Raw genomic sequence first — 144,179 nt, 5'->3', positions numbered from 1 at the left:
CTGGGGCGGGGAGGGTGGGGGGGACTCGAAGAGGGGGGGAGTCAAGGAAGGGAGAGAATACGGGGATATGTGTATAAAAACAGATGATTGAACTTGGTGTACCCCCAAAAAAATAATAAAAAAATTAAAAAAAAAATCACATATGTGATCTCTTGTTGATTCTGGGATTCTGAGATTTTAAAATAAATGTTGAATATCTGCTATTGTTGGTTGGTTGGTTTTTATTTTATTTTTTTTTTTTAGCACCAGGTGCTTGAATCCTGAAGTTAGGTAAAGATAACAGCTTTTAATTTTTTTCTTCCTAGAACTAAAAACCTAAAATTAACAAGCTGATGGACATGGGAAAAGTGTAATCTTGAGGAATCAGTGTTAGCACTGGAGGTTGGTGAGTAGCTTACAGTTTGGCAAGGTAGGGCAGAGAGGATCTGGGAAATCTACATGCCTTTTGGGGTGTGCAGCCTCCTGGAGGAAGTCTAGGTGGATGGATGACAATACCCAATGAGAATGGAAACATAAATATTGGTAGTCTGGTTAGAGAGCAACATGAGGTGATGTGGCAAGAGCTAGGTGTTCTCAAAGATCAACAGAATCCCAGACTCGGAATTATGTGGAGATTCAAAAAGAGAAGTCTGAGGCAAAAGTGAAAGCAGGTAGCTGGGCCCCCATCTCCAGATTGGCATTCAGGGACAAGCGTCCAAATCCAGAGACAACACAGGGGAGAACCAAACAGGTGTCAAGGTAAGTAAACACTTTGGGGCATGAAGTAGGATCCAATTCAAGGGTACAAGGATAAGGCCTAGTTAAGATAGAAGGCTAGCTACTAGAAATGGGGCCCAAGGTCAGAGCACAAAACACCAAAGAAAGTGAACTAAGATTGCTCCTATCTAGACCAGTCTTAGGATGAGTTCTAATACAGGCTGAGCCCAATCCTGACTTTGGCCAGGAAGCATGTAAGGAACCCTCTTTCTGTAGTTGATAGCCAGGTGGGACATTATATTGAGTGATAAACTAATATAGAGGCTATTTAAAAAAAAATTGAAAGACATACAATATGTCACTTAAAAATGCTTTACTCATTCCCCCCATATTTGTTTATTAGGAGGTTTTTTTTTTGGAGGGGGTGCGGGGCATGCCACACGGCTTGTGGGATCTCAGTTCCCTGACTGGGGACTGACCTTGGACCACAGCAGTGAAAGCACCGAATCCTAACCACTGGTCCACCAAGGAATTTGCTATTAGGAGGATTTTTGCAGGTAAAATTTAATTTAGTTTTCTGTTGAGAAAATTCAGAGAAGCAGCAATAGCATTCCTTTTGGGTTTTTTTGTTTGTTTGTTCATTAGGTTTTGTTTTACAGAAATTATATTCCAACTATTCTTTTACTATAAAACTACTTACTTTCATGGAGAATGATCTGCTTAAAAGTTATACCTATGTAGATAGAGAAAAAAATGACTTATTGGTTAATAATAGTCACAAAATTGCCATTAGCATTATGCAGTTTTTATGAGCCATCATCTATTTTAAGTTAATATTCTTGTGATATGAACCTAACAATACTATCTTCACAGAAGGGCCACTGATCAGGGTGGTCTGATCAGTGCAGAAAATACAAATAGGATAGGGGTCTTCAGACCTTTCCTTTGGTCATGGGACTAAAACTGGGTCTCTAATAAAAACATTTTGGGGGACTTCCCTCGTGGTCCAGTGGTTAAGAATCCGCCTTCCAATGCAGGGGACTCGGTTTCAATCCCTGGTTGGAGAACTAAGATCCCACATGCTGAGGGGCAACTAAGCCACTGCACCACAACTACTGATCACGAGGGCCACAGTGGAGGATCCTACATACCACAACGAAGATCCCAAGTGCTACAACTAAGATCCAATGCAGCAAAAAATAAAAGTAAAATAAATGAATAGATATTAAAAAAAATTTTTTTTGAAAGACCCAGAGGTGGTATGAGTTTTCTTTTGGTTGACCACCATGAGACTTCAAGAACTCACCTTTCCTATGGAAACATTTTTCTTCAAGATTGTGGTACAGGCGGCCTCTCCAGGAAGCCAAGCGGGTAGCATACAAGTTTTATGAGGGCTTTGATTTGCATTAAGTCTCCTGCACACTTCTGAGCAAAAGACAGGAGGGCGGATTTTCCATGAGGAGATCCGTTGAGTTTTTGTGCCAATTGAAGACTATGAATTAATGCTTTTCTGATATTCCTAAAATTAAAACCCCATGAACTAACCATTTTAGGGTATTAAGCTTTGCTTCAAAATGCATTCTCCACAGATGAATCAAAGGGCCTAATGCATTTGCTATTTGGGAATAATAAAGCATGAAATGGGGTGCAGGACTTATATATTTACATAAGAAGAAAGAGCTGGAAAAGTTTAGGAAAAACAACAAAAGAGGAAGGTGCCACTGTGAGACTTGCTCTGAAAAAGCAGACATGTAAACTGCTCCTCTTCAAACCGCTACCCAATTTATGTCAATTCAGGTGCATAAAGGATTCTGGAGACCTTACCCCTTCCTCTCTCTTGGTTTCCCCAGAACTTCCTCTAGATTTTGACCTTTTCCTTGCCTTGCTGAGCACTTCTGGGAGAAACAAAGGGCAAGGGGAAACAAAGAAAAAGAAAAACATTAGTGTTTTCCAAAAATTCAGTGGTGATCAGGTATCACAGTTAGGAAAATAATATTTAAAATGGAAGAGAAAAAGTCAAGATATAGGAACTTTGGAATAGAAGTGATCTAGTTTTTACTTAAAATTGAGTCAATCTAGACATTGCACTCTATATAAGAAAAAGTTGTCTAAATCACATATAAATGTACCCAGCCTCCTTTGCAATCTCCCATATCACCTTGACACCCTCAAGGTAATTCCATCAAAGAATCATGGAATCACATAGCTTTGTAGCTGTGAGTTGAATATCCTGTTAAGATAACTAGGATTTAAAAATTTTTAAACAAAAATATTGTTACATATAACATTTATTTTATTTACTCACATCAAAACAAGTTCAGGACCAGAGTCATGCTGTGTGCAGTCCCTATGGGAGTAGAGGCTGTGCCAGTTGGCATAGGTTGGGCTGCATGTGATGGCAAGCCCAAAGTTATGGAGCCTTAAACAAGATTAAAAGTTTCTCTTTCAAGTGAAATTAATGTGGAGCTAATGATTCCAGGGCTGATGTGGTAACTCCACGGTCCTCAGAGATCCGAACTCCTTTGTTCTTGCTGCTTTGCTGTTCCGAGTTTACCTCATGTCCCAAACAGCAGTCATCTGTCTTGTCCTCACATTTGCATTCCAGGGGATATAGAAGATTCAGGGCAAAGGAGATTGCCAGAAACTGCCACACCGCTCTTCCAGTTGTATTTCAAAAGCCATTGCTTAAACACATGGCTACATCTGGCTGCAAGGAAGGCAGGGACTGTATTCCTTATTCCTGGCAGTGAAGTGTGGAGTTTTGTTAACGGGGAGGAAGGTAGGAATGATTATCAGAGCAGATAGCCATCAATGTCTCATATCCGTTCTTCACCCTGGTTGCTTTTTCCTTCGCTTTTATTTTCACCACATATCTCCTGGAGGCAAGTACAGAGCAACGGATCATCAGTTACGTTATGAGACGCCTATAACAATAGTAATGAGATGGGACGATAAGAGGTAAAGTAGAGATGGTTTCTAACTCAGGAACAAAGAACAAGGTGGGAAAAGGACCTATTCTTTCTCCTCCTCTCTCTCTCACCCCTGCCCCCCTCCACACAAATTTATACACACTCTAGCTATTTTTTCTTATTTTTGGTCAGAGCACATCACTGCAGGGGTGAAATATTTCACAGGATCCAGTGAAGAGAAAATGACAGTTACTTGACGTTTTGCACTTAATAACAGATTGTTTAACAGAAAGCACAGCTGGTTTGTCCTGGGAATTAGTAAAGAGGAAAACACTACTATACAAAAGGCATCAGCAATAAAAGAGAAGCAAAACCTCTTACAAATCATCATTAGCCAGAAGAAAGTCAAAAGCCTTGAGTTTCTTTGGTTATTTCATACACTGGATATCTTTTGCTTTCAAATTTTTGCTAATTGAGATATGTTATTTCATTGGGATAGCCATAAGAAGTGGTAAGTTTTACCTACAACATCAACAAAAGCAATTCATTCAAAGTGAGAAGATTCATTTGTTTTGTCTCTTTCATCTTCAGGGTATGAGTTGCCTTACTCAGGGGAGACTATATAGTAATATTCAAAGACAATGTAGGATGGCGACTTGATTGGGCTGGCCTTGAGAGTACAGCAGTGTGAGTCAAGACCAACATCATAATGTGTTGATTGATTAATTAGTTGGATGATGGTAGTGCAATGTTGTAAAAATAATATATACCTAGAACTGTGGTTCTCAAACTTTAGTGTCTGTAATAATCAACTGAGGAGCTTGTTAAAACCACCTGGTTCTGGTCCAGCCACAAAACTCTAATTTAGGACATCTGAATAGGTCCCAGGAATCTGATTTTTTTTTTTTTTTTTTTTTGGCTTCGCCACACGGCATGTGGGATCTTAGTTCCCCGACCAGGGACTGAAACTTCCCCCTGTGGAAGTGGAAGCTCGGAATCTTAACCATTGGCCCGTCAGGGAAGTTTCCCAGAAATCTGAATTTTCGATGAGAATCTTAGGACCAAGCTTTGAGAAATACTGTCCTAGAAATTCAGGTAGTGTGAAGATGTGGGTAGAATATGAGATTTAATACTATAAGAACTGGACTTGACTCACCTTCACCATTATGAACTGTGTGATCTTGGGCAAGCTGCTTAATCTCTGGGCTCAGTTTCCTCATTTTTAAAATGGGTGAACGTATAACTACATTATAGGATTGTTTTTTGAATTAACTGGAAAAAGATACTTGAAAACATACAGTATGTTGCTTGGCACATAATGAACATATAAAAAGTTCTCCATCATGACATAATCTGAAGTGCTCCACAGAGACTCTTTACCCAAAAGGTCCACCATGAGTAAGAACCTGAAATTCCTACCAAAGAATCAGGCCTTTGGGTTAAAACACAGTCTTTAGAAGATACCTGTTGTGATTCAAGTAAGTCACTTGGAACAGCTAATCCTTACCTGGTGCTTCCTGGCTTGTGTTCTATGGAACAGGAGTCCTGTGGGACATTAAGAGGTGGTATAAAAAGAGACTTCATTGACAAATAATTTTGGAAAATGCAGGATTAAACAAAATCAATAAAGTTTTCCAGTGTAAGACTTCTCTGAGCCTTTAATATGTTAATGCACACTTTGTCTTCAAGAGTGAGGTTGTGTATAAATATTTCCTAAATTTAACGTGAAAATCCTTTTGAATGAAGCATTTTGGGGGAACACACTGGGATACATAATGATGTATTTCCACATATTGATGTTTTAGGTTTGCTAGCAGAGATCAGTAGGCTAAGAGAGAAACTAGAATGGTGGATTTGGGGGGGGAGGAGATAGGAAAAGGCGTGGGATATGGGATGAAACCTGGGGAGGGCAGATGCAAGTGAAAAGCTCACAGCAGCTGAGGACATCGTGGGGGAACCAGGGGTCCTACAGGCTAGGCCCTAAAAAGAAGCCTTCAAAGTCAAAATGCCTTACTCACAATTTAGTCTAGTACTACTCTGCTAGGGGAACAAATTTTGTGCTTCCTTTCACTGTTCTATTTTTACCTTCACAGCTTCTGATCTCCCTAATTGAGGTCACCTGTGTACTCACAGTGGACGTTCATTCCTCATCCTCTTTTCCAAAAAACAAACTTTAGATATTTAACATATGTCAGGCATTGGACTTGGAGCTAAGAATCAAAAGATGAACAAGATATTGTTTATGTCCTTAAAGAACAATCATCTGGTAAGAGGGAAATATAGGTAAACAGATGATTATAGTTGTGTGATAATGTTAGTTAGGTTAACACACCACTTATAGTGAATGAGGGGTAGTGTTTCAGAAATTGGAGGTATCAGAAATATTTCAGGTATAAAGTCATGGTTGAGCTAATTCTTTTTTTTTTTAAAGCTCTTTATTGGAATATAATTGCTTTACACTCTTGTACCAGCTTATGAGGTACACCAAAGTGAATCAGCTGTATTTATACACATATCCCCATATCCCCTCCCTCCCGTGACTCCTCCCCACCCTCCCCAACCCGGCCCTCTAAGGCGTCATGCATCAACAAGTTGATCTCCCTTTGTTATACAGCAACTTCCCACTAGCTATCTATTTTACACTTGGTAGTATATATATGTCTGTGCTACTCTCTCAATTCATTCCAGCTTCCCCTTTGCCCCCGCACCCCCAGCCCCATGTGCTCCAGTCCATTCTCTGCATCTGCATCCTTATTCTTGCCTTGTCACTGGGATAATCAGTACCATTTTTTTTTTTTTTTTTAGATTCCGTATATATGAGTTAGCATACAGTATTTGTTTTTCTCTTTCTGGCTTACTTCACTCTGTATGACAGACTCTAGGTCTATCCACCTCATTACATATAGGTCCATTTCATTCCTTTTTATGGCCGAGTAATATTCCATTGTATTTATATGCCACATGTTCTTTATCCATTCATCTGTTGATGGGCATTTAGGTTGCTTCCATGTCCTGGCTACTGTAAATAGTGCTGCAATGAACTTTATGGTACATGTTTCTTTTTTGGATTATGGTTTTCTCTGGGTATATGCCCAGGAGTGGGATTACTGGATCATGTGGTAGTTCTGTTTTTAGTTTTTTAAGGAACCTCCAAACTGTTTTCCATAGTGGCTGTACCAACTTACATTCCCACCAACAGTGCAGGAGGGTTCCCTTTTCTCCACACCCTCTCCAACATTTATTGTTTCTAGATGTTTTGATGATGGCCATTCTGACTGGTGTGAGGTGATACCTCATTGTGGCTTTGACTTGCATTTCTCTAATGATGAGTGATGGTGAGCATCTTTTCATGTGTTTGTTGGCCATCTGTATGTCTTCTTTGGAGAAATGTCTATTTAGGTCTTCTACCCATTTGCAGATTGGGTTATTTGCTTTTTTGGTATTAAGCTGCATGAGCTGCTTGTATCTTTTGGAGATTAATCCTTTGTCCATTGCTTCGTTGGCAAGTATTTTCTACCATTCTGAGGGTTGTCTTCTTGTCTTGTTTATGGTTTCTTTTGCTATGCAAAAGCTTTAAAGTTTCATTAGGTTCCATTTGTTTATTCTTGATTTTATTTCCATGATTCTAGGAGGTGGGTCCAAAAGGCTCTTGCTTTGATGTATGTCATGGAGTGTTCTGCCTATGTTTTGCTCTAGGAGTTTTATAGTGTCTGGCCTCACATGCAGGTCTTTAATCCATTTTGAGTTTATTATTGTGTGTGGTGTTAGGAAGTGTTCTAATTTCATTCTTTTCCATGTTGCTGTCCAATTTTCCCAGCACCGCTTATTGAAGAGGCTGTCTTTTTTCCACTGTATATTCTTGCCTCCTTTGTCAAAGATACGGTTCCCATATGTGCTTGGATTTACCTCTGAGTTCTCTATTCTGTTCCATTGATCTTCTTTTCTATTTTTGTGCCAGTACCATTCTGTCTTGATCACTGTGGACTTGTAGTGTAGTTTGAAGTCAGGAAGCCTAATTCCACCAACTCCATTTTTCCTTCTCAAGATTGCTTTGGCTATTCGGGGTCTTTTGCGTTTCCATACAAATTGTAAGATTTCTTGTTCTAGTTCTGTGAAAAATGCCATTGGTAATTTGATAGGGATTGCATTGAATCTGTAAATTGCTTTGGGTAGTATAGTCATTTTCACGATGTTGATTCTTCCAATCCAAGAACATGGTATATTTCTCCATCTGTTTGTATCATCTTTGATTTCTTTCATCAGTGTCTTATAGTGGTCTGCATACAGGTCTTTTGCTTCCTTAGGCAGGTTTATTCCTAGGTATTTTATTCTTTTTGTTGCAATGGTAAATGGGAGAGTCCTTAATTTCTCTTTCTGCTTTTTTGTTGTTAGCGTATAGGAATGCAAGAGATTTCTGCGCATTAATTTTGTATCCTGCTACTTTACTAAATTCATCAATTAGTGCTAGCAGTTTTCTGGTTGACTCTTTAGGGTTTTCTATGTATAATATGTCATCTGCAAAGAGTGACAATTTTACTTCTTTTCCAATTTGAATTCATTTTATTTCTTTTTCTTCTCTGATTGCTGTGGCTAAAACTTCCAAAACTATGTTGAATAATAATGGTGAGAGTGGGCACATTTGTCTTGTTCCTGTTCTTAGAGGGAATTCTTTCAGTTTTTCACCATTTAGAATGATGTTGGCTTTTGGATTCTCATATATGGCTTTTATTATATTGAGGTAATTTCCTTCTATGCCCATCTTCTGGAGAGTTTTGATCATAAATGGATGTCGAATTATGTCAAAAGCTTTTTCTGCATCTATTGAGATGATCATATGGTTTTTATCCTTCAATTTATTGGATTCTGTTAGCTAGTATTTTGTTGAGGATTTTTGCATCTATGTTCATCAGTGATCTTGGCCTGTAATGTTCTTTTTTTGTGACATCTTTGCCTGGTTTCGGTATCAGGGTGATGGTGGCCTCATAGAATGAGTTTGGGATTGTTCTTCCTTCTGCTATATTTTGGAAGAGTTTGAGAAGGATGGGTGTTAGCTCTTCTCGAAATGTTTGATAGAATTCACCTGTGAAGCCCTCTGGCCCTGGGCTTTTTTTGTTGGGAGATTTTTAATCACAGTCTCAATTTCCGTACTTGTGATTGGTCTGTTCATAGTTTCTATTTCTTCCTGGTTCAGTCTTGGAAGATTGTATTTTTCTAAGAATGTATCCATTTCTTCCAGGTTATCCAATTTATTGGCATATAGTTGCTTGTAGTAGTCTCCCATAATCTTTTATATTTCTGCGGTGTCCGTTGTTACTTCTCCTTTTTCATTTCTAATTCTGTTCATTTGCGTCTTCTCCCTTTTTTTCCTGGTGAGTCTGGCTAATGGTTGATCAATTTTGTTTCTCTTCTCAAAGAACCAGCTTTTAGTTTCATTAATTTTTGCTATTGTTTCCTTCATTTCTTTTTCATTTATTTCTGATCTGATCTTTATGATTTCTTTCCTTTTGCTCACTTTGGGGTTTCTTAGTTCTTCTTTCTCTAATTGTTTTAGGTGTAAGGTTAGGTTGTTTATTCAATATATTTCTTGTTTCTTGAGGTAGCACTGTTTTGCTGAATGTCACTTTTAGAACTGCTTTTGCTGCATCCCATAGGTTTTGAGTTGTTGTGTTTTCATTGTCATTTGTTTCTAGATATTTTTTTATTTCCTCTTTGATTTCTTTAGTGATTTCTTGGTTGTTTAATAGTGAATTGTTTAGCCTCCATGTGTTTGTATTTTTTACAGTTTCTTTCTTGTAATTGATATCTAGTCTCATGGCATTGTGGTCAGAGAAGATGCTTGATATGATTTCAGTTTTCTTGAATTTACCAAGGCTTAATTTGTGACCCAAGATGTGATCTATCCTGGAGAATGTTCTGTGTGCACTTGAGAAGAAAGTGTATTCTGTAGTGTTTGGATGGAATGTCCTATAAATATCAATGAAGTTGAGATGGTCTAATGTGTCATTTAAAGCTTGTATGTCCTTATTTATTTTCTGTTTGGATGATCTGTCCATTGATGTAAGTAGGGTGTTAAAGTCTCCTGCTATTATTGTGTTACTGTCGATGTCCCCTTTTATGGCTATTAGCATTTGCCTTATGTATTGAGGGGCTATGTTGGGTGCATAGATATTTACATTTGTTATATCTTCCTCTTGGATGGATCCCTTGATCGTTATGTAGTGTCCTTCCTTGTCTCTTGTAATAGTCTTTACTTTCAAGTCTAATTTGTCTGATATGAGTATTGTTACTCCAGCTTTCTTTTGGCTTCCATTCGCATAGAATATCTTTTTCCATCCCTTTACTTTCAGTCTATATGTGTCCCTTGGTCTGAAGTGGGTTTCTTGTAGGCAGAATATAGGAGGGTCTTGTTTTTGTATCCATTTAACCAGTCTGTGTCTTTTGGTTGGAGCATTTAATCCATTTACATTTAAGGTGATTATTGACATGTGTGTTCCTATGACCATTTTCTTAATTGTTTTGTTTTTGTTTTTGTAGGTCTTTTCCTTCTCTTGTGTTTCCAACTTAGAAAAGTTCCTTAAGCAATTGTTGTAAGACTGGTTTGGTGGTGCTGAATTCTCTTAACTTTTGCTTGTCTGGAAAGCTTTTGATTTCTCTATCGAATCTGAATGAGATTCTTGCTGGGTAGAGTATTCTTGGCTGTAGGTTTTTCTCTTTCAGGACTTTCCATATATCCTGCCCTTCCCTTCCAGCCTGCAGAGTTTCTGCAGAAAGATCAGCTATTATCCTTATGGGTTTTCCCTTATATGTTATTTGTTGCTTTTCTCTTGCTGCTTTTAATAATTTTTCTTTGTGTTTAATTTTTATTAGTTTGATTAATATGTGGTTGGTATATTTCTCCTTGGGTTTATTTTGTATGGGACTCTCTGTGTTTCTTGGACTTGATTAATTATTTCCTTTCCCATGCTGGGGAAGTTTTCCACTATAACCTCTTGAAATATTTTCTCAGACCCTTTCTTTTTTTCTTCTTCTTCTGGGACACCTATGATCTGAATGTTGGTGTACTTAATGTTGTCACCAAGGTCTCTGAGACTGTCTTCCATACTTTTTATTCTTTTTTCCCTTTCCTGCTCTGTGGAAGTTATTTCCCCCATTCTATCTTCCAACTCACTTATTCGTTCTTCTGCCTCAGTTATTCTGCTGTTTATACCATCTAGAGTATTTTTAACTTTTGTTATTTTGTTGTCCATTACTGTTTGTTTGCTCTTTAGTTCTTCTGAGTCCTTGTATTTTCTGTATTTTATTATTGAGATTTTGTATCATCTTTACTATCATTACTCTGAATTCTTTTTCAGGCAATTTTCCTATTTCCTCTTCACTTATTTGGTCCTGTGGATTTTTTTTCCTGCTCCTTTGCCCACATGGTGTTTCTTTGTTTTCTCCTTTTGTCTAATTTATAGGATATTTTGTCTCCTTTCCCTATGCTGCCTCATAGTAATTCCTCTTCTTTCTGCCCTCTGGCCCCTGTGGTGGGGTTTGTCCAGTGTCTTGAGTTTGCTTCCTAGTGGGGGGGGGGTCTGGTGCCTGCTTTCCAGTATGTGGCTCTGTGTCTTTTCTCTCTGATGAGCAGGGCCATGTCAGGAGGTGTGTTTTAGGGTATCTGTGAGGTTAATATGGCTTTAGGGATCCTGTGTGCTGGTGAGTGGGTTTGTGTTCCTGTCTTGTTTGTAGTTTGGTGTGAGGTGTCCAGCACTGGCAGTTGCAGACAGTCGAATGAAGCCAAGTCTTAGACTCTGATACAGGGCTCTGTGAGAGTTCTCTGCAGTTAACCTTCCCTGTGTCTGAGGACTCACTAGTAGTCTAGCATCCTGGATTCAGTGCTCCCTCCCCAGAGCCTCCTACTTGACTTCTGATGGAGTAGTGCAGACTTCAGAGGTTGCTTTTCCTGGCAATGAAGGGGTTTAAGGAAGACTGTCCAAGCCCCAGACTAATGGCAGAGTGTTGAGTCAAACAAATACTAAGTCAAGGAAATACATACATGTATAAGACACACAAATACTGAATCCAATAGAACATAAGGCACTAGAAAGACCTGACAGAAGAACCCCAGTATGCCATCAGACAATTAAAGAGAAAACCAAAAGAAATTCAAAACCAAAAAACAAAACAAAACAAAACAAAACACACACATACACAAACACAAATCCAGGGAGATTTTGAAAGCTAGGATCAAATATAATAAAGAGCAAGAGTACCACCAGACAGACTGAAGATTCTCAGAATGAAATCAGACAATTATACTTAGAACTAAGATAAAGATAAAACCTAATGTTAAAAACCAAAGCAGTTTGTCATCTGGAGAATAAAGCAAGGAAACAGAGCAGACCAATAATATTGCTATAAGTATATTAAGATAAAATAAATTAAAAAAGGGATAGAAGACAGGGCAACAGAAGAGTGTAGTGTGACTGGAAATATGAAAAGAGAAAGAGAAAAAAATAGAAATGTATAAAAGATAGAGAAGGAAAGTGGGTAGAAGGGATAAAGTTATCACTACAAAAAACTTAGAAATAGAGATATGTAAAAAGTCTAAAAATAAAAATAGAAGAAAAAATTAGAATAAAAGAATAAAAATATATGTTAAATATGTGTAGATCCCTTAGGGCTAAGATCATAATTAATTAAATAAAAAACCTCCCACACACAAACACATATCCAGGGAAATTTTGAAAACTAGGATCAAATATAATAAAGAAAGAGAGTACAATCAGACAGACTGAAGATTCCCAAAACAAAATCAGACAATTATAGCTAGAAGTAAGATAAAGCCCAAACCTAATAATAAAAACCAAAGCAGTGTGTCATCTGGAGAATAAAGCAAGGAAACAGAGCCGAGCAATAATACTGATTATAAGTATATTAAGAGAAAAGAAACTAAAAAAGGATAGAAGACAGGGCAACAGAAGAGTGCAGTGTGACTGGAAATATGAAAAGAAAAAGAAAGAAATAGAAATATATAAAAGATAGAGATTAAAAGAAGGTAGGAGAGATACAGTCAGCACTGCAAAAAAACTTAGCTAGAAATAGAAATGTATAAAAAGGCTAAAAATAAAAATAGAACAAAAAATAGAATAAAAAATATAAAATGTGTAGGTCCCTTAGGACTAAGATTGTAATTAATAAAAACAAAAACAAAAACAAAAACAAAAACAAACTAGAACTGACCCCAGAATGGACCAGATCAATAGAATTAATAATATTCCTGTTTCCTTGGGGTCTCAGCTGTAAGTGTCCTTCTATCCACCTTGGGTTTTTTTGTATTACTTGGCAACCAGCAGAGCTTTCTTTATTGGTTGTCTGTAAGTACCAGTGTGTGGGGAGAGAGAGGGTACAATAGTGGCTCCTTTCCCTGAGGGTGAGGGAGCAGTGGCACCCTGCCTGTGTCACAGCGGCTCGGGCAGCTCAGGCAGTGCCTGTTGCAGAGGGACACCGGTGGCTCAGGCCGAGAGAGTGACTACAACCGTGGCTCCTCCCCCTTGCTACAACTCTGCCAGGGTGCCCTGCCTGGGTCATGGTGGCTCAGTCAGCCGTGGCAGTACCTGTTGCAGAGGGACGCTGGCAGCTAAGGTGTAAACAGAATGTCTCCAGGGCTGGGCCACTCTGCGGACTTTTGGCTCCCGGCTACAGGCACTCTAGGCCAGCCCCGCTCAGGGGCCTTTGTTATCCCTGAGTATGTTAGCCAGGCCCAGAGGGGTCCTTCCTTTGTCCGTTGCAGGCACCAAGAAAGACGCTACACCTGCGGCTCCTCCCCCCTGCTTGTGAGTCACCAGTATCGACGCCGCCATGGCCCCCCAGCTTTCTGCAGTAGGCATTCTCCGCGGATTTCTTCCTTCCTGTCCTCTCAGTCCATCTCCCCACTGCCAACAATGTTTATCATCCTGAACCAGTTTTCTGGTTCCCATGTTCCAGCTCCCAGACCCCCTGTTCAGCTGTGAACTGATGTCTCAGTCTGGGCACACTGAGCCGTGGTGCAGACCCTCCATGTGTTTCTCATTCTTTCCCATCTGCCACAGCTCAGCCACTTCACCCTCTTTGAACAGTTCCAAATGCCTCCCTTCTGACTCAGGGAAATTCCCCATTGGAGAAGGGGTTTCCCCATCAGATAAGGGATGTTTCCCTGAATTCGGCAATCTCCCCTCTGTTTCAGATCTGCCCACCCCAGGGTGTGAGATCCATCCCTTTCCTTTCTTCTCCTCCTCTTTCTTCTTTTTTTTTCCCCTCTGTCCTACCCAGTTATGTCAGGATCCTTGCAGTTCTTTCTGGTGTCTGAGGTTGTTTGCTGGTGTTCAGCTGGTTCTCTGTGGTAATTATTGCGTCTTTTGGTGTATTCCTGATGTGTCTGTGGAGAGGGATGCATTCCATGTCCTACTACGCTGCCTTCTTTCTTCTCCTCTAACCTATAATTAAGAGCTATTTTCCGGGACTTCCCTGGTGGTCCAGTGGTTAAGACTCTGTACTCTGCAGGGGGCACTAGGTTGGATCCCTGGTCAGGGAACTAAGATCCCACATGCTGCGCCATGCAGCCAAAAAAAAAAAAAAAAAAAAAATCTATTTTCCATCCACGACACAGTGATGTTTATGAAAGAAATCAGCACTTAATACACTACGGATAGGGGAATCTAATGGGCTTTGTGGTTATTCTGATAGAGTGCCTCTCAGATGGGCTTTCCTGGGAAGCTACATGATCACTGCTAATTTTATTTTTTATTGAAGTATAGTTGATTTACAATGTTGTGTTAAGTCACTGCTGAATCTTGAGTGTATCATCTATGCTCTTTGCTTGCACTAGATCTTGAATCAGATAGCCAATCTATTTTCATTTGAAGTTAGCCTGTCCTTCAAGGAGAAATTCACATCTCAGGCATACCCAGTGTGAAACTTTCCCTGAGTACTGTAGCCCATAGCACCATCTTTTTCTGAATTTACAAAGTGTTTATGGTCTAAAGAGAACATTAGATACACAACTCAACTCTTTCACTAGAGTTTCCTCTTATATGGAAATGACCCCTGAAAATTTCTTAAATCACCATTTAAATTGATAGGGTCTGATCTGCTCACTCTGAAATTCAAGAATTAGCTAGTTTTTTCCTTTGCTATTTTTTTGACACTGTCCTCTCTTCTGTGGAGCAGTGGGGTCCAAGATTTCAATTTACACATTGACAAGCAGAAAACATGGAAATTTCTCCCTAAGCAGGGGAGACTACATGAAATTTGAGGTCAAGGGACATGTCTAATATCTCTTTTTAATCTTCCCTGGTTTCCAGTATTATTATTATTATTATTATTATTATTATTATTATTATTATTATTCTTGGCCTAGCCACGCAGCATGCAGGAACCTGCACTGGAAACTTGGAGTCCTAGCTACTGGACCACCAGGGAATTCCCTCCAGTATAATAATTCTTTGTTGGTTTGTTGATGAGTCTAGGGAGAGAAGCCCCTGTGTGGAACTAGAACTATGAAGATACTTTCCTGGACAAAAATGTCTGCTCATTGTGGAGGCAGCCAGACAGAGAAGCCATCTCTGTGCCTCAAGGCAAGTGTCCCTGATTGACACCTACTTCTGTTCTGCAAAGCTCTATGTACTTAAATATTTTGAAAAAGAAAACCTGGAATTTTATGAACTAAAACAGTTTTCTCTAAAATTCAGGAATTAAGAGTTTTAAAATATGCATAGATAAAACAGAGATAAAAGTCTATAGACCTATTAATTATTTTAAGTTCTGGCAGGAAATAAAAAACTACGCTGTTAAAGAAATAAGAATGTTAAGAGCCACTAATGTATATCCCTCCAGTGCCTTTTGACAAAATGTAAAAGAGAAAGGCAGAATGTTGTGTCCTTCATAACTGCTACTACTTTAGGCAAAACTTTGGCCATAAGGTCTGCTGTCTTGCCTCTCTGATTTTCTTATTTCAACAATTGCACTAAATTCTGGGTAAATTAATTTTCCCTCAAAGTGAAAGGTGCTTTTAATAATTTCTTGAATGTTCACATCATTGTCATTAATGGGCTTTGTTCTGTTCACTGTAGGATAACTTCTTTATATACTTGTCCTTTCAAATGCTTTCTTCCCATGAATAGACATCATAGTAAGTCACTTGAAAAAAATCTCTTGTAAATATGGATTTTTTTCAATATTATCAACCATTGTCTCATAATTTTCTTTCATAACTCTGACTTGGAATTACAGAAACCCTGGTCATGAATACCAGGTCAAATTCTATACTTGTAGCTTGAAAAAGCAGTTTGATAATAAATACAAAGCTTATTATAGTTAAAAAAAAAACAATAGTAAAGCATCAGTATGGGTTAGAATTCTGAAGAACTTATTTTTTAAGTATCCTTTGTTCTCACTCTATACTTTGAAGTTTAAACTGAGAATTCAAGGTAAAAAATATGAACAGTTAAGAGTTCAAGGAAATGTCATTTCTGGAGACCATATTCTTGAGATTTTTTTATTTTAATTACCAAGAGAGGGATTCAGGGTAGTGTAGTGTTAAGACCTGTAGACTCCAATGAGTGACACACTGGACTATGCTAGCCTGTTGGCTCTTCCACTCATTAGCTGTGTGCCTCTGCATCCTCATCTATAAATTGGGGATAACAGCAGCTATTTCAAAGGGCTTTTATTAAAATTAAATGAGGCAACTCATATAAAGTGCTTAGCAGTGTCTTACACTTATCAAAATAGCTATTAATTTAAGAGATCAAGGTAACGTTTATTGTGAGATATATATAACCTAATGTTAACTTTGTGGTCTGAAGTATTTAGCTATTAAACTGATTCTTTGTTTTTGTTTTGTTTTGTTTTGTTTTGTTTGGCAGAGGGGGCACCCAGAAGCAGATTCTTTAGCAGAACAAATCTTGTCACTGAAGTGTTCTGAAATATACCTTGATGTTTAAAAGAAAAAAAAATTATTATTGTCTATGTTTGCCTGTTATTTTTGCCATTGTATGAAATTTACAACTGGGAAACCAAATAACCCCAAGAATGAGAACTTAGAAACTTTCTTTTTTATAGGGCCCAAAGGAACCACTTTCAGGGGAGCTCCAGTAAGAATACAACTTTTCCAGGAGATCTATGTGATTGAATATTATTTTTATGTCCTCCAAGAGGGTAGCCAGCCATGTAGAGGATGTCAAACCCACTCTCCCATTCTCAACTTAGAAAAACAAATCAGGTGAATTGAGAATAAATTTACAAGCCACCCAGGTGTGTCAAAAAGCACTTTATTCTTCTGGGGGTAAAATTAGTATCTAACTCTAGCTCTTATTCCTCTGAGAGGCAGAGGTACAATTTCCATTTAATTCAGGTTTGCATCTAAATCCTGGAAGGTTTATATGGCGCTCACTCACCAACAATTTCTGGGGCTTGGCTCAAAGAGTTGGGTGCAGGAGCCACTCTCCAATCCATTTGAAACAGAAAAATACGACTGGCAAGATATTTGATTATATTAAAGAAATAGTTTTTCATTTTTAAATGTGATAATGGTATTTATTGTGGTTATATTGTCTTCAAAAAATAAATCTTTTCCAGCTAATATATCTTGTACAACAAACAAACTGGTGTGGAAAAAGGGAATCACAAAAAAAGTCTTTATCTTTTGGATATATATACTGAATATTTGTGAGTGAAATTATATGATGTCCAAAATTTGCCTCCGAAACTTCAAGGCAGAAGCAGATCGGGTAAGCGTATAGATTAATCAGGATTGGACTTGAGTTGATAATAGTTGAAACTGGGTGGTGTATAGATAGGAATTTATTAAATTAGTCTCTCTGCTTTTGTGTTTTGTATATATGGAAATTTGAGAATTCCCATAATAAAAATGTTTGTTGTTGTTGTTGTTGTTGTTGTTTTAAGCCATAAGTCCTAAGACCCTCTTACAGCAATCAGAAAACAAGAATTGAATGTCTGTGTACTCTGCATTCTGGTCATCCCTCCTTCCCTGAATCAAATGCTTATTTCTGACCCATTGAGAAGAGCCGCAGAGTGCCATAATATTCTCAGAAAGGGGAGAGCTTGTTAACATATCAAAGTTTCATCCTATTACACAAGCCAATCAGTCAATGCAGACTTTGGATATGGTTATATTTAATGACTAAAAATGTGAATCAATGATCCTTCATAATATCCTTTGGTTATATTGTTACCATGTTAAATGTGCAAAGTGATGCAGAAAGTTTGGAACTGCTAAAATGTTTTGTAGACTTGAGGACAATTTTTTTTTTAAGATTTATTTTATTATTTATTTATGGCTGTGTTGGGTCTTTGTTGCTGCATATGGGCTTTCTCTAGTTATGGCGAGTGGGGGCTACTTTTCATTGTGGTGGTTTCTCTTGTTGTGAAGCACAGGCTCTAGGCGTGCAAGCTTCAGTAGTTGTGGCATGAGGGCTCAGTAGTTGTGGTGCACTGGCTTAGTTGCTCTGAGGCACGTGGGATCTTCCTGGACTAGGGATTGAATCCCTGTCCCCTGCATTGGCAGGTGGATTCTTTTTTTTTTTTTAAGCTCTTTATTGGAATATAATTGCTTTACACCCTTGTGCCAGTTTTTGAGGTACACCAAACTGAATCAGCTGTATTTATACATATATCCCCATATCCCCTCCCTCCCGCGACTGACTCCCACCCTCCCTATCCTGGCCTTCTAAGTCATCACCCATCATCCAGTTTATCTCCCTACGTTATGCAGCAACCTTCTATTTTACAGTTGGTAGTGTATATATGTCAATGCTACTTTCTCACTTTGTCCCAGCTTCCCCTTCGCCCTCCGCAACCAGGTATCCTCAAGTCCGTTCTCTCCATCTGCACCTTTATTCTTGCCCTGTCACTGGGTTCATCAGTACCATTTTTTTTTAGATTCCATATATATGAGTTAGCATACAGTATTTGTTTTTCTCTTTCTGGCTTACTTCTCTCTGTATGACAGTCTCTAGGTCTATCCACCTCATTACAAATAACTCAATTTCACTCCTTTTTATGGCTGAGTAATATTCCATTGTATATATGTGTCACATCTTCTTTATCCATTCATCTGTTGATGGGCATTTAGGTTGCTTCCATGTCCTAGCTACTGTAAATAGTGGGCAGGTGGATTCTTAGCCACTGTGCCACCAGGAAAGCTCTTTGAGGATGATATTTATATCAACCAGTTAGCCAGCAGGTTTGGGGGTAGGAGTGGGTTAGAGATTACACATATGAGTTTTTCTGCACAGTTCAGGTAATGGCAAATGTTTTACAAATTATGGCCTCCATTGCTGAGAGTCTGTAAATTCATCTAACCACACTCTCGAAAATGTAACAAGTTCCAATAAGAGAAAGAAGTTAGTACATGTAAAATATAGTATTAAAGTAGTGGTGGAAACAAGTTAAATGTCCAACAACAGATGAATGTATAAAGAAGATGTGGTACATATTTACAATGGAATATTAGCCGGCCATAAAAAAGGAACAAATTGGGTCACTTGTAGATTTGTGGATGGACCTAAAGTCTGTGATACAGAGTGAAGTAAGTCAGAAAGAGACAAACAAATATCATACATTAACGCATATATGTGGAATCCAGAAAAATGGTGCAGATGAACATATTTCCAGGGCAGGAATAGAGACACAGACGTAGAGAATGGACATGTGGACACAAGGGGAAGGGGAGGGTGGGACAAACTGGGAGATTAGGATTGACATATATACACTACCATGTGTAAAACAGATGGCTAGTGGGAACCTGCTGTATAGCACAGGGAGCTCAGCTCAGTGCTGTGTGATGACCTAGATGGGTGGGTTGCGGGGGAGGTCCATGAGAGGGGGGATACATGTGTACATATAGCTGATTCACTTCAATGTACAGCAGAAACTAACACAACATTGTAAAGCAATTATACTCCAATAAGAAAAAGAAAAATAAAAAAATAAAATAAAGTAGTGGTAACGTTCACGTCAATATCAAAGAAAATGACAAAGGCATCTACCGTGCAGGCTAATATTTAACAATACAATGGCTGATTTCATCCCTGGTTTGTCTCCTATGGTAGAGGATTATTGATAAAACATTTATTGAGCACCTATGCTATGCAAAGAACTGGACATGAGAATACAAATAATACACAGACTCCAACAAGGAGCTCATGGTATGGTAGGTAAATGGGGGTACAGCCTGGACTACTACTGATTACTCTGTCATCCTTTCACTCCCCCAGCTCTTTAAATTAAGTATAAGATTAATGTAAGTAGTAAGATCAGAGTTTAGAAAATTCTGCAAAACGTTATTTATAATTAGTTTGAAACATTTAGAAACACACAGGTTGATCCTCCTCAATGACAAAGAGTAGCTAAAATGAACAACTACTGGTTATTATAATTTAGTGCATTACTTTTCTTCGGTAATGAAATTCAGAGCTTGGAGTGGGAGAAAAGGTGTTTTTCTTCTCAACTCATTTATTCTCCCACCCATTTCTTCTTTTCTTCACTCCCTATATCGCTGCTAGAGTTGCAGTGAAAATTATTTTAATTTCTAAAAGGCACTTCTGTGGGAAAGAGGGGAAAAAAATGTTACAGTGAAATAAATGTTGAAACAGGCAGAGTGTCCTCTATGAAGGACACTGAAGTAGCTAATAGTTCCCCTAAGAGATTACCAGTGGAGTGGTCTTGCATGAAAGAAAGGTGGCACGAAAGATCATTGCTGCAGTTATTATTAATGGATTGCTATTCCCACAAAAATCATCTGGGGAATGGTTCTGATTGGTCAACTGGTACCATCAAAGGTAGTTTGTTTAGCTGTATGACTAATGCCACTGTTTTCAAGGTCTCCTCATGGCACTTCAATTAGATGGAGGCTGTGGCAGTTAGAGAAGCTTTCCTGAACTCTTTGCTGAGTTTCAGGAAAGGAAAACTTTTCCATTAACTGTGAAGTTAAAAAAAAATCCTATAATGTATTTCTTAACCAGATTAGAAACCAGAACCCTGGTAGGCTTTTGTTTAGCTATTTTGCTGAGGGTGTTCTGCTAAGGCCATGCAAAGAATGAATAATTCAGATTGAAAACCTTAGCATTTTACTTAAAAGCCTTATTTTCATTTTTGGAAAATGTGACAGGAAGAATTAGTACTGACACTTCTGTTTCAATAATGGTGGTGATGTTTAAATGACAACAAATACATAATTGGACTTACATGCACATTTATGGACACAAAAATGTCATTACCTATTTTGGTGGAACATTTTACACTTACTCTATAAACAACAAAAATCAGCTTAAGTTGTTTTTATCTATAAGCAATGAATCAATGTGAGAAACCTTGTGGCATTCATACTTTGAGAAAAATATCCTTTTTTTTTCCATTTCCTGATTTTGAAAGGATGAAATTGTTTAAATAAGATCTTTGATAAATCCTCCTTAAATAAACGTCAACCCGTTTTCATAACATTCCTAAAGTTCCTGTGAAGATCGATAATTATTAGACTCCTCCTCAAATTAGAAGATAGATTAGAGACAAACTGTAGCAGAATAATTCTACGCTTCTCTCAGTTTGATTGAGCTGACATTGTCTGAATATTATAGGGTATGAGGTTTAGCATTTTATGGTGAGAACAGAGAAAAGAGATTAGGAAATAGAATGTTGCGGGAAGAATGGGAGAATTCATTGATACCACTTTGGGTACCAATCATTTTACTCATGGAAGACACAGGATAAATGATGATATAAAACAACAAAGGAAAATAACTACCCTTCTGTCAACTGCTGCATAGATATTCATTTTAAGATTAAGAATAAAATAAATGTATGTATTAATAAGAAATAAGGCTTTGAGCTCAACGACTTGGCTATGAATTCCTGGTTAACTAAATCCCAACAGTGAGTTCTGAGTATTTCCATGCCTCCTTGAAGGCTCTGAGACACATAGAGAGTCACAAATACTTTTTTTTTTTTTTTTACTAATTTTTAATTGTACAATATTATATGTTACACGTGTGCAATATAGTGATTCACAAGTTTTAAAGGTTATACTCCGTTCATAGTTATTATAACAAGTACTCATTATTACTTTTTGTCTGCCTATCTCTTGGCATTATACTGTATGATCCATTTGTTAACTTGAATTAAATTTCTTTTAAATATATGGTGCCTTGGTAGGTATTTTCCCAGATGTTGCTGACCTTAAAAATTACACATGCATTCAACTTTGGAATAGCCATTAAACATTGCTAGGTTTCTCCTAGAGACCACTTTAGTCCATTTATTAGCTGGGATAGATGGGTAAACTCTGAGAATTAAATATATAAAGCAATTAGCTATAGATATGTTAAGATTGACTGTCCTGTCTTTAGCATCTTTATAAGGTTAATGTGTCTTCTCTTTTGCAGCGGCTCAATAAAAATGTGGCTGCTGCTGTTAGCTATTTTAGTTCCCTGTGCCTTTCTTTGGCTTGGGTAATTGTCCAGTCCTGTTATTTGGCCAGGCTGCTCCACAGTTCATGAGCCCTCAGTGGTTCTTGCATCAAATACAACTCACACTTCACCAACAGCTGGTTCAGTACAATTTGTGTTTGTCTCAGGAATGCAAGCTGTCTCGAATGCAGTCCACAGTAGAATCCAGATAGCTGGCCTACCACCCCTCTTCAGTCATATCCCTGCTTGGTCATTTAATGCCCCAGGCCCTTTTTTTTTTCCTAACAAATCTAACCCCAAGAAAAATTTAAAATCCACAATATAGTCTAAATCAATGATATTGTTTAAAGTGTTAGATGTCTCAGGCACATCTACATTTACTAGCTGACGTGAGTTTTAGATAATAAAATTATTCTTTATTGGTAGAATTTTAGATCTCAAAAGACATATTGGAAAAGATTTTTTTGAGGGGGCAGGGGTGCAGGTAAGTCAAAGGGTCTTGTCCAGCACCTCAGAAAATACTCCCAGTCTCTTACTTTGCTCACTTATGAGATTAGTTCTGGTGAAGCATAACACCCCTTCTCCAAACCATTTCTCTCTCCCTACCTTTATACTGGATATCAGGGAACCTCCACTAAGAAGCTTTTCTTGATTAGTCTCACCATGCTTCAGCCAGCCTCTTTAAATTCTGGCCTACTCTTCCACTGTTATCAGGCTGTTAAAGACCTCCAAGGTCCCAGGCCTCACACTTTTATAGACCCTACCGCACATCATATCACATAGAAATGCACTGACATCTCACATCAACTATATTTTTTTTCCTGCAAAAATAATTTGAAAGGATTGTAATACCTTTACATCCAAAAATTTTTAGCTATGTATAGCTTGTTTAAGATTGACTATAATTTCTTGGTAATCATTGTGCATTCTCAGAAATTTTGGTGATGAGAAAATATACCTACTTTTTTTTTAATGTAATGAAGTTTTATGAATATTAAATTTCACAGGTAGTGAAGAAGATATGGAGACAGCTTGTGGAAATTTAATTAAGCACTTATTAATTTATTTTAAAAGGTTTTTGTACTGAAATTTTTTTCAGGTCTCAAGTATTTTTACAAGTGCTCAGAAGGCTCATAGACACTCATCTTTTTTTAAAATTTATTTTATTAAAGTATAGTTGATTTACAATGTATTGATTTCTGCTATACAGCAAAGTGATTCAGTTATACATATACATATTCTTTTTCATATTCTTTTTCATGATGGCTTATTATAAGATACTGAGTATAGTTCCCTGTGCTATGTAGTGGGACCTTGTTGTTTATCCATCCTTATATAATAGCTTGCATCTGCTAATCCCAAACTCCCAATCCTTCCCTCCTCTACCCGCCCAGCTCTCCCCCCAACGCTTGGCAACCACAAGTCTGACCTCTATGCCTGTGGCTCTGTTTCTTCATAGACACTCATTTTAATGACATTAATACATCAAGCATTGTGTTGGCAGAGAAAGTTAAGAAGTTGAAAAGACAAAGTCCTTGCCCTCAAAGAGTTCAAGATATGAGAAAGATATAATACCCATGCAGGGTGATAAGTGCACTAATAAAAATAGCATTAGGGACACACAGATGGCTGTGACTCACTCGACTCAACCCAGCTCTCAGAAGAGGTGACTTTTGAGCATAACAGGGACTGACGGGCTTCCTAGGTGGCGCAGTGGTTAAGAATCTGCCTGCCAATGCAGGGGACACAGGTTCCATCCCTGCTCCAGGACGATCCCACATGCCTCGGAGCAACTAAGCCCATGTGCCACAACTATTGAGCCCATGTGCTGCAACTACTGAAGCCCATGCACCTAGAGCCTGTGCTCCCCAACAAGAGAAGCCACAGCAATGTGGAGCCCGCGCACCACAACGAAGAGTAGCCCCCACTCACTGAAACTAAAAAGAAAGCCCACGCACAGCAAAAAAGACCCAACACAGTCAATAAAATAAATAAAAAACCAAAAAAAACCAAACAAATAAAAACCCCCCAAAAACGAGGGACTGACTCCAGTCATTCCTAGATTGAACAGTCCCCGGCTCTGGATCGTTCATGGAGGATTGTCCCACTGATTATTTTCACATTCTATCTTTTAACCAAAAATCTGGAACATCTACCAGAATTGGTCTGATACGATTTTCAACCCATCGGGTCACCCTCTTTGCAGGAGCCTCTCTTCCACTGTAGAGATAGAATATGAATAGCAGGGCGAACAATTGCATGTGATCCTCAGAGAGACCTTCGAGGTCAGTGGTATCATGATCCCATCAAATAGGTGAGGAAATAAAAACCCAGAGAAGGGAAGTGGTTTGCCTAAAGTCAGATGGGTAGTAAAATGGCAGAGGAGGGACTCAATCTTTCATCTGCGTGACTCCACAACCCTTAACCTCACCACTCTATAGACTGGGACACTGAATGCACACTCCCAACTCATTCCTGTGGCTGTTCTTCTGTAAGTAACTTGATGTGTAGTACATTTTTCTCATCGATTTCCCTCTCTGACAGTGATGTGTAAAAGAACTTTTAGAAAGAAGGGTAAAAAAACCCTCTCCATACCCAGGAAGAGGTAAAAACTTATATCAGGAAAAGGTAACTCAGAAAGGAAAAAATATTGAGCATAAAATCATTCTCCTGATATCCCCAGCTTTTCCCAAAGCTTCTTTTATAAAGTGACAAGCATTTCTATCCTCACTCTACATTTTTGCCCACCTTAGCAAGAAATATTTTGCTTGATACATAATTTTTGATAAGGGAAGATGCATCAGAATAAAAAAGCTATAATATTTCATATACTTGAATGAATTTTAGGATGGAAGTTAAACAGAACAATAGGAGCGTTCATATAACAACCATTTTTAATGATCCCATTTTAAGATCTTTTTAGAGGCTAAGAGTAAAACCCACACAAACACTGAGTTAGTTGAAAGGTACTAATAGCAAAAATTCCTCGGAGCCATGAAGATTAGTCTTTGCTGTAAGTTAGGATAATATTCTGTTAGAGGAGTTCTGATTTTAGTATTGTGTAAGCTGTTTTCTTAATACATATCTACCCTCTGCCTAGGTGATATTCATGAAATAAGGCATAGATAATGCACTTAGTAACACTGAGCTGAATCATGCAAAACATAATTTGTGTGCAATTTTGGGGAGTGCAAAATAAAAGTTGTTTTAAATGTCAGGGAAAAAAACCCATAAAAATAAAGCATTCTAATCAGAGAAAAAATTCAAAAGCTTGTGTCATAAAGGAAAACAATTTACTTGTGTCGGTACCCTTAATAAGTGCCCCAAAGCGTTCCAGTGCTGTTACATTCTCTAATGATATTACAGTATGTGGCACATCTCATCTAATCTGTTAGTAAAATCCTAAAGTCACTTATGTCAGTCTCTAATGCAAGCCAAATGAGTCTTTCCAGTAATAAGAAGCTTCGCAGAATTAGTTTTCGTTTTGCAGAAAATTGCCATTGGGGCTGGCACTTTTATCTAAAAATTTCACTCGTGCATAAGCAAAAAACTCATATATTATTTGGTTACATTCCATCAGTATGAGAAATAACATTGTGAGAATTCTATGCATGCTAATGATATATAGAAATCCACCTGCTTTCAGATAAAATGAGTTTAATTTTCTGTTGCCCACTGCCTGGTTGGCCTTTCATAAATTACTTATGCACAGCTATTATTAAAATAGAGGGAAAGCAAATTAGAAAGTCCTCCTATCTCTCCACTGGATTTAGCCAAGGCAGGGCTGTGACAGCTAGAGTCAGCGTTTTTGAAAAAATTCTGCTCTCTTGAAAAATTTTGCATCTCTATACAATTCTATACCACTGTTGTAAACGTTCTGACCTGCCTTCTTACCAAATTAACCTAAATCCTTTCTATTTTTCAACATTAATGGAATCCTCTAGAGTCCTGCTGATATATATTAAAATATATTTATTGGTTAATTTGAATTCCAGCATTTTGTACCTCATTTCCAGCACTCCTGTTATATCTGAACAGCTTTTAGCTTTAGCATTAAAAACTTACAAATTAAGATACATACAGTACATCTTACAATTATCAGATCAAAACAACTTAACTTTTATTGGAGTATAGAATGGCAAATTTAACTTTCTGATAAAATAGAAAATGAAGGCTGTCTGTGTGAAAGAGTTAATTGGATTTCAAAGAGTGTTTTCTAGCTGATGCGGGGGTGGGGGGGCTTTATTGGTCAATGAATTCTTGACCTCTTGGTTTTAAGGACAGGTGAAAAGTTTTTATTTCTAGGGGGTTTTGAAGTCCAAAGTTCCCAATAACTTAAGACTAATTTCTGTTGATATTACTTTGTTCAATTATGATCACAAATTTCTTAGAATATCTGGCGACCATGTCTTTGAAGCCTGAATAGATATTGATGAGGCTCTACCCTTTCAATGCCATGGTGTTAAAAGAGTTATCAAAGCACTATTTTGAAAAGCAACTTCAACTGTAGATCATATTGTAAATGATAAAATAAAGAATACTCCCAAGCCATTTCATAAAATGTCAATTTAAACAGATTACTTTTTTAAAGAGAATTGTATCCTGTGTTGGGGAGAATGGTTACCATACTCAAAACAGCATTTAACCTAAATCTGAAAAATTAAATATGCTCATTAGTTTCTGTTGTTAAGATCTTTGTAGTGTTTTGATGTAAACTTTGTACATAACTAAATGGAGTTTTTAAAATAGCATCTTGCTAGTGTAAGTTATTAATACAAATAAAATTACAAATAAGTATTTGTGGTGTGTATGTTGGGGGAAAGTGGGGCAGTCTTTGGAAACTGTGGTGGAATGGGGAAAGGAGACACATACCTCTTTTTTTCCTTATCTTTGCCCTGAATCCAAACTAGCCGTTTTTCTTTCTCTTTGGGAGAAATCTTTCAAACAAAGGTAACAAATGTACTTACACTGATGTTCAAAACGGATGTGGAAAAAGAATACCAAACAAACAAAACCTAGCAACACAACTAAAAGGCATACAAATGATTTTGGAAATCTGCCGCTGTAAGATACCAGAGAAAAATCATTTTCAGGTCCTTCCAGAGCGATTTTCAAATGGGGTCCTCTCTCCTCCTGTCAAAGTTTAATGACAAAATGTTCACTCCTTGACAGAACTGGATGAAAAATAGTATTTGTGTATCCAGCATTATTAATTCCAAAATTCAGTGTGTAATTTATGATGCCTTTAAAATAAATCTATTCTGAAATTTGCAAGGTGGAATTCACTAGCAATGGAGTTTTGTCAAATGTATCAAAAAGAATACAGAGTTTGAGATCAGTGAACTACTAGAATCATGATATGTTAATCCTCTGTTTATAAAATACTTAACTAGCTGAAGTTTCTTAGATGTCTTGTTTTTACCTTGGCAATGGTGGTTAGAGCCAAGAAATCCCACGGAAGACAAATAATTAGTGTGTCATTATTCCCCAGGTGTCTGCATAAAGTCTAACACCTGCATGAAAAGAGAAGCATCTATTTCTTTCGATAGTTTAAGGTAACAGCATGGTTGACATTTTGTAGACATAGCTTCCTATCACTTCTAAGGGTTGCAGGCTGAGAAGAAGCTTAAATCTAAATAGAAAATAGAAGATAAATTCTCAGGATAATTTGGGCAAAAAGCTAAAGTTTTGCAAATAAATCAATCACATGCTATTCCTCAAAAACTATAGCTCGCTTTTCCTGTAGACGGTTTGCTTTCAATTAATTCATCATTTAATTGATCAGTTGGTTCCCTGTTAATTGCTTGAAAGGCAGCATGAAAAGAGTTGTGAAAAACTAGGAACTTCTGAGTCTAACAGACTTAGATTTGAAACTTGGCTATAACATTACCTAGCTGGGTGGGTAGATAACCTCACTGAAGCGTCAGTTCCTTCATTTGTAAAAATGGAATAACAGCTTACTCACATTTATTGGGAGGATTGAATAAGGTCATGTATGAAAATGATTGACATGAGTATGTAGGTGCTCAATAAACTTTAGGCTTTCTTTTGTGCATTTAATCAGCTACAGTTATGTAACACTTTTTAAAATGGGCTTCAGGTCTTATACGTTTTTGGTAGTATTATAGTTATGATTTCCATACATAACTTCTCTTTAGTCAGTTGTAGGTATGTAGAAATTTTGTTGTTGTACTTTAGATGTAATATATATTTTTGTAGTGTATTTTTATGATCTCTATAACATCTCCATCATTCATGGATGTCCATTCCTCAGTATGGACATCCATGAATGAAACAGTGAAGAGTTTGTTTCTTAAAAAAGGACAAAGATTTTGAAAATACAAAGGATTTCAATACGTTCTTAAATAAGAAAATACTTGAGCTGCTTATTGTGGAATATTTGAGAATTATACAATGATGTAAATTGAGAAATGAAAATCTTCTTTCTTTCTATATTCCAAAGACATTTGTCAGCTTATTTCTATACATATCCATTTTTTTTACAAAACTGAGATCATATTGTATTTGCTAAGATTTGATAAACACTTCATTTAATAACATATTAGTCCTTCTTCATGACAAATATTTTTATAAGTATAATTTTTAATGACTGCAAAATATTCAAGTAAATGATCTTACAATAATTTATCAAACCATTTATTATTTTTGGATGCTTAGGTTGTTTCCAATTTAGGGCTATTACATAAATTTATTTAACTAAAAAATTTTTGTCTTCATTTTTTTGTTGTCTTCTTTGGTAACATAGTTGTCAATGAATATAGGCATTTTTGAGGTATTTAGAAGGTAATGCCAAACTCCACAGGAGTTGTAGCACTTTATACCCCTGCAAATAGAATGTAAGAATATCCTTCTCAAATCCCCTTTGCACGAGTTGAGCATGTTATTTCTCAAAACTTTTGTGAATTTCATAAATGAAAAATTCAATTTCTATCGAAAGTGTATGACTACCAGTTTCTTGTAAACTGAATTAGCACTGGACATTATCAACAAAACAAAGTATTTTATTTGTTTTTGTGAAATTTATTTTTTAAATGAAACATATTTATTTTTACTAGGATTTTTTAAATTGCTAGTGGATTTGAACACTTTTTCTCTATGTTTATTGGAATTTGAATTGTCTTCTTTGGTGAATCATCTTTTCTCATCCTTTTATCGTTTATATATTGGTGGTTTATCTTTTTCTTATTGACTTATAAGAACTATTTATATAGTAAAGTAAAAACCATTTAGTATCTTGTATGTACTTTTGGCCTTTAACATTATGATGTTTTAAAATTAATATAGTCACATTTTTATAGTAAAAAATAAATCATTTCCTTTATTATAATATTATAAACTTCAATACTTTTATATATATTACGTCCAGATATTTTACTCTTAGAGAGTAGTAAAGTTATTGGTTAAAATTAATTCTTCTTTTATAGTTTTTTACATTTTATACAAACTATTTGAAATTTGTTTTTGTATTTATGAGGAGATAGGGTGTTTTATTTTTTCCATACAGTAAGCCAATCTACTGTTGGAGAGTTGGTTTTTTCCAACCTCTTGTATTGGCTAAGTCTCATGAATTTATGACAGTTTCTAACTTACTTCTTAGTTATCGATTAGATCTCTTTATCTGTAGGTAGTTTTTCCCTAATATTATGCTCTATTATGCAATACAAATCTTCATCATTTTATCACCATTTTGGCAATAATAAAATTATAATAATTGTAATAAATGATAAAAGTGATTAAGACACGAATGATCACTTTACTCAAATCAGTGACTCATTTGCTAGGTAACCTTTGGGGTAAGTAAAATGGGAAGCATCTATAAAATGGGGAGAATAGTATCTAGTGAACATTATGGTTGAATCCTCAATAGGCATTCCACTCCAACTCTTTAGTGGCCAGTTATGATAGTCGTTCCACGCTTAACAGTGATTGGCTTAGATAAGGTCCTGTCTAAGCCAACTGGGCCAATAAAACTTGAGAAAAGTCTTGTTCAGGGCTTCTGGGCAATAAGCTCCTGCACGTTAACAGATGGGTAGAAGTGGTTTCTGTCTTTCTGTCTGTCTGTCTCTCTGGCACACATGCACATTTCCCTTACACATGAACAAGGAATTCCATTTTCCTGTCTACTATAGGCAGTCATCTTGAGATTATGAGGCAAGCCAGCCTGTGGACTACAGCTGACTCAAAGAGAGGGAAAAGCTAAGAAAGTAACAGAAGGTGGAGCCTGGAGCCCTTATCTCCCTTGTCTTAAGCTCACACTATTTCTGGCAGGTTACTGTTACTTGCAACTGAAAGCATCCTGATTGATATATATTATCTCTTCCCAGTTTAGTGTGATACGCAAATAAAAGCATGATTCCATAGTGCTGTAGAATATCGCCAAGAATGCAGCAATATGTAGTTGTCATTGTTAAGATGTTATTAGGTACAAAATGTTGCTGTCATTATGCATGAGTTAGTTGATCACGCATCTCTATTAGCAAAAATGTTTGAGTATGCAGCTTCAATATATTTATTTACTAGATGTATTACTGTAAATATCTATGTGATATATAAATAAAAATATATATTAGACATAATATATTTAACATTGAATATTACATACTTTATAAAAATGCACAAAATAGGAAGGAACTCGGAAGAGATAAAGACGAAATAACTAATTTAAAAATAATTTTATTTTGTTCACTTATTAATGTTACAGAAAACCCTTCCCCACTAATAGCGTCACTATTAATTTATTTATTTTGTAAAAATATCTGCTGGATCACACACTATTACCTAACCCTTATCATCTCAGAAAGGTCAGTAAATCATGAACAGTTGTCTTTAAAAAAAGGTCACAACTCTACTTTAAATTCAACCACTCTTTTTAAGTAATTTTTGAAGAAGTTACCAGCAAAATCTGTAATATACCAGGCTTCTCTCCCAATTTAATGTCAGGTATTGTAAAGACTCTATCCTTTAAAGTAATATCTGTATGTATTTTTGGCCTCATGCACAAATTGCAATAGGCCATAATATGCTGAAAGCTTGTAGATGAATTAAGACTTTCCCGTTGACCCTCAGCATAGTAAAACCACATACCTCCCTCAGCCTAACTGATAAAACTTTTATGATAGGTTGACCAATTTAGGGTGTCAGTGTCAACTGTATATTAAATATTTTAAGGTTTCTTTTTTTCCTTTTTAAAGATAAACTCATTATTTCTCCCATATGTCAATAAATTGTCTTATGTCCTCCTAGCATATGAGTGCCCTTCACTGGAATCCATTGGTTAGATATCAATTGTGAACCACTAAAAATAAAATCTAATTTTTTTGGATAAACTGCTATAAACTATACTGCTTCTTGAGAATTAAACCCTCAACTATCAACCCTTTCATTACATCTTAATTTTTCTAGTATGAGTTTCAATCATTTATATACTAAGCAAACATTTCCAAGAATCTTCTGTAGATTCCTATAGACGTTTCCTGTGACATGTTTAAGACTGTCTGCCACATCCGTAAAGAGCTCTGCACAGCTGCCCTTTTGGAACTCTTGCTTTGCTTTTTACGGTATTTCTCTCTTTTCTTTTTCTACTATATTGTCATGTCTCATTAATATACTAAGTTCTGCTTGTAGGAAATACTCTTCTACAGCCTTTCTCTCCCCTCCTAATTTGCTGCTTCAAATCAGCTTTGGTCTTGAAACAAGTCAGAAATGTTCGTTAACAACTAGACTGGTTTGGATTACTGACTTAAGGTCTCTCCTATGAGCAAAATTGGTCAGTTTTACTGCCTGTGTGTTATAATATATATTTCGATTACTTACTATTCTTTTTTTGGCTTTGAGATTGATGAGGAGGCCACAGACCCAAGGTTCAGAGCAGGTAAATTGTTCCTCTGGTGCTCAGTGTGTTTTGCTTTTGACTTGATGGCAGCAGCTTCCTGAAACCTGTCATGTCTCTGAGTTGATTGTTAAGCCTTCACACATGATGGATGATTATAATGCATCTCCTGTTATCCCAACTTCTTAAATGAGCTTTTCTCAGAATATAGGATATGAAAAAACCTAAACATCCTAAGAAATATCAGAAAGGAATCCTGCACTGAACACTAGTGACATCCTACTGAATTTTTAAAAAATTTCTTTTAATCTAAGACTACATTACAATGGATTAATTGACTCTGGATTGTTTCTTTTTGACTTCTGGAAACTCAGAGTCATTATCTAAATTTTTGGCTGAAATAAAGAAGTAAATAAATGGAAAATAAAATGTTCCTATTGCTTGTCCCACAATAACTTTTAATTTAATTGGCTGTTTACCAAAATTAGAGTTGACAGTGTTCACTTGATATTTGAAATACATTTTATAATAGATTCTTTTTGCAATTTTAAAGTTATTTGACTTTTTTTTAAGAAGTTACAGAAATTTTATAAATCACACTGAATGAAGTGCAATAATACTGCTTTCTGTATGCTTTGTATTTTACAATTTCCAAAGCACTCTCTCCATAACTTAATTTTTTGATTCTCAGGACAATGTCAAGAGGTAAACGGGGCAGGTATTATGACTATTTTACAGATGAGAAAACTGAACCACATTTGCAACTAAGGGATTGACCGAGGAGATCACATAGACAGAACTTGGATGTGAATGTGAATCTAGTCACTGCTTTTTTGCCCCTCAGAAATCTGTTAATTGATTGATTGATATGGAAAGAAGTCATGTTTAATGGAAGTGAGAAGAGGCTGACAAGGATCTCAGAAGAGGCCTGGAGAGGACCTGGCATGTGCCTGTGCATTTTGTCCTCAGTCACTGCTAGGTCCTATTCCTACTGTCCAGGAAATGGCCCAGGAACACTTCTTCCCAGGCAGTGTCCGAAGCTGCTATACGTGGACCAACTCTCCATGGAACTAGGATTAAGGAGGGACCACAGAAGAGTGATCACCCCACTAAATAGGCTGAAAAAATGTTCAAGAGTCTCGACTGTTAGAAACAGCAGGTCTTTGGTTTCCCATGCATGTGGAAAAAGAACACCAGAACAAAGTTCCAGTTCTTCAAAATTCAAAGTTTGAGGACTTCAGAGTTCTGGGGGTTTTTTTAAACCTTGGGAGAGGATTTTAGAATGATATACCACATATCAATCAATATATACAATATTTTACAGTAATCAGTCCTTTTTCCCCAGAAGCTCATTTCCTTTTTTATTTAGCGCAGGACATATCCTAGGAACTTAGTAAAGGGCATGCTACAATATTAAGAATTCTATAATTAATGTTGGCCTGGATTTGAATTTAAATCCTTTACTTTTCAGGGTCTAATTAAACTGAGACATTATTGTGAGTAGAATGAGACATTTTCCTGACCAACCGTATATTAATGGTTTAATGTGTAAGGATTTTATGTTGAAAGTTTAAAACATATTTGGAATATGCATTTTCCTTTGAAGTCAGGAAGAGTGAAAAGTTATCTTGCCTTAACAGAAAAGGAAATCACCTTTGATAAAAGTGGCCTTATTAGGGCAAATATTACTTTATCTTTTTACAATTCTCACTAGCTCAAAAATACACCACAAAATTGTAAATATAATTACAGACACTCTACCAATATAACTGCTATAGTTTAGTAGGTTTGGTTTCTAAATTACTAATTCACTTTAGATCACGCTTTTAGCTGTGAAATTGAACTCTTTGGGGAATAATGTTAATATTTGCAGGTAGCTTAACTGCAAAACTGTCAACATAACACAACTGTGTATTCAAATGCTTAATTTCAGGTTTTACTTGGGCTTATGTAAAAAGTAGTTTAATATACGTCCTAGAAAGTAAGCTAGAAGAAAATAATCATTTATTGATGTTTACAACGTACTCTAGGAAGGAAATACTGTTCATTTTCTGGCAATCGTTTTTCCCCCAGAATTATAAATTATATGCATTAACAGCATTAACATCTTAGATGTCCGTAGCAACTTTTTCTCTAATAATTCAAGTGCTTTTACATCTATTATTTCATTGTATGTTAACATCACTATATGTGCTTCATTATGTTTCAAACTTACAAATCAATGTTAATTGAAAATAGCACTATAAAATTTAAATTTAAAAGAGAAATGCATAATCTGAAATCTATAAACTATAAAAATTATAAAAAAGACAAACCTTCAAAAATGCTCTGTTCCAAAACAATATTCTTCAAATTTCACAGAGATGAAAATATTAGTTGGATTATTTAAAATCCAACTAATATTGAATAAAATTATCAGGCAAAAATAAAACAGTCAGAAATGCTGTAAAATAAGCCTTCAGTTTTTGTGTAAAAATAAAAGTGTGTTTTCATGCTCATACAAGCTTATAATCTTCTTCTGCCCCACTTCTCTGATCTTAGGAAGAAAGGATCAAGTTCTTTTGCTTTTTTTTCTGTTTTGTCGAAATAGAAACCATAGATCTTAGGAGAAGGGGACAAGAAAGAGAAACAAAGGGCAAAGCTAAGGGTGAAGTGAACTGAAAAGAAGGCTTCATACATTTCCCCGAATCCGACTGTCCTCTGGAGTTGGCTTATCAACGTCTTGTGTAGCAGTAGTAATATACTAGTCGTGGTATAATTGTCACTCATACAGATTTCTTCCTGAAAATAGAGAAATCGCCTGTTAATTTTAGGAAGAGTATAACTTTCACAAAGCCCTCAGATTAAGGCACAGGGCACTGTAAAGAATGTTTGAGCACTCAGAAATGTTTAATTTAAGACTGAACTTGGACCATTTACCTTTGATTGTCACCACCAGCGAATCCTGAAGTTGGAGCTCTTGAAACTTATTACGGTTTCAGCAGCACAGGGGTTAAATTTCCTTCCACCTTGCCCTGCGTTGCTCTCAGGAGCTGGGAATGCGGTTCTCCCAATTCCCAAGTAAGTTATTCAAGACAGCATAAGGCAGAGCTCAAATTCTTCTGTTGAGACCTTATCGCTACTCAAACTAAAAGGAAATCTAAAGAAGCCTGCCAAAGTGCTTCTTTGCTGCCCTCCCCCACCAAGAGAGAGAGAAAAATGGAAGAGTTACAAAGCAAACTACTGTGTATGTATAGCAAACTATAGTGTGTGTGTGTATAAAAAATTTTTTAAAACCCCACCACTTTGTCTTATTTGCATGAGCACAAATCGCTTTCAACTTAATGCCAGAGAAAAAGGCAACATTCCCTGTGATGACTTGCTGAAAAGCTCACTGTATTTGTTTGATAATGGATTTTAGTTCATTGTCATGTACTTCACTCTTCATCAGCAGGAGCACTTCAGGGTAAAGAAACAGGCTTTTACCACACTGGAACAAAAGCTATATAAGAAAAAAAAATCCTGAGCAGATGGAATATTATTTGCATTTGCACAAATAGTGGTTTTTAACACAATTCATATGACTCCATTGTGAGCTAAAGTAAGCCAGATGTGTCTACAGCATGCTGCAGACGCGGAATCGGCTTTTTGTTTGTTAGACTCAGAGGTCCCAACCTTATGATATCTTTGTACTTGTATATCCATTAGTTTTATTTCGATTACTTATCAAGAGGGAAAAGACGAAAATGGCACTAGGTATTTAAGAGGACCATTGCAGAGAGGGCCAAATTAACTACTTTTTATTTTCATGAGTGAGGATCAAATAGGTTTCAGTTATCTGAATGTCCATCTAGAGGTCTAGATGATGATATAAAATTGAAAAACAGAATGTAAGTGTAATACAATTCAATTCTCTATGATTACATTAACTAATCCTTGACATGTATTTTTTCTTAAGTATCTCTCATGCAAAGTAGATCAACAAATTATTTGACATGATTAAAATAGAGTTTTAGGTCTGAAAGGGATTTTTGACACTATCTAGACCAGCTTCCTTACTTTACAAATCAGGGAACTGAGGCACTGGAACTGAAGTGAGTTATAGGAACTAGTCCAGATAGAACTGGAACCTGGTCTCCTGACCTTGATTCCAGTCATCTATCCATATACCAGCATTTTTAAAAATGTTTTAGTTGGGCTACAAGCTTAAACAGGTTTGATAATTCAAGCTTCAAAAAGTTAAGCTAACAAATTTTTCTCAGCCTTAATATGTGTCATCTGTGTTGTACCTTTCGAAGAGCAGGAAATAATAAGCAGCATTTCCCAAAGTTCCTTGGCCCAGACCCATGTTTTCCACAATACATACCAAGGGTCACTTGTGTAGGATGTTCTTTGGGGGATTGCAGCAATAGAGTATTACATCTCCTTTTTCCTTCATTATGATGAAAAGACGTTGAGAGTTCCCTTTTCTCCACACCCTTTCCAGCATTTAGTTTGTAGATGGCCATTCTGACTGGTGTGAGGTGATACCTCATTGTAGTTTTGATTTGTATGTCTCTAATAATTAGCGATGTCGAGCATTTTTTCGTGTGTTTGTTGGCCATCTGTATGTCTTCTTTGGAGAAATGTCTATTTAGGTTTTCTGCCCATTTTTTGATTGGGTTGTTTGTCTTTTTGATATTGAGCTGCATGAGCTCTTTGTATATTTTGGAGAGTAATCCCTTGTCAGTTGCTTCATTTGCAAATATTTTCTCCCACTCCGAGGGTGGTCTTTTTGTTTTGTTTGTGGTTTCCTTTGCTGTGCAAAAGCTTTAAAGTTTAATTAGGTCACATTTGTTTATTTTTGTTTTTATTTTCATTACTCTAGGAGGTGGGTCAAAAAGGATCTTGCTGCAATTTATGTCAAAGGGTGTTCTGCCTATGTTTTCCTCTAAGGGTTTTATAGTGTCCTTATATTTAGGTCTTTAATCCATTTTGAGTTTATTTTTGTGTATGGTGTTAGAGAGTGTTCTAATTTCATTCTTTTACATGTAGCTGTCCAGTTTTCCCAGCACCACTTATTGAAGAGACTATCTTTCCTCCATTGTATATTCTTGCCTCCTTTGTCATAGATTAGGTTATGCATGGGTTTTTGGCTGGGCTTTCTATCCTGTTCCATTGATCTATATTTTCTGTTTTTGTGCCAGTACCATACTATCTTGATTACTGTAGGTTTGTAGTATAGTCTGAAGTCAGGGAGCCTGATTCCTCCAATTCCATTTTTCTTTCTCAAGATTGCTTTGGTTATTTGTGGTCTTTTGTGTTTTCCTTAAAAAACTAAAAATAGAACTACCATATGATCCAGCAATCCCACTACTGGACATATACCCAGAGAAAACCATAATTCAAAAAGATACATGTACCCCAATGTTCATTTCAGCACCATTTACAATAGCCAGGAAGCAACCTAAATGTCTATCAATAGAGCAATGGATAAAGAAGATGTGGTACATATATACAATGGAACATTACTCAGCCATAAAAATGAACAAAATAGTGCCATTTGCAGAGATGTGGATGGAGCTAGAGACTGTCATACAGAGTGAAGTAACTCAGAAAGAGAAAAACAAATATTGTATATTAAAGCATATATGTGCAATCTAAAAAAGTGATATAAATCAACTTATTTGCAAAGCAGAAATAGAGATGCAGACGTAGAGAACAAACATATGGATACCAAGTGGGGGGGGGGGATGGGATGGATTGGGAGATTGGGATTGACATACATACACTACTATGTATAAAATAGATAACTAATGGGAACCAACTGTGTAGCACAGGGAACTCTACTCAATGCTCTGTGCTGAGCTAAATGGGAAGGAAATCCAAAAACGACTGGATAGATGTGTACATGTGACTGATTCACTTTGTTATACAGCAGAAACTAACACAACATTGTAAAGCAACTATACTTAAAAAAAAAGACATTGAACAAATTTAAAGAAATCACAAGGGAAAAATTTCATGGATGACATCCAATTCTGGTAAAGATAAAATAAAGGTATTCAGCCTAATTAAAAACAATGAGCAGGGCTTCCTAGGTGGCGCAGTGGTTGAGAATCTGCCTGCCAATGCAGGGGACACAGGTTCAAGCCCTGCTCCAGGAAGATCCCACATGCCACAGAGCAACTAAGCCTGTGCACCACAGCTATTGAGCCTGCGCTCTAGAGCCCGTGAGCCACAACTGTTGAGCCTGTGTTCTGCAAATACTGAAGCCCACCTGCCTAGAGACCATGCTCCGCAACAAGAGAAGCCATTGCAATAAGGAGCCCACGCACTGCAACGAAGAGTAGCCCACTCTCACCGCAACTAAAGAAAGCCCGTGCACAGCAAAAAAAGACCCAAAACAGCCAATAAAATAAATAAATTTATTAAAAGAATAAAAAAAAATAAAAATAAAAACAATGAGTGATATATTTAAAGATAGCGAGACATTTTTGACCAGTTTACATTTCACTTATTTCATTTCTTAAACAAACCTCTGCTTTCCATGTTATTCACTATGTCATATAAAAACAAGGTGCTCGTCCATCCTTGCTGATAGTGGAATAGCTGCTGTTCTCCATCTGTGTTAACTCAAGGTCTAGTGGGTACCCCAAGAGCCATTTTCATCTCGCTTTGAGATGCTCTCATTTATTTGTCCATTTAATCATGTAATGATACGTTTGAGCCCCTACTATATATTAGGCACTGTGGTAGGCATTGAGACTATAGAAGTAAATAAGTCAAGCACTTCTCCTCAAGGAGCTTGCAGTCTAGTCAGAAAGAACCAAATGACAAATAAACAAATATAAACACATAAACAAATATACAAAGAAAAAGTTACAATAAAACACATTACATTAATTTCATACCACGTCTTATCCTAGCATACTTTCTGATAGTTTAAGACGCAGAAGTGCTTATAACACCTTGCCATGGATGCAAGTGGAAGGGCATATTACACAGACCAGGAGGTTAAGGAAAGCCTTTCGCAGAAAGAGCTATCTCCACTATGACCTGGGGATAACCAGATGTCAGCTATTGTTAGGCACAATGGGAAAGAGAGAAAGAAAAAAACATTCTAGGCATAGAGACTAGAATGTACAAAGACCAAGAGGTGAATGGGGACATGGCATGTTCTAGGGGTTCTGGTGCTAGTGTTTGCATGTGCTGGGGCATAGAGTATGATAAAGTGGCTAGAAGATACAAGGCTGGAGAATTAAGTAGACTCCAAAAGGTGAGGCTGTCATGAACCTTGTTAAAGAGGCCGTCATGAACCGTGTTAAAGTTGAAACTTTATCCCCTGAGCAGTGGGTATGGGAAGACTCTGAAGGATTTTACTTTGTCAGATTTGCACTTCAGGATGATCATTCTGTTTACTCTACGGACTAAAGGGGAGGGGGCAAGGCCAAAAGCACATGGACAAGTTAAAAGGCCGTGCATAATCTAGGGGAAGGATGGTGGTGAACTGAACATAGTAGTGGTGGTGATGTAAAGAAGTGGACAGTTTGAAGAATACTAAGTAGGTAACATATACAGTACTTAGGGATGGATGACTTGTGTGGACTGGGAAGAGAGATGACTCTAGAAGACTCGTGTGGTTGGGGCATTGGTAGGTTATGGTACTTAGTTATATTTGATATAGGTTATTTCTTTAACTACCTGATAGCAAAGAAGAGAAAATACCTTAACTTAGACCTGAAATGATATAGAGTCACAGGGATGCAGTGGCCTCCAAAAGCTGAGGTTAAAAGAAAAGTGTTTTTAATCTCTTCTTATTATAAAAATAGAAACATTTATATCTTAATAACTTTTTAACTATAAAGAAAGCATTTTAATGTAGCAAATGTGCATAAGCTGCAAAAGTAGGTGAAGAAAATAACGGTGTTTCTCAGTCAGAGATAGTTACTACTCTAATATACAGATATTTCTAATTGTCTGAAAGATTATTATCTGAACTCAGGAACTGAATTTTGATAGCATGAAATATTTGGATTTCTTTCCAATCTTTTTATGTGTACATGTCACAAAATTGGCTTCGTATTATATGTGTAATTGTGTCTCAATTTTTTATTTAACATTTTGCCACGTACATTTGTCCTGGGTCAGCATATAATCTTTAAAAATGCGATTGTACTGACAGGACAATAATCCACTGCACTATAATTTTTTGAACCATTTTTCTATTGAAGAACATTAGGTTTTTTTTTTCTCACCATAATAAATGCTGTGGCAATGAACATTTTTTAAATGCAATATTAGTCTTTGATTTTTTTTTTTAGGATACCTTCCTAGAAGTGGAATTGCTAAATCAAAAGTTACTCACATCTTGAAGTCTCTTAATAGATAATGCTGAGTTGACCTTATACTTTATAACAATACTTTGAGTGTTCCCTGTGTTCCTGGAACATTGTGTTTGAGTGTTCCCAGAAAGCAGAAACATTTCAGAAAAAATGCCTTTAAATCAGGAGTACATAACAGATATTTGAGTTATGGGAAAATGTGTTTTGTTATTCACTTGAAAAGCAGCAGTAAATATACCTGCCATAAAAAACAAGTGCTTAGTGTCTCTTCACACCAACTGAACATACAGCATTTACCATGGCCTAACAAAAGTGGGGACAGTGAAAGAGCTCTAGTATGAAGTGAGCTTATCATTTTGTTATATAATCAGTGGAGAGTAAATTAGACAATACATGATCAAATGTTTGACTTATATACTTCCACCAAGGAATAAGTCACACAGAGAAAGACAAATACTGTATGATAGCACTTATATGTGGAATCTAAAAAATGCAACCAACTCGTGGATATAACAAAAAAGAAGCAGACTCACAGATATAGAGAACAAACTACTGGTTACCAGTAGGGAGAAGGGGGGAGGGGCAGCATAAGGGTGGGGAGTGGGAGGTAAAAACTATTGGATATAATATAGGCTCAAGGATGTATTGTACAATACAGGGAATATAGCAATATTGTGTAATAAATGTAAAGGTAAGTAACCTTTAAAATTGCATAAAATTTTTTTAAATTAAAAATATTAAAATACTTTTTAAATATTAAAAGAAGAGAAAAAGAAAGTTCTTTGCCATCTTTCAGAGAGGAGATGCTTCATTCCACTCCTTAACTGAATTCCTTTTCCAAGATCTTGTGCAGACAGCTCTGTCTTCTCAGCTCTTCAACAGCACCCTTCCACTGCTAAATCATAACTTTCAAAGTGTTAAAAATATGTTTCACATGCTCATGCAAATGACTCTCAGGCAAATATAAAATAAATGCATGGCAAACATTTTATTCAGCTCATTCATCAATGAAGGACTGTTATTGAAATAATTAGGACTGTATCATAGGAGAATCTGAAAAACAAAGATATATACAAGTATTTGGGAATGCTAAAATAAACTTACTAGTAGGTAGAAAACTGGTTAGTATCCTTTAGGGCAATGAAATGGTATGTTTGGGGTTATCTTTTCTATAGGGAAAAAATCAAGTATATCTCTACTGGACAAAATTTGTTTGTATTGCTATTGCCAAAAATAATTTGCATTGCTACCTAGTTTTTTTGTTTTGTTTTGTTTTGACAAATAAAATTCCACCTCCATAGAGCTGTAAAATAGCTTGGTCACTAGAAAGTCAGTTAGAGGTATACATCCCTCCAAAATCAGATAAACCCTGGAACATCCCTGTAGGATATTCAATAATTGTTTTTGCCCATTTCTAAGACTCAGATATGTTTCCTGACCCAACCATGTCTTCCTTTTGGTTACATACAAATAACAAATACAAATAACATTTTTTCCCCATTGTACAAAAATTGTCCTTTTACTTATTTCACTTTCAAGTTACCTCCAGGTTTCTTTTCTTTCCCTTTATTAGTCAACTTATTGCAAAAGTTGTCTAGACTTTCTGCCTTCTTATCTCCCCATCTCATTTATGCTGTGATTGTTGTAATCGCCTTTAAATAAATACCCAGCATTTCACTACAATCACTAAATTACCAAAGTCCTATCTGCTCAATCTCATGCCATATTTACAGACCAGGATCTCTCTAGAGCACCTGGCAATGGTCACCACTCCGTACTTCTTGAAATGCTTTTCCCCCTTCTTTCCATGTCTGTTTTTTCCTGATTGTCCTCTTACTGCTCTAACTTTATATCTACTCCTGCTTAAATTCAGCACACATTCCTGAGTGGCTGTCAGGTACCACATACTTTGTTAGAGAATGAAGATAAAAAGATGAGTAAGACATGGCAGAAGTCTGATAAGTAGAAATAGACTTATACACCAATCATGTCTACTCAGTCTAGTATTTTCTACATGCTGTACTAAGAGCTTTACAAATATCTCCTTTATTCTCAAAACCTTGTGAGGGAGGTTTTTTCCCTTTATTTCACATAGGAGAAAGTCATGACTCAAAGAGGACAGATAATTTGCCAAAGGCCACACAACTAGTGGATCATAGAGTGGAAATTCAACCCAGGTTTGCCTAAATCTGAACTCTGTACTCTTGTCCCTGATGCTATAAAACAAAATTATTATAAGAACTATAATAAGAATATTATTGTAGAAAATCTCAGGGGCCTGGCACAAAAGTTGAAGCATTCAGTTCTGTTAGAGGATGAAGAATGGAAAATCCAACAAAACCTCAAAGAGGTATGTGATTGTGTAATGTTGTTACAGGTGACTCTATACACACAAAGGAGAAGCGCACTCCAGAGGGAGGGAACAGGAACAAAGCCCTACTCTTTAAATGTTGATGTTTTCAAATCTAGAGGGTTCACCTTCTGCCATCTTTTATTTCTCACTTTATGGGCTGTCTGTGAAGAGTCTCATCCACTCAAGGCAAACGCTGGTATAGATGTATTAGTCTCAAGCCTATATATCTATTGAATCACTAGAACTGTATTCTTAACTTACTGGATGGCTCCACTTGGATATTCGACACACACTTTATTTTATTTTATTTTTAAATTATTTTTAATTGAAGTATAGTTGATGTACAATATTATATGTTATGGGTGTACAATACAGTGAGTCACAATATTTAAAGGTTATACTCCATTTATAGTTATTATAAAATATTGGTTATATTCCCTGTTTGTACAATATATCCTTGTAGCTTAGTTTATACATAATAGTTTGTACCTCTTAATCCCCTGCTGCTATATTACCCCTCCCTGCTCTCTCTCCCCTAGAACAAACCACTAGTTTGTTCTCTATAACTGTGAGTCTGCTCCTTTTTTGGGGGGTGGGGGGGTCGGGGGGAATGCTCTTCCAGGTAGACTTTATCTTTTTTATTTTTTATTTTTTTTAGAGTGTACAATTTAGTATTTTTTTTCTTAGTACTGTATACATGGCAATCCCAATCTCCCAATTCATTTCCCCCCAACCTTCCCTGCTTTCCCCACTTGGTGTCCATATGTTTGTTCTCTACATCTGTGTCTCTATTTCTGCCTTGCAGACGGGTTGATTTGTACCATTTTTCTATAGTCCACATATATGTGTTAATATACGATATTTGTTTTTCTCTTTCTAACTCACTTCACTCTGTATGACAGTCTCTAGGTCCATCCATGTCTCTACAAATGTCCCAGTTTCATTCCTTTTTCCAGCTGAGTAATATTCCATTGTATAATTGTACCACATCTTTTTTATCCATTCATCTGTTGATGGACATTTAGGTTGCTTCCATGTCCTGGCTATTGTAAATAGTGCTGCAATGAACATTGGAGTGCATGTGTCTTTTTGAATTATAGTGTTCTCTGGGTATATGCCCAGTAGTGGGATTCCTGTGTCATATGGTAACTCTATTTTTAGTTTTGCAAGGAACCTCCATACTATTCTCCATAGTGGCTGTATCAGTTTACATTCCCACCAACAGTGCAAGAGCATTCCCTTTTTCCACACCCTCTCCAACATTGCTTCTTTTTTTAATTACTTTTTATTTTATATTGGAGTATAGCTGATTAACAATGTTGTGATAGGTTCAGGTGCACAGTAAGAGTCTGCTTGTTTTTTGTTATATCCACTAGTTTGTTGCATTTTTTAGATTCCACATATAAGTAATATCATACAGTATCTGTCTTTTTCTGTCTGATTATGTCACTTAACATAATAACTCCAAGTCCTTCCATGTTGCTGCAAGTGGCAAAATTTCCTTCTTTTTATGGCAGAGTAGTGTTCCGTTTGCATATATATACCACATATTCTTTGTCTATTCATCTATTGATGGACTCTTCATTTGCTTCCATATCTTTGCTCTTGTGAATAGTGCTCCTATGAACGTAGGGTTGCATGTATCTCTTTGAATTAGTGTTTTTATTTTTTTTCAGATACAGACCCACGAGTGGATTGCTGGGTCAGAGGGTAGTTCTGTTTTTAGTGTTTTGGAGAAATCTCCATATTGATTTTCACAGTGGCTGCACCAGTTTATGTTCCCACCAATAGTGAACATACAATTTATTTTTTTTAATTTAATTAAAAATTTTTAATATTTATTTTTTGGCTGTGTTGGGTCTTCATTGCTGCATGTGGGCTTTCTCTAGTTGTGGTTAGTGGGGGCTACTCTTCTTTGCGGTGCATAGGCTCCTCATTGTGGTGCCTTCTCTTGTTGCAGAGCATGGGCTCTAGGCGCAGAGGCTTCAGTAGTTGCAACACGTGGGCTCAGTAGTTGTGGCGTGCAGGCTCAGAAGTTGTGGTGCACGGGCTTATTTGCTCCATGGCATGTGGGATCTTCCTGGACCAGGATTTCAAATCTGTGTACCCTGCATTGGCAGGCAGATTCTTAACCACTGTACCACCAGGGAAGTCCCATCAACACACACTTTATTTTTTTTTAATTAATTAATTTATTTATTTTATTGGCTGTGTTGGGTCTTTTTTGCTGTGCATGGGCTTTCTTTAGTTGCAGTGAGTGGGGGCTACTCTTCGTTGTGGTGTGCGGGCTCCTCATTGCCGTGGCTTTTCTGGTTGCGGAGCACAGGCTCTAGGTGCATGGACTTCAGTAGTTGCAGCACATGGGCTCAAGAGTTGTGGCTCATGGGCTTAGTTGCTCCGTGGCATGTGGGATCTTCCTGGAGCAAGGATTGAACCCATGTCCCCTGCATTGGCAGGCAGATTCTCAACCACTGCACCACCAGGGAAGCCCAACACACACTTTAAATGAAACATGATTTGTTCCTTTCCATCCAGGCTTTCCTCCTATATGTACTTAGATTAACCTGATTTCAGAATCTTCTTAGATTTCTTACTGTTTCTCAACATTTAAAATTCTTTGAAAAAAAATCAATGGGAACTATCTTCTCTCATTCTTGGAATATCTCTTGAGTCTGCCTTTCCTCCTATTCTCGCTGCTATTGCCTTAGTGCATGCTTTATTATTTTTCATTGAGAATATTGCTTTCTAATGGTTCAGAGCAATGTACCATTGATATGGTAAAGTAAAAAGAATGTAGGTTTTGGAGTTGAACAACCTTTAGAATAAAATTTCCAGCTCTTAATATTTAAATAAATTTTTTGAAGTTACTTTGAGTCATGATTTTTCCCTCTTTAAAATGGGGACTCATAATATTTACTTTCAGGTTTACAGATTTAATATGATATACATAAAGTACCCAGCACCATGCAGTATATAATAGATGTTCAATGAATGACAGGTACCTTTTGTATGTAGTTGTATGTGAAATAAAAGCTTTTATTTAAGAGACAAACAAAAGATGAATGATATTGACACATGTAACTGGGAATTTCAAGACACTGTCACCCAGAGCTGATACAATGTCCGTAGAGCTCTTTTTTTCCTTTCACCTCTATTTTTTTCATATGTTGGCTTCTATTTTACATAGACTCTTTCTACATAATGGCAGGATGGCTATTGGGAACTCTCAGTCTACATTTTTAGACTATGTTTTCTGAAAGGATCCATGGCTTAATCTCAGGAAAGAACTCAGATTGGCTCTGTTTGAATGACATGCTTACTCATGAACCAACTGTGTGTCCCAGGAAAAGCAGCATTAAAATTGACCCAACATTGTGGTTCTGTGGGACACTGATTGACAGTCCTGCCAAGTCTGCACAGAGTGGAGAGGAAATTCTCACCAGGAATTGAATGTTTTCAGACAAAATAACATGCCCACCGTACCTTCTCTACCCAATCTCCTTGCCTCCAGTATTTCTATCTGGCATATCCTCTGTGATATAAGAAAATTATTTTTCTAAAATGTAGAATGTATTATGTTACTTTCAAAATCTTAAAAACCTGTACTCTGCGTAGAGACCATAGCACCAACTTCTTCATAGGGCTTAAAATATGCACAATATTTGACCTCAACCAACCTTCCATTTTTTCCCACTGTGTACCACAAATAACCATCTAGTCCCTCAACACATACTGAGTTTTCCCTCTTCTTGCTTTTGCTCAAACTCTCTGCTTGGAATGACCTTTTTTCCACCTTAGCATGGGGTTAGTCAATTTGTTTTTCTGGACTGCAATGGATTTCATTCTTTTAGTCTACCCAGAACTCCTCTTTCTAGGAGAACCTGTTTCTCTCCCTTTGCAATGATGTGTTTCTAAAAGCCATGCCAATCACCAACCTAGGCCATATACTCATCATGCTTGTGGCCACAATGATTGATTGAAGGGTGAGCAAGTAACCCAAGCTAGGGCAGTTGGAATCCTTCCAAGATTGAAGGTACACAAGTGATACCCTTTCCTTCTGAATCATCACTTTGGAATGACGTTTAGCCCAAAGCTTCTGGTGACCATGTTCCCTAAGACAAGGAGAAAGCTCACATGTAGTAGGAGACAATGAGGCCAACATGCAAAGAGAATTAGGTAAGAGAGATGGGGAGACTAAAAGAGTCAGGGTGATCCAGTCCTTGTTCTAATAGTGCTAAATCAATCTGCTTTTTTCCTTTAAACAACTTTGAATTGAGTCTCTGTCACTTGAAAGAAACAGTCTTCCAGGTCCATGTTAAATATTTCTTCCTCTATGCAGTCTTTCTAGACTGTAACCTTATAGACCTGCTTTATTATATAATTACCACCTGCTTTTTCCAAAAGTATAGTTAAGTATTTACCTATTCCACTAGGTTCAATTATTCAGTAACATTTGCCAAGTGTTACCATGTTTCCCACTGGGCTGGACTGGAAGCTTGACTCATACTCCACTCAGCACAGTGCCTAATACACAATAGAATTTCAAAAAATGTTTATTACATTGAATTGTTAAAGGTTGTTCAAAGAAGGGTTTTCTTGCCATTGTTCCTGATGACATGTATTTCTCTTTCCATTCCAAGCTTTGCACTGGTAATAGCATTGCAAATGATCTACAGTATTTCACTGAAAATGTAATTTTTGAAAAATATATGAACAAGTGGAGAACATAAGCTACATTTGAAGCAGAAAAAGGTTAGTTTTCAAATAATGAACTCAAGCCATTTCTATGTCTTACCTCTAAATAGCAGGTACAAATTGGTTTATTTGCATTTTCTTGGTTAATTACACATTTTGGAATGATCTTTCCATGTGGAAGTCATTGATAACAGGATCTAATTCCAGAGACCAAAGTGCCATTAGTTTCATTGAATTGAAGCATTTTCAGAGGTTGGAGTCAAAGCCTGGGAATTAGAAATCGTGGGTCTTAATTACATCTTGGTCACAGATTGGTTGTTTTCTTGGAAGCATGCAACCTCAAAAAATTCAAGTGCCTGTAAAATGAAGATGAGAACCTTTGCCTCCTTTAACATCAGACTTTTATGTGGTTTAAAGAAATACTACCTATATACGCCTTTGAATTCCTACAATGGTGTGCATTCCTTCCTGACTCTTAAATGGAGTGGCTATTTAGCATCATGGATGAATAGGTAAATTAAGTTCTCTGGTCCAGTGGAAAGCAAAGTCTAGTTGTTTGCAAGGGAGGCACAAAAATAGGAAAGGGAAGGAAGCCAACCTGAATTGGATGGTCCTATCTACAAACTGGGTGTTGGGCAAGGGACTTTACTTATCTTTAATCCTCAGAAAATTTTATGAGATAGAGAATACATTTTACCCATAATGAGAACAAACCTCTGATATCTTAAGTAATTTTCTTCAGGTCACACAAACAACAGTTGGATGATGGTTTGTGTGCTGGTCTTTGTAGAATTAGTTACGCTGTAAAAAGGCTATGCTTTTGGTTCTGGCATACTAAGCCATTTACTCATAACTTTTAATAAAAACTAGGCACCCATTGTGGATATCTTTTCAAATGTAATGCTATACGTTTTATTATTGATTATTGTCAGCAGTAAGAGAAACTTTGAATTTCAGGGTTTTTTGCTCTATCAGAATGGCTCATAAATCTAAACAGTTAGCCCTTGAGTTTGCCTCTAGATGGGACTACAGGAATGCTGCGGGCAGTCATTCGCAAAATATAGATTAGGCATCAGGTTCACTTGTGAAGCTTGTTGAAGAAACTAACCCTGGAGCCACTTCTTGTAGACTCTGACTCTGAAGAGTGTGTGTGTGTGTGTGTGTGTGTGTGTGTGTGTGTGTGTGTGTGTGTGTGTGTGTGTTTATATGCTCCTCTCTGAGATGGGAAGATAACAATCCAAGAATGACAGGTTTCCCTAGGAGAAGACTAAAGCCAGTCCTGGGGAGGTGCATGAGTGTGGGAAACTATGAAATCTAGGTTATCTGTAAGGTATCCTGGAGTGCCTAAACTCTCCCTCCACTTGTAGACATTTCTAAATTGGCTTCAGAACTGACCCTTTCTTCATAAAACCTGTGTGGCAGAGAAATCGCCTGGGCCTGACAGGTTATCATCTCTAATCCTGGCACATGTTCAAGTCAAAACAGCTAACAGAGGGAAGGAGACAGCACTCTTTGTAAACATGAGAAGCAGTGAAAGTGAGAATCCTTTGGCAACAAGCCCAAAACTTTACCATTACGGAGGCTGCACCCCTTTCCACCAGCAGATAAGACAGGACAATACCTTCATGTTTCACTTGGCCAGTTTATAATGTGGCACTCAAAGGGAAGCAAGTCTGTCAAGCTGGTGTCTGCATTATCTGATTTCCCCCACCCTGCCCCTGCCGTCCCCCATTGTGTCAGAAGTACATTGCTTGTTGGAGCAGTGAGGCTCAACCAACCTGGAGTGTGGGGCTGGGAGGATTATGGGGAAGAGCAGTGAGGCTCAACTAATGTGGGGAGTGGAGAGAGGCAGGGAGACATAACAACACAAGCTCTGCTTTGACTCACACGACCAAATCCAGCTGAAAAGCCAGTTCAGATTTTGGTGTAACAACTCTATCGGCAAAAGACAGCAAGAGTTTTCCCCAAGCTGTTTCTTCAGAATTCAGAGGAAACAGTGTTAGAAGGATGTAAATACTACTCTCTTAATTTATTGTATTGAAATTAAGTGTGTGTGTATGCACACGTGTGTGCATTCATTCATTCCTCCCTACACCGGCATGGAAACATGGAAGAAGTCTCTCTTGGAAATGGCCATAGAGTGCTGTATGAAAAAGCTATTTCATTGATGTTTTTCTTGTCCGTGACACACAGAATTTAATCTGATATTCCTTTCCTGTGGAAACTGGCAATAGTCAAATAATATAGCATGGGTGTCTGATGAGCATTAGGGTGCATGAGGATCCATAGCTTACTTTGAGACTATATGCAAAAGTCTACATGCAAAAGCAAATAGTCTGTGGCATAGCCAAAACAAGTATAGATTGACTATGGATTCTGAATAGTTCACAGAATCATTAGCAATGATTCACCTTGATTATGAAAACTGATCTTAGAGAACCATAGGGATCATCGAAAATATTGAAGTTTAACAAATTTAAATAGATCAGATCATAGGTGATGCCCTCCTTTTTCTCATCTTCTTACTAGAGAAAAATTTAAATTCTTCAGGTGAGCATGCCTGAAGAAAGTGGATGTCACTTTTACTAGAGAATCTCTCAAATGTTTATTTTATTTGAGATTTATTTTATTTTATTGTTTAAAATGAACATTAAACAATAATAAGCAGGAATAATAAAACAGCTACCCTTTACTGAGTAACTACTATGTACCTGATATAGTGGTGTCTACACATATTATCTCAGTTAATTCTCTCAAAAGCCATAGGCTTACTGCTTAATGCTATTAGTATTCTCATTTTTCTGATGAGGAAAATGAAGCCTAGAGAGTTCAAGTTCACACAGCTAAAATAAGTGGTGGATTTAGGAATGGAACAGATAGAGGCCTGATCCCTAGAAGCTGGCTCTTAATCATTATGCTATCCTAGAACCACAAATACCTTAAACATAACCCAGAGATGTAGCAAGAGGAGTTAAGAAGCTTGTCATATTGATGTATCTAGGGTGAAGTTTTCCAAACTTATAAATTAGGGTTGTTCGCTATACCACATCACTTCATTAAAGCAAATCAAGTAATCCGCCTTGCTTGCTAGCCTGATATTGATAACAGATGGATCAGGGAGATAGATTTCCAGTTAAAGTTTGTTCCAAGCACAACTGTTCGTATAAACTTATATAATGTAAGCACCATCCTGCTGCCAAAAAGACCTCAGAGAAACCTTATTACAATCTCTTTAGATTACTTTTAAATTAAGAATTGCTATTTAGAAAAGAAATATACTTTCACTGTAAAAAAAAGGAAGAAAGAAAAATACAGATATATTCAAGAAAACAAATCACCAATCCATAACCTCATCACTGTTTAATCTTGTTGTTCTTATATTCTCCTATGCTTTTTTGTGCATCCATATATTAATTTCTATTTTTTAAAATAAAAATTAGATACACCGTAATGTTATTTTATTTATTGTCTTTTCCTTTCAATATATCAATGTATGATTTAGCAGCCACAACGCAGCTTCACATCTCATGAATTATGAAACTTTAGGAAAATTGTTTAGTTTCTAGGCTTTTTTGTAAAATAGAGATATTATAATGTTGCCATAAAGGTTTATTTTTAATATTTGAAAAATGCTTAGGGCAGTGCCTGGCACATAATAAGTATTATACAGATATTTGTTAAGTAAAAAATGAATTCCAGAGAAAAGGATGTGCACCTTTTTAAGGATTCTGATATTACCAAATTACCTTCCAGAAAGATTCTACCAATTTATAGGCTTTTAGCAGCACGTGACTGGAGTACCCATTTTCCTGCTCCCATGGCAGAGTGGTTAAGAGTATGGGAGGTCAGGCTAAATCTGGCTCCATCATCCAGTAGCTATGTTATCTTGGGAAAGTTACTTGACCATGCTAAGCTTCACTTTCTTTTTCTGTAAAATGGGAATGACAATAAATATCTACTTTTTAGGGGCTTCCCTGGTGGTACAGTGGTTAAGAATCCGCCTGCGAATGCAGGGGACGCGGGTTCGATCCCTGGTCCGGGAAGATCCCACATGCTGCGGAGCAACTAAGCACACTCGCCACAGCTACTGAAGCCTGCATGCCTACAGCCCGTGCTCTGCAGCAAGAGAAGCCACCACATTGAGAAGCCCAGCACTGCAACAAAGAGCAGCCTCCGCTCTCCACAACTAGGGAAATCCTTTGCGCAGCAACAAAGATCCAATGCAGCCAATAAATAAATAAATGAATAAATAAATAAAAATCTGCTTTTTAGGATTGTTGTGAAGCTGAAATAAGATGATAAAAGTGAAGGGATTAACACGGTGCTTCGAAGAGAGAAAGGGATCAATAAATGTTAACTATTAGTCCATGTTTGCAGTCCCTCCATTTTAAAGATAAGAAACATTAGGATTGGAAAGTATGTCATCCATGGCTAAAGAACTAAGGAAATAAGCCAAAATGATATAGAAAATCCAGTGAGAAGTTTACTTCTGGTTCTAGGTGATAAATTTTTTGTGCCTGACTGACCAATATGGATATCTTTTAAAAAATATTTCCAGGATGCCTTCCTGTGGCTAGTGCTCAGCAGATATTACTTAGTGACATGGACAGTGGCACAGAAAGTACGCTTGTGAAACCTGCCAACGTGAGGGAGCCAGTGCATGGGCTTCACCTTGAAAGAAAGAACCGAGAAAAGTACGATTCTACCAGGAAAAGTGCTAGTAGTCTACTTGAAGAGAAAAATCGGTTGCCCAAGTACCAGGTGGGAAATGAGCGATTATGTTTAAACTAAGAAGCAACAGCTCTAACAGTCAGTCTGTGCAAAACAACCGTATGATGACTGTAATTCTACAGATTAAGTTAATCTAAAAGCCTTGAGTAGATGGACTGAGAATAGGGTGGTGTCCTGCTCTTTTGGAACACCACTGATCAGCCTTTCAGATAAGTAACAAGATAGGTCTGGGTTCCCTAATTAGGGATGGTCTTGCAGAGTGTAGGACGTCATCATAGGAGACCTACAATACAAATGGCTGAAAAGATGAAAGAACCTAGCATTATTCACTTTGAGGAATTTATCAGATATTTTTGTTATTTTTCAAATACAGGCAAGACTCTCTTAGAGAGGGAAGCATACAGTTGTTTATTTCCACTGCGATTAGAACAATAGGCAGTGGATTTCAAACTGCAGCATGAAAGATTTGTTAGAATGAAAAAAATTTATAAGTAGTGTGAACTGTAAAACATTGCAAATGATTACCAATTGAAACTATGTAATCTTTTCATAATTACTTAAAATAAGACTTTTTTGTATTAGTTTCAAATTATTTTAGTATGCCTTAACTGAAGGCAGGAGAATAGGCTGGGTAGACTCTCAAGGTTCCTTTCTATGATTTGATGATAAAAAAGACTTGATCCTATAAAGATTGCTCTGGCTTCTTTTCTATTGCAGCCACCCAAGGAACAGCTGTTGCCTTGACAACAAGGGACATTCTTAGGTTCCTCATATGCTAATAGGAAAACGGCCAATTTTCTTGCTCATAAAAGAAAACTGTTGGTTAATGTGTGCCTCTCTTTTCCTCCCCCACCCATTTCTCTTTCACTCTCTCTCTCTCCTACCATTACTAGCCACACTTACATGAACCTCAGTGAGAGTCAGAGTTAAAAGAAGATGAGAAAAAGAGGGCAGAATACTTTTTATTTTCAGAAATCCTCACTGAAACTTAAGAAACTCGTTCACAACAGACTTTGTAGTAAGGTAATGCTATGGGAATTACAAGAAATCAGCCTTTGATGTGTAGAGAAGAAAAACAATGGATGGCATAAAATTCTTAGAATGTGGGCAGACACCTTGAACAGATTCCAAGAGGAAGGACTCAATATACCTTCACCGATGTCTCAACATAGGATGACATAACCACTTCCAACTAGCTAGGTACATGTATACAGATATCATCCACTTTTGACTAAACTGAGTACATTGTATATAGACATAGGATTTATGTGAATAATACTACAGAACATAGCAGAGCCAAGCAGAAGAACAGCAATGACTTCACGCACAATTCACTGCAGTAATAGGCAACAATTAGTTCCCTAAGGGCAAAAACCATAGCATAATCCCTGCTTTCTCCTTTGCTACCTGAAATGTAGCCAAATGCAGGCTAGGAAACAGATTGACAGCTGATAAAAAGTGCTTTGAGTAAACTTACCCATATATTATGTGGAGAGCTATAGCTCATTGAATTAAAGCAGGCGGCGTCTCTGCAGTGTCTCTTAAAGCCCCAATTCTTAAAGCCAAGGTTCTTAGCCCAGTGGAGTGGTGCTTTTTCCATATAGCAGCATGCAAGGTTCCATATAGCGCTCACATGGAAGGTGTGTACAGTATCATAACAAACACCCATTTCCTTGTATCTTTACCCTACCTTTTTCTGTATAGTAGTTATATGTTGGTTGTGTTTTAGATTTGCTGTTTCGCCAGTCCCCATTACCTCCCAAGGATATTTTTAGGGGGGTGGTATTATTGCTGTTAAAAAGTATTTTTATTCTGGTTATAAAATAATTCATGCTTGTTGTAAAGAATATGAAAAAAAAGTTCATAAAAGAACAAAGAAGAGAATGAAAGAATCTTTGTATTGTTTTTAAGAGCAGTACTGAAAGCAAAAAAGCTGACACCAATTTTTTTTTTTTTTTTTTTTTACTAACTGCTCGGATAGTATAAGACACAGGATATTACTTCCTGCCTGTTTTCTTTCTCTATTTTTCTGTTGTCTACTATGGTGCCAGGAGAATAAGAACACTGACAATATGCACAGAGATGCAGGTACCCGTAAGTGATGCTATATTATATCCTGATGATTTACAGTGGGATTGTCAAGCACATGAGAGAATATATAAACTTTGAAAGGCTAAGCAGAACCACGTTTACACTTTGATGAGTTAATCTTAAGCATATTTGGAAAATTCTGCTACTTGTGGCACAAATTGCTGGCAGATTTTGGAAGTAGACTTTCTCATCCCAAGCCCAGTGGTCCCTGCTATTTCCCACAGAATGAGAAGACCATTCTTTTGGTTGGTCCCACTTTTAAACAGTCACAAAGTCTTATCTTCTGCCTTTTTTCTTTTTCCCTATTTCAGATCCTCATTACTGATCTCTTTTCTGTCATCTCCCCCATTTAAAATTATTCAGTGTGTCCCTGTTGTCTGTAAGAAAATATTTTTGTGATGTGGTACCTTTCAATTCTCCCTGCCTCATCTCATGTTACTCTCCCAGGCAAATGCTACCCTCAAAAGTCACCCCATTTCCCATTCAGCAGTGTTGAATTACTTGTAATTTCTCACTTCTCTCCACCTCCCAGGCTCAAGATTTTGCACATTATTACCTTCTGTTGTTATTCTTTCTACCTGGAATACACTTTCACCTCAGCTTTTCTCCAGGAACCTTTGTATCCTCATCTTTGAAGTTTCAAATAAGACACCTTTTTCTTCTTTTTTATAGAGTGCATATATTGTTTTATATTGTTTTATAGAGTGCATATATTGTTTTCTCATTGGCGACATTATTTTTTTTAGTTTTTATTTTATATTGGAGTGTAGTTGATTAACAACGATGTGTTAGTTACAGGTATACAGCAAAGTGATTCAGTTACACCCACACAAGTGTCCATTCTTTTTCAAATTCTTTTCCCATTTAGGTTGTAAAAGAATATTGATCCAAGTTCCCTGTGCTATACAGTAGGTCCTTTTTGGTTATCTATTTTAAATATAGTAGTGTGTATACGGCAGTCCCAAACTCCCAATCTATTCCTCCCCCCACCCTTTCCCCCTGGTAACCATAAATTCATTCTCTAAGTCTGTGAGTCTGTTTCTGTTTTGTAAATCAGTTCATTTGTACCATTTTTTTTAGATTCTGCCTATAAGCGATGCCATATTATATTTGTCTTTCTCTGTAGTATGATAGTCTCCAGGTTCATCCATGTTGCTGGAAATGGCATTATTTCATCCTTTTTAATGGCCGAGTAACAATCCATCGTACATACATACCACATCTTCTTTATCTATTTAACTGTCGATGGACTTATAGGTTGCTTCCATGTCTTGGCTATTGTAAACAGCTCTGGAATGAACATTGGGGTGCATGTATCCTTTCTAACCATGGTTTTCTCTGATATACACCTAGGAGTGGGATTGCTGGATCATGTGGTAGCTTTATTCTTAGTTTCTTAAGGAACCTCCATACTGTTCTCCATAGTGGCTATAATAATTTATATTCCCACCAACAGTGTAGGAGGATTCCCTTTTCTCTGCACCCTCTCCAGCATTTATTGTTTGTAGACTTTTTGATGATAGCCATTCTGACTGATGTGTGGTGACATCTCATTGTAGTTTTGATTTGCATTTTTCTAATACTTGTCGATGTTGAACATCTTTTCATGTGTCTTCTGGCCATCTGTATGTCTTCTGTGGAGAAATGTCTATTTATGTCTTCTGCCCATTTTTTGATTGGGTTTGTTTTTTTGATAGTGAGCTGCATGAGCTGTTTGTATATTTTGGAGATTAATCCCTTGTCTGTTACATCGTTTGCAAATATTTCTCATTCTGTGGGTTGTATTTTCATTTTGTTTATGGTTTCCTTTGCTGTGCAAAAGTTTTTGAGTTTAATTAGGCCCCATTTGTTTATTTTTGTTTTTATTTTCATTACTCTAGGAGATGTATCAAAAAAGATTTTGCTGCAATTTATGTCAAAGTGTGTTCTGCCTATGTTTTCCTCTAGGAGTTTTATAGTATCCAGTCTTACATTTAGGAGATAACACCTTATTCTAATAGTGTGACTGCTCTGCCCCTGATCCCCTCCCACCTGGAGACAGACATGCTTCCCTGATGAGTCCTGATAGCTTTGCCATATTGTGTGCACTTGGTATGCTTTAGCTCATTTAACGAAAGTTCTGGAAGGCAGCATCCTACTCTAGTTTTGCTCACAGATACATGTCCCTATCACTTACTACAGGGAACATGTCACCCATTAGGTGCTCAGTGACTATACAATGAATGAATGAATGAGTGAATGTCCACTGTGTGCCTAGCGCAGGGCAGTCAGTGTTAAATCAGCTAGATCACTCTCACTTGCGTTGCTTACAGTGTAATGGGGGACTCAGAGAATTAAAAAGAGGAAGTGTCACAATCGCAGAGATATGATGCCAGGGGAAATGTATATAGGTCAGGAAAGGTTGACATCAGGAAAGGTTGACATTAGCTGGGAAAATATGGGAAGTGTGTCCAGGCAGCAGGAACAGATGTGCTAAGGCTTAAAGTGAGAGAGGACTTGAAGAAAAGGAATCAAATTTATTCGGTCTAGAATTCCCAGTGTGAGGTGAAGAAGAGTGAGAGATGAGACTGGGGAGGGAGCAGGGCCAGTTCACGAGGGCCTTAGAAACTATGGTAGGGAGGCCTTGGAGAGCTGTGGAGGAGTTTTTATGAGGAGGGATGATATGCTGAGATTTGCAGGTCAAAAAAGTCATTCTGGCTGAGGTGTGGAGATGGTGTTAGAGAGATCAATTATGGAGGCAGTTACCAGTTAGGAGACAGCTGTTGTGGTCGGTTTCTCCACTTGATGGTAAACTCCTTGAGGGAAAGGATAATTACTTTTTCAATTTCGTAAACTAAGGACTTAGGTCATTGTTTCTTTTATGAATGATGAGCTGTACATATGTCAATAATCATACCTCAGAGGAAAAAAAAGCCACTTTCTTTAAGAAGTTGCATCCCTTTTTCTCATGTAGTCATTGGGTCAATGTAATTATCTCCAGAGAAGCTAGTTACACAAAGGAGATTTAGTGGCACCTCCACCCTGACCTTGCTCCCAATAGGTACAGAGGTTGATTCATATTACCTTACCTTGCCTATATTAAAACTGACCATTTAAATTGTATTTTTTTGGCTTTTTCATCAAGATGTCATTCCTGGATTAAGATCATGGCCTTTCCATGTTGCATAACGTACCTAGGAATAATCCGTGCAATTCTGCCTCTTTGTGTTTATTCAAAGACTGGTGAAAGAGTTAATGAAGATGAATGAAGGACAGCATAAATGATAAAATAGTCATCTGAAAGGTTACTTCTGACTTCCCTGTATTTGTATTAGAATCTAGTCGTTAAAGAGATATAATTCACTGAATAAAATCATTTTATTAAGCCTTTGGTCAGCAGATTATTAATACCTATATTATGTATAGAACTCATCTAAAATTAGTGATTACAGCTCTCATTTCTCTCTTGATACAATGAAAAGAGTAAAAGAATTTTCAAGGTATGTGGAAGGTCTTTGTGAAATAGCATCACAGTTAACTCAATAAAAATTAAACTAATACAATAATAAAACTGTTCTAATTTTTATATTAGTAGTTGACGTCTCCTTATTCTTAATTTACAATACAATGACACTTTCAAAGCATTATAAATTTGTGAGCTAATAACATAGTGCAAATCTACAAAGATAAAAAAGGCAAAAAACGATAACTTCTGATTCAGTTGATATGTTATTTCATTATTGTGTTTCTGGTAAATAAGTAACATAAATTAAATGTCAGTCGCTGGGTGATATGGATTATTTTTGCTGATACCTAATTAGAGTACTTACTTTCCTATCATGATATAAAAGCTTCTGTCAAAGCTTTCAGTCTTTCATGATTCATAATGAAACATTAATTTGTATGCTTCGCTTAATCAGATTCAACAACAAACTTTGTTTATAAAATTTCATAAACATATATACCTAATTTTTTAGCATATGTTATTTTCTAAATGGTTAATTTACATGTTGATCTATCCATGACAATCTTAAATTTAAACTTTCATTGTTACAGTTGCTTCACACTTATAGCAACTAACAGTGTTTAGAAGAATAAGAGGGGCTGCGATTTGGCATCTGGATATTTATAATGGAATGACACAGAATTCTGTGTGACACTAAAGATTTTGTCATTTTCGAGTGAGAATGAGCTGAGGGGAAAAATTGTTAATAGATTGTTAGGTTGGTATTTGGGCCACAATTATTTGGGGGGGGAGGTTCTCCTGAAGTACATCTTTAATGCTTCACCCAGAGATTTGGCTCAGAAGCCAGGAATAATGAGCTTCATTATAACAGTAGACCTTGATGAGAGTTCTGGCTAAAAAAGATTGAAAAAAAAAGAAAAAAAGAAAAAAGGCATTTATGGTCCTTTACATAGACAGACATGTAGCACCATCTACTGGATTAGAATAAATGAATAAAGTCTGTAAAATATGTATTTCCACTAGCAAAAGTATGAAACTATGAATATCAAAGCTTCCTATAGTATTGGTTTAGTCAGTTCTTTTGATTTTGAGGACTGTTTTACTGGTAGATGAGAATACTTCGCTATAAAGGGCCTTCTTTTCCCTTTTGTCCTTGTGTCTAGGAAAGAGTTACAAAAAATTGTTAGCTATTATTTTAGGTTGCCCATCTACAGTATTTGATTTTTCATGCACACACACACAGACATCCCACTGTACCCAACTAAATCATGTGATTTTTTTTCATAAATTTATTTATTTATTATTGTATTGTCTGTGTTGGGTCTTTTTTTCTTGTGCGTGTGCTTTCTTTTTAGTTGCAGTGAGTGGGGGCTACTCTTCATTGTGGTGCGCAGGCTCCCTGTTGCAGTGGCTTCTCTTGTTGCGTAGCTCGGGCTCCAGGCGTGTGGGCTTCAGTAGTTGCAGCACGTGGGCTCAATAGTTGTGGCTCATGGGCTCTAAAGAGCAGGCTCAATAGTTGTGGTGCACAGGCTTAGTTGCTTCGCGGCATGTGGGATCTTCCTGGAGCAGGGATCAAACCCGTGTCCCCTGCATTGGCAGGCGGATTCTCAACCACTGTGCCACCTAGGAAGCCCCTCATGTGATTTTTTTTTTACAAGGCAGTGGTTACCATTGGCAAAATAAATTTTGTGAATGTAATTTTCCAGGAAAGGATATTAGAAAGTTTGTAATTAAGGAGGTCTTTCCTCTACTGTTTCTCTGCAGTAGAAAATGTTTTCCTTAAATATAGTTATGTCCCTGTTATCAGGAGATATAAATTCTTAAAAATAATCCATTCATTAATTCATTAATTCAGTAAGTATTAATTAAGGGATTACTATGTTTCAGCAACAATGATGAAAACATTAAAAAAACAGAAGAGTGATTTCAGCGATATTGCTTAATATTTGGCTGGGAGGTAAGTGTTCCTTTGTAAAGACTTACATTGATCTCTTTTAGTAACTGAGCAGCCAATTATCCAATATAGCCTTGTAAAATGTACAAGTTTGCAAAATGTCATAGATACTGGTCAAGATATTCAGCACTGAAAATATGTTTGACATAGGGAAATTGTGGAACAGGACAACTTAAGACCCCTCTGACCTTCTTCCAATAAGACTGTTATCTCATTATCCAAGTCATTATCTATTTCATAATAAAATGCATCTCTTCAGGAAGGAGTGAGTACCTTAGCCATACAATAGCAGTGTAAAAGCATTGCATGTTGCTAAGGTGCGTGTTGTAGCCAGGGGCAGTCTTGGAAGTTTCTTCTAATGCTGAGGTTATATAATGCTCTGAATCCAGTCATATGCAACTGTATTAAGAATGAATTACATTAAAGAAATTCTGAGAAGATGGAGACATTTACCATATTTCTGGGTAGGAAGGCAATACAATAAAAATTTCATTTCTTCTTAAATTATTATGTATATTCAGAGAAATTTTAATGAAAGTCCCTAGGGTTCTTCGCCCTTTTTTGAACTTGACAAGTTGATTGCAAGAAAGTTTGAAAATAAACAACAGTAGTTGTGATGGTGGACAGATGGTGTGTTGGTCCTACCATAGTAAGAAGCTATGCTACTCAAAACAGTGTGGTACTTTTGTAGAGATAAATAAATAAATCAATGAAATACTAGATATCCAGAAACATATCATTGTATATATGAGAATTAGTATATAAAAAGGACACATTTCAAACCAGAGGAGTGCGACGGACTATTTAACAAGTGGTATTTGGAAAATTTCAGTTTGTTTTGGAAAAGAACTATGAACCTACCTCCTCTTATACACAAACATAAATTTTATGTGCATTAAAACTTTAATGTAAAATATTTATTATAAAATAATATATAATTATAGAAGTACTTGGGAATTTGGGGTTAGCAGATACAAACTATTATATATAGAATGGGTAAACAACAACGTCCTACTGTATAGCACATGGAACTATATTCTATGATAAACTATAATGGAAAAGAATATGAGGGTGAGTCAAAAATTATCCACCCTCCAGTTATATTAGAACTTCTGTTGGCCGCACTGTCTTATTAGCACCTTCCGTTCAAGGCTACTGTCTCCCCAGTCACTGCTGTGCAGGTGTGAACGTGTTACATCAGTTCATTTGTAATTGTGGTGTGAGTAAAAATGGATGCCCCACTTGTGATTTGCACAAAAGTGCAAATTTACACTGCAGTGTGCAGTGATTCGTTTTTGTGGTCTGAGGGTGTACATGTCTGCACACTTCTGCTCACACTGTTGACACTCTGCAAAGACTTCGATTTGTGGTGTTAAAGCATCCTCCCTATAGTCCTGATCTTGCTCCATCGGACTTTCACCTGTTCGGTCCCCTGAAAGCAGCCCTACAAGGACAAAGATTCACTTCTGATGAAAAAGTGAAGACACTGCTGCATTTGTGGCTTGCAGCTCAGCCTAAAATATTTTTTTAATGAGGGAATATGAAAGCTCGTTGACAGATGGACAAAGTGTATTAAAAAGCAAGGAGATTATGTCGAAAAATCATGTACTTGTCTTTTCTAAAAGTTAATTAAAATAAACTCTACAGCGAGAGTGTGGATAATTTTGACTCACCCTCGTATGTATAAAAAAAGAATATATGTATAACTGAATCACTTTGCTGTGCAGCAGAAATTAACACAACATTGTAAATCAACCACATTTCAATTAAAAAATAAAGTTCTTGGGAAGCTGAAAAAAAGTACTAGAAAAATATATAATTTATATGTAAATATTTTAATGAATAAACAAGTTTTAATGAATAAGTGCTAAATTTTAATATTAAATATACTAAACTTTTAATAATAGTAAAATTTTAATAAAGTTATATATTATATATATTTATATATAAATAAATAATACATAAAAATAGGTTATCTTTATAGTCTTCTGGGAAAGGATTTCCTTAGTGAGATGCAAAATAAAAGTTATCACGGAAAAGACTGACAGATTTAACCATGTAAAAACTGCTCTTTTCATTTATGTTTATTCTCTTAGCAGATTTTTATCGAGCACTACCACGTGCAGGTATTGTTCTAGTTTCTGAATACAGGGTGAACAAAATGCATATGGTTCCTACTGTCTTGCATATTATTGTCTGGTGGCAAAGACAGAAAATAAGTAAGTAAACAAGCAAATAAAAACGTAAGTACTAACTGTGGTGAATTAGTCTGAATGTAGTTACTAAACGTGAAAATTTTTCTATAAGATAGAGTAATAGGTAAAAGCTAAATTCGATTGAATGGGCCTCTCTAAGGAGGTTATATATACAACTGAAGAATATAGAGCCCTGAAAAAAACTCTAGAACTGGACATTATGGAATGAAAATATTCCAGGCAGAGGGATCAGCATATATGAAGACCCAAAGGCTGGGAGACGCCTTGGTTTTTTGAAGCTCTGAGGAAATAATTAAAAAAAAGTTCAAGGTGGCTGAAACATAGTGTATAAGGGGAAAGATGGAAAGAGAGGAGGTTGGAAAAAAACAGGCTAGGATAAGGTCACATAGGACTTTGTAGACCAGGTTAAGGAGTTTGGATTTAATTCCAACTAAACCAGGAATCCACTGAAGAGTTTTAACCTGGAAGAAATCTGATTTAAGTTTTTAAAAAGTCCTTCAAACGGTACAACTACTTTGGAAAAGGTCTGGCATGTTTTATAAAACTAAACATATGCATACCCTATGGTGAGCAACTGTACTCCTTGGTATTTATCGAAGTACCCTATGGTCAGCAATTGTACTCCTTAGTATTTATCGAAGATAAATAAAAACATATGTCCTTGAAAAGGCTTGTACTGAGACTATGTGTTAATAATTCTGAAACACATTTAAATGTACTTTGGGGTTGAACAAATAAGTAAATGGATGATGGATAGTGGGAGCAAGGTTTCTCGCTGCCAGAAGGGAAGTTTCAAATAAATAGGAAGGGACTGAAGTCACACACATTAGTGTGTATTAATGTTTAGCTCATACAGATGGACACAAAGACGATTATAGATATGTACAAATTCTTGGGTTAGTATACATATATTATCTAGTTTTGTCTGCTGAGAGGGCCGAGAAGCAATGACAGCCCAGTAACAGCAAACATGCCCAGAGCCCAGATCTTATTTCTAAATGCCATTCTCCAATAAAAGGAATCAGAGCTCCTTGGAGAAATGGCTAATTCTCCAGCTATGTAAGGGAAAATACAAGATGAGCCGAGACAGAAATAGAGACACAGGTGTAGAGAACAAACATATGGACTCCTAGCGGGGAAAGTGGAAGTCGGGGGGTGGAGGAGTGGGATGAATTGGGAGATTGGGGTTGATGTATATATATGCTAATATGTATAAAGTAGATAACTAATAAAAAAAAAAAAAAGGTGAGCCTAGACCATTTTGTAGGCTAGAAAGTAAGGAGGTGCTCAAAAATATAATAGGTGTATTCATAGTTGCCCCAAACTGAAAACAGTCCAGGTGTTCATCATTAGGAGAAAAATAAAGTGTGTTATATTTATGTAAGGGAATACTACTCAGCAATAAAAAGAAATATTGATACTGCAATATGGATGAATATCAAAAACATGAAGCTGAGTGAAAAAAAGTCTGACATCAAAAAGTACATACTTTTATCAGTCTAGGGGCAATCAGGAGAGAGAAACCACACAGTCGTTTAATACGGAAGGTTCCATATAAAGAATTGTGAACTGTAACACAGGATTGGAGTAACAAGGGGCCGGCTGTTAAGAAGTAAAGAAAACTCAAAAGAATGTAGAAATAGCGGATATAAGGAGCAGTTGCTATCCTGAAAGCTGAGACAGCTTGCCCAGGGAAGAGCTCCCACCCCCACCCTCGACCCCCCAGGGCTAAATGAATGGAAGAGACATCAATGTGCTGCTTGAACTTGATGGAAATCTGTTCTCTGTGGTTCCAGGGAAGTCTGTTAACGAGATGATGTCTCACTGGGGACACTCTGTCGCCAAACTGCCCAAGTTGGGGTGGGGGTGGGTGCTACGGAAAGCTGCTGCACACAGCAGGAGCTGGGAACTGGAGAAGCCACAGGCACCACAGGAGCCTAATGCTGGGAAAACTGCCTGAAACGCAGGAACTGGATGCTGAAGAAGCTGTGCTGGGCTGCAGGAGCCTGCCAGGTGAGCACACTGGAACCAGGGAGAAAAAAAAAGCTTTTTTCTCCTGTAATGTCTCGCCTGTGCCCTTTATTGATAAAGCCTGATGGTGTGCCAGCTGTGGAAAGAGAAGTACTTAAAGGGCCCATATCTGTTTTCACAGAGCAGGCAAAATGGGTGAATTTGGGCTGAGAGGCAATAAATTGTGAATATAGTAAATACAGCACTATACAGTACCTTTCCATTTATTTGAAATTTTAAAAGAGAGGAAACTAATTTATAATAGAGAAAATATCAGAACAGTAAGTTGCCTCTGGAGGGTTAGGGGAGGTAAGAGCAGGGATTGACTGGAATGAAGCAAGCTGAAACTTTTTGGAATAATGGTAATGTTCCACATCTGAGCGCAGTTTAGGTTAATTTGGTGTATGCATTTATCAAAACTCAAGATTTTTGTATTTGTTTGTATATAAATTTTACCTATAGAGGGAAGAATGTAAACAAAGTAAACATGCATGGTGAAGTATTTAGGGGGGAAGTGTATTGATTACTGCAATTTACTTTGAAATGCATGAATAAATAACATGGATTGATGCATAGATAGATATTGATAGCTAGATATGTGATAATAAGAATAGTCAAACATTCCTGATAGCACTAGGAAACATCTAGATCAGGGGGATAATGGTACTCACTGTAAAATTATTTCAACTTTTCTGTATGTGGGAAATATTTCAAAATTAGATGTTGGAAGTAAAAGATTACTTAACTGTTGAGGGAGAATGGATTTCAGAGGAACAAGAGTAGAAGTGGGCAGATTGTTGAGGAGGCAATTGTAGTAGTGCAGTGAGAGATGATGATTGCCTGAGCTGGAGTGGTGGCAGTGGAGATGGAGAGGAGTCATAAAAGCTTAGGGAAGAAAATGTTTTAATAGGGAAGGAATAGCTGAGCTGAATGCAACCCATAGATCAGGTAAGTTAATCATGAATGTATCCACTGGAATATGAAGCATACAGATGGCAACAAGAGCAGTTTCTGAGGTGTGTATAGCAAAATTCACTAAAAACAAAGTTTAGAAAAGCAAACCAAAAAAGATTAGGAGAAAAATATTATTCATAGACACAGATACAAACATGCATAAAGAAACTATAACATAAAAATCTGCCATAATTTAATAAGAAGAGACAACCTAATGGGAAAAAAATGGGCAAAGGATATGATAAAGAAATTCTTAGCAGAAGAAATGTGATGTCCACTCTCATTCATAATTATAGAATTGTCAATAAACAACAATGAAACACCATATTTTTCTCCTTAGGTTGTAAAATATTTGATACTTCATAATGTCCAGAGTATGCAAGAATACTGTCATACTCTGTTGGTGTGCAAAGACATTTTGAAAGATAATGTAGTGCTAACTATCAAAATAAAATTGCTTATACCTGTTTTCCATTAATTTTACTTGTAAGAAAATGTCATGCAGAAACACTTACATATGTGTGCAAGATTACATCTTATTCACCAAATAAAACACTAACTGAACGATGCATTCCAACTTTGGAGATTTTTTTTTTCATGCTCCAAAATGACTTTTTTTTACTGGTGTCCTCATTCACCAGTCACCCAGGCAACATTACTTAGAACATTTCCCATAGTGTGTTCCATGGAACACTAGATCAACTCAGTTTGGAGCTATGTTAAACAGCGGTTTCTTACTCTGTAATTTCTCAGAGCTTTTGATATACTGATGTGCATTTTGATTCTAAGATGGGGGTGGATTTTACAGACTTTCCAGAATTTCCTGGAATAATGTTCTATAAAACAGTGTTTGAAAAGTGCTGCCCATATGGAGATATTAAAATGTAAAAATAATTATACTCTAGAATTGTGAAATACAGTAGTATAAAGATGTTCATTATAGCATTGTTTATAAAGTTAAAATTGATTGATAATACTGAATTTTAAGCTGCTATTAAAAGACCAAAGATCTAATATACTGACATGGAAACATGGCCACTACTGTTCAGTGAAAAAATGAGTTTGTAAAAGAATATTTACGGTTTTATTTCTATAGGAAAAAATTAATATATGTATATACTTATAGTTTCATTTAAAAAAAATGCTAGTAGGATAAACACCAAAATGGGGCAAATTTGAGAATGAAACTTTCATGGAGGTGAGGATATCTTTTCCTTTTCCTTCATACATATACGTATTTTTCTTTTTTTTAAACAAAGATCACTTTTTTTTGCAAAACCAAAAATCTCTTCATATTTTAGCCTGAACAACCTGATTTGGATGAAGTTATCTTCTTGGGAATGAGAGAGTAAAAGGGTAACATCTGCCCTAGTATTTGGGGATTAAATTGATTATTTCATGGTTAGTGACAGGTTGTAAAACTTTGGGTTTTGTTTCTAAATCTAGATCTGAATGAATACAAATAGAGTTAGAACGTGGAAGTTGTAGCATTATAAAAGTGGGAATTGGATGATAGGAATACTGTGGTGATGAGGGGGGAGAAGCAGGGATATTGTTTAAAGGCAGAAAGGCAGAATTTGGAGGATGCCTGGACAGTTTGTCCAAAATTCAACACTATAATTGTCATCCTGAAATTCAGGAAATAGAAGCCTTGAGATACGGGAAATGGAACTTTTTGCAGGGACTGATTTGGCTGCCAAAGTTCTTATGTCCTTGGGGCCTAGAGGAGTACCCAGCAAAGACAGGTGCAGTTCTGCACTTGGCAGCTACAGTTGACACTGAGCGGGGTGGATCAACAGATTGGCACAGGCCAAGGCAGCTGCCTCAGTATTCACATTTTAAAATAATCATTTAAAAAAGGGACACTGTCATAACAATTTTGAAGTATAAATAACTATATGCCATCTTAACATATGCTGGATACTAACATTTTCATTAGTAAGGATGATTAAACTATTATAAAATAAAAGATGATCTCTAAAAGTTATTTAAGCTGTAAAAGTTCATTATTCCATATAGGTCAAAATTCCCTCTACAAGCAGTCTTTCTCTCCACCACCTTGGAAATTTAGGCAATGTAGAAGTGGAGAATAAAATGCCTTGCTAACTCTAGTCTTTGAAGCCACTATTTCTAGGTCCATAAGATTAAATATATGGAAAACCATGTAAGCACAAAGAGACAAAACTACAAAATAGGATTTCAAAAGTATAGTGACAAACCAAGGGTAAAAAAGACATTTTCAAGACATTTGAGGAAATCTGAATACAAAAAGATATTGATCATGAAGAGATCTTTCATACTGTTAATTTTGTCAGATGTGATAATGATGTGTTCATGTTATAAAATTAAAATTAAACATTTGTAATGCATGCTCAAGTAGTTATGGGTGAAATGTTATGTTTGTGATTTACTTTAAAATTCTTCAAGGAAACATACAGATGAAGCTAATATGGCAAAAAAAGAGAATGTTAAATCAAGGTGATTAGTATATGGGGTTCATCATACCTTGCTCTCTATTCTTACATGTATTTAAACTTTTTATGATAAAAAGTTTAACAACGAAAAGCTAAAATAAAATTCAAAAGGGTAAAAAAGCAACAGATAGCTGACTATTGGATAAACAAAATTAATTGATCCTCACGATGCAGTGGTAGAGAATATGCCAGCCAAGAACACTCCTCATCGCAGAGAGCATAGCTTGAGACCTGTATCCGAGTTTAGGTCCTGCCTACTTTACCTGCTTCACCTCAGGGAGCTTCAGTTATTTATCTAGGAAATGAGAGGATTCGATTAGTTCACTGTTTTGTCCTTTCCAGTTTTGAGAAGCTCTACAACACGGGCCATAAACTCAAATGCCTACCGGTGCCAAGCAGGTAATTCAAAGGAGTGAACTGGCGCAGTGCTTGCCAGTCTAAAGCAGGCAGCCTTTTTCGAGGTTAGGAAGAAATGCAGGTTTTTGTATGGAATTAAAGAAACGTAACTGTTAACAAATGAAAGTGTAATAAAGGTGTAGCAACTCTGCGCTGCAGGTTTGCCAGCTCTGCGCAGTTCACGTCTGCGGTCAGCTAGGACTCAGCAGCCCTGCAGAAGAACACTGGGTGGGAGGCCAGAAATGAAAACAGACGAAGGTCAAGACGGCCAGCAATTACTCTAGGGAGTGAATTCTGCTTCAAAATACCAGTCTTCAGCCTACGAGATCTCACCTACTCATGAAACTGAACAAACGTCACTTGAAAAGAAAGCTCGGTTTCTTTTCACTAGCTCTCGTCTTCTCTCCGCGGTCGCAGCTGCGTAGCGCAACGCCGGTCCCGTGCCCTGTGGTCCCGCGGAGACGGCAGGCGCCACCGATTTTACACCCCCGGGGAGCGCCGAGGAGGCTATCCGGAGCCGCACGCTGAAGGACTGTCATGCTGGTACCTGGCAACCCCAAGGCACCGCTGGAGGTGTGAGCGGATTCGCTTCTCTGGGTGCCCAAGACGAAAAAGCTGCCCGGGACCCTGGAAGGAGTTCTCGACCGGAAGTTTTGCCTCGGGACCCGGGCGCTTCCGGTTTGGTAACTAAGGGCGCGAAACGGTTGCTAGAGCTCCAATAGCCGCCACCCCCGAGCTCTGCGAGTTCCTGGGGTTGCCTCAGGTGCCGCTCACCGGCGTTAGGAGAAGGGGGATCTTTCCTCTGCCCTTTTTCTGACGTCCCCTATCCGTTCGTCGTCATGAGTAGTGAATTCCTGGCGGAGCTGCATTGGGAGGATGGGTTCGCCATCCCGGTGGCGAATGAGGAGAACAAGATACTGGAAGATCAGGTAAGGATCGGGTGAAGGAGGCGGGGGAAGAGGGAGTTTGTTGGGGAACGTTTTCTGGTTGGGAGAAACACCCCAACCCTTTCATTTCTCTCCTTCCTTCCCTAATCTCATCTCTTCGCGGTCTACCTCTCTCCGGCACCATCTCCTTCCTCCCTCACCTGCTAGCCTTTTTCATACTTGCTAAGCGTTAAACTCAGTCAATCATTCAAACTGAAACGATTATTTATATTCACAACTCTAAAGCTTGTGAATTTTAGAGTTCACAAGCTTTACTCCTTCCTCCTCTACCAATCCTTGCACTCATTTCCAGCCTCCTGAGCAGTAGAGGAAAGGCTGGTTCCCGCGCCCGCTTTTTCCTTCCTTAGAATTAAGCGCAGTTTTGCAAAGGGACTTCTGAGGTTTGCGTAGCAACAGTTATTTGCGGATGTTTGTAAACAAAACACGTTATGGTTGACATTTCTTTTTGAGTTACTGCCTATCATATTTAAAGTTTAAAGCGACTCGAAGAAATGTTTTCAAGAGGGATGTTTTAGTAAGTATGTATAATGTGCAGTTTACAGCCTTTCAGATTAAGTTGTCACAGAACGATATAAAATATTTTACGTTGTAAGGAATATTTTACACCAGCTTGCAACTAATGCATGGTAGTTGTTAAAAATAAAATTGCAGCCAGTTCAGGAAACTTTAAAAAACCTTTAGCAGTCAGCCTAAAGTTCCATCACATGGCAATGTGTTGTGTGGAAGAGGGTCCAAGAAGAACCTATGATGTTTACACTTCTTTAGAGAATGGAGGAGGAGGTCTTCGCTGAGAAATGAACATCCTCCACTCTGTTTTTCGAAAATATTTTTTCAAAATTTTCTAACTTACTTATATCTGATTTAGATGGCTTCGGATTTTGTTTTTTGTTTTCAGTGAAGGGCAGCATTAGGAAATATAAGAGATCTAGCGCTGAGTACTGAGGAATGATAGTAAGTATCCAGTCCTGGGTTCAGATCCTGCTTACCAGTATTTAGGCTGTTTCCTCTTCTGTAAACTGCAGATAAGTAAAATAACTATCTCACAGTGTTGTTATACAGCTCTACCGACATTAATATAGGTTAAGTTCCATTCAAATGTTAGTTTTTGGTATTATTGCCATAATATTTGTCTTGCAGGATTTTATATACATATTACTTGTATTAGCTATTTTAAAAAATGTTAAAGAGCAATAAAAAGAATGAGGGCCATAATCACTTCACCTGAATAAACTCTGATATTAAAAAAGCAACTCTTGAAAGTTTAAGAAGGGAAGGGTATAAAATTTAAAAATTTAAGATATTCCCTACGCAAAGTACTCACTGTTGACCATAGAAGTGGCTATCGTGGCTTTAAACAAATATCCCAGACATCATGGTCTACAGGTATACAGACAGAAAAAACAGGAGTATTGTAAAACTGGGATCCTATTACATGTGCTGTTTTTACCATAGAAATTTAAATTTAAACGGAGAAAGTGAAAGGAATTATTGAATTTCAGTGAGTACTACTTTGTTATAAGGGATAGTGGTTGCTAAAAACTTTCTTTAACATTAAGAAAAACTAAATAAGAAAAATGAGATGGTTAAATTAATTGTTTTAAAAAAATTCTTTGCTTCATTTGTAGACAGTATGGATTGACTCCTGGATCGTTCATTTTTTCATCTTTGAAATGAAGAAATTAGCTCTCCTGCCACCTTCTTTTCCCCCTTAAAAATAGTGGTTTTATTATTTTTATATTATCAAGGTTTATTTTATTTTCATTCTGTTCAATGCCATTAATTTACTACAAGTGTTAGGTTCTTAGTTTTATATTTAAAATGATTTAATGATCATTCATACAACCACTTTTACTAAGTTTATCTTTATTTGAATTTTTCACTCTGGTTCATCTTTTGGCTGGTTGGGTACTATCCATGTGTGGTTGTTTCAAGAAGGGTCCACAATGCTGTGCTTTTAATTCCTCACATCCTGGTTCCCTGCACTGCTGGCTTTAACTTTATTTTCCTTAAATCATAGTATCAGATCTTCAAGATACTTTCTCTCTCCTCCTACTGCTTCCTCCTGGAGTCCTGTGTTTCCCAAAATGAACTCTTTTCCACAGGCCTATTTCCCAGCTGTTAACTTGAGAATTCCCTTTATTCCTTTACTGGGTTGGTGCTTCATTTCTTACACCACATATCTTCTTTTTTCTTAGATTATTCCCTTATTTTGATGACATGCTTTCTTGTGTTGCCCTAAGAAGGGTCTATGGGAGGTAAACACTCTGAGTTTGAAAATGTTTTTATTTATCTTCACATTTGATAGTAAGTTGGCTGGGTAAAAGATCCTAGAATAAAAAGAATTTTTCCACAGAATTTGGAAAGTATTGCCCTGTTATCTTCCAGCACTGTTGTTGGTGAGTAATCTGATATTAAAATGATTTCTGTTTCTTTGTAGGTTACTTTTTTAATCTCTGGAAGCTTTTAGGATTTGTTTCATATTTACATAGCAATTTACTGTTGGCAACTATATCAATCATATTCTTACTTTTCAAGTTATTTGCTTGTTGCTTTTTTGTATCACATGTTCTTGTTTTAGGAATACATTATCATTTACAATCTCTCTGAGAGTGTGTGTGTGTGTGTGTGTGTTTAGTTCTTGTCTTTTGTGTCCTGAATTATCTGTTTTCTTTGGGATTTTTTTGTTTGTTTATCTTGATGTCCCTCACATTATGTAAGTTTTCCATAAATATCTGGTGGTCCTTGCATGTCATTTTATATTGGGTTGGCCAAAAAGTTCCATAAGATCTTATGGAAACAACTGAATGAACTTTTTGACCAGCCCGATATTTAAGAAAGAGGCAATAAAATGTTGTTTGGGAACTCTCTGGGGAAGGAATTATCAAGTTGTGGAGAGTTAATCATTATGCTTTCATTTAAAAAGCAGATGCTTTTGTTCTGGGTTCATTATGCATTGATAAAAGTCAATTTTTTTTTGAAGTAAAGAAAAGTGTGGAATTTAATCTTTATTTACGGGACACTGCAAGATATGAAATGCCACATAGAAATAAGAAACCCATTGAGAGGAGACGCTTCATACAGTATGTACAGTTTGGAACTGTTTACACTTTTCAGTTGTAAAAAGTGCTACAATGACAAACCACATTTAAAAAGAGTTCTTAGTAGAGAAACAGTGAGACAAACTTATACCAAACATAGTACACAATAAACAACTTTATGCCTCAGATGTACAATCTAAAAGTTGAAGGTCCCAGCAGTGCCATCCTGAACTTGGAATGTATGGCCTTCAGAGGTAGTTTCTGGCGCAACAGTTTGATCTTCCTCTTCTTCCACAGAGAAATACTTCTCAATCAAGTTTAATGAAGCTTTGTACATAGACTCGTTTTCACGGTTTTGTAGAACTTCAATTTTGTCCAAACCTCCACATTCTTCAATCATTATGCTAAGTTTCTCAGTTTCACCTAGTTTCTCAGCAACCTGAAAGATATTTGAAGTGGCATCCAAAATAACCAGAATAATTTTGGTATCTTTCGCAGTTAGGAGGTTCGTCAACGGTTCTATTATGCCACAATGAACAGGTATACAATCTGCTCAACTGTTACGCCACTTGTATAGTTGGTCACAGCCCATATAGCTTCCTTTTGTGTCTTAAAGTCTGCCTTAGAGAGAACGCCAACAAGGAATGGGACTAATCCACGATTCACAACTTGCTGTACCTGGTCCTGGTGGCCAGCCATGATGTTTGACATTGGCCACGTAGCTTCCTTCTGAATATTAGTTTTGGAGTTTGTTAGCAGGCTGGGAAAGATGGCAAGTGCTCCTGCATCTATTACACCTGAGTCTGTTCATCTGTCCCAGTGACAATATTCCCTATGGCTCTTAATGTGGAAGTCACGATTGGCAATTCAGTAGCTCCTGAAAGCTTCACAAGTTGGGGTACAAGCCCAGTTTTCACAACCATTTCAATCCATTCATTTGGACCACCAGTAAGGTAGGAAATAGCCTAGGAGGTATCAGCTAATACTTCTGGATCATCGTGATGCAGGAGACGAACTAAAGTAGGAAGAATTTGCTCAACAGCGTCTAAGGGGGGTGCAGGATTCTTGTTGTGACAAAGATTTGAAAGTGTCCAGGTAGGATTATGGAAGTAACCACATGCTAAAGATGACATATCAGGAACTGCCAAAAGTGCCAACAGCGGGTCAACTGCACCATACTTGATAACCAAGTCTTGGAAAACTGAACCATCACCTGCAATGTTTCCTAGAGCCCATACAGCTTGTTCACTGATGTGAGCATGGGGAGGTGCCAACAGAGAAATGAATGCTGGGATAGCACCTCCATCTACCAGAGCCTTGGTCTGTTCTGATGTCCCGGAAGCAATGTTAGTGAGGGCCCAAGCAGATTCAAAGTGAATGGGATTACAATTGGTTCTTCCCAAGAAGGGCACACATTTTGGAATCAAACCAGCCCGGATTATGTTGTCTATGGGGGGCTGTTTTTCCCTAGAAAGCAGTTTCCTAGCAGCTTGAGTAGGTTGGAGCTGGCTTTCCAAATTGTTGCTATTTATGCCTTTGACAGTGTCATCAACAGACCAATTTATAGTGCCCTGGTTGTTGCGGTTTTCCTGCAGTGGAGACATAGTGTCTTTGGGACAAGAGCTGACATTTCTCCTTTTCTGCATCTGGTCATCCTTCTTAGCTTTCCTCAGCTCCACATTAACTTCTATTCGGCGCTGCCTCATTTCTATACTGTCTTTCCCCTTGTTCTTATATCTGTTAAGGTGGGCAGGTGGTAAATTACCATTCTCATTGGTGGACATGGTTCTGAGACAAAAGGAGAAAGCTATACAGCTGGCTCAAGCGTCCACAGGAGGCGGTGCGCGGCGCACAGGCTTCGAGTTGGCTGCCCTCAAATCGTCCACCACGGTCAGCCCGAGGACCGATAAAAGTCATAATTGATGAAGAAAATACAAGTGATAAAGCACCAAACAGCACAACAGCTAAATATATAAAAGTAAAAGCTATTATAAATGCAAGTAGACCTTGACAAAAATATGTAGTGAGATACTTCAATGTTTACTTCCTCAGAATTAGACAACTCTAATAGACAAAAATAAAGATATAAAAGATATACAGCAAAAATAAAAACATAGACTACATATATCCCTTAAGTAGAAAATGTTTATAAAACATTTACAAAGGTAGATTATGTACTAGACCAGAACAAAAACCTAAAAATGAATGATAAACCTTAAATACAATATGCTAAGTGAAAGAAGCTGGACACTAAAGGACATCATACTAAAGTATGATTCCACTTATATGAGATAATTTAAGAGTAGTCAAATTCATAGAGACACAAAGTAGAATGGTGATTTCCAAGGGCTGGAGATAAGGAGAATGGGGAGTTAGTATTTAATGGGTACAGAGTTTCAGTTTGGGAAGATGAAGAATTTCTGGAAATGGATAGTGGTGATGATTGCACGTGTGGATGTACATAATGCAGCTGTACTTAATATACACTGAAAAATGGTTAAAATGGTAAATTTTATGTTATATATATTTTACAACAATTAGGAAGTGAGTGATAGAAATTTCATAGGTCACGTTTTCTGGTCATAAGCCAACAGAATTTATAATAAACAATTTAAAAGATTATCCTCCATTGTTACGGACTGAATATTTGCATGCCTCCCCCAACCCCAGTTCATATGTTGAAGCCCTAACCCCCAATGTGATGATATTTAGAGGTGGGTCTTTTGGGAAATAATTAGGTATAGATGAGGTCGTGATAGTTGGAGGGAGGGCATAGGATTTGTGTCCTCATAAGAAGAGGAAGAGAGACCGGGGTCTTTCTGTCATGTGAGGACACAGTGAGAAGACAGCCATCTGCAAGTCAGGAAGAGAAATTTCACTGGAACTGAATTGGCTGGCACCTTGATCTTGGACCTCCTAGTCTCCAGAACGGTGAGAGGTAAATTTCTGTTGTTTTAGCAACCCAGTCTATGATATTTTTGTTATGGCAGCCTGAACTGACTGAGAGATCCATTTAAGTATCAATACCTAGGCCGGTTTCTCAGAAATATATTTCTGGATAGATTCATATCAAAGAGAAATTGAATGGAAAAAAAATCACCTTTTAGAAAACAATAAAAAGAGACTGCTTCATACCCACATCCATGGGAAACAGCAAAAATCTTAGAGAAAACTTATAGCCTTAAATGCCTTCATTTTTAAATCAATGTCTTAGCTTGGGTTGCAATACCAAAATAATATAGACTGAATGACTTAAAAAGCAGACATTTATTTCTCACAATTCTGAAGGCTAGAAGTCAAGATCAGGGTGCCATCATGGTTGGGTACTGGTGAGAGCCCTCTTCTGGCTTGTAGATGGCTCCTTCTGGCTCTGTTCTTACATGGCTAAGAGAGAGAGTGAGCTCTGGTCTCTCTTCCTCTTCTTATAGGGACACCAATCCCATCATGAAGGTCCTACTCTCATGTCCTAATTTAAACCTACTTACCTTCCAAGGACCCTACCTCCAGATTATATCACATTGGAAATTAGGGCTTCAATATATGAATTTGGGGGTGACATAAACATTTAGGTCATAAAAATCAGTAAGACAAAAAGTAAAGAAACTAAAAACTCCCTTTAGTAAGTTTTAAAAAAAGAACAATAAAGTAAAAAAAAAAGAGGGAATTAAAAACTGAAATTGATGCAATAAAAAGCAAAAAATACATATGTATTATAACAGTTGACTTTGAACAATATGAGGATTAGGAGTGCTACCTGCCTGCCACAATGGAAAATTTGAGTACTGTTATCTCTGCCTCAAAACCAAGGCATTGATAAATGATTCACTCAAGGGCAAGAAGCTGAAACAGTTTGGATAGAATCAGGACTCAAACCTTCATTCTTTTGATTCCCCATAATGTGATCTCTAATCAAACACAAACTTTTCCCTACACTTAAAGAGCTGTACAATGAAAATATAAGTACTAGATTTATTGAAAAAAATCCACATATAAGTGAACCCTCAGTTCAAACCCAGGTTGTTCAAGGATCAACTGTACTTGGTAAGTTTAATAAAATATAGGACATAACAAAGGAGTAAATAAATATTTATTTTCTTTCTTCCTTAGTTAAAATTTCAAATATTTCTTTTGCACTTCAGTGGATGGTGTTGTGTACCTCTTGAGTTGTAGCCCCAACATGGGGAACCACAGCCTAAGACACTAGGGAAGCATATGTTTTTGTTGTTGGACTTTTATATTACTTTGAGGGTGGCATATTCTAGTGGGCCTGAGACTCTGTGTTATACTTTCCTAAAGGTTTATTTGTTTTCTTCCATTTACGATGTTTTGTTTCTACTCAGGGTTCTTATTCAAAGACATACAAAATTCATTAAGAAACAGGTTTTAAATACATGAGAGTTAGTTGTTCTGTTCTGTTAAGCTTAGCCTAAGTCTATTGGTTTTGAACAGGAATGCAGGGAAGAGCTATTATGCTGGGTGTACAGCTACTTTTCAAATTTATGTTTCATTCTCTATGTTTTTGTTACATCTTGTTGTGCTCTGTTTGCTTTAGCTATCTCGTGATTTAATTATAGAATAGAATCTTATTCTCTCCCTTTAAGTATTGCTGTATGAAAAATTTATTTTATCAGTGGACCTGCTAATGCTGTAAATCTGAGAGAGATTTCTATTCTCTTTTAATATGGTGCTTATTTTCCCACAGTTATCTCTAAATCACGACACTTTTATAATATTTAAAAGATCAGTAAATTTTAGAAGTTCAAGTGGATATTGAAAGAATCAGAGTAAATGAAGATTTAATTTTCTTTTGATTTTGGATCCTTTAAGATGGTAAAAACTTAGTAGGACTTTGGTTAATCTTAGCATATGTTATTTACAGTTGTCAAAGCTGCAGGATGAAAGGTCAAGCTTGCAAGATCAGCTACGTGACTATGAAGATCGAATTAATGCTATGACTTCTCACTTCAAAAACGTTAAGCAAGAGTTCTTGTTTACACAGGTACAATAATATTGAAATTCACAATGATTATATCATGTGTACTCATGGAACATATCGCATTGTATTTACATCTGTGATTTGATTTTAGAGATATAATAGGAAACTTTTACATAACTAAATAATTATGACTATAACCTTGAACCTGAAAGAAGGTAGAAAAAAAAACTTTTAGGAACTCTACTGGAATAATTAATTCATTTGAAAGGAGAAATCATCATTCAAACAGTCTGATATAATATTAGGCAGCAGATTATATGAGAAGGGTACAGTGATGGCAGTGAGAAACAATGGCTTTCAGTGGAAACAGACCTAATAAAACACATGATAGAGTTTCTGTCTACTTTTAAATTTTTCAGCACAGCACCCTGGGGCCATTTTGAGTGAGGCAAATAGCCCACACACTTCAGTATCCCTTAGGACACAACGGTATTTCAGCATAGTTTAAGAATTGAATTTTATAATGACAATCCTGAGATAATAGAAAACTTAAATTATATTCAAGAAACTAAGGTAACTGGGGACAGTACAATGCATTCTAGAAATATTAACACAAATAATAAAAATTAAAAGAGCGTAATTAAGTAAACATCTGTTTTATGGACAATCTATTCATATATAGAATCTCTTTCTTTGATAATGCCAGGAAATCAGAAGGCTCTGTAAGTCAGCATTGGAGAGTTTACTAAATTCCATCTCTAACTATTTTTTATAAAATTCATCAACTTTTCTTTGAAGAAGTATGTAATTCTTAAAAATGAAAAAAAGCCATGTTTTTAATATCAATTTATAGTTAATGTAGATAAGTAACTATTTCATGGTTTTTAACAAGTTTTATTAGAATTATAAGCTTAATGAACTTTTAAAAACAGTCTCAAGGGTTTGAATCCTGATGTGATTTAGTAATTAATAAGCAGTTTGGAACAACATCTTTTCCTCAAGTTATTAAACCACTGAGTTGCAGATTTGAGAGACAGAGATTTTTCCATACATGTATTTCATTATAGTCAAATCTCAATTAAGTAAGGTAATATACACAGCAGACAATAAACTTCCTTCAATGCTAAAGGCCTTAATAATGTAAAAATAATACCAGTAGTGATAACTTTGAAGCTCTAAAGATCAGTAGTCAACAAATACGATTTTATTACATCAAACAATGCAAAGGCATCATTGTATATTAATATACTGTAGGATATATTTACAGCATCACTGTTTACATAATTATTTAAAAACTACCTATGTTAATTAGCATATGTGATCAACTCTTATAAATATAACCATTTCCTAAGTATTTTTAATTAGTTTCATTTCTTACTTTTAAATAGATGAATTTTGTCTTTTTTTTAAAGAACTTTTATGAGATACAGTTAGCATACAATAAACTGCATATATTTAGGGTGTACAATTTGGTATCCCAATCTCCCAATTCGTTCCCTCCCAACCCTCCCTGCTTTCCCCACTTGGTGTCCATATGTTTGTTCTCTACATCTGTGTCTCTATTTCTGCCTTGCAAACTGGTTGATTTGTACCATTTTTCTATATTCTGCTTATATGTGTTAATATACAATATTTGTTTTTCTCTTTCTGACTCACTTCACTCTGTATGACAGTCTCTAGGTCCATCCATGTCTCTGCAAATGTCCCAGTTTCATTGCTTTTTACAGTTGAGTAATATTCCATTGTATATATGTACTACATCTTTTTAATCCAAAATAGATGAATTATGTCTTTTAAAGCCTCAGTATATAAACTGGTTTTCAGCAGTTTTCCTAGACCAACATAATAACTGAAAACTGCTGGCAACATTTTTCCTAGCATATTCCATGAGCTGACTTTCTTACAACTAGTAAGCAACACAGACTACACTGAATCACAAAGTCTAATGTGGTGTAGGTTTCAGAGAAGTGGAATTAATAGTACCTGATCTAAGCATTTTGTAGGACCTTTGTTACATTTTTGTCTGTGGATTATTATGAATATTTTATAATAATAAAATTTAAAAAGTCTTGCTGTCTTGTGTATTATTCTGTAGTCTCTTTGCAAAGCCAGGGAACATGAGACTGAAAGCGAAGAACATTTTAAGATGATTGCTGAAAGAGAACTGGGACGAGTAAAGGATGAAATTCAACGACTGGAAAATGAGATAACTTCAATACGGGAAAAAAAAAGTGATAAGGAAGTATGTGTTGAAATGTTACTTAAATTTTTGTGCTATTGTTCCTTTTTCCCTCACCAAATAAACATTGATTTTTTTTTTTTTCCTGTGTGGGAAAGGCATTCTTTAGTTTCCTGACATTCACTTACGTTGTTTTTTGGACAAGGAAAGTCATGTGGAGCTGTGATTTGAATCAACAATGAGAGAATGTTACATTTATTTTCTCAATATTTATTTACCAAATAGCCATTGAGCCTTACTATCTGCGAAGTACCATGCTGGGTGCCTGTTATACCACATTAGGCATAATTTATTTATAAGTGCTACATTTTTAAAAGCTGCATTAAAAAAGTCACTTATAATTTTGAATTTCATATTTCAGCCAAAATTTTTACCTTTCATATTATCAGCTTGTGACTCTAAAAAATATTAAACTACTGTAATCTGTTTTTCTCTTTTCCTTAGTTTTTAGTTACCTGGTTGGGAGTTCTTTCCAAATTTGATTCTTCTCTTTACATATGCATATACTTATGGAAATGTATATATCTGTATCTCTCTATATGTGTATATATGTATGTATATATACACACACATACATATTTTATCATATTAATTTGTATATGTTTGCATATTGATCTGTTTTCTTTTATGAATCTAGATTTGTTAATTGAATACATTGACAGAAATATTTTTATCTCCTTAACTACTGTATTTATTTTAATTAGATGTGATTCAAAAATTTCTATATAACAGGCCTTTTAGAGGCAGCAATCTGATTGGAAATAAGGCTGAAGGGGACTTGTTTTGGGTTTGAGTTAGCATATCAAGCACATTATTTTTATTAAGATTGTATATCTATCAGCTTGGGGTAGTTTTGGTGGAGTGACTAATGAGATTGCTTTAGGGGAGCTACCCTAAAACCTTTTTAAGCAAACTTTGGCTCAACTACTGTTCTCAGCTTTGTATAATCATCTCCCCTCTATTTTATAACTAAATTAAAATACAAGTATAATAGTTATACAGTGAAATATAGTATGTAATATACATCTGGAGGCCCTGGACAGAGACAGGATTTCTTTCTTCCTTTTAAATATGTTCTGTAAGGGACTTCCCTGGTGGTCCAGTGGCTAAGACTCCACCTTCCCAGTACAGTGGGTTCGATCCCTGGTCAGGGAACTAGATCCTACATGTCACAACTAAAGACCCTGAATGCTGCAACGAAGATTGTGCATGAGGCAACTAAGATCCCATGTGCTGCAACTAAGACCCAGCGCAGCCAAATAAATAAATAAATAAATAAATATTTTAAAAAATATGTTCTGTAATATGTAATGTTATGTTTTATTTTAGTTTGTATATGAATAATGTTTTGTAATCTCCCCATGCCCCCTCTCTTTGGAAATTAGAATTACATATTTAAAACTACTCAAAAACTGGATGGTTTGAAATGTCAAATGAACTGGGACCAGCAAGCATTGGAGGCCTGGCTGGAAGAATCAGCTCATAAAGATAGTGATGCCCTCACTCTTCAGAAGTATGCACGACAAGATGATAATAAAATTAGGGTGAGATATTATAAATTGTAGTGTTAGATTTTCTCTGAATCTGTAATATATCAACCTTTTAATCTAAATTGGACTTATAATTTTAAAGTAAGTCTTAAACATTTTGGGGTCTATTAAAGCCAATTATCCTCTCTGTAGAAAAATGAATATACTCAAATACCCACAAAATTTTGCTGCAAGTTTTACAGATCCTCTGAAGCCCTTTGACCATTTAAGGATCTCTGGACTCCAGGTTAAGAATCCTGATTGAGAAGTTTTCTCAAAAACATTTCAGAAAAGAAGTTTTGTACTAGAGCAATGTATAAGTATTTACCTTTTTTTGTGTAATAGTTTGAATATTACAGATTGTTTTTGCTGATTTGTGATTATAGTGCTATTGATTATTTAATATATTATTATAACCATTACTTAAAAATCTACTTGTAATTAAATCTGGTAATATTTTAGTATCATAAAACATGCTATTTTCTAATAGATTAATACATATGCATTAGTTAAAATAATTTTAAATGGCAAATTATTGCTTAATCTTTTTTCTAACTGTAAAAAGTCTTAAGTCTTTTTAGAAACAATTGGATTTTCATTGCAGCACTTTGGGGTTAGAAGATTAAAAATATATATACATATATACTTTTGTAGTTATTTTAGATATCAAATAAATATGTATAATATAATATGCATATGTATAATACTTAATGTGAGATATGCTGTCTAATAGCTTTTATGTTAATAAAATGATAATTGTGAATATTTTTGCATGTAACTACATCATAGGCACTGACCCTGCAATTAGAAAGACTGACTATGGAATGTAACCAGAGAAGAAAGGTACTTGACAACGAACTTGCAGAGACTCTAAGTGCGCAGGTTGGTTCAGTAAAGATTTTTGTTTCTTCATGTATGATAATGTTCATTGCAGCACTATTTACAATAGCCAGGAGATGGAAGCAATCTAAATGCCCATCAACAGATGAATGGATAAAGAAGATATGGCACATATATACAATGGAATATTACTCAGCCATAAAAAGGAATGAAATGGAGCTATATGTAATGAGGTGGATAGACCTAGAGTCTGTCATACAGAGTGAAGTAAGCCAGAAAGAGAAAAACAAATACCATATGCTAACTCGTATATATGGAATCTAAAAAAAAGTGGTACTGATGAACCCAGTGACAGGGCAAGAATAAAAATGCAAATGCAGAGAATGGACAGTAGGACACAGGGTTGTGGGGAGGCTGCAAAGGGGAAGCTGGGACGGAACTAGAGAGTAGCATAGACATATATATACTACCAACTGTAAAACAGATAGCTAGTGGGAAGTTGCTGTATAACAAAGGGAAATCAACTCCATGATGGGTGATGCCTTAGAGGGCCAGAACAGGGAGGGTGGGAGGGAGTCTCGGGAGGGATGGGATATGGGGAAATATGTATAAATACAGCTGATTCACTTTGGTGTACCTCAAAAACTGGTACAAGAATGTAAAGCAATTATATTCCAATAAAGAGCTTAAGAAAAGATTTTTGTTTCTTAATTGTCAAAATGATGTTTACAAAAGCACTTAAATTCACAGAAATATTATTTGGTCTTCATTTGACAGTTAGAATTGGATAAAGCAGCCCAAGATTTTCGTAAGATTCATAATGAAAGGCAAGAACTCATTCAACAGTGGGAGAACACAGTAGAACAGATGCAGAAGAGAGATGGAGACATCGATAACTGTGCCTTGGTAAAGTAGTTGTTTGGTCCTTGTGATGTTCAGCTGTATTTATCTCTTTTGTATTTAACTCATTCATTTCAAATGTAAATCACCCTGTTATTTGAAAGTCATTTTTGTAGCAGGATTCAATAGTTTTGGTAAATGTTTTTCAAAGCTGACTTTGTATCTATTTAGAAATGTGATTTTATGAAGATTACCTACTTACAGTATATAATGCCAAAGACTGGATCCTGACATCTCTGAAATGTGAATCAAGAGAAGATCAACAGATAATGTTATTGCAGTAAAACCAATGCCCTGACTTATACATGGTTGTCCAAGTTGCCTTGGATTTAACATGTGTGCTATTTGTGTGGTAATCAAAGGTGTAGGGAAATGAGCCTCGTGGATAGCCAAGAAAGAAGGAGGGAGAGTCAGGAAAGAAACCTAGACTACAATAAAGTTTCCCTTTTGAAATTGAGGAACCCATAATGTGGTAAAAGCTCAGGATGGGGAGGAGCACCACACTGATTAAACACAGACCTATTGTTATCTTTTGCTTCTTTTGGAGGTAATTTAGGAGAAGTTGTTGGGGAAATCATTAAGGGGTAAAATAGTGGTGAGTAAAAATGGGAAGATTAGGGAAAGTTGAGAAGGGGAAGGAATTGAGGAGGAAAGAAGGCAGATGAGAACATGGGCGAGCTTCCATTCTGAATATACTCCATGGAAAGGCATTTGGCAAGCAGCTCAGGTCACTGGGAGTTTGGAACTCTGATATCTGCATGTGGTTTACTCGTTATATGTAACTTATATGTAAAATGTTATTTTTTTATTTTAAATTTCTGTAAGTAATCAACATTTTATCAACAAAATGACCTATAACTCCCTAGCAGGGACTTGGGAGAGTCAATCTAACTAGGAGTTCCTCTTATTTCTTAATGCTGATGTTGGTATCTCTTTCTTGGCTTCATACTGTTTTTGAACACCAAGTCCTGACTGCTTCCTCTGTGTAAATCAAATGTGTCAGATCTAAGACTGCAGATCCGTAATCGAATTCTCATGCAGCCCTGCAACTGAATTGACTCAGCCTGTTGTTTGGCGGAATCCACAGCTTGTAGCTCTCTGGTCATATTCTCAGTGGTTCCTTATTTATGGGGTGACATTTCCAGGCTGTATGTATTGAAAAAGGCTAGGCAGGGAAATAAGAAGTGATTCCATAGGTAGTGGGATGCTTCTAAGTGTTTAACAACTGGCCCTCAATTTGTGGTATTTCTGATTTCTGTGGCATCACCTATATGAAAACTTAACTGTGAATAGATTGCCCTGTTAAAAAATCTGAACGCTGAAGTAGGAATTAAAGCATCTGATTAAGTGGTAGAAAAATTAATATGTCAGGAAATTCTAGAATAATCATTTGACACCTATCAACTTAGGAAGTTTTGACCTGTCCTTTGGTTGAATGAACACAGTAGATATATGGAATCTTACAATTATATAATGTTTATTGTAATATAGATGGGAATACTAGATTAAACAAATTTACAATGTTTTTTTTAAATGCGGTGAATCTCAGATAAATATTGATTTAATATGCTAATATGTACAATATTACATGCAGCATTTCTAAAACTTAATGATTTCAGAGGACATACCCTCCCCTGACCCAGTCTCCTGGGATTAGTTGTTTGATGGGACCCAATTTCAGAAAACTTGGAAGAAATATATTTTAGGGTAAATTTGCTTTCTCTCTCCAATTCATCTAACATATTGCCATCAGAATAACCTGTAAAAACCACATTTGATCTTTTTATTCTCTAGCTCTAAAATCTTTATTCCATGTTGCTTAAAAGTTGACCCTCTTTAACATGGCAATTGAAAAATTGAATTCTTCACCATTTGGCCCTATCCTCTACCTTTCCAGCCTCATCTCTATCATCTGTATCCACCCCTTCTTATCATCTCCCCATTCCATCCCTGCCCTCCCACCCTGTACCTTAACCACGGTAGAGTATTTATGCATTTCCATTTATCTTTTTAGGCCCAATTCAAGCAAAGCCTCTTAGGTAATGCCTTTTAATGATTTATCTTGGGTGGACTTCATCAGCTCTTTGCTCCCATAGTATTAATACTTTGTCCATACTTCAGTTACTACTTTGTATATTCTAGTTATTTTGTATCCCCAAGACCAGCAAAAAGCCTGAGTGAAGACATTCCTACTGAAACCAATAACAAAACTAATATTCTCAAAAAATGAAAAAAACAGGTAAAATATTTGGAAAATTTCATTGAAAGCCAACTTTCTATGTGAAAACTATTCAATACTGTTATATTTTTTAGATGTCACCTTTTGTTGATGAAAAATTGACATTTTTCTCATCCCTGTAGCAAAGTACCAGATAGATGAAATAAAATATAGAGATCTTTAAAAATATGAGCTTATAGATATTAGTGTGTGGCATATTATTATTTTATTTTATTCATATAAATTAGTCTCTTAAAAAACATTTTCTTAAGTTTGGTAAAATAAATACTATGAAAAACTAAATTCCTTTTAGTTTTAGTTTTGTTTGTCATATTAAACATATGTTTAACATATATTTTAAATTCTAGGCATTAGCAAGGATAAAGCAGGAAATAAGAGAAAAAGAAAATTTGGTTAAGGAAAAGATCAAGTTTTTGGAAAATGAGATTGGCAACAACACAGAGTATGAGAAAAAAATTTCTGTTGCTGATCGTAAAGTTTTAAAATGTAGAGCGGAATATCAACATCATGAAACTAATAGAATTCAGCTGAAGGATGAGGTATGTCAACTAAAAAGACTGGTTTGTGTGTTTATAACAAATCACCATACGGATAAGCATAAAGCCTTTCCTTTGACTGAGGAAGTGCCTTCTAATTCTTTTTGTTATATCCCTTCATGTTGTGGAACTTTTTGGATACTCTAATGAGATCTTGATTGGATGAAGGCAACAGGGAGCTGCCACTCAATCACGGGTGGTGTGAAGGGCTCCCCCTGGAGTTGTGCAGTGCCCAATTTGCCTGTCACACATGGCGTTTTGTAAGTGACCCAAGGCAAAAGTCTCCTGAAGGGTTTAGGCTGGAAATCATAATTATAAGATAACCAGCAAATGGGCAAATGTGAAGATGTATTATTGACATTGGTGATAACTTGAAGTGTCTTTCCAGTGCTGCATGTGTATGGTGGTTTTAACTCTCAAATTCTAAGTGGAGCTACTTGCCAAAGTTCAGTTTCTTACCTTGTTGAGGGAAATAATTCATTGTGGTAGTGGGACAATGTAGTAGTATAATGTCTTTAAATAGACTAAGAGAGAATAAAATTCGTCTTTGTTCTTTCCTTCTTTCGAGCGTACATGCCAACTAGATTATTCCATAGGGAGAGTTAGCAATCCCCTTAGGTAGCAATAAAGGGATCTTTATGAAATTTGTGGCTTGAGGCCATGTTATCTGAAGTTACTGCTGTTTGAGTGGGAAACTGGAATATTGCAGAGCATTTTATTCTATAAGTTGTTATATATTTTATATTTCTGATAAGGAAAGATTTTTTTCTCTGAAGAGAATAATTAAGATCTTGAAAAAGTAAAATAAGTGAATTTCTTGCATAAATTAAATGTCACTGCTAATAGCGCATTCTCAAAAATTTTAGTTTAAACCAATTGCCGAAAAGAATGCTGGTATTCAGTCATTTATAATTTGTTTGTTGAGATAGAATTCACATATCAAATACACCCTTTTAAAGTGTACAATTCAATGGTTTTTAGTATTTCACAGAATTGTGAAACTATTGCCACTATCTAATATTAGAATATTTTTGTCTTTCAAAAAGTAACCCCATACCATTAGCAATCACTTTCCTTTCTCCCCCCCTGCACCAGGCCCTAGCAACTCCTGATCTACTTTCTGTCTCTATGGATTTGCCTATTTTGGACATCATACAATATGGTGCATTTTGTGTCATGATTCTTTTACTTACATGTTGTTTTCAAAGTTGATACAAGTTTTAGTTTGTAAGAATACTTCATTTTTTTCCTCAAAATTTTTTTATTGTGATGAAATATATATAACATACAATTTACCATCTTGACTGTTTTCAGGTATACAGTTCAGTGGTATTAAATACATTCCTAATGTTGTACAACCATCACCATCACCCATCTTCACAACTCTTTTCTTGTAAAGCTGAAACTCTGTACCCAATAAACAATAATTTCCCATTCCCCTGTCCTCCCAGCCCCTGGAAACCACCATTCTACTTTCTGTCTCTATGATTTTTGACTAAGTACCTCAAATAAATGGAGTCATAAAGTATTTGTCTTTTTCTTACTGACCTATTTCACTTACTTTAGCTAGCATAATGTCCTCAAGCGTCATCCATGTTATAGCATTTGTCAAAATTTTGTTCCTTTTTAAGACAATATTATTCCGTTGTGTGTATATACCACATTTTGCTTATCCATTCGTCTGTTAATGGACGCTTGGATTGCTTCCATGTTTCAGCTATTATGCATAGTGCTGCTATGAACATGGGTGTAGACTTATCTCAGAATTGCTGGATCATATGGTAATTATATTTTTAATTTTGGGGGGAGCTGCCATACAGTGGCAGTACCATTTTACATTCCCACTAACAGTGCACAAGGGTTCCAACTTCTCCACATCCGCATCCACACTTGTTATTTTGGGGTTTTTTGATAGTAGCTATATTAATGGGCGTGAGGTGGTATTTCATTGCAGTTTTGATTTGTGTTTCCCTAATGATTAATGATGTTGAGCATCTTTTCATGTACTTATTTGCCTTTTGTATCTCTTCTTTAGAGAAATATCTTTTCAAGTTCTTTCCCATTTTTGAGTTAGGCTGGTTTTTTGTTGTTGTTGTTGACTTTTAGAAGTTTTCTATATGTTCCGGATATTAGTCCCTTATCAGATATATAGTTAATTTGCAAATATTTTCTCCCATTCTTTCATTTGCTTCTTTGCTATGTTGATATTGTTTTTGCTGTACGAAAGTTTTTAATTTAATGAAGTCCAATTTGTCTGTTTTTTCTTTTGTTGCATGTACCTTTGGTGTCATATCCAAGAAATCATTGCCAAATACAATGTTGTGAAGCTTTTGTTCCATGTACTTTTAACTTCTATATGTAGGTCTCTATAATTTGCCAGTATCTTACAAGTCACTTAAAATTTAATATCAGACCAAAAAGAAAAGTTGTTAAATATGTATTACAGCAATATGGTTATCATGTTTGTGGGTGTGATGTAGGTTAGAAATTAATGTGTTCAGAATAGAGCTTCTCAGAAATGAAATTATTTTATAAGATATAGAATAAATATATAATTTTTGTCTGTTAACTAATAAATAGCTGGATTCTTTAAAAGCCACTGTGAATAGAAGTTCCAGTGATTTAGAAGCTCTGAGGAAAAATATTTCCAAAATAAAGAAGGACGTTAATGAAGAAACAACAAAGTAAGACAAAAGATATTTAAGTATGTTTGTAGTTTTTGTAGAAAAATTATTGAATATTTAATTTTTTGGTTAAATAACTGTAAAATTATAGCTACTAAATAATTAAACAAAAATTTCTCCTGGGTTTTTCAATACAAAGGCTTAGGAGCAATATTTGTATGGCTTATTAAGTATATATTGGTAATACAAAGGTTTATGGCAAAAGAAACCTTCATGTTATATGAAGAAATCTTATGATTAAACTGTTCCTTGTTTGTTTGCATTAAATACCTTTTAGACATGTTTTCTGTTTTTTCTTCATAAATTCTCTGTAGGTTACAGAAAATTAAAAATCATAATCGGATTGTAAGAAAAAAGTTAAAACAGATAACTGAGAAAACTATGTCTGTAGAGGAGAAAGCTACCAACTTGGAAGACATGCTAAGGGAGGAAGAAAGAGGTGTGAAGGTAAAGTTTAGTTTCAGTTTTTAAAAAATCACAGCAAGTTGAGCAATAGTGAATAAATTAGACTCTTGAGATCAGAGAAGTAGGAGATCTTTTAAGAGGCTCTGATTTCTGGGGTAATCACATTTGTAATAAGATTGTTGAGTTTCTGGACCTCTTTTTATCTGAAGCTCTTAATTCTCCATTTGCTTCACTTTCAGCATTTAACTTTGATGTCTTCTTTTAAAGGTAGCCTCTCTATCTTAGATTCCATGTCTTCCCAATGCCTACTGTGTCCCTGTCCCTGTTTGCCATCCATATATATGTTCTTATGTTGCAAATGCATCTTGGAAAATACCCTTGTTTTACAACTGATTTCCACCTGATTATCATCTTTTTTGTTTGTTTGTGATCAAATTTCCCCCAGTGGTCTACATTCATTACATATGTTTCTTCATCATCTGCTATTTCTGTAACCTCTTCCAGTTTGGCACCCTCCCCCCCCCCTCCCCACTTCTCCTTAATTAAAGCCAATTTTTGAGGACCTGGAAAAGACTGGTTCACCATTTACTCTTTGAAAACTGCAAAATGATTTGTGTAACCTATTACTGTAGGCACTATTTCTTGCTTTTACTCTTTTTTTGATGGAGGAAGAGGAGGGGCAGCTGAAGGTGGTTTTAAAATCCCCTGTTTGCTGAGGCTTGTATCAAGTATGATTTCATTTATATTTGGATAGAATCCAGCTTCCTCAGTGTGCTGTTGTGTTTAAAATTCCTGAGTAATGAAGTCATGCGACAATCTTGAGTGGTATTTGAGTCCAAATTGTACAACATTATTTAAAAAAAAAAAAAAGTTGTGGCTTCCCTGCCCCTCCCCACCCCCCCAAAAGCATGATTTTCTGTAGCACATGGAATGGGATGGTATTAGAAATTATTAGAAATCTGTAAAGACTGTGAAGTTTACATGAAATAAACCTTCTGAAGACAATTAAAAACTAGTGATATTTTTAAAGAAATTAGCTGGATTAGAAAACAGTAAAATTGGCAGCATGTGTACTGATTGTGCTGTAGCAGGGCAGGGTTCATAATCTTGGTTTTTGTAGTTATTGGTTTTGTTTGTTTGGAAAAAAATCTCAGCCCTATATGTTTTGCTGTGTTGTTCACTACCAAGCACTGACTTTAAAATTCTGCCAGGCAGTCTTTGAGAAGGTCTTAAATCCAGTGAAAATTGTCTATTATATGAAAAACAATGCATTTTATAAGCTTATATCAGATTATACTTCTTGATTTGTGAAAATTTAAATGTGCCGATCATAGACTTCTTTTGTTTCATATTGAGGTTCATTGGATGCCAAAGGGAAATATGCTTATCTGGGTATAACAGCACAGAAGGAAATTACTTCAACATTTTAAAATGAGAGCTTTCAATAAATCTCGGCATGGAAAATCTATTTGAAGCCTAGAATACACTGATGTGACACCTTGAGGTTCAGACAGACCTGCCTCTTGAGAAAGGAGAAGTAGGCATGGGGTACTGGTTTCTGTTTCCTAGAGGGCTGCACATGTAGGGAAGTCAGCTGCAGGCACGGTGTGAGTAAGGGGTAGTGTCAGGAGTGTGCCGGGGCCAGCACCTGCCAGCTCACAAGAGGTGACAGTTAAATTTTCTGGAATTTTGTAAGTCAGCTGCTAAATATAGCTACTATTAAAAATCAAATTATATAGACTTACAATTAAATAAATTCTATTAAAAGCAATAAGTACTCAGTACATATCACTTCCAAATTACTTTACTACATTTTACTGTTATCTATGCTTTTAAGATTACTTAACGTTACTAACGTCTGTTATATCTGTATAGTAGATATAGTGCATCATGGTCTGCTACTGCATGTCTCTTACCAGTTCTGCATTTAGAGGAATCATGCTAGTAGCTTGACGTTGGCCATAGTGGGAATATAAGTAATGATAGAAATCAGCCTCTTCTCCCTAACCTCCCATCCACTAGAAAGCTGGTGGTCAAACATTTGTCTGCTCACCATTGGCTAGTGCTGAAAAGAAGGTGGGAGATTTCTTCCCTTAACACTGTCAAGACTTTAGTAAACTTTGTGAATTTTTAAGCTGTATGTCTGTATATTTTATGTTCTAAGGAAACCAGTGGGATGTCAAGTTCCAAGGCTAAGGTGATATAGGGTAGAATTTAGATGACAAATCAAGGTGCATGATACAGGGACAGAAAACTACTATTCTAGACTACTAGACTAGAGTAGACTACAAGCAATGTTGGGGATTTGTTGAAATTGTGGGAAGGGCTTTATATTCTCAAGGGCTAAAACGAGGATTCATTTATGAGCCCCTAAATTATAATATTCATGCAATAAAACATTTTAAGATATTGTATTTCATTAATCATTGTTATTCTTATTATCAGGAAGTAGAAATTCAGTTGAACATAGTGAAAGATGTGCTATTTAAGAAAGTTCAGGAATTACAGACTGAGACAATGAAGGAAAAAGCTGTTGTATCTGAAATTGAAGGAACCCGTTCTTCTCTAAAGCACCTCAACCATCAGTTACATAAACTGGACTTCGAAACCTTGCAGCAGCAAGAAATTATGTACAGTCAGGTATGTGTTACTCTAATGAATGTCTTCATACTTATTTGTTATAATTGTGATGGTCAAGATATTGCAATGTCCTAAGGAAACAAAGATTTCTAAGAACTCTTGGGGTGGGGGGATAGACAGATGCCGAAGATGGGATGTCATGTTAGGCCAGTGCTGGGTGAGGGAGCGTTAAAAGCTATTTTTTTCTCGATCTGAAATAAACAGGTAAGAGGATAGACAGCTCTAGTGAGGGAGAACCATGCTTTAAAGGAACCTGGAGCAACTGGACCTGGAGTAAAACAAAACAAGGAGTGGGATGTCTGAAACCTAGAAAAACTGTATGTTGGCAGTCCAGTGGTTAAGACTCTGCGCTTCTACTTTAGGGGATGTGGGTTCCATCCCTGGTCGGGGAACTAAGATCCTGCAAAAAACCCAAAAAACAAAAACAAAAAAACCCCTAAAACTGTATGTTGTGCAATCATTGGCCTCCCCACTCCCACCCTTGAACCAATAGGTTAAAAGTATTTTTAAAGTTTTTCCTTTTTTGATCTATTTATATATTCTATCTCATGTTAATTTCTTAATGTCCTCCCTCTCTACATCTTAATTTCCCCATCTAATATATTCTTAGTTTCTCAAAATTACAGATGCTAAAGTATAATTTTCAAAATAATTCTTTAGAAGTTCATCATATTTGAGCCTTTCATGGCTAACAATTTGTGACTTTTTTTTGTACTCCTTAGAAAATGTACCCTCAAAAGCCATGTCTGCGTAAATCCAGTGGACTTACTGAAATTCCATTATGATAGTATGATAAATAACCCACCTAGCTGCTTTGTTATATTTTCAGAAGATTAGTTCTGTGTTACTATCATGTGGTCTGGTTGTTGAAGAATAGTTCTGTGTTACTAACACGTACTCTGGTTATTGAAGATTAGTTTCTCCCCTTAGAGTAAGAAGGATTTTATCCTATAAATCACTGAATGATTAAATTGACTTAAGTAAATGATGACATCAGGCCAAACACATAAGAAAGTATTTACAGTGTTTTTGCATTTATAGAAATGGTTTTAACTGTTTCTCCTTACTAACTTATCTTTAAAACTTGTAACAGGATTTTTACATTCAACAAGTGGAACGCCGAATGTCACGGTTAAAGGGAGAGATTAATTCAGAAGAAAAACAAGCCCTTGAAGCAAAAACTGTTGAACTTCAGAAGACATTGGAAGAGAAGAAATCTACATTTAACCTTTTAGAAACACAGATCAAGAAGCTTCATGTAACTTAGCTAAAATACTTTTTATGCTTCAAATATCCTAGTCATTATTTTGTTTTGAGTCAGCATGTTCCTAAGACTTGACTTTGCATAGGATGATTGCCCAGCTACCCACATATATAACAAATGTAGGAGCTAATGCTTATATTTCTATACTGACTATGAGAATGTAACTACCATTGATTATGCATTTACTATATACTAAGTATACGCCTTTAGCATTTTATTTCATTTAATCCTTATAAATGTCTTGTGAGGAAGATATTATTACTTGTTTTTACAGGTGAAGTAACTTGCCCATGTTTACATAGCTAGGATTTTATCCTTGGTCCATGTGACTTAAAGATAGTGTTAAATAGTACATGATTTAAAAAATTGATGTTATAGTTTTCTATTATGTATCTGCCATAATAACTTGATTACTTTTTATCTCTGAAGTGGCATCTAAAAGAAGCTGCTCTTTTATGGGTCATCTATTGTCGTTCAAGTATTTACTTAGTTACATGCTTCAGATGACTCAATTTTGCTAATAAGGTAAAAATATTCTTCACCTTTAGGTACTGTAACATGTTTATGGTAATATAAAACCTGTGTTAGGGGAACCTATGTAATACAAAACCTATGTTAAAGTTTAACTGGGAAGTAAGAGTGAAAACATGGACCTGAATAGGGGAAGAACTCCAAAGGTTTTAAATGTTAAACAGCTGGAAAGGCTAGTGATGAGTGTCCTCTAGTGGTTATAAGAAGGATTGCCCTGAATTCCTGAAGGGCTACAAAGGTGAAAGGGAACTATTACTTTTTTATTTTAGGAAAAAAAAAAAATTAACATGACAAATATTGGTTTGGAGTGGTTTGTAGCTTGATTAAATTTTTAAAAGACTGTTTCCTTAGTTTAGTGGAAAAGAGCACATGTTTTGGAATCAGAACTGGTTTTGAATGCCAAGGTTATACCACTACTGCTATTTTAACTTCTGAGTCCTAATTTTTAAATGGAAAACAATATTTAAAATATAATTTTAGGGCATTTGGGAGAATTAGAAGCAATGTATATCGTAACACAGTGCTTTTAGTAGGTACTCAATAAATAGTATTGTTTTAATTACATAGAATATGAGAATATTAGTACTACAAAATGATAGGAGGGTGACATTTGTATCTGGATGTGTTTTTTGACCCTAGCCTGAATTGTGTCTGTTTTGCTATGTGAGGATGGTTTTAGTGTTCCCCCTTTTAACTACCTTGGGGCTCTGTCCATTATGCAGTAGGCTAGTACTTACGCCTATCCCAACTGGTTTTGACAGAGAGGTAAATAAATTAATAGAAATGCAAGTGAATTTTTAAAGATATTAAAGAGTTAACCTTCTGATGAAGGTTTTCTCTTCTCAATAGTAGCATTAGATTGTAAAGTCATTCAGCATTCGCTTTCCCATGCCACTCCATCTCTTATTTTGAATAATAGAAAAAAATTTATTCTGGTTGAAAATTACCTTAAAATGTTCATACTAAAAGTTAATTTTATCAAGTCACATCTTTATATGAAAAAAAAATTCGTACTGTCTTGCTTCAGTGTTAGGTCCTGATAGTTCAGAGAAATACAGGCAGTGAGAAAGACAGGGGAGGGAGGAAGGAAGGGAGAGAGGAAGAGAGAGAGAGAGAGAAGGGAGACACATCTTGGCACTAGAAACTTTTTGCTTTAGGTCCCCTAAGAGGGACTAAAGGGGGACAAAGAGAACAAACCTTGTTCTGGTTCTGGGTGGGAGGGAGGATACAAACTGGTAAAAAGCTAGAAGACTAATATCTGAGTATGTATGACCCATTTATTCATTTGATGGAATTAGATGTTATCTAGCATTTTTTTCTCCAGCAATATGTGATTATATATGTAATAATAATAATAATGACATTTCCATGTGTCAAACATTGTTGCATATATTCTTTGGTGGTAACTTCTTTAACTCTCACAACAACCCAGGTAGGTAGGTATTGTTATCATCTCCATTTTAGAAATAAGGAAACTGAGGTCGAGTAGGTTGCCCACCGGGGTTGGATGCCTAATATATAATTAAGGCCGTTTGATTCCAGAGCTTATAGTTAACCAATACCCTATGCCTTCTCAGACTGTTAATGTTTTTACCTTCTGAGATTTGGGTTGAATCAAATAATAAACTCCAGAAGGTGCACCATGTATTTAACCAAAGCTTGAACTTTCCCCTCCCATTTCTCCCCATAAATGGCAATCACCTAATAATTCAGTTTGAACTGTAATCATACATAGTATTTCCTAAAATTATTTAACTGAAACTGAACCCAAACAACAATAGATAATAAAAATGAAAATGTTTCTATGTGAATATCCATGTATATTCTATTAGAGACATTAGAGCATGAAGCGTGAGACTTAAAAATCTGATTATTATAACTATTTAATGGAGCATATAATTTAAGTCATGTTTAGTCATATGTATTTAATGTTATTTAAAATATGTATTTATGTACCTTTTTTTCCTTTTTACAGAACGATCTTTACTTTATCAAGAAGTCAAATAGTAAAAATCGTGATGAAAAACAGTCTCTCATGACCAAAATAAATGAACTAAACCTTTTCAATGACAGATCAGAGAAAGAACTTAATAAAACCAAAGCTTTGAAACAGGTGTGGTAAAATCATATGTACATGTAATATTAAAAACCACATATTTTCATGCTAATTGTAGAAAAATTTTAAATACCACATTATAAAGAAGAAAATAAGTCACTATCATCACTGTACAGAAGATAAGCAGTGTTATAGTATATTTTTTTCTTTCAGTCTTTTAAAGAAAATTGGCTTTATATATTGTATTCAAAAATTTAAAAATATATTGTACATGTTTCCTAAAACATTAAGTATCTTTAAGGGCTTCCTACAGTCCACTGCATGAAGTTACCATAATTTATTGAACCACCTCCTGTTTTGGGTTATGTGTTTGTTTCCAGTGTTTGGCTATTCTAAAGAGTGCTATCATGTACTGTGCGCATATTTCATTGTACAGTTATTCATGTAGTTCCTTAGGATAAATTTCTAGCTGTATAATTATGGTTCAAAAAGAATGAATATTTCTGGGTCTTGAAACTGTTTTCAAGCCAAATGGCCTTCTAGAGGGTTCAATTAATATTCCCACCAGTGGTTGTGTAAGCATTCTATTTTACTCACCTCCACCAGGGCTGGGTAATATAATTTATAAAATTATTGTAAATTTGATGGGCAAACATGGTATCTCATTGTTTTTAGTCTGCATTTTAAAAATTGGTGAAATTTAAAACATTTTATGTTTAAACATAAAATTTAAAATATTTATGTTTCAATTAAAATGTTTAAAATATTTTTTCTATTATGTTATGTTTCATAATTTTTCTTTTGGATTTTTAGTTCATTTTCTTGCCCATATTTCCATTAGGAGGTTTATATTTTTAAAATGCTTGGCAAAAGATCTTTGTGTGTTAAGATATTAACTCATAAATATTGTATTTGTCCCATTGTCTTTAAATTTCTATTCAGTTTTTTTGATGTAAAAACTTTTTTTAACATTGCACATTTAAGTGTTTTTCCCTGAATAATTTTTAGGCTTAGACACTTTTTCATTACACTAAAAATCAAACAAATATTTACAATTTCTAGTGGCTGCATTAGTTTCATCTCTTAATATTAAGTTCTTTCATTCATCTGAAATTTATTTTTAGTACATATGAGATATGGGGATCTAATCTTTTCTCCAACTGAAAAGCTTTGTTTTGAAATAGTAAATCTTATATTCTGGAGTTTTTTTTCTGAGCTTTCGATTCTGAAAATTTATCTGTTTGTGTGCTCTTGTATCAGTATTCTATTCATGACTAAACTTTTTTAAAATAAAAATTTATTTACACATTATTTTGTAAGATTTAGTTTAGAATATAAAAATCCTCATCCATAGGGCTTTATATATTTTCTGGATATTGTAACTTTCAATTTTAGGAATAACTTCTTTTGTTTTTTTAGTAAAACTTGAATTTAAAATTGAATTATAATAAAAGACTTGGAATAGCCATAACCCCCCCTTTATAAACAAAAAGAAAAGAAAAGCAGAGTCATGACTCAGAGCAGTTTAAGCTTAACCCTAATTAATATTTTGGTCAATGGTCAAATTAGAATAAGTTATATTTTCAAGTTTGACATTTGTAGCAATAAGAAAGAAACATATTTTGGTTTGGGTATACAAATAATTATTTCAATATTTGATTTTATGTTGATAGGACTTGATGATAGAAGACAATCTTTTAAAACTTGAGGTTAAACGTACTCGAGAAATGCTTCACAGTAAGGCAGAAGAAGTTCTTTCTCTGGAAAAAAGAAAAGAGCAATTGCACACAGCTATGGAAGAACGGACCGAAGAAATTAAGGTTCACAAAACAATGCTTGCATCACAAATAAGATATGTTGATCAAGAACGGCAAAACATAAGGTAATAATTAGAGTTTTAAAATCCTGCTCATGAACTTTGAGAATGTAAGAGTGATGTCAGGAGAACTGACTGCTCCCTCGACCACCTTGGATGTCCATCTTTTTCTTACTTGTTTAAAAAAGCTTTTAAATATAATTCATAGGCCGTATTTTAGCTACAAATCTATTATGCTTTTCCCTCTCTCTTTCCTTAGGCTAACTCCTCATTCTTTAGATTTATCCTTTTACTTTAGTATCATTAATTTCCTTGGAATTGATTTTTGTGTATGGTTTGTGGCAAGGATCCAATAACATGCTTTCCCTTATGGATACCCAACAGCTGCATTTATTGAAGCAAGTGTCTCCTAGAGATTTCACATATATTTTATAAGATTTATTCCTGGATATATGCTACTTTTTAAATGTTACTGTCAATGTTTTCTCCTTTTAAAACATTTCATTTTTGGTTTGTTGCTGGTATATAGAAATGCAGTTGATTTCTGTATATTATAAGTATCCAGCAACCTTATCAAGTTTACTGTAGTGTTTTTTGAAATTCTCTTTGTAATAGTAAGGGAGCTCCCATCTATTTTCATTCTTCGCTAAGAGGTTGTTTTAATTTGTTTAATCAGGAGTAAATGTTGACTTTTATTATATGCTTTTTTTGTACTCATTGATATGATGTAGCTTCTTCAATCTGTTAATATAATTGAATATATTGATTGCTTTTTCAAAGTTAAAACAAAGTTATTTTCCTGTAATAAACACAACTGTCAGTCACATATTACATTTTGTATATATCTAGATTTTGTTTGCTAATACTTTTATACAATTTTTTGCTTCTATGCTTATAATCTCCTTTCTCTCCTGCCCTTGTCAAATTGTCAGATTATTAAGGTTACGTCTACTTTTATAAAATTATTTTTGTGTTTATTTTTCTGTACTCTGTATTTCTTATTTTTCTACACTCTGGATAAGTTTGTAAAAGAGCAGAATTATATCTTTCTTGAATTTTCAAATACCTAACCAGTAAAGCCATTGCACATCTTGAGTTTTTTGAGGAGGATTTTCAACTGTTGGTTCAATTTATTTATTGGTTATAGGACAATGCAGATCTTGTATTTTTCCTTGAGTCCTTAGGAAAAATTTTCCATTTCATCTAAATTTTCAAAGTTATTACCATAAAGTTGTTCACAATATCATTTTATCATATGTTTAATAGCTGCAGAGTTTGTAGCTTTTCATTTCTGATATTGATTATTTGTGACTTCTCTTTTTTGGGTGGGATAAGTCTTGTCAGTAGTTAATGAATTTTATTACTCTTTGAAAAGAATAAACTCTTGCTGATTTTTTTCTATTGTGAATTCATTTTCTATTTTATTAATTGCTGCTCTCACATTTACTATTTCTTTCTTCTATTTTTGTGGGTTTATTTTGATATTCTTTTCCTAATTTCTTGAGATAAGATGCTTAGCTAATTAATTTTCAACTTTGAAGGCTAAAACAGTTCATTGAAATATTACTTAACTGTATCTCACACAATTCTCTGTAAGGACGAGATAGTAAATATTATAGGTTTTGCTGGCCATATGGTCTCTGTTGCAACAGCTCAACCCTGCCATTGTGGACTGTAAGCAGCCCTAGACAGTATTCAAATATATGAGTATGGCTGTGTTCCAATAAAACGTTATGGACACTGAAATTTGAATTTCATAGAATTTTCATATTTCATGAAATATAAATTTTCTTTTGATTTTTAAACCATTTTACATTAAAAAATATAAAAGCCATTTTTTGCTTGTGGGCTGTAAAAAAAAACAAGTAGTAGGTGTAGGATGGTTTGCCGACCTCAGCTTTTAATCTCTAAGCAGCAGTACTCCGTTGTATGTGTCTACCCCAATTTACATATACATTTATCTGTTGAAGAATATTTGAAATGTTTCCAGTTTTGAGCTATTACAGATAAAGCTGCTATGAACATATGTGTTGTTGGTATGGACATATGCTTTCTTTCCTCCTGAGTGGATACCTAGAAGTGTAATAGCTGGATCGTATGGTAGCTATTCTTTTTGTCTTTTTGTTCTTTCATTGGTTTTACTGAATTTTTTCCCTTTTTTCCTCTTTGTAGTATGTATATTCTAATTTTAATTATTTTGTTTATTCTTAAATTCAAAAGAAATTCTAATCTTTCTACCTCTTTATGAATACTGGAGATTAATTAGTCCCCATTATTTCCTTCCTAAAATAAAGACTTTTAGCATGTTTTACTGCTGTATTTCATTTCTCCATCTTTCATATATTGTTGAAATCACAGATTATAGTTTCATGTTTTATTATTTTTAATATTATGTCTCTACTTTTAAAAGAACTCCTTTCTTATAACTTGTATTAAAATATACAGCCAACTGCCAGCAATAATTTCAACCCAGCTACGCCTTTTACTTGTTTCTTGGTTTAATATTCTTTCATGTATCTTTTGTCATTCGTTTTCCTTGGATTCTCATTTCATTCCTCTGGCATATGTTTTGAAACTTTTTTTCAAGAAATTTTTCAAGTCCTTATATGTTTAAAACATATTTATTCACCGTATTTGAATTATAGTTGAAGTTTGAAAGCATTGTTTCATATTCTTCTAGATTAAAGTGTTGTTTATGAGAGAGAGGCCTGATTCCAGACTAATTCATTTTATTTTGTAGGGAAACTGCTTTTTGTTTTCTTTCTGGAAGCTTTGGGATAATGTTTTTATTTTGGGGGATTTCAGAACTTTCATGTGTGTGTTTCTGGGTGTTTTATTCTTTTTCATTTTTTTGGTTTGACCCTTGGTGAGCTCTTTCAATTATTTCATTCGTCTTTCTTCAGGTCGGGAAAATATTTTTCTATTAGTTTTTCAATCTTTTTTCTCACACCACTCTCCCCATTTGTTGCTCATTTTTAGTGGATGTTGGCCTTCTTAGATCTGTCTTCCAGGTTTCTTTTCTCTCATTTTAATTTTTTATTCCTTTCCTTCCACTTTTTAAGATTTTCTCACTCTCCCCATTCCCATCCTTTGTCTCCTCCCCATTCCCTGCCCCTCTGTCTTTCTCCATTTCTCGATATCATTGATTCAGTCTTTTGACTTGCTGCTTTTCCTACTTGGGCTGGTTCACCCCCTTAGGCAACCTGGTGGTCCCCCTCTCCTGGGAGGTCACCATGTTGATGCTGAACTCAGTGCAGACACCTGATGGGCCCAGCATACTACAGCCCAGAACTCGGGCTCAAGAGATCCTCCTGCCTCAGCCTCCTGAGCGGCTGGGAATATAGGTGTGTGCCCACTGTGCCCAGTGTTCTTCACTACTTTTAAATTAAAAAGTGGAGATTATTTGAGAGAACTCTTATTCTTTCATTGGTTCTTTCTTTTCATAGCAGCCTGTTCTTGTTTTATGGGCATTTTTTGGATGCAATATACTTTCATCTTTTAGAAGCTGTGGTGGGTTTTTTTTTTCCCTTTTAATCCTTTCCATTTTGGAAAGGAGAAGAGATATACTTGTGTATACCATCTTAAGCTGGAAGTCCAACAAGACTTGTCTTTTACAATCACATAAAGGATGAGTAAATATTTTCTGATGAAACAGTAGTAATACTTAAAAATAAGCAATGCTGTAACTTCTGATACTTAATATATTTCACCATCAACTTTTTTTAGGAGTAGGAACCTTGTATATTGAAGATTTCTTTTCACCTTGGTTGGAAGGCTTATTTTCATGAAGTTGTAGCAGGCAAATGAGTCATTCTTCAAATTGCTGTGCATATATTAGCATTATTAGTATTATTATAAAATAAGTTAAAAATAGTTTAAAAATATAAATTTACTGGAATAAAAAGAAAAAAGTAACCAGCAGATTTAAGAATCTAAATCTTAGGAGACACTTCTCCAAAGGTTTCTTATATTTCTGCATGCCTTGCAAGAAGAGTCACTAAGCTATCCTGTTCTGGACTTTTAAAAAATTTTTGGTAAAAAACATAAAATTTATCATCTTAACTATTTTAAAATGTACAGTTAGTAGTGTTAGTATTTTCACATTTTTGAGCAACAGATCTCTAGAACTTTTTCATCTTATAAAACTGAAACTATCTTTTAAAAATTTTTTTGGTAAAAAACACATAAAATTTACCATCTCAACCATTTTACAGCATTGTTAGTAGTGCTAAGTATTTTCACATTGTTGAGCAACAGATCTCCAGAACTTTTTCATCTTGTAAAACTGAAACTCTATACCCATTAAATATTAACTTCCCATTTCCCCCATCCCCCATCCCCCAGCCCTTGGTAGCCACTATTCTTTCTGTCTCTATGAATTTAACTACATTAGATGCCTCGCGTAAGTGAAATCATGTAACATTTGTTTTTTTGTGACTGGCTTATTTCATTTAGCATAATGTCCTCAAGGTTCACCCATGTAGCATGTGACAGAATTTCCTCTTTAAGGCCGAGTAATATTCCATGGTATGTATATACCACATTTTATCCATTCATCTGTCCGTGGACATTTGGCTTGCTTCTACCTCTTGGCTATTGTGGAAAATATATGAACATGGCTGTGTAGATATCTCTTTGAGAACTTGCTTTCAGTTCTTTAGGATATATAGCCAGAAGTGGGATTGATGTGGCTGTTCTGTTTTTAATTTTCTGAGGAACTGCCATGTTTTCCATGGCGGTTGACCATATAACTGTCCCACCAACAGTGCTTAAAGGTTCTGTTTCTCCATATCCTCACCAATGCTTTGTTGGATTTTTAGTTTTTTATTTATTTTATTTTTATTTTTTTGTCTTTTTGACAGTAGCCATTCTCATGGGTTTGAGGTGATATCTCATTGTGGTTTTGATTTGCATTGGACTATCTTTTAAAAGATGTTTGGATAGTGAAGAGCTTTGGGAGCTAGACATAGTGTCTCCCTCTGGAGCAAAGGTTAGGTATGCTTGCTTATTTCCCATTATAAAATATTTGGGTTAACAGAGCTTGAGGTTCTTCAGTTGTGACATAAACCTACTGTATGTACAGCATCCATTTGATCCCCTCCTCACCTGCATGGGACTTCAGGAGCAAGGGAAACCAGTGCACACAGGAAGCTCATGCTACTTGGTATGGCATGAGGGATAAAGTCCTTTTTCTCTGACCCAGAAATCTTGTGTTTTCTGCCAGCATCCATGAAACTGTGGCAGGCTAACTTGTTAGCTTTCAAATAGGGTGAAATCTGAGGCCCTTCACCCTGAATTAAAAAATTGAAAAGTGAGAACGTATTTAAACTGTTTGAATTCAGTAGTAAACAAATACAAATGTCTTCTATAAAAACAGTATAGTCCTAAAAAAAAGTATACATTTGTTTTTCAGTGTTTAATTTTTCTTTTGTTTTTCATATTAGTGCTGAGTTTCATGAGCGGCTAAGTAAAATTGATAAGCTGAAGAATAGATATGAAATTCTTACTGTTGTTATGCTGCCTCCTGAAGGAGAAGAGGAGAAAACACAAGCCTATTATGTAATAAAGGTAATCTAATGCATTTACAGTTATAAAATGCAGTATTCATTCTTTCTTAGCTCTTTGTTAAAAACCAAAATGGCAATTTTTTTTTGCCATGAAATTTCAAATTTCATAGTACTCTAATAGCTATTGCACTTAATTAGGGTCATAAAACATGAGTTGCTAAATGGAGGTACTGAAGCACTATTAGTTTTATATGCATGAGGTCAAAGAGAGGTCTGTCCACTCTGACACTGTTGTTTTGTTTGTTTTGGCTATCATTTGTGTCGTTTCATTTTCCCTCATTTATTCAAGGTTCATAATCTCTTTTACTCTAAGACCTGCTATCAGTCATGTGCTTGTGACAACCTGTTCAACACCTCAGGTTCAAAGCTTTACTTCACTGTAGCCACCCACTCAATATGACCACAGCCTAGACCTTATTGTCACCTGGAGCTACATCATCTCTGAATCTTACTTACACTCCACTTTACCATTGCTGTCCTGGTATGGCAGATATCCAGACAGGAAGAGGGCTGTTCTTTGCCTTCATGTTAGGTGGGAGAGAAACAGATCAGGTGCATCTTCTCTGTTTTTTTCTGATGTTTTGAGAGTTGTCTGCCCTCTTGTGGTTATCTTTACTTTGTAACCCTAAGGGGAAATTTAGAAGTGATCAGGAATTGGATGGTTTCCTTCCTTGAAGAGGAAAATTAGAAACTTGCACTCAGCTAAAAATAACTTCATGCTCCTTCTGCTTTTGTAAGATATGCTTGCTGCAGGGAGAAAGAAACAAGATGACCTAGCAATCAAATGTAACCATAAGATGTTTTGATAAATATGGAATGTTCTGCACTTGCTCTTGCAAGTTTTTGTTTGGAAACTCGGTGCTCTGTAACTGCTAGCAGCCCATAGCAACCGAGTAACCAATCTACCAATGCTAACTCTAACCATGTGCACTGACCCCTATAAAAGTAAAGCTCACCCTGAGCTCGGGGTCCAGAATTTTGGAGCGTTAGCTTGTCTGGGGCCAGCTCGTCTGGGGCTGCCGGCTTAATAAACCTGCGTTCTCCAGCCATCCGAGTGTGGTGCTTGGTTTCTCGATGGACCAATTTCTGCAACATCCTGACTACTACTATATTCATCTTTCCCTTGTAGAAAATACCCTGAACAGGTGTGATTTCCTTTGTCCAGAGGTCTGGGAAGTTACTCAGAACAGTTCAAAGAAGGAATGGAAACTGTAATTTTAGCTCATTTTTCCTGTATCGTACATGGATAGGAGTGGGACGGAGATCTCCAATTCACGCCTTTTAGAGGATGGCCCTTGTGGATGCACCCTTCATTTTGACTTCTACTTAATCTTCTAATTTTCTTTCTGTAGGCTTTCTTTAAGGCTGCCCCTAACACATACTACAATGTGTGACGTCTGCCACTTTACTTCAGGAAATTCCACCCGACCTATATGAGAAATGAGTCCCAGCTCTCAAACCCTTCTTATAACTCATCAGTCTTTAGTACCTGAGGCTTCTGCTCACTATTAATATGACTTTCCTCCTCTCAGGTTTTGAAGATTTCCAAGGGGTGAATTGTAGGCTCTAGTCTGTTACATGTTGGAAAGTAGATAGATGTTGCAATTCCAGTTAAGTTCCTCTACCAACAAGGGCTCTGATGAGTTACATAAAAGCAATGGTGTTAGCAGTGCCTTTGTCTATATCTTGGTTCTATCACTGATTAGGTAGATGACCTTGAATAAGTTATTTAACCTTTTGGGGCCTTAGTTCCCTCACTTGCAAAATTAGGATAATATTGTTACTTTTGTTGTAAGAAGTAAATAAGAAAATATATGTAAAGCCCTTAAAACAGTGCCTGGAACAAAATGAGCTCTCAACCCAGAGTATTCCTTCTGTATCAGTATAATGAATGTGTGAAATTAATCAAGGCTGTCAGTTGCCCTTCCCAGTTTCCGGATGCCATACTTCACGTTCCATCTTCTTCAGGGTCCAACAGTTATTCACATTTTTTGTTGTATAGCATATTTAAATATTTTGCTCATAACACTTCACATGTGCCAGATGTGTAAAAATGAAACTTCTGTTTATAACTAAAGTCAATCTGGCTTATGTTCAGAAGAATTATCCATGGTCTGAAAATGGGCAAAAGCAATCGGAGGGTTTACAATGATGCCACTGTATGGCGACACCAAAGACTTGGCATTTTCTAGTGGGTCTTCCAGGGATTATCCGATTCTACAGACCTGCACACGTCTGACTGATTTTCTGTTGACTAACCTATTTTACTACTCTGTAGAGAGACAGATATTGTCTTATGGAAAAATGATGGTTAATGCATATGATTCTCACCCATAGCAATGCAGATGAATGCTGGCCAGTAGAAATACAGCTGACTTATGCTTGTAGGAAAGATAACCCAGGCATTGTATTTTATTGCCCTAAAAGATATCAGCCAGTTTTGTATCTGTAAGAAAATTTATTTCATTTCTGACTCTGTTATGTATATAAAGTCTGTTCTAATTCTCCTTTTGAACTTGTCTAAATGTCTTACTCATTCCTTCACTAATGAATTGGATAAAATCTTTGGCACACTCATTTTATATTTGTATGAGCATAATTTCTAACTTTTTTAAAATAATATTTCAGCAGTTTGACTGCTGGGAAAAACTTAAACTTGCCAATTAGAAGCTAACCATAATTTCTGTTTTCAAATGTGGTAGACTTAGGATGTAAATTCAGTCAATTCAAGTTCCTTTCCCTTCCTTATATCCTTTACATTCCCTGCAAAGGTTATCTTTCCTGATAGGCACATGTATGTTTATAGCACTGGGGAAGAGGAATTTGGTCACAGTGGTAACCACCGTTTTATTTTCTGCATACTGTATTTCAGGGGGAAGCAAACTATGGACTCTGGGCTAAATGCTGCCCAGTACTGTTTTATAAATAAGCACTGGAACACACAATACATAAACTTATTCATTTATGTATTGTCTCTGGTTGTTTTCATGCTACAGTAGCAGTGGTGTTAAGTATGAGTAGTTTAGACAGAGACTGAATGGCCCATAAAGCCTAAAATATTTACTATCTTGCCCTTAACATATAGTTTGCTGACCCCTTGTATTAGTTTGCTTGGGCTGCTGTAACAAAGTATCACAAACTAGGTAGCTTAAACTGTAGACATGTCTCACAGTTGTAGAGGCTGGAAGTCCAAGATGAAGGTGTCAGCAGGATTGGTTCTTTTTGAGGGCTGTCAGGGATGATCTGTTCCATGCCTCTCTCCTACCTTTTAGTGGTTTGCTGGCAATCTTTGCTGTTTCTTAGCTTATGGATGCATCACCATGATCTCTGCCTTCATCTTCACGTGGCATTCGCCTTGTGTCTCTTCAGTCTTCCCTCTATGTTTGTCCCTGTGTCCAAATTTCCCATTTTTATAAGGACATAAATAGTAGTTGACTAGGGCCCACCCTAATGACTTAATCATAACTTGACTACATCTACAAAGACCCTATTTCCAAATAAGGTCACATCCTGAAGTATTGGGGGTTGAGACTTCATATTTTTTTGGGGGTGGCAATTCAACCCATAGCCCTCGTTTTTTTTATTGTGCACTAGCCTCTTGTCTATGTGGCACACATGGTTTTGTTTTCCCTTTTACCCACCTTAGTATCTTCTAGCATCTGATTCTTAAGAGCCAGAAAAATACGATCAGCAATCAAAGGTCTGGCATCTTTCAAATCTCATTTCCAAGTTCCTTTTTGTCTTTATAAGGAAACAGTTCAATTCTGACCAGAATTTAATGAACTTGTCCAATGAAATTACTAGAAAATGCTTAAAAATGTTGGATCCATGATAAAAAGTAAACACTGTATAATTTCTGATTTCAAGGCAAATGGAATCATAGAAGTTTAGAAGTTTAAGTTATATGTGGAATTAGACCTGGAATTTGTATAGGTGAACAAATTCAACCCCTTTATTTGACAAATAAACTGAGCTTGGAGTAGGGAAGTAAATTACTTAATGTTATTCAACTTACCAGTAGGAAATCCACAACTAAAATCTAGCTGTTCTGATTCATTCTTTCTCCCACTATACTATAGTTTGAATGAAATGTTTGCTAATTCTGGACTCAACTTGAAAGAATTAGATGTAATTTATCTAAGAACATTATCTTTTTTGCTAAGCTTAATTTTTTATTATGTACTATTTGCTATAAAATGTGTGACATATCTTGAAGCATAATAAAACAAATAACAGTGAAAATGTTAAGCATTGGAACATTATCAAAAAAACTTTTCCAGTGACCAAATTCTGGTTTAAATACAGATACTTGGGACTGAATAAATTTACTGATGAAATTATTAGTTGATTTTTGACTAAAAAAAATGGGTTCTGGCACTTTCATTTTTTATTTTTTTAAATTTTATTGATGTATAGTTGATTTACAATGTTGTGTTAATTTCTGCTGTACAGCAAAGTGATTTGGTTTTCTGTGTATATATATATATTTTTTCATATTCTTTCTCATTATGGTTTATCACAGGATATTGAATATAGTTCTCTGTGTTATATAGTAGGACCTTGTTTTTTATCCACCCTATATGTAAGTTTGCATCTGCTAATCCAAAACTCCCACTCCTTCCCTCCCCAACCTTTCCCCCTTGACAATCACAATTTTCTTCTTTATTATCTGTGGGTCTGTTTCTGTTTCATAAATATGTTCATTTGTGTTGTACTTTAGATTCCACATATAAGTGATACATATGGTATTTGATTTTCTCTGACTTACTTTGCTTAATATGATAATCTCTAGGTCTTTTCATGTTGCTGCAAATTAACATTATTTCATTCTTGTTTATGGCTGAGTAATATTCCATTGTATATATGTACATCTTCTTTATCCATTCATCTGTTGATGGGCATTCAGGTTGTTTCCATGTCTTGGTTATTGTGAATAGTGCTGCTATGAACATGGGGGTGCATGTATCTTTTTGAATTACAGTTTTGTCTGGATATGTGCCCAGGAGTGGGACTGCTGGATCATATGGCAACTCTATTTTTACTCTTTTGAGGAACTTCTATACTGTTTCCCATAGTGGCTGCACCAATTTACATTCTCACCAACAGCATAGGAGGGTTCCCTTTTCTTCACATCCCCTCTGGCATTTGTTATTTTTAGACTTTTTAATGATGGCCATTGTTTGACTTACATTTCTCTAGTGATTAGCAATGATGAGCATCTTTTCATGGGGCACTTAAAAATATATATACATGCTATTCCTCTCAACCCTTAATTGGAAAAGTTCTTTGGAACTGTTTGGGTACAACTCTAGAAGGCCTAGCCCAGTGACACAGTTAAGCTGGAAAAAGTTACTGAGTATGTTCACTCACTGAGGAATTTTTGGTTTTCAGCAATATACAGACTTCATTGTTTTCTAGCCACATTTATCACAATTATCTTTCTTGAATTAAAATAACTTTAAAAATGTGATTATACATAAAATTTGCTGTTTTAATCATTTTTAAGTGTACAGTTCAGTGGTTTTAAGTATATTCATATTGTTGTGCAGTCAACGCAACAGCCATCTCCAGAACTTTTATCTTTCAAAACTGAAACTGTACCCAATAAACAATAACTTCCCATTTCTCCATCCCCAAAACCCCTGGCAACCACCAATCTACTCTGTTTTAGTGAATTTGACTATTCTAGGTACCTCATATAAGTAGAATCATGCAGTAATTTTCCTTTAAAAATACGCAACACTTCATGGGTATACCTTGCTCACCTTTTTTACTCCCAAGATTTAAAATGAGGAAGTCTGCCAAGCCTTTTTCAGGTGAGAAACATACATTCTTTTTATTTAGTATCTATTTTGAAACCTCTTCTAGCTAACCTTATTTCTCTTCCCAGTAAAGTTTTTACCTGCGTAACTTTTGGTCATTTTTGTTGGAGAGTTTTCATGTAAGCTTTGGTTAGTTACTACATTGCCATCATGGTTTTGTATCCTATATGCTATATTTGGAAGGCCTTGAGGATTTGGTCTTCCACTTTAAATCAAGGGCAAGAAATAAATGCTTGGTGCTGCATGTAGGCCACAGGCAAATTGGTATTGTTGTGAGTTAACTATTTCCTGCCCTGAAAAGACATTCTTCCCCATGGTGGATACTTTCTGTTCTATTCTGTTCTATTCTGTTTTTCATAGGCTGCTCAAGAAAAAGAAGAACTTCAAAGGGAAGGTGACAGTTTGGATGCTAAGATCAACAAAGCTGAAAAAGAAATCAATGCTCTAGGAAACACCTTGCAAGTACTGAACAGCTGCAACAACAATTACAAACAATCTTTTAAGAAAGTAACTCCATCTAGTATGTAGGAATTATTGAAACTTTAAAATGAATATACATGCAATGAAATCTGTAGTTATTTTAAAAAGAGGAATACTATGAGACAAGGAAAACAAAAGTGTACCATGTTTGATTCAGTTGAAAAAACTAATAATCTCCCCTCCTTTAAAATAAGTGCTAAAGTGTTATTTCCATTATTAGTTCTAGTGATAGGTCATATCACTTCTCTAGGGAGTTAATTTCAAATCTGAAGAAAACAGCAGCATATTGGCTGCTCTATGTTGACAAAATAAGAATAGTTACTTCACGCCCTGTTTTTCAACAACTAGACATATGGAAGTTAACCTTTCATAACAAAAAATATTAAAAACTTTAATTTGTATAAGACTTTAAGGTTGCTTTCTACACAGTATGTTAAAAATTTACAGCAAAAGTTCTTTAAATTCTAGGTGCTGAGTATGAGGTAAAAATCCAACTAGAAGAACAAAAGAGAGCTGTTGATGAAAAACACAGATACAAACAAAGACAAATCAGAGAACTACAGGAAGATATCCAGGTAAATTCTACAGGCTTTAGTAATAAACCCTTAATAAAAGTTAACTATCATTATTATTATTCTACTTTCATTACCTTGTACAAAGACAGTTTTTTAGAGAAGTAGATAGTGAGAGATGTCTCATTTAAATGAGAAAAAAAAAGGGATCAAAGCATTAACTAAATTAATTAAAATCTCAGTGCTAAAGCATAGGTTAGACTCCTGACAATTACTTGTCAGTTGATAAATCAAAATAGCTAGCCAATTATGATCTATCCACTAACCTTTATTTAATGAACTTTATTTCACTTAAATCCTTTAAGATCACCTTAAAGATTGTTCCTTAAAACAAAAGTTTGAAAGATAAGAAAACAACATGCTTGGTAATAAGCAGGCTGTATATAAACATTTAGTTTTTTTTTTTTTTTGACTAATAATGTTGAAGATGATATGAATTAGGAATCTTTGAAAATTGTATGGTTTCAGTAGTCATTGTTTGAATTGTTTACTTTTCTCCCAAATACCATAAAAATACTTTCTAGTGGAATTGTATATAAAACTTAATCCATAGTCATTATACTTATTATCTACCAATAGAATGTACATTGAATACAAAAATAATCAAAATTAAATGAATACTTGACAAATGGCAAGTTATAAAAGTTATTTCTGATCCTAACCAATAAGTATGTTAATACTTTATTTTCTGCAGAGCATGGAAAATACTTTAGCAGTTATAGAACATTTAACAAATAATGTCAAAGAAAAAATATCAGAGAAGCAAGCTTATGCACTTCAACTAAGTAGAGAAACTGAAGAGCAGAAGCCAAAGTTAGAGAGAGTAACTAAACAGGTATTGATAACTTAAAAGCTGACCTGTCATATTCATATTTTTTGGAGTTCCAAATGGTAACCTGAAATCTTCCTTCACCCACTAAAAAAATATTAAGTTCTAGAAAATAGGTTTAAATAATAATTGACTACTGTTGACCAACAGTGTGCAAAACTCATCAAGGAAATCCGTCTTTTGAAAGACACAAAAGATGAAACACTAGAAGAACAAGACATCAAACTTCGTGAAGTGAAACAGCTTCACAAGATCATTGACGAAATGTTAGTTGGTATCACAGAAGAAAATGCTGAGATTGGTATTATCCTTCAAACATACTTTCAACAGGTAATAAGAGTATCCTCTAGTTAAATATAAGTATTTCTTAAACACTTCATGAAAAAAGATTTATGGTATTCATCATAAAGTTAAATTTAATGAAAAATATTCTAAAGTACAGTGGTACTAATGATTGCTATTGAATATTCTTCCAGAGTGGTTTAGAGCTACCTATAGCTAGTACTAAAGGCAGTTGTCACAGTTCTAGATCTCCTTCCCAGACTTCACCAGTATCAGCAAGGTAAGTGGAAGAAGAAAACACCATCTCCTTACTTATTTACCTACAACTCACAGCTTCCATCCTAAGTGAACTCAGCCACTTCCACATGCCACAGCTATAGCATATGTCAGTGTCACAGAAAACAGCCAGCACGGCAAGACTCTTTCCTTCTGATTTCTGTCTGGTGTTATTTCCATTTTGGCATTTAAGTGCTTCGTGACAAGGAGCTATTTCAGTATAATAAAGCAGGGTGAAATTTTGGAGGGTACATCTAGCATGGTCATCCCTATGTGGAGAATTTATTAAACCATAAAAGGGCAACTTAGCTGTACAGACTTGTAGAGTAAGATTTTTAAGATTAAAATCCATTGTAAAATCTTGAGTCAGAATTTTATTTATGCTGCTTTATTTTACTAAAAAGGAAATTATTCTTTACTTCTGCAGTTTAGTTTTACCCAGAATTATATCATCAGGTAGACAGTCAACACTCTTGTGCTCTGCTGACAAAATATTAATGATGATCCTAATTTTAAAATTGCCAATCTCCCACATTCAGCAGCCATATTACTTTTTGCTACTCTACGAACAGATGTCATGAAAGGATTTCCTAAAAGATATTGTTTAAGTCAAACAAAACAGACACTTTCTATGTAAACATGGTGAGCAGCCACCTGAATACCCCAGTGCTTTCATAAAAATATATATTTAAAAAACTTAGCATTTAGAATTGTATGGATAGTTATGCTTTTCAGATGGCCCCACCACTTTATCCTGTCAACAGGGTCCTCGCTTTCTTTTCAGTTTAAATTGTATAACCTATCATTTTAATCACTCTTGCCAGCACCCACATTCCCATGCCTGTTTTGTTACCTTTTGTTTAATGATTTTTGCAAACAATTTTTTTTAAGAACTTTTATTGAGATACAGTTAACATACAATAAACTGCATATATTTAGAGTGTACTATTTGGTATCCCAATCTCCCAATTCATTCCCCTCCAACCCTCCCTGCTTTCCCCACTTGGTGTCCATATGTTTGTTCTCTACATCTGTGTCTCTATTTCTGCCATGCAGACGGGTTGATTTGTACCATTTTTCTATAGTCCACACATATGTGTTAATATACAATATTTGTTTTTCTCTTTCTGACACTTCACTCTGTATGCCAGTCTCTAGGTCCGTCCATGTCTCTACAAATGTCCCAGTTTCCTTGCTTTTTACAGCTGAGTAATATTCCATTGTGTATATGTACCACATCTTTTTTATCCATTCATCTGTTGATGGACATTTAGGTTGCTTCCATGTCCTGGCTATTGTAAATAGTGCTGCAATGAACATTGGAGTGCATGTGTCTTTTTGAATTACGGTGTTCTCTGGGTGTATGCCCAGCAGTGGGATTGCTGGGTCATATGGTATTCTATTTTTAGTTTTGCAAGGGACCTCCATACTGTTCTCCATAGTGGCTGTATCAATTTACATTCCCAGTGCAAGAGCGTTCCCTTTTCTCCACACCCTCTCCAGCATTTACTGTTTGTAGATTTTCTGATGATGCCCATTCTGACCGGTGTGAGGTGATACCTCATTGTAGTTTTCATTTGCATTTCTCTAATAATTAGTGATGTTGAGCAGCTTTTCATGTGCCTCTTGGCCATCTGTATGTCTTCTTTGGAGAAGTGCCTATTTAGGTCTTCTGCCCATTTTTTGATTGGGTTGCTTGTTTTTTTTGATATTGAGCTGGATAAACTGTTTATATATTTTGGAGATTAATCCTTTGTCTGTTGATTCGTTTGCAAATATTTTCTCCCATCCTGAGGGTTGTCTTTTTGTCTTGCTTATAGTTTCCTTTGCTGTGCAGAAGCTTTGAAGTTTCATTAGGTCCCACTTGTTTATTTTTGTTTTTATTTCCATTTCTCTAGGGGGTGGATCAAAAAAGATCTTGCTGTGATTTACGTCAAAGAGTGTTCTTCCTATGTTTTCCTCTAGGAGTTTTATAGTGTCTGGCCTTACATTTAGGTCTTTAATCCATTTTGAGTTTATTTTTGTGTATGGTGTTAAAGAGTGTTCTAATTTCATTCTTTTACATGTAGCTGGCCAATTTTCCCAGCACCACTTATTGAAGAGGCTGCCTTTTCTCCATTGTGTATCCTTGGCTCCTTTGTCATAGATTAGTTGACCATAGTTTATCTCTGGGCTTTCTATCCTGTTCCACTGATCTATATTTCTGTTTTTGTGCCAGTACCATACTGTCTTGATCACTGTAGCCTTGTAGTATAGTCTGAAGTCAGGAAGCCTGATTCCACCAACTCCATCTTTCCTTCTCAAGATTGCTTTGGCTATTTGGGGTCTTTTGTGTTTCCATACAAATCGTAAAATTTCTTGTTCTAGTTCTGTGAAAAATGCCATTGGTAATTTGATGGGGATTGCATTGAATCTGTAAATTGCTTTGGGTAGTATAGTCATTTTCACAATGTTGATTCTTCCAATCCAAGAACATGGTATGTCCCTTCATCTGTTTGTGTCATCTTTGATTTCTTTCAGTAGTGTCTTACAGTTTTCTGAGTACAGGTCTTTTACCTCCTTGGTTAGGTTTATTCCTAGGTATTTTATTCTTTTCGTTGCAATGGTGAATGGGATTGTTTCCTTAATCTCTCTTTCTGATCTTTCACTGTTAGTGTATAGAAATGCAAGAGATTTCTGTGTGTTAATTTTGTATACTGCAACTTCACAGAATTCATTGATTAGCTCAAGTAGTTTTCTGGTGGCATCTTTACGATTTTCTATGTATAGTATCATGTCATCTGCGAACAGTGACAATTTTACTTCTTTTCCAATTTGGATTCCTTTTATTTCTTTTTTTCCCCCTGATTGCTGTGGCAAGGACTTCCAAAACTATGTTGAATAGTAGTGGTGAGAGTGGACATCCTTGTCTTGTTCCTGATCTTAGAGGTAATGCTTCCAGTTTTTCACCATTGAGAATGATGTTTGGTGTGGGTTTGTCATATATGGCCTTTATTATGTTGAGGTACGTTCCCTCTATGCCCACCTTCTGGAAAGTTATTATTATAAATGGGTGTTGAATTTTGTCAAAAGCTTTTTCTGCATCTATTTAGATGATCATGTGGTTTTTACCCTTCAATTTGTTAATATGGTGTATTACATTGATTGATTTGTGTATATTGAAAGATCTTTGCATTCCAGGGAAAAACCCAACTTGATCATGGTGTATGATCCTTTTAATGTTTAATGGATTCTGTTGACTAGTATTTTGTTGAGGATTTTTGCATCTAAATTCATCAGTGATATTGGTCTGTAATTTTCTTTTTTTGTAGTATCTTTGGTTTTGGTGTCAGGGTGTTGGTGGCCTCTTAAAATGCGTTGGGAGTGTTCCTTCCTCTGCAATTTTTTGGAAGAGCTTGAGAAGGATGGGTGTTAGCTCTTTTCTAAATGTTTGATAAAATTCACCTGTGAATCCATCTGTTCCTGGACTTTTGTTTGTTGGGAGATTTTTAATCACAGTTTCAATTTCATTACTTGTGATTGACCTGTACATATTTTCTATTTCTTCCTGATTCAGTCTTGGAAGGTTATACCTTTCTAAGAATGTGTCCATTTCATCCAGGTTGTCCATTTTATTAGCATATAGTTGACTGTAGTAGTCTCTTATGGTGCTTTTTATTTCTGTGGTGTCCGTTGTAACTTCTCCTGTTTCATTTCTAATTTTATTGATTTGAGTCCTCTCCCTCTTTTTCTTGATGAGTCTTGCTAGAGGTTTATCTATTTTGTTTATCTTCTCAGAGAACCAGCTTTTAGTTTTATTGATTTTTGCTATTGTTTTCTTTGTTTCTATTTCATTTATTTCTGCTCTGATCTTTATGATTTCTCTTCATCTACTAACTTTGGGTGTTGTTTGCTCTTCTTTTTCTAGTTTCTTTAGGTGTAAGGTTAGATTGTTTATTTGGGATTTTTCTTGTTTATTGAGGTAGGATTGTATTGTAATAAACTTCCCTCTTAGGACTGCCTTTGCTGCATCCCATAGGTTTTGAATCATTGTGTTTTCATTGTCATTTGTCTCTAGGTATTTTTTGGTTTCCTCTTGAATTTCTTCAGTGATCTCTTGGTTATTTAGTATCGTATTGTTTAGCCTCCATGTGTTTGTGTTTTTTACAGTTTTTTTCCTGTAACTTATTTCTAATCTCATAGTGCTGTGGTCAGAAAAGATGCTTGATACGATTTCAATTTTCTTGAATTTACCAAGGCTTGATTTATGACCCACAATGTGATCTATCCTGAAGAATGTTACATGTGCACTTGAGAAGAACGTGTAATGTGCTGGTTTTGGATGTAATGTCCTATAGATAGCTATTAAATCAAGCTGATTTATTGTGTCATTTAAAGCTTGTGTTTCCATATTAATTTTCTGTGTGGATGATCTGTCCATTGGTGTAAGTAGGATGTTAAAGTCCCCCACTATTATTGTGTTACTGTTGATTTCCTCTTTCATAGTTGTTAGCATTTGCCTTATGTATTGAGGGGCTCCTGTATTGGGTGCATATATAATTGTTATCTCTTCTTCTTGGGTTGATCCCTCGATCTTTATGTAGTGTCCTTTCTTGTCTCTTGTAACATTTTTTAAGTCTATTTTATCTGATATGAGTTATCGCTACTCCAGCTTTCTTTTGATTTCCATTTGCATGGATTATCTGTTTCCATCCCCTCACTTTCAGTCTGTATGTGTCCCTAGGTCTGAAGTGAGTCTCTTGTGGACAGCATACATATGGGTCTTGTTTTTGTATCCATTCAGCCAGTCTGTGTCTTTTGGTTGGTGCATTTAGTCCATTTACATTCAAGGTAATTATTGATACGTATGTTCCTATTACCATTTTCTTAATTGTTTTGTTTTTGTTTCTGTAGGTCCTTTTCTTCTGTTTCCTGCTCAGAGAAGTTCCTTTAGCATTTGTTGTAGGGCTGGTTTGGTGGTGCTGAATTCTCTTAGCTGTTGCTTGTCTGTAAAGCTTTTGATTTCTCCGTCGAATCTCAATGAGATCCTTGCTGGGTAGAGTATTCTTGGTTATAGGTCGAATCTCAATGAGATCCTTGCTGGGTAGAGTATTCTTGGTTATAGGTTCTTCCCTTTCATCACTTGAAATATATCCTGCCATTCCCTTCTGGCTTGCAGAGTTTCTGCTGCGAAATCAGCTGTTAACCTTATGGGAGTTCCCTTGTATATTATTTGTCGTTTTTCCTTTGTTGCTTTTAATAACTTTTCTCTGTCTTTAATTGCTGTCAGTTTGACTGCTATGTCTTGGCATGTTTCTCCTTGGGTTTATCCTGCCTGGGACTCTCTGCACTTCCTGGACTTGGGTGGCTATTTCCTTTCCCATGTTAGGGAAGTTTTCAACTATAATATGTTCCAATATTTTCTCGGGTCCTTTCTGTCTGTCTTCTCCTTCTGGGACCCCTATAACACGAATGTTGGTGCATTTAACATTGTTCCAGAGGTCTCTTCAGTTCTTTTCATTCTTTATTCTTTTTCGCCCTTCTGCCTCAGTTAATCTGTTATTGGTTCCTTCTAGTGTATTTTTCATTTCAGTTACTGTGTTGCAGATCTGTTTGTTCTTTAATTCTTCTAGGTCTTTGGTAAACTTTTCTTGTGACTTTTCAATCTTTGCATCCAGTATTTTTTCAAAGTCCTGGATCATCTTCACCATCATTATCCTGAATTCTTTTTCTCTAAGGGTGCATATCTCCTCTTCATTTAGTTGTTTTTCTGGGGTTTTATCTTGTCCCTTCATCTGGTACAAAGTCTTTTGCCTTTTCATTTTTTCTATCTTCCTGTGGCTGTGGTTTTCAGTTACACAAGACGAAACACTGCTGATAATGCTTGATTCTGCTGTCTGCCCTCTTGTGGAGGAAGCTATCTAGGCGGCTTGTGGGTGCTTCCTGATGGGACTGATGGTGGGTTGGGCTGCGTGGGCAGAGCTCAGTGACACTTTAATTTGCTTGTCTGCCAATGGGTGGGGCTGTGTTCCTACCTTGTTGGATGTTTGGCCTGAGGCTACCCAGCACTGGAGCTTACAGGCTATTTGATGGGGCTAATGGTGGACTCTGGGAGGGCTCATGCCAGTGAGCACTTCCCAGAACCCCTGCCACCAGTGCCCCTGTCTCCCCGGTGAGTCACAGCTGCCCCCCCACCTCTGCAGACAACCCTCCAACAGGTTGGTAGATCACCAGCAGCTAGGTCTTGTTCAGTCTCCTATGGGGTCGCTGCTCCTTCCCCCTGGGTCCTGGTGAGCAGTTTTTTGTGTTCCCTCCAAGAGTGGAGTCTCCATTTCCCCCAGTCCTGTGGAGATCCTGCAATCAAATCCTGCTGGCTTTCAAAGTCTGATTCTCTGGGGATTCCTCCTCCCATTGCTGGACCCCCAGAATAGGAAGCCTGAAGTGGGGTTCAGAACGCTCACTTCAGTGGGTGGACTTCTGCAGTATAACTGTTCTCCAGCTTGTGAGTCACCCACCCAGCATTTATGGAATTTGATTTTAATGCAATCGCTCCCCTCCTACCATCTCATCGCAGCTTCTCCTTTGTCTCTGGATGTGGGGTGTTTTTTTTTTTTTTTTTTTTTTTTGGTGAGTTCCAGTGTTTTCCTGTCAATGATTGTTCAGCAGTCAGTTGTAGTTCTGGTGCTCTTGCAAGAGGGAGTGAGCACACATCCTCTTACTCTGCCATCTTGATTCCAATAACATCTTTTGCAAACTTTTAATACCTAATGATTCTATCTCTAAATTGGTTATAGTTGAAAACATTTTTCATATATTGATAGAAATATATTTAAGTATTTTTTTTACTGGTTTGAAACTTCATGTTTGACAGCTTTTCCCTTTGAAATTAATTTTTTTGGAAGAACTTTTATTGAGGTACAGTTAATGTACAATAAGCTGCATATATTTAGAATGTACAATTTGGTATTTTTTTCTTATTAGTAATGTATATATGGCAATACCAGTCTCCCAATTCATCCTCCCCCCCCCCCACACTCCCCGCTTTCCCCACTTGGTGTCCATATGTTTGTTCTCTACATCTATGTCTCTATTTCTGCCTTGCAAACCAGCTGATTTGTACCATTCTTCTATATTCCACGTATATGTATTAATATACAATACTTGCTTTTCTCTCTGACTCACTTCACTCTATGATAGTCTTTAGGTCCATCCATGTCTCTACAAAAGTCCGTTTCATTCCTTTTTACAGCTGAGTAATATTCCATTGTATATATGTACCACATCTTTTTTATACATTCATCTGTTGATGGACATTTAGGTTGCTTCCATGTCCTGGCTATTGGAAATAGTGCTGCAATGCACACTGGAGTGCATGTGTCTTTTTGAATTATGGTGTTCTCTGGGTATATGCCCAGCAGTGGGATTGCTGGGTCATATGCTAACTCTATTTTTAGTTTTGCAATGAACCTCCATACTGTTCTCCATAGTGTAAACTAATTTCTTGATATTATTAATGGTCATGCTTTTAAAATTTATTATTAGCACTATTAATAGTGTATCTCTGTTTTGGTCTCTTTAATTATTTGTGGGATTATGGCATCTTTTGCCATTAATGAGGGGGGGGGTTTCTACTAAAACAAAAAAATTTGAATTAACAATTATTCTGGTTTTATTCTAGGTCATCTAAGAGTACAAGTACTTCTGCTTCTCAGACTTCAGTGAAAGTATTAGAGCTGACCTTCCCAGCTTCTTCACTAATTGGCAGCACTTCTAGACCAACTAGTGTGAGCAGTGGCTCCAGTAATGGTAAAAGCAAAAAGAGCAGCAAGTAAACATTTTAATCTCTTTTGAACAAGGTGTAAACACAAAAACAAAAATCTCATAATTTTAAAATAGTGTATTCTACTCTATGCTTTTGGGTGCCTTATACTGATATACAGGCCTACTGAAATAGTGTTAGAAATACAAAATGACCAAACAAAAGTTTTATCCAATGGAAAATATAAAAATTGTTTAAAAAAAAGAAGTCAAGCCATTTGGGTCCAGATAAGCCAAAGAAATGTTTACTTTTCTTAGCTTTTTTCCTACTATTCTTTTCACATAGAGGGAAAGCAGTAAGAACAGATTCTTAACAAGGATATGCATTATACAAGCATAGGGATATGATGTTTTTCACTGTTATTCTGATGTTTGTTAAATTAGAAAAAGTATGCTTCATTATTTCATGCTAGCCATGAAACTACACTCACTTCTAATGTAACCGAATATTTCAGGAAGAAATTTCTAAAGATTCATTGTACTACATAGAGTTTAGAACTATTAAAATTTTCTTTTATCCTAGAAGATCCTAAAATTAGGTTTTCTTTATTAAAAGAAACATATTTCCCAGATTTTGGAGGGTGAAATCTGCTAGTTTCTTCTTTTAGCATAATTAAAGAATTTTTAGCCAAAAAACCTCTCCCCCTCCCCCCACCAACGAAATAATTGATAGGAAAGAGAACCAATGTATATCAATAAAAATGCAGCTTACATTTCTAGGAAGTAGTCCACTCTGATCTTGAAAGAAGTCAAACACATCAAAGATTTTGCTCTCAAGATACAACGAAGAATGTGTTTTCAAGGTTTCCTTGATTTAACAAACAATCTAAAGAAAGCTAGGCATCATTAGATTTGCAATAGCAATTTCATAAACTTGCAGTGAAGGTAGACTACCAGATTAAGAATTAGTTATTTCAGTCAATACTTTATCAGAACATGTGCCCAACACTTTGAAGTCACAGAACAGAGTGTGAAGTATGACTATAATGTTGTAAAATTGGTTTTTAAATAAATGTATCAGCATCTATATACTTAAATGAGTAATGTCTTCTTCAAACCTTGGAAAAAAATACTTGTTGACAGATATTTTTGTTATGTCATTGTTTAGAACTGGCACTTAAAATTCCTTCTGAAAGACAATAGTGGTAGTAAACCTGTTCCCCTAATCGTTAAGAGTATTTTATTATCATTTTTAGTAATAGCTAGCAAAAGGCATAGCCAAGTCTAAAGAGTAAGATGGATAAAAAGCTGAAGATTTTTTTGTAAAACACTGTTCTGGTAAGTGAGATTTATAAGATCTAAAAATTGATTAATCTTATGGTCACTTCAAATGTTCACCAAAGTTCTCATTCTCTGCCCTATTTTACTTTGTAAATTACTTGGAAGTTGAAATAGTAAACATTGTATTCTATGAAGGCAGGGATTGTACCTTATTAGTTCTGTGACCTTGGGAAAGTTACTTCTGTATGCTTTTTTCCTCATTTGTAATATAGAGACAGTAAGAGTTACCTATACCAAAAGTTTAATGAAATAATTAGATAATATATACAAAATGCACAAGGCCTGACACATTGGAATTGCACAATAAATTCTACCTATTATTGAGCCACCAACCAAAGCCTAGCATAATATTTATAGAATGGTTAGGTTCTCAGGCCAGCATACAAGTCTACATTTAACTCTTAAATAAAGTAATAGTTCCAATTTGAGTGTAATAATGTTAAATGGTGAAACAAGGGATCAACCCCATTATCTCCAAATCTGGAGAGTTATCCTTACATTCACCTGCTATGTTAGAAAGTCATCTACTTATGGAAACCAAGATACAGCCTGGGTAAGTACAAACAATAGACATAATGATGTTCAGGAAAAAAAACTGAAGATACCACTATGGATTCTTGACAAGTAAATCTCCAATATTTTTTTTTTTTTGCTGTGATTAGTTTCCTGAATATATCCTTAGAAATTGTCTTATATAATCTGCTTACTATGTCCCAGGAAAGAAGCTCTGGAGAAGATGGAATTTCTAAATTCAGGCAGGCTGTTGTATAAGGTACTATCCTAATTTTCTGTACCTGAATGTAACATTAAGCCACAAAGATGCTTTGGAAAATGACAATACTGGTTAATAGTGATGCTCAAAGAGATTTTATTAAAGTGTGTGTAAAATCCTGAAGCTATACTACCAATTCCTAAAGGTCAAGGTATATGTCAAGAGAGTTCCCACTCTTTAAAAACACCACTACGTAGGACTATGTAGGGATGATACCAGAGTTTTTTCATTAGGCTCCCATTCACTGAAGTCTGAAGGTCACAAATAGTACACGTCCAGTTACAATAAGTTTTGGTGTTTTACTGTTGGCAACGACTGCAAGACAGAACAAGGACTAAATGTCTTCTCCCTCTGTCATTCTCTGTCACTTAGACCTTTGCAGATGTATACTCACTACCCTCCAACCCACTCATCAGTGTCATCATGAGTTGGAAAGATTCTAAAGCCCATTATAAACACCTATGACTCCTATTTATATCTATCTCTAACCCTATCTATACAGTTTTCAATAATTTGGGGAGGATCCTTACAACCCAAGTCCCTTCCTTCTTCAGTTCTAGTTGCTGAAATTTATTCTAAGTCCATGCTCTGTCAGCCTAGTCATTTATTCAGACTCTAAGAAAGGAGGTATCAGGGGAGAGGTATTAAGGAAGAAAAGCAGATATGCAGGCCAGCTCTAGGCTATTTAAAAACAGGCCCAGTGCCTTCCCAGCTGGACATCTTCAATACTAGGACAGTTTCCTAACTTCCTTTCCCTTACTGGAAGACCAGGTTTATAGTGTGCTTCATTTGCCACAGCTGTTTTTGCTGAAAGGACTCTGCTATCCTGATCTATTTTTGCCTAGAATGTAGTTTCTTAGGGTCTTGCCAATACTTAAAGAAACTTCTTAGGGCTATACTGCTAGCAAGGGGGAAAAAAGAGAAATGAGCAAAATGGGCCCCTATTGAACTTTCATGGCTTTATTCCTAAGGTACTTGTTAAATAGCTGGTACATAAACCATTTAAATTAAATCAGGCTTTAGAGGTCAATTAGACAAGACAGATAATCTGTCTACTGTTTTAAAATAGAAGTTATGCAAAAAACTTAACATTTAAACAAATAATGAATATAGAATGGTACTTAAGGAACATTCAAATATATCTCTTTCAAAAGTCAAGAGCTTTTAACAGAGGAGAGAATGAAATAATTTTTGATAAAAACGATCCAAGTGTTCAATGCACAAATTTAATACTCTCTCAAACATCAGGATAAGGTGGACCCAGGGAATTCTCACACACGTAATACAATCAAGAAACAATACTTTGAGTTATCTTTAGATGAAGAAATTTAAGTCATCAGAGTAAGAAATAACTGTATATAAACAAACACATGAAGCTATGAAAAGGAGACCTACAACTGAAACAAATATACTTTGAGGATTGCTACAAAAAGTATTTGATTTCTGTAATCTCTACAAATAAAATAACCGCAGGAGCAGAGATTTCTGCACTGGACTGTTATTACTAAAAGACCCAAACCTTTTATTTAGAGCCTTTAGTGTAATGGTGCTAATCCCCTTAGCATATTAATTTTTTGGCTTACTTCCTTTTTCTTTCTCAAATGCAGCTATCTGATTAAATATATTGAGTAAATTTTGAGGTAAATTTTTTTTAACTCCACTTTCTGACTGTCCCTCTTCTGGAACCTCTGTTTTAACATCCTCCTCATAATTACTCTCTCTTTCACATTCTCCTTGATTTTTATTTAACTGATATCTTTGCTCATGTCTACTGAAATCACGTGATCCAGAATGAGTGTATTTTTTGTATTTTTCAACTGACTTCCAAGAGTAGTCTGAACTTGCTGGTGAAGTGGAATATTTCATGGAACCTGGCTCCCACCTCCTATAGTGCTCTTTTCTTCCTTCTGTATCTTTTTCAAATCTTCTATAACCATATATTTTTACCTTGTCCTCTGAATTCCTATGAAAGGAATCTGAGGAATCTCTTCTATTGGAAAAATGTCTTTCTGATTTATATGGCTTTTCTGTTTTGCTACTACCTGCCTGAGTTTTATAGCTATTATAAAAATCTCTGGGATCTTCAGACCTACCTCCAAAATCATCCGGAATTTCAACTGAAGATGAAGAGAGAGGGCATCTATCTTTTTCTTTTACCTGTTTCTTTTGATATGGTAACCTATCCTGCTTTTCCAGTAGTTTTTCCACTTCTTGTTTTTGATTAAGAAAAGATGCTGAAGTATTGGCTGGAACTGGGAAGCACTCATCTTTCTTATTCTGATCTATCTGATTTGAGGATGCCTTAGCTGAATGCCTTTTGGAACTTCGAGAAGACTCTGAGCGGTTCCTCTTATGTTTCTTATGCCTTCTGTGACCAGAAGAGGAAGAGGATGATGAAGAAGAAACTGACTCATCAGCAGAAGAAACACTTGAAGAGGAAGAAGTTGATTTTCTTCTTTTTTTCTTTAGCCTAAAAAAATGTAGTTAACTCATCAGATATATTGAGTATAAAAATGTTTAATTATTCATAAAGATTTTAGTTCTATTTTATCCTAAAGATTTCATAAAAGTTGTGGCTTAGATAAGGAATTATAATAATAATCTTAGTTACTACAAGATCCAATTTTACCATTAGTCATGACTTTTGGGAAAAATACTGTGTAAACAGTTGTCACTGTAAGCAAATCCATCATTTCTGAAAGACACAGTGACATTTCCAACGTTACCTTAAAAATTTAAGACCATCTGAACACATAAAGGAGAGAACTGAAGTTTTATATTTGGCTACCTCTAGGTTCACAGTTTTTCTACCTCAGCACTATTAACATTTTTGGCAGAATAAGTCTTTGTTGGGAGGGTAGGGTGGTGGTGGGGGAGTCCTACATCACTGTAGTAAGTTTAGCAACACCCCTGACCTGTACCCTCTAGATGCCAATAGCACTCTACCAGTTATGACAACCAAAAATGTGCTCCAGGGAACAAAACCGCTCCCAGCTGAGAATTACTGCTCTAGTTCTAAAACATCTCTCCCTAAAATACAGATAATTAAAATAATTTATATATTTTAATTCTGAGATTAAAGTTTTCTGGGGGGCAGAATTCTAGCCTTCCCTTCCACTTTGCTTTATCTCTTTTATAGAAAAATTTATGTTTCACACACTTGATAAGAATCATTGATTATGTCTTGAAACACTTTTATTTTTTACTTACTTTACCTCCCATGTGGCACTTTGGTTCAACTCAGTACTTGCTTTAAGTTTAAAAATACTGAATATTATAGTTTACCTTTTCTCCTCTTTTAAGAGCTTACGCAACTTTTCTGCACTTGTTTCTATTTTCTTTGTTTTCTGCTTTTCTTCCTTTTCAGCTTGTTTTTCTCTTAATTCCAAAGATTTCTTTTAGAACCCAGATATCAGAAAAAACCACACGTTAAAAATAGCAGTATATATAAAACCCAGTTTTCAAATGACCAACCCCCCCCCCCCAACCAGAAACCAAATGTGATGTACCCAAATCACCATATATCCAGCATTAAACAAGTATTTTTAACATATAAAAATTAACCACACAGGTGTTTGGCATTAATCATTGGAACAGCCAGAACAGTATTGAGGACCATATTGCAGTTGGTATTCCATGAAAAAAGGGGAAGCCATTGCATTGATACCCATGACCCAGAGTGCAAGAAAGGGAAAAAATAAAATACATGAAAAATTATTAAAAAAACATTAAAAATTTAAACAGGACACAAATTTTATAAATAAAATTCAAATAAAGAAATTCCATTAAGGTGAATTGAGGGGGGAATCATCATGTTCAAATACAAACCATTTAAAAAATAGCACAGCCCAGTTGGATGCATGATTATATAAGAAATCATTTTCCAGTTTGAGGATGGGGATGAGCAGCACCAGATGTCACAGACACAGCAGCAATGGTCCAATTCAGAAGAAAATGCATGAGAAAACATCATCATCAGTATTACAGGAAAAGACAGTTTAAAATATTTCTCAAAAAGGTTTTTATAATAGCTCAATTACAGTAACAATACTGAATTCTGTAACCACCAGGAAAGCTCACTACAAGGACAGTTCTCAAAACCATATACCAAATTTAGGCAATGGGAATTTTCTCACAGGGCTATTTTTACTTTTGAGTATTAACAAAACTATGAAGCAATGTCAAACCCAATTAAGAAAAACTGTATCTAAAAAAATTTTCATAATGCCTTAATTAAGTGATCTAGAATAGTTTTCCCTAGAAGAAAGTTAAGTTTTGGCATTAATTTCAAATATCACTAAATTTCTAAGAGGAAATAAAGAATCACCTGCATATATTTATGAAGCTTCTGCAAAGCATCATCTGCATCTTTAAAAGTTTCATCCAAAGCCAAAGCTTTCTTATAGTAACTTTCGGCATTTAAAAACTTTTCTTCTTCTTCTAACCTAAATTTGAAAGGAAAATTTAGCTTTTGGGGGGTCAAAATTAGAAATCCTCAAATATGCATATGGGCAGAGGCTTATATGAGAGACTTTATTAGGGAAAAACCATGTTTAGCTAATTATTTTCCAAATTGAACAATACTTAACTATTGTGCTTTTACCGTTTTTGTGGGTAAAAAGACAATATAAAACCAAATAAAACAATCAGAAAAACTGAACTCAAAGATACAAAGAACAGATTGGTGGTTGCTGGAGGTGGGGAGTGGGCAAAATGGATGAATGGTTTATATACATCAGGGTGATTACAGTTAATACTATATTGTGTATTTGAAAGTTGCAAAGAGAGTATATCTTAAAGTTCTCATCACAAGAAAAAAAAATTGTAACTGTGTGATGATGGGTGTTAACCAGACTTACTGTGGTCAACACTTCGCAATATATACATATATCAAATCATATGTTGTACACAGCCTGAAACTAATATAAAGTTATGTGTCAATTATATCTCAATTAAACGAATAAACAAAAAAACAAATAGGAATCCATTACTGATAACTAAAGCCATTCTGTAGGTCAAGCACCAGCATTTTAGTGTAATATGTGAAAACACACGATCAACTGATATTCTCTGTAAATTCAGTATGATCTTGAACTTTAGCACAGAATTATACAGGCTGGCTTTTCCTAGTAATTTATGAAGAATTTTCCTTTCTACAGAAAAATTTTCCCAGAAAATTCACTGCTAAAATTGGAAATACCAAGGCATACATGTATATCATAACCAGCCTATAGATAGGATAATTACTAGATGATGCTCACAAGTTTATGTTGTGAAAAATGAGAATTAGAAAGTTTAGATACAGGGCAGTGAAAGGATTTTACAAAATATTTTCAGTTTTTAGAAAGCAGGAAAAAGTAATACTGTAAAACAAATTAAAAAAAACAGTGGCTTCAATGGAATCACTCTGTCAGACTGGATGAGGGGAGTAAGGGACCAGTCAAATACGATCAACATTTTTGGCCTGGATGATGGAATAGATGGTGTTGCCATTCACTGAGCTAAAAACTACCAATATGTGAAAAATAAGACAACCACATTTAAGTACTAGTTTATGTACCTAGTGAGGAAAAAAAAAAGCTGCTCCAATCTCTTGGGTCCAAGTAGATGTTCATATCAGCTAAAAACAAACATTGCAAAATTTCATTTATATGGAGTTCTGGAATGATCATACAAACTGGAATGATCAGGCAAATTCATGAAACAGAAAAGGGATGATTCTATTTAAAAAATTAATAGCAAAAAAGATGCTATTAAGGATAATTGGTCTTTAATTATTAAAGCAGGCTGTTATCAAATTATTTATATTTAAAGAATTATGTTTCTTCAAAGTATTTTATAAATTAGACTAGTCTATTAGTCATTAAATATTTATGATACAACTACTATGGCCAAGCAGTATGCCAGTAGTCAGGATAGTAACATAAGTTATAGGGTTTGTTCGTAATGTTTTGCTCCTCATTTAAGCTAAGTTTGTGGATTTTACGAAACAAAGAAGAGCAATAACCAGAATACAACAGTGAAATCTTATTCACAATTAACTACAGAGTTCTCAGTTTATATTTCTGGCATTATAATTACTAAAACAATGAAATGAATTAGAAATTTCTATTAAACAAAAATTTCTAGTGTATGTCCAGGAAAAGAATATTAACTAATTTCTTATACCTTTACATTTATATTTCTATGCAATGAAAATAAATATTCAGAACAGTGAACTCAAGACACTAAAATACCTCCAATCGTAAGGAACCTAAGTAATAAGGAAGGAAAAAAGGACTAGAAAACATAAAGAGAACTATATTTAAAAGACACTTTCAACTAAAATTGAAACTTAGAGCATTTGAATTAAGTGAGTTAAAGATGCTATTTCCTTAAGTTCAAGATTTTATAGGAGTTGGTTGAATAAGAAAAAAGTCACAACAAAAATATATCTCTGCTATTAAAAATATCTGACACTTACTGCCCTCCTCTTTCTACAAGTGTCTGGCAGAGGTATTTTCTTGCATTCCTGTGAGTTGGACAGTTTTCCAATGCAAGCTCAAAATCTTCTATTGCTTTGTTCAGACTTCCTTTTGTTGCGTATCTATAGTTATCAGAGAAAATTAGAGTAATTTATCTTGTGAGCTATTCATAAATCTTATGCACATTTATCTTGTAAATATTCCTTAAAATCCATGATCCACTTACAATGCTCCACGAGCTACCAAAGCTTCCACATTTTGTTTGTCTATTTCCAGAGCCTTATTGTATTCATTCATAGCATCCACATGGCGTCCAACCTTAAAATAATCAACTCCAATCTTCACACTAAAAAGGTATTTGTAAAGCATACATAACAAATATTTCACAGAATATCCAAACAAAATGTTAGCATGAATAAAATTTTAAAGCACATCAAATTTGGTTAATATTTAGTCTTCAGTATTCTCAATATAACTAAGAAGTATTCTGTCTTTGGATAATTTCATAATACTTATGAGATCCAGATATCAACGTACTAATTCCTTTTTTAAAAAATTAAAAATATTGGCTCAAACTTAAATCTTTAAAATTTACAACATAATACCATTTACACGTATAAAAAAGCTAATGTCAAAAAGGTATCATTTAAATTCATTTATAAACAAATTTGGTCTTAAAGATGACAGCATTCTTGCCTTAACCAAACCTTTTAGACTAATGCAATTGTTGAAAGACAAAGTCGTCATACCATTTTAAAGCCCAAGATGCAGACTGCTTCTTTCTTAATGCAGAAGCAAAATCATCTTCAGAGAAATTTTTGCTATTAAAGAAAATAAAAGTCAAACTGTAAATACTTTTTTGGGTAACTATATCTCCCTCTACCTGACAGATAAAAACTGAATCCCATGCAAAAAATTTGTATTCCATTTACAAAGCAAAATTCTTGAACTCTCAGGAATGACTATTATCGTTAAACAGTATTTTTCTTTAGCATATACACAAAAGTTTTATAAATTTTATACATCTTTCTCTGCATCTTATAATTTTTTTCTGCATGTACATGGTCACATGGCACACATCAATCACTGATAAAAGACTCCATTCCAGAAGGAGAAGGGATCACCTAGTTTATTCAAACTTCAGCATACTGCTGCCACCAAGCTTAGGATAATCAAATATGTTCTTCAGTTATGCAGCTTTTGACCTTAACACCACTGACCTCATCACTTAATAGAGTAATAATGATTTACTATACCTTTGTAGTCCTCTCATTAAAGATGGTGGATTAGATTCATCTATTCCTAGTTTTCCTAAAAGGAATTCTACTACTCCTGGATTAACAAATCCCAAAGAACTCTGCATGACATTCTCATAGGATTCCAAAGAATTGCTATTTAGTTCAACGCTTCTCCTTAAAAAAAAAAAAAAAGTCACAACAAAAATATGAAAATGATTAACACAATTAGCATGTCCCATTTTCACTAAGGAAATAACATTATCACATGGGATTTAAATACGCAGACCATTTTTGTACCTGAAGGTGTGGTAATTATGATTTGGTTCCTTTTACCAAGTTTGAAGAAATTTAAGGGTTATAAAAATAAAATTAGCATATTCTGATATAAGAGAAATTAGAATTCTACTTTCTTGTTAGAAGTTGGGCTAAATTTGCTATTTTGTAGCAAAGAAATTGCTTTGCAATTAACTTGTTGAGACAATGTGGATAAATTACCTGTAGTGCAAAGGAAGTTCTTCGGAACTAATTACACCTAATTTAATACTAGATAGGTGTGGTGGAAGAGATGAGCTATATAGAGATACTGCAAGCTTTTCATGATATCTGTCAATATCCTTGATTGCAGCTTAAAAAATAAGAAAATTAAGTTGATTAACAAGGCAATGCAAACTAACATAAATATGACAACTGTTACTTTTTCATTAATATAATGAAACTGATCACCTCGAATGATATCACCAGTTTGGTAATATGATAAAGGATCCCCGTGGTTACTGAGAGAAGGCACATCTCTTAGTGGACATAGAGCCTGCAATGAGAAGTACTGTAAAACACCATACATTCTATTTTTTGGTGAGAATTGTCTTCTTTTATTCTAGTTGTTCAGTATAAACAGCTTATAGTTGACAGGAACATTAAAAAACAACTAGCACTCTAGGGTCTAAATTTAAATAAGGATTTAAATAATTTCTGTGCCCAACATAATAAAGCAAGTTTTCTGGTTCAGGTCAAAAACTAAAATCTCATGAAATTTGCAATTAGTTTTAGGAAGCGAATATAAGTATGGACGATGAAACAAAAAGATATTTTGTATTTGTTAAGTATAAAACTAAAATTTGTCCAGAAAGTAGGGGAGTTCCAAATAAAATGAAATGTGAATTCTTCAAAGTTTAGGTCTGTTATCCAGTTTGTGATACCTTCTCTTCTTCCCTTTCCATCTGCCTTAATAGACAGAAAATGTCAAACCTTTTAAAGTGACATATTATTTCCAATTTAGGTCTACTCACCTTGGGCAAAGTATCTTATTATAATGTACCAATCACTTAATTTAATTATTGTAAATACATATGGAATAAATAAGAGGAATTTGTTTCTAAATTATCCACATGCAAGTATCTAATGCTGAATACTAAATAAAGACATGTTCAGCTAGAAGAAATAACCCCAGGCTACTAACCAGTCTCACCATGTCCACTGATATCTCTTTGAGTATTTAAAAAAGGACCCCACCCCTGTCACCCAAAGGGACCAAAACCCCCCAAAACTAGAAATGAGGACGGAAACTGTAAGCAACTCTATTACTAATAACTTTTTAAAAGGAAAAGGTGCTTTACATTTCTCCAATTAATACTTATTTAATTCTTAAAACTATGTCTGCAGGGTATACTTAATTACAACTGGGTGGAAAGACATAATTTTTGCATTGAGATGACATTTTATCAAAAACAGAAACATTCAAATAACTGAAAAGTGAGGAACTTACTGTGATTTCTAAGTGGGATATATCTCTCATAATGCCACTGCCTAAACAAATCAACACCATGAAAAACCCAAATTCCCGAATGGAACTAATTCTTCCAATCACTATATCACCACGCTCAATATCTCGAAAAAACAGCTCTCTCCGGTCCACACTAGGTATCTCCATGAATTGCTCTAAAGGTGGCATGACTGCATAATGATCTGAAAATATAATTAACAAAATTACTAACAATAGCTTTGTGTTCTGCTTCATCTGAAGTGCTGTTAAACCAAACCGCAATCAAACGATTTTAAGATTAAACTCACCTTCACTGTCTTCATTAACTTCAGAAGTTGTAGGTGTATTTGATTTCCAGGAGAGTGCAAAAAGCAGATCCGCTTTTTTGGAAATGAATTTTTGTATCTCAATGTTGTCAACTCTTTTCTCTTTTCTTAAAAAGAAACAAAATTTATGAAAACTGGTTTACCTGCAAAACCTTTTAGTACGTCCAAGCTCCTGTTCACGGCTTTCACAGCCCAACCGGATCCATCCTAAGCTCTCGGCCTTACAATCTCGGAAAAAGAGTTTTAACCAGGGATCCCCTCATTCGCCGGTCTGTAGGTGGAGGGCGCGGAAACTTAAAAAGAGACAGCCACACTGTTCCAGATACACAAGCCCAAGGGATTTTAGCTAAAGAATCCGCGCCTCTGGTAGGGCAGTACCACGTTTAAAGAGTTCAGCTCGCATCCCGCACCGCTCTCACACCAGGAGCGGGCACCCTCCTCCATGCTCCCCTCGGAACTAGCGCCGCAGCCCTCCCGTGGTCATGGCCTCGGCTCCGCTCCTTCAGGACTCAGCCGCCCGACTGCGGTAGTGGAGCCCGGGGCTGCGTCCCCTCCCCCGTCTCGCAGCGGCGCCGCCGTCCCATTACCTGCCCTGCAACGACTGCTGGGGCGGCGGGCCCCGGGTAGGCTCGGCCACCGACCCCAGAAGGCTCCGGAAGTGCGGATTGTCCTGCTGTTCGCTCCGGAGCAGGGAGAGCAATGACGGCCCGTGGAAATTCAGTGACTGCCGCAGAAGATCCCGGTCCATGTCTAGAGACTGCCGGGCCCAACGACCCGTGGGCTGCCAGCCCCCCGTTCGGTGCCCACTACTTCAGCCCCGTGGTCCTGGAGGCTGAGGAAGCGGCCAGGAAGCCGACGGAAGCACACATGCAGACACTTCCCCAAAGTGGCCTCCCGGAAGTGTTCTGGGGCCGCCCGCAGCGGCGGTGCTGCGGAGCTCAGCCTTGGTCTCGCGAAATGCAGCGAGATTACGGAGGCCCGAAGGATTGGGCCAAGCGTTTCCGGAGCTACGCAGTGAGTGCGGCTCTGAGGTAGTGATGTGTGCGGCAAATTTGCTGTGTAAAATTTTTGAGGTGTTATTGCATTGAAGTGGCCCGAGCTCTGATCTGTGGTAAATAATAATTCATCCTCCTATTTAGCGAGGCGCTTGTAAGTGCCAGGGTCAGGATGAGAACCCCAAATAGATTACAAAGTTTCTTTCGTCGAAGTACTGGCTGGATAAGTCAGTGCCTATGCCTCAGGCATAACCACATGAAAACGGCTGCTGTGGGAGATTTCCTGGTAGGCCGAAGGGCAGAAGAAAGGAAGGACACTAACAGTCATTAAACACTGGAATTGTGTTCTCCAGCCATACCCTGTTCACCATTAGTGATTTTAGAGTTAAAACCAGAATGGCTTTAATGCTTAGACGTATGCAGATATACATTCTTTTTTATTTCTTTAAGTGGTTTCTCAAAATTTAGTGCCCATAAGGTTTACTGTATAGTGTGTATGCTAAAGTCAGTATACTATAATTAGGAGTAGTTCAAGTGATTTTCAAAGGTAATTGTGACAGACTTTTTCCCTCCTGTAGCTACTGACTTGGGAACCTAACCACTGTACCTCATCATACTCTCATTTTGGAGATTGAGGAAACAGGCCCAGAGATTCTTTTTCTTTTTTAATTAATTAATTAATTTAATTTATTTATTGGCTGTGGTGGGTCTTCGTTGGTGCACACCGGCTTTCTCTAGTTGCTGAGAGTAGGGGCTACTCTTCATTGTGGTGCGCAGGCTCCTCATTGTAGTTGCTTCTCTTGTTGCAGAGCACGTGCTGTAGGTGCGTGGGCTTGAATGGTTGCGGGACACGGGCTCAATAGTTGTGGCTCACGGACTCTAGAGCGCAGGCTCAGTAGTTGTGGTGCATGGGCTTAGGTGCTCCGTGGCATGTGCAGTCTTCTGAGAGCAGGGCTTGAACCTGGGTCTCCTGCATTGACAGGTGGGTTCTTAACCACCTAGGAAGTTTCAGAGATTCTTAATATATTGCTCAATATCATCAGCTGGCAAAAGGCTAGATGTACATGTCAACCTATGACTGAATAGATCCTCACTGGCAGAGTTGCTGGAGAAACTATTTTTATCATATAGAAGGCCTAACTTTAATATTGAAATAATGTGGCTTTGTGTTATTCCAGTATATTAATGTCTGTGCTACTTAAGTCCTGTAGTTTAGTATAGTCCTCTTGAGCAAAAATGCATAGCAGCAATTATTCTGTCACCTCTCCAACCTTGCATATTTGGGGAGATTAGTTTGCCCTTCATTGTCTCACCACCCAGCCAGAATATAGTGAATGCCTTCACACTATTTTGGGAAAAATCCAGGCACATAGGTAAACAGTTTATTGAAACATGAGGAAATGGAACAAAGAATGTAAGTTTAAAAGACAATACCTTTCAAACCACTAGGGGCCCGTCAGGAAAGTTTAATCAGTGGTGCAGACTGATTTAAGCTACAACTCTAGACAATGGCTGTTATTAGGAAAGAGGGTGCTGTCACTGATAAGGAAAGCTGAGCGCTAAAGATAACTATATGGACATTCTGATAGATAAGATACATGATTTTAGTTACAGTTGATCTGTAATTAAGGACCTAATTACCTCTGGAGGGACTGGGAAGCCAGTGTCTGAGAACCAGATGCTGGACAGTGGCATTTAGTTTGAGAATGTCCCCTTATGAAGCCATTCTTGAATGACACATGCCTTCATTGCTATGGGATCTGGCTACTCTTTTTCCTCTTACCAACACCAGAGTAACCTCCAGCCACTCCATATCTTGAACATCTAAAATTGCTGTGATATGGCCATGAAAATAGGAAAAAGTAGCTGCTTTTAGAGGGTAAGCAGTGTTCATCAAGAGTGACATTTATTGAATGCTAGCTGTATACACGGTAGTGACAGAAAAAATAAACTTCAAGCGGGTGTAATCAAAACTCAGGCTGGGGTTTTCTATCTTTGGTCAGTGCTAGCCTTGAATAGAATAGTGATAGTAGTAGTTAAGTGCCAGAAGCAACCTTGTTCTTCACTTTCCAAATACCACTCCCACAGCAGGGGGTTGAGCATTTTACAATTACAGATGTATTTGAATTAATTTTCTGCTGGGATGGGTACATGTGACTTTGAAGGGGACAGAGTATGGGATCTTTGAGGTAGTACTGGAGGGAGTGAGGAAAGTGAGGGAACTAGTTTTGCTTTGTATGGTGGAGAAACCAGTCCCTCATGGAGCTTCTCAAGGTGGACATAGAAAGAAGACATTTTTTTTTCACTTCTTGATTTAATTTTTTTGGTTACTGGTTTGACCGTTAAAAATACTTAAAAATATTTTCAAAGTAATTTTTCCACATTAAGCAGTATGAGTGATTAGGTGAATATATGAGTAGTAAGAGAGGGCAGGGCTTCAAGACAAGCATATCTTTGGTGTCTTCACCCTGGGCCTATTTTTATTGTGATGTCAATTTCCATTTCCAAATAAACACATATATACATCTTTTAACAAATGCTCTCTAGGTCCTGGAGATATAAAGATGAAAACAAAAACAAAAACAAAACCCCACCTGGTTCTTGCTTGGCACGCAGTTCAATAGAAGAGTAGACGTAAGAAGAAACAAACATGGCACAGTGGTAAGTACTATTGTTGTGGATACCTGGTACGTGTCTATTTAGTTCCCCTTCTTTTTCCTGGGGGGTGAGGTAGTGAGAACTGATGAAGGTAAGAGAGGAGAGGAGGAGGCAAGTATGTGCATTGTAGGACAAGGGAGCAATATAATTAAAGGAGTAGAGATGTGAAAAAGCAAACTGCTTTCTGGAGACTGCAAGATTGAAATTGAGTTAGGTAGGGATATTTTAGTCATGGACATTTTGGTTATTTATGTCATTTCATATTTTTCCTATAATGAGGCCACTTTGTTTCATTCATTAGCATGAGTTATAAGAGGTTTAGATTACAACTTTGTTACCATATAAGGTAGTTTTGTTTTATTCAAAGTTCTATTCAAGGGACATGCCTGGCTGTCCAGTGGTTAAGATGCCACGCTTCCACTGCAAGTTTGATCCCTCTTCAGGGAACTAAGATCCCACGTGCCGTGCAGCATGGCCAAATAAGTAAGTAAATAAACAAACAAACAAACCCCCACAAAGTTCTATTCAAAGTCCCACTAAATTGACTCAAGAAAGAGTGAAGAATACTAAATGTAAACTATGGCTAGACCAGCCAAAAATCCATCCTCATTATTAAAGAAATAATAAATAATCAAACTACAAGCCCTTGTGATAAGGGTTGGTACATCTTTATTATTCAGTAATCTTTGTTTTCACCACCTTCTCTTTTCATTTTTTTTCTATCACAGACGAAGACATCTCTTTAAGAAAAACATTGCCAGTCTAGTATTTATCCACTTGAAGGTGCTGTAAGATCATTATTAGCATCAAATTTTCTACCCTTTACCAGAGAACCAACTGCCAATTAAACAAAGATTCACGGGTGGGAAATTATGACCTGTCATATAAAGTCATTTTAAGATAGTTGTGTTTCTAACACCTTCTCCATTTTTTAGTTACTGGTAAATGTTTTGAAGATATTACTTGTGATCAGTTCATATCTCATTGTCTAGGATTGATTAGCTCAGTTATTTTGAATTACTTTTTCCAAGAGGAAAGATCATTGGTTTTAGTTCCAATCTGGGCTGGTTAGATTAAACAGACTCATGGGTGAATACTGCACAACTCCAGAGAACGGTAGTGGTGGTGGTATTGGTGCATTTACATCATAGTCCATGTGCGATACATGTGGCACTCCCAGAGATGTGCAATGTTTAATCATACACAGTGACCACCTGCATTTCTATTCTCAGCCAGCCATTTATCCATGTTTGCTTATAAAAAGGACTTGAAAATAGAATGAGGATATTTAAGAACAAATCCATGAGTATTGAAAAAAACAAACTAATTGAAAGATATGTAGAATACTTACATGGAATAGATAGGTCAGTATGCTTACCTTCAGGTACTTTGTCAGGTACTTTTTTGCTTATAAAGATACACACACACACACTCTTCTTAGATTCTCATTTTGTGGTAGTTTCTTAGAATACTATGCAAGAGAACATGTCAAGATTATAACCAAGAAAAATTGACAGTTTGATGCTAAATAAATAGTATTCCTTGTTAATACATTCTGGGCTGGTTTGATACTCATTTTTTTAATGCAATTTGGGCGTTTCTTTGAAAAAGGGTAATTGATCATCTTTGAATTTATTTTTCATTTATGTTTTTCTTTTTGCCCTAGCCACGTGGCTTGTGGGATTTTAGTTCCCCAACCAGGGATTGAACCCTGGGCCCTCAGCAGTGAGAGTGTGGAGTCCTAATCACTGGATCGCCAGGGAATTCCCTGATCATCTTTTTAAAAAAAATTATTTTATCTATTAAACTCTAGTGTATTTACAATATTGTGTTAGTTTCAGGTATACAGCTTCAGATTCTTTTCCATTATAGGTTTTTACAAGATTTATTGAACATAGTTACCTGTGCTATATAGTAAATCCTTGTGGTGATCATCTTTTAATTATTAAACAGTAACTCCTTTTTATTTTATTGATGGCAACACCAAAGAAGAATTTCAGAGACTAGAAATATATTATTGCATTAGTATATTTCCCCCTTAATGGATCCATTAGAAGAGCCAGCATATCTGGGTAAAGATTCAACTTTGATCCTTCTCACTTTAGTTGTAACATTTTATTATTGGTAAACATAAAGTGGTCAAATTTCCAGATGCAATTAATTGAATAAATGAGTGAATTCATCCAGCAAGTATTTGTTGAGAGTTATACACTGTTTCAGATGTTAAGGATATAATAGTGGACAAATGCAGCAAGATTCCTGCCGTCATGGAGCTTATATTCTGGTGGAGGGAGACAATAAGCAATAAATGTAATGAATAAGTAAATGCTGTAGTATGCAAGAAGGTGCTAAATCCTATAGAAAAAGAAGAAAGTCAGGGTTAGGGATACTGAAAGTGAAGAGGGGTGGGTGTGGTACTTTTAAATAGAATGGTTAGGGCAGGTCTCATTGAGAAGATGACATTTGAGCAAAGACTTTAAAGGAGATGAAGGAATTAGTCATTCAGTTTATTTGGGAGAAAAGAGTTCAAGGCAGAGGGCACAGCCAGTACAAAGGTCCTAAGGCAGGTTGGTACTTGGTGTGTTGAGAAAAGCAAGGGAGACAGTGTGGCAGGAAGAGCGTGAGCACGGAGGCGCAGGATTTGTAGGCTATTGGAGGAACTGGCCTTTACACTTAGTGGAATAGGAGTTGCTTGAGTGTTTTAAGCAGAAATATACATTATGACTTTATAAAAGATCATTTTGGCTGCTGTATAGGCTGGAGTTAACTAAATACCTATTGCTCATAATGGGAAAGAAAACGTTTTATAGAATTCTATCTTTGTTTCTTAAAAGGAAACATGATTTCATTTTAAAATTTACCTATCATTGCATAGAATGAGAATATGACGTTTTAATGGATGCAAGAAGCTTGAGTGTGAGCAACTATTACCACGAGGTAGGCAGTTATCATAGTGGAAACAGTTTAGTGCAGGAGTCCTGGTTGTGTTTTGGGAGCAGACCATCTAATCTCCCTGTTTTGGGAGCAGACCATCTAATCTCCCAAGCCTCTCTTGTCACATTTAAAGCTAAGAGGTTGGACACAATGAACTTTCAGATCTAACCTTTAACATTCTCTGTTCTATGATAAAAAACAGTCCAAGTTCTAAAACTGCATGTCTCTCTTTAAGCCCCTGTTCTTCTTTTCCTATGAAGTAGGTAGGAAGTTCTTTTCCTACTGCGTTGCTGGTAATGTGGGTTCCTACTGTGCATAGTCTGTTTACATGGATGAGATTCTCTAGTTCCAGTTGGTTGTGGCTGGAAAAGAGACCAGCCACAGAAGTCACAGAGAGACATTGGCTGGTCACTCTCAGGAAGTCAGAGTATGACGGTTCCATGAGGTAGTCATTGCACTGGGATATCCTGTTTTTCAAGTGCAGAAATTTGTCAGCCTTGGCAAACTGATACACAGTAACCAAACTAATTAGACACTGATTTAGATACCGCATTGAACAGATGGTGATTCTTGTGTATTGTGCTTTGATTCTTCCTGTTTTCACTTTCTGAGAAAGTGGTCCTGTTTCCAGGTTCAGGAGGGCTCCATTCTTTGCCCTAATTAATTCACTATGAAGCCTTCTATGATCTGGTCTCTGCCTATGTATCCTACCTCATTTTCAATCCTCTCCATCATCATTGGGATTCAACCACATGGATTTTCTGATGTTTTCTAAACACTCCAAGTTTTCCCCATTCAGAGCTTTTGTACTTGCTGTTTTCTGAAACGCTCTTCCCTTACTTTTCTTTCTTTATTTTTTTTTAATATTCAGGACTTAGCTTAAAGGTGACCTCTTCTGTCTCACAGCACTCCATTTGTTTCCATCACAACAGTTATCATAATTTATTTCCTTATCGATTATCTGTCTTCCCCACTAAAATATAAGATCCATGAAGACAGGGCCATATCTATCTTGTTCATGATTCTGTACTCAATAGCTAGCTCAGTGCCTGGCACATATTTATTTACTAAATAAATATGTTTGAGTGAATGAATGACAATGTACAAATATTTACATGCAGATATCACACTCACTCAGAGTAAGGGATGGGACATAGTATGTCATATATGTCACATATATGGCTGAGCAAGGCTTAATTAACCAGGTTGCATGAAGGGGACCTAGAAATAAGTTCCGATTCTGGGCCATGGGACCACCTTTTGCCTTGGGAGGTAGTTATGGCAAACAAAACATGTCATCTGGAAATTATAGCAACAAACAAAAGGTGGTATTTCAAAAGAGTGGTTCATATTATTGGTTCAATGTGGAATAAAAGTGCTTTCTGGATGGGTGAGGGAGCATGGTAACTAGATATTCCAGAAGCAGATGGGTTGATTTTTCTAAAAAACTTTAAAGGAGTTTTCTTTTTTTCTCCCTTTAGCTCAGTTATGAGTTAAATGGTGTGATAGCTAAAAAAGCAAGCGTAATATTCTCTCTTACTCCCTTTATATTTTTCTTCTCTCTGGTTTACATTTAGTTGTTGTCTTTTATCTTGCATTAATCTTTGTTGAATTCATTGTATCCTGTGTTAATCTTTGTTGAATCCATTGTATCTGTGATTAAGGACTGCCGTCTATGATGTGTGACTAGGAATAATCTCTCCTCAGTATTCTTTGCCTGTAGGACGAATATCTGCATGCTTGTTGTATTAGTCACGGTTCTCCAGAGAAACAGAACCAGTAGGATGTGTGTATATATATATAGAAAGTGATTTATTTTAAGGAATTGCTCATGTGATTATGGAGTCTGACAAGTCCAAAATCTGCAGGGTGGGCTGGCAGGAAGAGCTGATGCTACAGTTCAAGTCTGAAGGCCTTCAGACCGGAGACCCAGGAAAAGCTGATGTCGCAGTTCAACTCTGAAGGCAGAATTCTCTGCTGCCAGAATTCTCTCTTGCTTGAGGAGGTCAGGCTATTGTGCCTTTTGGGCCTTCTGATTGGCCCACCTACATTATGGAGGGCATTCTACTTTACTCAGAATCTACCAACTTAAATGTTAATTTCATCCCAAAGCACACTCACAGAAACAGCTAGAATGTTTGGCTACATATCCAGGCACCCTGGCCCAGCCAAATTGACACATAAAATTAACTATCACAATTGCATTGTATTAATACTTCAATGCTGCATTTTAAGACAATGATGCTTATTTGGAGTAGTACAACCCCCTGATGGCAAAGCAGCTAGAGACCATGTTATGTGAAGAGCAGCTGAAGGGATAGGGAATGTTTAGAAATTCTGCATCGTTCAGTCTGCTAGGTTCCATACTTGTTCGTGTCCAGTACCTTTCTGAGTTGAATCATCACTTCTTACTTATATCAGAGTTATAGTGTGAAGTGTAGACATTTCACTGTCCCTTGGCTTGAAATTGCTTTAATTTCAATTAAGGGCCTTTATCAACAAAATTTCTAAGCTTGTAATGCTTTTATTTTGCTATTTCTAAGATCTAGAACTTAAGGAGATTTCTTATCCAGACTGGTAATTTCTGCAAAATAACTTCCATATTGAGCATTGAGTAAAAAATTTTCTCCCTTTTGCGTGAATCATTGACCTTAGGGTGATTTCCCTTTTTAAGCTATAAAACATCTCCCCTAATTGTAACAACCTAAGGGTTTGCTGTTAACTGTCTCATGCCTATTTCTGTGGCTACATTTCAACCCCTTCCTCAGCAATAACAAACAAAACCAAGCACTATCATGTTAGGAAAGTTTTTTGGTTTTGTTTTTGTTGTTATTTTTCTGTGACACTTAGACCTCTCATTAGCTGTTGGTCCAGACTTTATTGTATTCATTTTTTTGTATTGAATTAATTTGTTGTATTCATTATTGGCATCATGGTGACTAGAATGAATGTAAGACATAATTCATTCATTAATTCATTCACCTAATGTTTATTAAATATCTACTTGTGCCAAGCACATCTAGGTGCTGAGAATTCAGTGGTGAACAACTCGTAGAAACATCATAATTGAAAAAGATAGCATGAGTGGTTATCGCTGATATTTTGCTTTCATCCTGATGAATCTTCCTTAATTCTATACCTATGGATCTGGATTTGAAAGAAAAGTAGATTATTTCTATAGCTTTTATCAGTTATACAGAATAAAATAACTAGTGCTCTTGTTAAAATTTAAAGATTTAGAGAAGAATAAAATTTACAATAGTATAATTTCACAATAATACATATCATTACATTGATTATCTCTGTATAATTAAAACATTTCCAAGCCTTTGACGTTGGCTCTTGTTTCTGGCCAAATTAAGGATAACTCATTTCCTGAACCATATAACAAAAGAGTATCTGTAGGATCCTTGGAATTAGTGGAATAAGAACTGAATTGGTGAAATTTTTATACCATTTACAAGGAAATTTGTTTTATGGGATATTCTGAGTTGACATAATCCCCTTTCCCAGTGTTCATGGAGAGAGAGAGAGTATTGAATTGTGATCAAGTGTTCTTATTATAGATTCTATTAAAAATGATTAAACAAAAATACATTTTGTACAAGAAATACTAAGTGGATTAATAGCATATCAGTGCTGAAATTTTCTGGGAAATCTCATTATTTACAAACCTATTTACCTATTTGTCTTTTTCAAACATTGATGCCTTACCTCTTCTCAGAACTCACATGTGAGACTTTTTGTCATGCTTGTCCACTTAGGTTGAATACCCTCTCAATTTTCCTGAAACTCTATCATAAGTGTTCACTTCACTTTCTCCTAAGATCCATGCAAGGTCCATGTCCACCTGGGGCATATGACACACTTCTTCCCAAAGGCTAGCCTGAATTCATCACATCTTCAGTCTTTGAGGGAACCATGAAAATCCTCTTAGATCTTCCTCACTTGAGCCCCTAGTTGCCCTGTTTTAATGGATTATATTTTATTCTCCCAAGACCATACAGTAAGCAGACACCAGTTCGCTCTCCCATCACTGACTATAGTGTCCTGTATTATTAAATTCTGAAACTTTTCAATTTTATTAGAAAAGAGGAGAACTTAATCCCTCCTTTGTTCTCTAGGAAATTGCTTTTCCTTTGTTCTCCAGAAAGTCATTTTTAGTTCCTGTCTTCTTCTTCTCTTACAGTAACTTCTCTTTTGTCCTGTTTTATGAATAAATCTCCTAGCTGATCTCTCTACATGACGTATCTGAATTATAGTCATTACAGTAGTAATAAAATTTGACCATGCAATCTAGTTTACATACCTATAGAAATTGGGATGAGTTTTGATAGTATGATTTATGAATTGATTCTTTTTCCTGGAGTGAATGTTTAAATGGTGATCCTCTTCTCAGTTGTCACCTACATAGAAGGATATCCATTACTTTAGGGATTGCCAATAATAGTATAAATGGAGAAAATCAAAAGCCTTGACTTTTATTGCAGCTATGACTGATTAATTGGTACCAGACTAACCCTTTCACAATAAATAACTAAAAAAAAGAAAACTGGACAACATATATGAAACAACTGTTTTCAGATATTGTACAACAGGCAATGCAAAACTACAGTGTCTGAGAAAAGGAAATCAAGCTAGTTAAGCCCTACAATTGCCCAGTTTTCTGGCTGGAGGCACTTCCTAGACAGATGCAGAGAGGTGGAACCCAGACAAAACATGGCAGCCTTGCTAAACTGAGGGGACAGAGGACAGAGTTAGAGAGGCTTAAGAAAATGTAATTTATGGGGCAGAGGACCAAAAAGAAGGGAGCTAAGCAGGGAAAGAACTCCAGAAATTTGCATGGATGTCCCTTTGAGTATTTGACTAAGCTGTACATATATGGGTGAGACTCCACAAGGCCAGACAAGTAACTACCAGGGAAGGAACAACTATAGGGAAGCTGTAAGCTGAAAAACCATCCATTTCACAGGGTTGGTAGATGTTTGAATTATGAGCAACTAGGATGGAAAGGCCTGTTCACACTCAGGGAATTCAGTAGAGATCCCCAAAGAGCTATACCATTAGGTTTACTCCTAAGAGGAAGGGCTAAAGTTAGCCCTAGAGGAAAATCTGTTCTGGATCCACCTTAACAAAGTTGAAATGGAAGTTTCAAAATGATCATGTTACTCTTAAGGTATAGGCATACCTTGGAGATATTGTGGGTTCCCTTCTAGACCACTGCACTAAAGCAAATATCACAATAAATTGAGTCACATTCATTTTGGGGTTTCCCAGTGAATGCAAAAGTTATGTTTATACTATACTGTAGTCTGTTAAATGTGCAATCTAAAAAAATCTTAAAAAACCATGTGTATACCTTAATTAAGAAGTACTTTATTTCTGAAAAAATGTTTACCATCATCTGACAGTGCAGAGTTGTAACAAACCACAGTATCTGTGAAGCACAATAAAGTGAAATGCAGTAAAACAAGGTATGCCTGTAAAGTAATTGCCTACCAGAACAAAATTCAACTCCCTTTAATGAAACACAAAAATCACTCAACAATGAAATTCTTCATAGTCCACATCCATCAAAAACTAGTAGGCATGTGGAGAATTATGAAAATGTGACCCATAGCCAGGTGAAAAAATTCATCAATAGAAACAGACCAAGAAATGACAGAGATGATGGAATTAACAGTTATTATTATTATATATAATATATATAAATATATATAAAGATTTAGAATGGTAATGGAGAAAGAGGTGAGAAGAGAGAGTGTTGTTATTTTCTACGTAAATGAAATGAATTCTCTTGGAATGAATGCTGGGGCAAGTATAGGGAGAGGAGAGAATGGTGGTAAATCCTTCTCCCCCTCTTCCTCTGATGGGTTTACTCTCTATGAATGACCCTTTCTCTCTGGGACTTTGGTAGGCTTGCTGAAGTTCACTATACTATGACAACTGGAGAGCAATGGAACAGAGAATTCTGGAGAGATGGTATGGCACAGCAAGTGCCTGCTGACAACCAAAGAACTTTGTGGTCCAAGAGGTATATGAAAAAACAGTGACTGTTTCTTTATGTCCACAGGAAAGAAATGGCCCAGAATATAGGCGAGAAAGAAAGACTCAGCAGGCTTGTAGGAGGTTTACCAGTCCCTCAGCCTAGGTGAGAAGAACCCTAGGGAGATAGGGGAAGATAAGAAGAGGATGCTGCTACATCTCTATGGATTATTAATAACATGGTGGTGAAACATGATCTCCAAGGATACCAGTTTCCAAAAATGAGACCAGTTAAAATGCAAAGTGGATAACCCTGATGTCATAGAGGCATATTTAAGTCCCCCAGCTCAACAACATACAGGGAGAAGGAAGAGGACAAAAGGAAAGCAATTTTAAAATAGGAATGAGTCTTCATTTTGGTACATCTTAGTTTGTTTCTTGTTAAACAGGCTAAAAGAGAATGATTTCCTGCTCCCCAGTTGCTTTTCTAATCATCTAGCTTTAGATTTGTTCCTGGATAATTTTAGAGATGCGCTCATTTCTGTAGAGGAATAAACATGAAGCCAGCCTATAAACCTGTGAGAAGCTAATGTGCTTTGTGTAGGTAAGCAATTTAAAAACTAATATATAGGTACATTATTGACAGGAAAGGTAAAAAAGCACAATAGACAGCTAAAAGTAGATGATTTTCTGTACCATTTTTGAGATGCGATGATTAAGTACTTGCATTCTTCACTTTGTCTTATCAGCAGATACACAGCTGCAATAAAAAAAACTCCATTTACCCTATAAATGTGATCTGAGAGAACTAAATCCTATGTTTACCTGGTTAAAGCTTTTCTTCCGTAAACAGGTTGATTTAAGGGGAATATACATCTAGGCTTAGCCTTAAGGGTCCCTTGCCACAGACATGGTTAAATTTACTATGGATTGTAAGATCATGTTGTGTCCCTGGCTAAAATATAGAAGCTCTCCTCATATTAACTCATCATACTATAATTTCTCTGGGATATAGACTTTCATTTCTTGAAGATTTGGTTTTAAAATGTTATCTATTTTTAAGTCACTTGAACTTTGTTGGTTTTCAGTTTCTAAAATAATCCAGGCCTTTACAGGTTTAAATTTCTGTGACAGTGTGATTTATGTTTGAAAGTAAAGATACTTCCTTTTCAGAGAAAAATACCCCAAAGTATAGTTTTGTTGTTATTAACACCGAATTGGCTCAATAATTCATCCTCCTGTGCCAATAGTTTGGAAGGAAATGATACTAACAACTAAAAAAGAAATGGCTCCTTTTTTTTTTCAACAATTGGTTACCTAAAGAAAATGCTTATGTTGTGCACACTGCTTATAGATCTAGAAAGCTAATATAAATGTTTAATAGCAAAACAAAACAAATTATTGCAAGATGAGACATATTATACACATACTTACATAGATAGCAGTACTACATATATGTTTATATAAATATATACATATGAGTAAATGTGTCATGGCTTCGTTAGCATAAAATGTGGAAGTTAGAAGAAAGGTGGAAGTTTTTACCATATTTTTCTAATGCTATGTGGTCAGCCTGAACAGGTGAATTCATATAGTCCTGAACATCTTGATAATTAGAGCTGAGAAATGAATAAGATTACCAAATAGACCTCAGTGGTTATTTGTTGTCTTCTGGCTGCCTAACATCCATTTTTCCTAATTTTGGTAATAGTACTCATTTTTTTCCCCACCCTCTGTCCTTGGGCTTTGTGTGGCCTAAACAATTGAGTCTAAGAATAGGCATGTGATTCAGTGCAGGCCAGTCATCATGTTTCATTCCTCTGATTAAATTGATTGGTTTACAAATGGGCAGATGACTTGATTTAGGAGAGAGTTAAGCCCAGGAACTCTGATTAAACTGTTGAAAGGACCTTGTGGGTTTTTTTTTTTTTTAATATTTATTTATTTATTTATTTTATTGGCTGTGTTGGGTCTTTTTTCTGTGCGCACGCTTTCTTTCTAGTTGCGGTGAGTGGGGGCTAC

General features: G+C 36.0%; 2 protein-coding genes and 1 pseudogene across 3 annotated transcripts; 1 reads left to right on the top strand and 2 right to left on the bottom strand.

Moving 5' to 3' along the window:
• The first annotated feature begins 68,321 nt into the window (after positions 1-68,321).
• Positions 68,322-117,759, top strand: CCDC39 (coiled-coil domain containing 39). The gene is made up of 20 exons (XM_057738801.1): positions 68,322-68,449; positions 76,385-76,504; positions 78,537-78,683; positions 80,066-80,224; positions 80,999-81,091; positions 81,827-81,955; positions 84,536-84,727; positions 87,305-87,408; positions 87,723-87,855; positions 90,259-90,453; positions 91,547-91,711; positions 94,224-94,361; positions 95,978-96,186; positions 101,565-101,688; positions 107,870-108,029; positions 108,458-108,564; positions 109,256-109,396; positions 109,541-109,720; positions 109,867-109,952; positions 117,606-117,759. The coding sequence occupies exons 1-20, from the start codon at positions 68,360-68,362 to the stop codon at positions 117,757-117,759; spliced, it is 2,826 nt and encodes a 941-aa protein (XP_057594784.1). The 5' UTR covers positions 68,322-68,359.
• Positions 71,702-73,289, bottom strand: LOC130855336 (importin subunit alpha-1-like; annotated as a pseudogene).
• Positions 117,760-120,742: 2,983 nt separating the features above from the next.
• Positions 120,743-130,485, bottom strand: TTC14 (tetratricopeptide repeat domain 14). 2 transcript variants are annotated; one of them, XM_057738802.1, is made up of 12 exons: positions 130,173-130,485; positions 129,568-129,692; positions 129,263-129,462; positions 128,224-128,308; positions 127,996-128,125; positions 127,519-127,674; positions 127,012-127,083; positions 126,489-126,608; positions 126,262-126,384; positions 124,126-124,243; positions 123,084-123,193; positions 120,743-122,268 (listed from the first exon to the last, which is right to left on the bottom strand). In XM_057738802.1, the coding sequence occupies exons 1-12, from the start codon at positions 130,331-130,333 to the stop codon at positions 121,365-121,367; spliced, it is 2,304 nt and encodes a 767-aa protein (XP_057594785.1). In that variant the 5' UTR covers positions 130,334-130,485; the 3' UTR covers positions 120,743-121,364. The 2 variants fall into 2 exon arrangements, 1 of the variants encoding a protein (XP_057594785.1); XR_009054302.1 differs by lacking the exon at positions 120,743-122,268 and having other exon boundaries at positions 123,077-123,193; positions 123,627-124,243.
• Between the last annotated feature and the right edge of the window lie 13,694 nt (positions 130,486-144,179).

This window comes from Hippopotamus amphibius, chromosome 6 (genome assembly GCF_030028045.1).
Source record: "Hippopotamus amphibius kiboko isolate mHipAmp2 chromosome 6, mHipAmp2.hap2, whole genome shotgun sequence".
Taxonomy (NCBI): domain Eukaryota; kingdom Metazoa; phylum Chordata; class Mammalia; order Artiodactyla; family Hippopotamidae; genus Hippopotamus; species Hippopotamus amphibius.
This window is presented reverse-complemented; position numbering and strand designations above follow the sequence as displayed.

What these genes read in the sequence shown, in the direction of transcription:
- CCDC39 (XM_057738801.1), top strand. Translation starts at nt 68,360, where the DNA reads ATGAGTAGTGAATTCCTGGCGGAGCTGCATTGGGAGGATGGGTTCGCC. An exon ending in AGGAAGAAAGAGGTGTGAAG is followed by an intron (nt 87,856 to 90,258) that starts GTAAAGTTTAGT and finishes TCTTATTATCAG; the next exon opens with GAAGTAGAAATTCAGTTGAA. An exon ending in AAGAAATTATGTACAGTCAG is followed by an intron (nt 90,454 to 91,546) that starts GTATGTGTTACT and finishes AACTTGTAACAG; the next exon opens with GATTTTTACATTCAACAAGT.
- TTC14 (XM_057738802.1), bottom strand. Translation starts at nt 130,333, where the DNA reads ATGGACCGGGATCTTCTGCGGCAGTCACTGAATTTCCACGGGCCGTCA. An exon ending in TTAATGAGAGGACTACAAAG is followed by an intron (nt 127,084 to 127,518) that starts GTATAGTAAATC and finishes TTTCTTTAATAG; the next exon opens with CAAAAATTTCTCTGAAGATG. An exon ending in CTTGTAGAAAGAGGAGGGCA is followed by an intron (nt 124,244 to 126,261) that starts GTAAGTGTCAGA and finishes TTTCAAATTTAG; the next exon opens with GTTAGAAGAAGAAGAAAAGT.